The sequence below is a fragment of the Dasypus novemcinctus genome, chromosome 8 (genome assembly GCF_030445035.2).
Source record: "Dasypus novemcinctus isolate mDasNov1 chromosome 8, mDasNov1.1.hap2, whole genome shotgun sequence".
Taxonomy (NCBI): Eukaryota; Metazoa; Chordata; class Mammalia; order Cingulata; family Dasypodidae; genus Dasypus; species Dasypus novemcinctus.
Genome location: NC_080680.1, coordinates 24598782 through 24721173, shown reverse-complemented (window position 1 = coordinate 24721173; position 122392 = coordinate 24598782). Strand labels below are relative to the sequence as shown.

General features: G+C 39.9%; 3 protein-coding genes across 18 annotated transcripts; 1 reads left to right on the top strand and 2 right to left on the bottom strand.

The window, feature by feature from the left end:
- Positions 1-10252: 10252 nt before the first annotated feature.
- On the bottom strand, positions 10253-26345 carry QNG1 (Q-nucleotide N-glycosylase 1). Its single transcript, XM_058301592.1, has 4 exons — positions 25755-26345; positions 24986-25245; positions 20819-21014; positions 10253-12373 (listed from the first exon to the last, which is right to left on the bottom strand). The coding sequence occupies exons 1-4, from the start codon at positions 26089-26091 to the stop codon at positions 12141-12143; spliced, it is 1026 nt and encodes a 341-aa protein (XP_058157575.1). The 5' UTR covers positions 26092-26345; the 3' UTR covers positions 10253-12140.
- Positions 26346-36168: 9823 nt separating this feature from the next.
- Positions 36169-48249, bottom strand: HNRNPK (heterogeneous nuclear ribonucleoprotein K). Of its 16 annotated transcripts, none has more exons than XM_004449454.5 (17): positions 48061-48233; positions 45953-46033; positions 45767-45851; positions 45331-45428; positions 44686-44742; positions 43205-43248; positions 42257-42329; positions 41672-41743; positions 41066-41179; positions 40568-40696; positions 39756-40063; positions 39603-39657; positions 39203-39286; positions 38877-38892; positions 38717-38799; positions 38144-38313; positions 36169-37433 (listed from the first exon to the last, which is right to left on the bottom strand). In XM_004449454.5, exons 3-17 carry the CDS (start codon positions 45822-45824, stop codon positions 37400-37402), a joined length of 1395 nt encoding a protein of 464 aa, XP_004449511.1. In that variant the 5' UTR covers positions 45825-45851; positions 45953-46033; positions 48061-48233; the 3' UTR covers positions 36169-37399. The 16 variants fall into 16 exon arrangements, 8 of the variants coding, with proteins under 8 accessions (XP_004449511.1, XP_071072760.1, XP_004449512.1 ...); XM_071216659.1 differs by having other exon boundaries at positions 36169-37373; XM_004449455.5 differs by lacking the exon at positions 48061-48233 and adding an exon at positions 47715-47820.
- RMI1 (RecQ mediated genome instability 1) lies at positions 48246-79971 on the top strand. The gene is made up of 3 exons (XM_004449453.4): positions 48246-48446; positions 75541-75623; positions 77172-79971. The coding sequence occupies exon 3, from the start codon at positions 77208-77210 to the stop codon at positions 79095-79097; it is 1890 nt and encodes a 629-aa protein (XP_004449510.2). The 5' UTR covers positions 48246-48446; positions 75541-75623; positions 77172-77207; the 3' UTR covers positions 79098-79971.
- The last annotated feature ends 42421 nt before the right edge of the window (positions 79972-122392 follow it).

Sequence of the window (122392 nt, the reverse complement as noted above, 5' to 3'; positions counted from 1 at the left end):
GATAAAATAGGGAAGAGTACCTCTAAGGTAGGTAAACTAGCTATGATTAGGTTCAGCCGTGACTAAGAGAACCCCCTCCCCCAAATAAAAATTATTTAAACCAGATAAATTTCTTCCCCATTATATAAAAAGACAGGGAAAATAGTCCAGAGCTGTATGGTGCTCCATGGTATCAGAGATCCAACATTATTCCTCTCAAGCAACTGAATATGGTCTGGACTCATCCAAGTTGTCTGTGTTGTAATCTAGACAGCAAGTTTGAAGAAACAAAGTTGACAAGTGCAAAGGATTGACAGGAAGACCCCAGCAGCTACCACATTATATTTTTGCTTTCATCTCACTGGCATATGACTTAGTCACATGACCACAACTAACTACCAAAGAGCTGGGAAAGTGGTCTCTATTCTGAGCATCAGGTACTAGCTACACTCTGGACAGTATGGATACATACTGGAAAACAGCAAGAAGTTTTCACCACAATAAGGACATGGATGTCATCGTTTTCATCCCTGATATAACTTGAGAGAATCGAAATCTTGACTTCAAGGGTTAAATTGGAAACAGTGTTATAATGCTGCTACTAGTTACAGAAAAACATTTCAAAATGATAGAAAGTAATTAGCAAATGTGTTTATTATCTCAGGTGGAAAGTACATAGGATGGGCTCAGGCATGGCAGGCACAGCAGGGTTCTGGTTCTGCCAAATGGCTTCTACAGTTTCAGGTTATACATTGCTCAGAGGAAGAAGAGGAACATTCTTCTCCTGTCCCTTTCTTGAAAGTGAAGAAACCTATTTCAGAAGCTTCCCAGCAGACTTCCCCTTTAGTTTCATTGGCCAGAACTAGATTATGTATCCATTACAAGCGCAATCAGAAGCAAGGAGAATAGGATCACCATAAATGGCTTACAAAAACCATTCACACCCAGGTCCTACGGTCATGGCAGATATCTCTGGAGTCTGGTGCCTTGCCAAGGGGCCCTACTTTGGAGTCTGTGCTCCCCAATGTGACAGAGTTAGGCTCAGTTGTGACTTCTCTACACATGCCTCTCTGTCCCTTCTATTTGAACCTATAATTGGTGCTGGAGTTGGTAGGTATATATCCAAGAGACTTGAATATTTGGACTGTCCATGTGCCAGGTGGGCTCTGAGCCTCAGCGGAGTTGCAACACCTACTCTCCAGTTCATTGGACTCACCCAGGACAACTAACAAGGAAGTAAGGATGGACAACGACCATACCAAGGAACTGAGAGAGTCTCTGCAAGCAAGAGAGTCCCATCCGGGAAGCAGACTTGGCCCAGTAGATAGGGCGTTCGCCTACCACATGGGAGGTCCGCGGTTCAAACCCTGGGCCTCCTTGACCCGTGTGGAGCTGGCCCATGCGTAGTGCTGATGCATGCAGAGTGCCCTGCCATGCAGGGGTGTTCCCCGTGTAGGGGAGCCCCATGCGCAAGGAGTGCACCCCATAAGGAGAGCCGCCCAGCGCGAAAGAAAGTGCAGCCTGCCCAAGAATGGCACTGCACAGACAGAGAGCTGAAGCAGCAAGATGAAGCAACTAAAAGATACATAGATTCCCATGCCACTGACAACAACAGAAGTGGACAAAAACAAGAACACACACAGCAAATGGACACAGAGAACAGATAACTGGGGTGGGGGGGAGGGGGGAAAGGGGAGAGAAATTTAAAAAATAATAATAATAAATCTTTAAAAAAAAGAGAGTCCCATCCATCAAAGACCCCTCTCAATTAGAGGTGATTGGGCATCACCATCCCAGAATCCTCAGAGTTGGGGAATAAAGTATGGAATAGAGTGGACTTACTGGTATTCTACTGTAGACTTACTAGGATTCTAGCAATGAAAGAAATTATATCTTTGATGTGGAGACAGTGGCCACTGGAGATGCCAAAGGCAGGGAGAGAGAAAAAAAGGTGTAATATGGGAGCATTTATGGGACTTGGAATTGTACTGAATGTTATTGCAATGACAGACACAGGCCATTATATATTCTGCTTTAACCTACCGAATGGACTGGAAGAGAGTGTAAACTACAATGTAAACTCTAATCCATGCTTAGTGACAATGCTCCAAATATGTTCATCAATTGCAATGCATATACCACAGTAATGAAAGAAGTTCTTAATGTAGGGTTGGGTGGGAGGTGTGGGGAGTGGGGCATATAGGAATCCCTTATATTTTTCCATTTAATATTTTGTGCAGTCTAAGTATCTTTTTTTAAAAACATAGCAAAGTGGATGTGGCTCAAGTGATAGAGCTTCCGCCTACCACATGGGAGGACCTGGGTTTGATCTCTGGGGCCTCCTGGTGAAAAAGAAGAGAAAGCATGCCCATGTGGCAAGCCAGTGCCCCATGCAAGTGAATCACGCATCAAAAGAGAGACAAGGGGAGAGTCAAGGTGCAGCGCAGCAGAAACCAGTAACTGAGGTGGCGTAATTGACAGGAAAACTCTTTCACCATTAGAGGTCTCCAGGATCGAATCCCAGAGAATCCTAGAGGAGAGAAAATGGGAAGACAATACAGACAGCAAAACAAACAAAAAAACCCAGCAGGGCAGGAGGAGGGAAAGGGAGAAAAATAAATAAATCTTTAAAAAAATGAAAAATAAAAAATATATTTAAAAAAACATTCATATCAATCTGGATCTACCTCTATTACTAGAGACGGGATCACCTTTCCCTGAGTCACATAGCTGAGGGATAGAACCACTACTTAATTTACAATTGTGCAAACTGTGCATTGCACAATTCAAGGGGGCCCATCACATTCATAGTAGTGTCAGGTTATTATGACAAACTCCAGCAGATGGCAGTAAAGTGCTTAGAGAAAGGGTGTCTTTTTCTGACAGTCACTGCAAGCAAACAAGGTAGGCAGCTAAAAAAAAAAAGATTCTGATAGAAGATGATGGGTGAAGGTGAGAAAAGGGACTACCTATATAATGAGAGCTATGCTACAGAAAATAAATAATCTGGAGCACAGGTGCAGAATGGTTTTACAAATGAAAGAGCTGGAAAAAGAGACTGGAATTAACTAGGCGGTAACCCTGGAACCAGAATGGACATTTAGAACAACTACAGGAATACCAGAGGAAGTGAGAGTATGCAAGGGAAGTTCAGCTTTTGTAAGTGAAAGTACAAACCAGTGATCAGCTCCCGTATTTCAGCCCCATCTCGGCAGTTGCAGAAATGGCTGTAGCAATGAGGCCTGGATTCCTGGCTGAGGCCATGGCTGGCAGAGGAAACCACCTCCTCTAAAAGTTGGGGTTGAGAGTTAAGTTGGGCCTGGGGGAGCCCTGAGGACCAGAGAAGCTGACCTCAGTTTCAGCCCTCTGGGTAGGACGGCTTTCAGCCCTCCACCAGCACCCACCTGGACCTAACAAGCTAGTGCACCTTCTTTTGCAGTTTTTTGCTTTGTTTTGTTTTGTTTTCCTTCTGTGTGTGAGCCTTTCCTGATCAAGCAGATCCCTGAGGGCACAGCATAAGCCCAAGCTTTGATTTTAGCCCTCAACTCAGCAACTTTGGGCTCATACCAGTATCTACCAAGACTTAAGGACCCAGTGCACTTTTTCATTGGTTGGATTTCCTCTTTATCTTTCTCGTATTGTTTAGTCTGGCAGATCCCTGAGGGCCCAGCGCAGATGTTAGCCTCAGTTTCTTTCAGAAGCAGCATCTTTTGGTCTTACACCAATATCTACAGGGACATAAAGAACGAGTGTGCCTCTTTTTATTTTTGTTTTTTGGTTGGTTGGTTTTTTCCTTTCTCTATTTTAATTTCTGGGTCTGGTGGTTCCCTGAAGGATAAGCAGAGATGCTAGCCTAGGTTTGAGACTTAAAAGCAGCAGCTTCTGCCTTCCCACCAGCTCGTAACAAGGGACTTGGAAAGGCAATGCACTTTTTAATTTTTTCCTTTTTGTTTGTGTGGGTGTTCTGTTTTTTCTTTTTTCCTCTCCTCTCTTTCCTTCATTTCCCCCTTTTCTTTCTTTCTTTTTATGGACTGAAGAGTAGGAGAACTAGATTTCCAAAGTGACCACAACATAAAACTCAGCATGTCCAGTTCACAAAAAAAGTTTAAAAACATGTAAGGGGGAAGTAGATGTGGCTCAACCAGTTGGGCACCTGCCTACCACATAGAAGGTCAGGTTCAGATCCCAGTGCCTCCTAAAGACAAATGAGCAGGTGCTGTCTCCACTGCAATGAGCAGATGCCACAAACCTGCAGGTGCTGCAGCCCACAGTGGATGGGGCTGAGGCCACCGGGCACTCACCTCTCATTTGGGAGGTCCCCAGTTTGGTTCCCGGTGCCTCCTGGAGAAGGCAGGCAAACAATGAACCATCCAGGAAAGAGGGGGATAAATAAAGAAAAATAAATAAATCTTTAGAACAAAAAAACAAAAACCTGTAAGGAGATAAGAATTTAATGGAAAATATTCCAGAGGAAGGCACAGTTTCCGGAATTACTAACCAAAGATCTTAGAACAATTTTCATAAATAGAATCAATGAACTAAAAGAAAATGTGGACAAAGAACTAAAGGAAATCAGGAAACAACATATAAACAAAATAAGAACTTCAATAATGAGACAGAAAGTATAAAGAAGAACCAAACGGAAATTCTGGAACTCACAAGTATATTAATTGAAGTGAAATATTCCATAGAGGGGTTCAAGAGGCTATAGAGGATGCACAAGAAAGGATCAGTGAACTGAAAGACAAAAAACCTGAAAGGTCTAGGTACAGGAGCAGAAATAAAAAAAAGAATATATAATTAAAAAACAACAACACAGAGTCTAAGAAACCAGAAGGACACCATCAAACATGTCAATATACATATCACAGAAGTCCCTGACAGAGAAGAAAGAAGGGGCCATAAAAAAATATGAAGAAATAATGGTCGAAAATTCCCTAAATCTTATGAACAATAAGAATATACAAATCCAAAATACTCAATGAATGCCAAACAGGATGAACCCAAACAAATCTATACTGAGACACATTATGAACAAACTGTCCAATGCCAAGGACAAAGACTGAACCTTAAAAACAGCGAGAGAAGTGACATGTCATAAATAAGGAATACTTAACAAGATTAACAACTGATTTCTAAATAGAAACCATGGAGGTCACAGGCAATGGGAGGACATATTTAAAGTGCTGAAAGAAAACAAACAAAAGAGAACCTGTTACCCAATAATAATAAACCCAGCAAAGCTGTCCTTCAAAAGTGAGAGAGAAATTAATTAATCAATTTCTAGACCAACAAAAACTAAAGTAATTCATTACCACTAGACCTGCCTTACAGGAAGTGCCAAAGGGAGTCAGTCCTCTATGTTGAAATGAGGGATACTACACAGTATCTTAATGCTGGAAAAAATAAAGATCTCCAGTGTAAGTAATAACATGGGTAACTATAAAAAACAGTATTATTTCCTTTTTCATTTGCGATGCTGTTTTTTACTTCTTATAAGGCTTAGAATTCAAACGCAAAAAAAACAAGCATAAATCTTTGTTACTGGGCACATAATGCATAAAGATGTCATTTGTGACAAGAACAATATAAAAGGATAGGATGGAGGGATATAGATATTGTGTATGTGTAGGCTATTGAAGTTGGAATCAACATAAACTAAACTGTAATAGGTTAGTATGCTAAATGTAATTCTCAAGGTAACATTAAAGAAAATACCTAAAAAGTCTACACAAAAGGAAAGGATAAGTGATTCAAAATGCCTCTTTATAAAAGATCATATGAACAAAATGACATTAATGGAGGAGAGACCAAAAAAAGGTATAAGAAGACAACAATTAACAAAATGGCAAGTGTAAATACTGCTTTATCAATAATTGCCTTTAATGTAAATGGATAAAACTCTCCAATCGAAAGGCAGAGAGTGGCAGAATGGATAAAAAAACTTGTCCTAGCTATATGCTGTTTTTAGGAGATTCATCTTATTTATAGATCCACAGATACAAATAGGTTGAAAGTGAAAGGATGGGAAAAAAAATATTTCATGCAAGTAGTAATCCAAAGAGGCTCTCTTTCCCTGTCACCCAAAATGCTGAAAGGAAAGAAAGTCAAGGGGAAAAAAGTTGGCCCCAGCTCTTGCCACAGTGAAAAAGCAGGAGGCCAAGAAGGTGGTAAACGCCCTGTTTGAGAAATGACACAAGAATTCTGGTATCAGACAGAACATCCAACCCCAAAGGAACCTTATCCGCTTTGTCAAATGGCCCTGCTACATCTGGCTGCAGCAGCAAAGGGCCATTCCTACAAGTGGCTGAAAGTGGCCCCACCATCAACCACTTCACCTAGGCCTTGCACTGCCAAACAGCTACTCAGCTGCTTAACCTGTCACACAAGTACAGACCAGAGACAAAGCAAGAGAAGAAGCAGAGGCTGTTGGTTTGGGCCGAGAAAAAAGTTGCCAGTAAAAGGGATATCTCACTAAGAAGCCACCTGTCCAAGCAGGGGTGAACACTGTCACCACCTTGGTGAAAAAGAAGAGGGCTCAATAAGATTGCACAAGAAAAGACAAATTTTCCTTATGATATAGATGTAAAAATCCTTAACAAAATATTAGCAAACTAAATCCAATGGCATATTAAAAGATTATACATTAGGACCAAGTGAGATTTATCCCAGAAATGCAAGAGTGGTTCAACTTATGAAAATCAATGTAATACACTACATAAAAAGAATGAAGGGAAAAAAACCACGATTACCTTGACTGACGCTGAAAAGGCATTCAACAAAATTCAGCACCATTTCTTGACTAAAAAAACACTCAGAAAAGTAGGAATAGAAGGGAACTTTCTCAACATGATAAAAGTCATTTATAAAAACCACACAGCTAACATCATACTCAATGGTGAAAGACTGAACACTTTCCCACTCAGGTCAGGAATATGATAAAAAACGAACACTTTCACCACTGCTCTTCAATATTGTACTAGAAGTTCTTGCCAGAGCAATTAGGCAAGAAAAAGAAAGAAAAGGTATCCAAATTGGAAAAGAAGAAGTAAAATGATCTCATTTGCAGGTGACATGATCTTATATATAGAAAATCCACAAGAATCCACAAGGAACTTATTAGAGCTAATAAATGAATACAATAAAGTTACAGGATATAAGATCAATATGCAAAAAAACAACTGTGTTCCTATACACTAGCCATGAACAATCAAAGAAATTAAAAAGCACCTAAAAGAATAAAACATCTAGGAAAAATAAAACTAAGGATACAAAAGATTTGTTTACTGAAAACTACAAAACACTCCTGAAAGAAATTAAGGAAGACTTAAATAAATGACAAGCCTGCCCATGATCATGGATTGGAAGAATTAACACCATTAATATGTCAATATTATCCAAAGCAACATACAAATCCAATGCAATCTCTATTAAATTCCAGCAGCCTTTTTTGCAGAAATGGAAAAACTGATCCTAAGTTTATATGAAACTGTAAGGGGCCCCCAATAGCCAAAACAATCTTGAAAAAGAATAGCATTAGAGGAGTCACACTTCCCAATTTCAAACTGTATCACAAAACAGTATGGTAATGGCACAAAGACAGACAAATAGATCAGTGAAACAGAACTAAAAGTCCAGAAATAGACTCATACATATATGACCAGTTGATTTTTTTTTTTCAGGAGATACCAGGGATTGAACCCAGGACCTTGTACATGGGAAGAAGATGCCAACCACTTGAGCTACATCCGCTTCCCAATGAGAGATGGTTTTTTTGTTTATTTGTTTCTAGGAAGTACCAGGGATCAAACCTGGGACCTTGTACATGGGAAGCAGGTGCTCAACCACTTGAGCCAAATCTACTCCCTACCAACTAATTTGTGGCCTTGACAAGGGTGCTAAGTACATACAGTGGGGAAGTGTAGTCTCTTCAACAAAAAGTGGAAAACTGTATCTTCACATGCAGAAGAAGGGAGTTTGACCTCTACTTCACACTGTACACAAAAACCAAAAAAACTCAAAATGAATCAAGAACCTAAATACAAGAGCTAAAACTATAAAACTCTTACAACATAGAGGCAAATCTTCATGACCTAGAATTCAGCAATGGGTTCTTAGATATGATATCAAAAGGATGAAACAATAGATAAATCTGATTTCATCAAAATTAAAAACTTGGGAAGCGGACCTGGCCACGCGGTTAGGGCGTCTGTCTACCACGTGGGAGGTCCACAGTTCAAACCCCGGGCCTCCTTGACCCACGTGCAGTTGGCCCATGCGTGGTGCTGATGCACGCAAGGAGTGCTGTGCCACGCAGGAGTGCCCTGCCATGCAGGGGTGCCCCCGGTATAGGGGAACCCCATGCGCAAGGAGTGCACCCCATGAGAGCCACCCAGCACGAAAGAAAGTGCAGCCTGCCCAGAAATGGCGCCGCACACACGGAGAGCTGACACAACAAGATGATGCAACAAGAAGAAACACAGATTCCTGTGCCGCTGACAACAACAGAAGCGGACAAAGAAGAACACGCAGCAGATAGACACAGAGAACAGACAACTGGGGCAGAGGGGGTGGGAGGGGGAAGGGAGGGGAAAAAAAATAAATCTTTTTTAAAAAATTAAAAACTTTTGCACATAGAAGGAAATTATCAAAAAGTAGAAAGACAACTTTCAGAATGGGAGAAAATAGTTTCAAAGCATATACTGAATATGGGTTTAATATCCAGAATATATAAAGAACTCTTACAACTCAACAACAATAAAATAAACAATCCAATTTACAACGAGCAAAGGATTTGAACAGATATTTCTCCAAAGATTTTAAAAATGGCCAAAAAAACCCCCACATGATAATATGCTCAACATCATTAACCATTAGGGAAATGGAAATTAAAACCACAATGAGATACTACTTCACACACATAAGGATGGCTATTATTATAAAAACAAAAAACGTGGTGGAGAGGGTGTGGAGAAGCTGGACCACTAGTGTATTGCTAGTAGGAATGTAAAATGGTGTAGCTATTGTAGAAAGCAAAAGGGCAGTTCCTTTAAAAAGTTAAATATAGAATTACTATATCACCTGGCAATCCCACTTCAAGATATATACCCAAAGAGAGTCAAAACAGGGTTGCAAACAGATACTTGTACAGCAATGTTTATAGCAGCATTATTCACCATAACCCAAAGTTGAAAACCCAAGTGCCCACCAATAAATGAACAAAATGCAGTACATACACACAATGAAATATTAGCCATAAGAAAAATTGAAGTCATGAGAAATGCTGCAACATGGAAGAACCCTGAAAATATTATGCTCAGTGAAATAAGCAAGATGCATAAGGATAAAAATTATATGCTATAAGAGATGGCTAGAAATAGTAAATTTGCAGAGACAGAAAACAGACTAGAGGGTACCCAGGAGGAAGAGATAGGGGGGATGGGGGAAGAGAGGAAGGTAAAGAGGAAGGAGGGAAAAAATAAATTAAGTATCATTTCTGTATTTACTCATGTTAGAATGGCACAGTCACTATGGATGTGACTGCCCTTATTTAGTCACTGAAACAACTCTTTCTTCTCTTTTAAAGAACTGTCTTGTCCTAACATGTATAAGCCAAACATGGTAGCTCCTTATTAAAGCAGGTAAGTCAATACCATATTCATACCCAAACAATATTCGTTAGTGTAGCAGTTTGGTTATGAATTCCGAAAATAGATATTGGATTATGTTTGTAATCTAATCTGTACCTGGGCATGACTGAGTTATGATTAGGGCGTTGAGTCCCACCCACCAAGGGCAGATAAAAGGCATGGCAAAGAAGAGTTGAGGGTTTCTGATGTTGGAGTTTGATGCTGAAGACTTAAACTGGAGCCCCAGGAAGTAAGCTCACAGAGGAAAGAGAAGCCAGTCCCAGGAAGAAAGGAACCTTGAACCCAGAGAAAAGCAAGTCCCAGGAACAAAGGAACCCAGGAAGCCTGAACCATCACAGACATCAGCAGCCATCTTGCTCCAAATAGATTTTGGTGAGGAAAGTAACTTACGCTTTATGGTCTGCTATCTGTAAGCTCCTGCCCCAAATAAATACCCTTTATAAAAACCAACCAATTTCTGGTATTTGCATCAGGACCCCTTTGGCTGACTAATATAATCAGTTTTTCATTATAGAATTGTCATTTATTATAATTTATATAAAAAAGAAAATAATCTAATTTATTGTAAGTCTTTAAAAACTGTATGTGGTGAATTCTATTTTAATGAAATAATCCATTCCAGGTTTAAGAAAAGTTTTTAAAATCTTTATTCAATTCCAATGTAGTTACTCTGAAAAAAAAAAATACTAGGCAAAACAGATATCCTAAATTGAAAATCCTCACATACAAAGCCACTGTTATTACCAAAAAAATAGTTTAAAATACACTGTTAAGATTTTTACAAAAGCAACAGCATTAATACATCAAAACCTCTATCCTCTCTCTTTTATATCAAATGATGAGTGTATGTAGAAAATTACTATAACTTTAAAAAAGGTATAAATGGCTGAAATAGTATCACTGAAGATTGAGCGTATTTTATAAGATTTTTTTTAAAAGATTTATTTACCCACCCCTCCCCCACTGTTTCCACTTGCTGTCTGCTGTGTCTGTTCATTGTGTGCTCTCTGTCTGCTCATCTTGTTTTTTTTAGGAGGCATCAGGACTTCCCATGTGGAAGGGAGGTGCCCAATCGCTTAAGCCACATCAACTCCCTGCTTGTTGTGTCTCTCATTGGGTCTCCCGTTGCATCAGCTCATTGCATCAACTTGCTGTCTTGCTCGTCTTCTTTAGGAGGCACTGGAAACTGAACCCCATACTTCCCATGTGGGAGGTGGGCATCCAACTGCTTGAGCCACATCTGCTCCCCAAGATATGATTAATTTTAAGAAATCCGAGATTTAAAAGGTAAAAGCATTAAAAGTCCTTCACTATTTCTATTAACTATATGTCCACAGAAAGGGTAAATATGTTCAAAAACTAAACAAGCACATGATATGTTAGAAGAAAATTTTTAGCCTGAAACTGGGTAATCAAGTTTTTTGTTCCTGTTACCCATATCACCTTCTCTTAATATGAAAGCAAAACAGTAAGAAATGAAGTCGTGAAGCATATGACAACATGGATGAATGTGGAGGACATTATGTTGAGTGAAGCAAGTCAAGCACAAAAGAACAAATACTGTATGATTGCGCTATTATGAGCTAATTATATTGTGTAAACTCATGGAGTTAATAACTAGAATATAGGCCACCAGAAAATAGAATGAGGTTAGAGAATGGAAAGCTGAGGGTTAACCTGTACAGAATTGGTAAGAAGATTGTTTATCTTTGAAAATTAATTGAAAAAGTGAGCAGCCTGTCCAGGAATGGCGCCGCCCACACTTCGCGTGCCGCTGACAACAGAAGCGGACAAAGAAACAAGAGGCAGCAAATAGACACCAAGAACAGACAACGGGGCGGGGGGGGGGGATTAAATAAATCTTTTAAAAAAAAAAAAGAAAAAGTGAAAGCATAGTTGTAACATAGGGTTTGTATTTAGCAGTGCTATTCTGTGGGTATGACAGTGGTTGAAAGGGAAAGTCTAAGGTCATGTATATTACTAGAAGGAAAGCTAAAAAATGTAGACTGAGTAGCATAGTAAAACCTCATGTGAAATATGAATATGGGTAATATTATATATATAAAACTGTTTTTCTTTGAAACTGAAGAAATGTATGTTAATGTTACAAGATGTTAATATCAGGCACCACAAACAAAAAACCATTATGCTACGTGAAAGAAACCAGACATAGAGTACTATATATTGTATGATTTAATACATAAAATGTAGATATAAATCAATTTATAAAGATGGAATTAGATTAGTTGTTATGCAGGGCTGGGGAAGGATAGAGGGATTGAGAGGTGACTGCTAAGGGTGTGGAGTTTTTCTTTCTGGAATAATAAAATCATTCTAAATTTTTGTGGTAATGAATGCACAATACTGTGATTATAATACTAAAAGTCATTGACTGTACACTGTGGACAGACTGTATGGTACGTGAATGTATCTCAACGAAACTGCACAATACAAATGATTATATAATATAAAAATGCAGGGGGTTTTCTTTGGACCAGTTTACACTTTGTATCAATAATATATGCAACGTGTGCGATGAAATGGAATTCCTTTCATATCTTCCCTGTGATCACGGGCATAGTCCCATAGGTAATAATCCAAAAGAACAGAATTTATTTCACCACTAGTTTTTTCACCCTTTTTCTCAATAAGTTCCAGAAGACAATCCCGGATCAGCTCAACACACCAAAGCGAGCAGCCTCTGATTTCTACCTCTTGTCTATCCCCATATGAAAGCATTTCTCCTGAGAGAGAGAGAAAATCAGAACAAAAAGCATTAATACTCAATGAAATGAAATCTTACCCAAAACATTACTCCAGAACAAAATACATTATTTAAATAGTGCTCATTTTAAAACTGTAAACCTCAGACTTCATTTCATTTTTGGAAATTTAAACAATAAACTCTGGCATTAGTTCAAAGTTACAAGTTAAGTTCCACAAGGAGAGGGATGATGTTTGGTTTGTTTGTCTCAACAGTCCCTGGGTTATAGCAGGATATATAATGTCCAGCGTCTGTCCCTGCAATATCATTTAGGACAACTCCAAGTCCTGAAATCGCCCCTACATATCTCTTCTTCCCCTCCCTGCCCTCAGCAACTCCCATGGCCACTTTCTCCATATCAATGCTACAATTTCTTCCATTACTAGTCACCATAATTCTATAGTAGAATATCAGTAGAGTGTAAACTACAATATAAACTATTATCCACGTGGTGCAATAGTGCTCCAAAATATATTCACCAAATGCAATGAATGTGCCACAATGATGAAAGAGGTTGTTCATGTGGGAGGAGTGGGGTGTGGGGTGGATAGGGAGTATATGGGAACCTCTTATATTTTTTAATGTAACATTTTTTATGATCTATGTATCTTCAAAAAAATACGATTAAAAAAATGATGGGGGAAGGGGGTGGGGAGTGGGATACATAGGAACTTCTTATGTTTTTTAATGTAACATTTTATGTGATCTATTAACTTAAAAAAAAGATAATTCAAAAAATTTAAAAATTTAAAAAAAATTTTTAAAAAGCCCCTGGACCTTACATATACTAGTTTCCAATAAATATGTGTTAAAAGAATATATGGCAACCATAAATTTAATATTATGACAGCAAGATTACTGAATTACTGAAAGGAAGGAGTTTAAAATTGGATTTTATGCGAGGAAAAAAATACAATTGCAAATTTAGGGGGACTTCAAGCAGGCCCAATAAACAGCACCTCCCTTCCTCACTTGTGTAATGAACGCTGTCTTGGGGATGCCTTAGGTGCATGATAGAGAACCTGGGGAAATCAAAATTATTAACTTGAGCAGGAAAACTATGATCATTCTTTGGATTCCAGATCCTTTAGGACAGCTCTGCCTGAATACAGAACTTAGCTCGTACAGGTCTCCCAGTCTATTTAGTATCTATCCCCAGGGTATGAATGAACCTTCACAGTGGGCACTGGATGTGTTCTGCCATGAAGACTAAAGCAGGGCTTATTGACTCAAATGCCTATAAGAATCAGACAGACAGAGTAAATGAATAAAGCAGCCAGATTCAAACTGTGGTGAGCTATAAAGACTGCACTGCCCTGTCTCAGAGTAGACCTAGATGTTTCCATATTTCTCTACTTTTCAAAAGAAGTCAGAAAGTTTTATTATTTTTTTAATATAATTTTCAAGTGTTAGTAACAAATTAAGCATTGCCTAAAATACTGTTCACACCAAGCAAAACACATCTGCAGGCTATATATTGCACACCTGCTCTAGGGCTTCACAGTACTTGAGAGGCTCTGTGATCCACAGAGACATAGAGAAAAAAATGCTTCCAACCCCACCGGGTTCCACTGTCACCTGGGACCTCAAATAGTATTACTTATGCCCCTTTCCCCATTTCTCCCCCGGGTTTAAGCACTGGACAGTGAGGCAGGTGAAAGAACAGACTCTAACTGGTCCCAGATGCCAGCATACAAACCCATCCCATCTTCACTTCATATATGAATCTCAGTGCTCAAAGCTAAACAAGAGGAGGCAACTGTGGTAGACAATGACCACTGCCTCCTGCTCTTCATAATCTTGTGTAATGCTCTGCACTACCCAAGTCACTTGCTTCTAACAAATTGAATATGGCAGAAGGGGAACGTGACTTCCAAGATTAGGTTACAAAAGATTACAGCTTCAGTCTGGAATGTTCTTGCTTTCTTGCTCAATCTTGGATCACTCACCCTGGGAGATGCCAGCTGCCCTCTGGAAAGCCTTATGGGTGAGGGACCAAGGCCTGCTAACAATCCTAGGAAGAGTAAATTTGAAGGAAGATCCCCAAACCCAAGTAGAGCCTTTAGAACTAGAGATGTCAGCCCCAGCAGACAGCTTGACTGCAACCTTGAGACAATGCACCTAGTTAAGCAGCACTTAGATTCCTGATCCTTCAATACTAAGAGATAATAAATGTTTGCTGTTTTATAGGATGCTAAATTTTAGCATAATTTGTTACACAGCAACAGAAAATTAAAGCAGTGATGTATAGTATGGTATGGGGATGTGGACTTTGAAACAGAAAAAGGCCAAAACTATTTGAAAGAACTGGAAAGCATAGATTAGAGTGAAAGATGGTAACATGGTAACCATATTAGGCTTAAAATCCCTAGAATCATAGCAAAGAATCTAAATTTAGCCAAACTGCATTGTCAGTGTTTGTAACTGGCTAAGAAATATGCCGTGGCAAAGAGATGGGTTAGAGAAAAGTGAACAGAAATCTGGAAAGGACTTCCAAGGACTGTCCTGGAGAAATCCAGAAGAGAAATGGAAAGGAATAGAATATAGCACATCCTCGAATTTGGAAGAAGTATCACTGAAGGCCAGTTAAGAAAGATCCTACTTCCCTTAAATGGAATGTAGTCAAGTTAAGGTCTGAAATGTAGTCAAGTTAAGGTGGGACCTTCCATAATTGGAAGGTAGTCCAGCCAACGTGGCTCGACCATAGTGCAGGGCCTGCATATAGTGCAGGGCCTGCAACCACGAGGAAACATTCCTAGGGAAGTGGGGATGTTTGTATCCATGTAAAAGGAATCCCTAGGGGGGAGTGGATGTAGCTCACGTGGCTAAGCAGCTGCTTCACATGTATGAGGTTGCAGGTTTGATTCTTGGTACTTCCTAAAAACAAAACAAACAAAAGAAAAAACCAACTCTCATTGGGGAGAAGTTGTAGTTTAGTGGTTGAGCACCTGTTTCCCATGCACGAGGTCCTGGGCTCAATCCCCAGTACTTCCTAAAAAACAAAAAAAAATAAAACAGAATTCCTAGGGCCACAGGTGCATGCCCAAGAGAAGAGGCATGCTCAGAAAGGATCATGGAGACCCCATGCTTTGGCCTGGAGCTGTTCTCTAAACTCCATCATATGGATAAGCCCTGAAAAAAAGCACTCCCATAGGTCAAACAGCAAAGACTGGGAACGGTGTTTTCTTTTTCACTTTTTTTTTTGGTGTTGTTTTTAGCTCCTGGCATTCCAAGAAAGTTCTATCATAATATTACCTAGATACAACCTTGTGGAACAGATGCCTCAGAGTCTAAATTTCAACAATAACACTTTAAAATATCAAATTTTTCAGGTTTAAACAAAAGGTTAAAAAACATACAAAGAAACAGGAAGTGACAGCCCACGCAAAGGAGAAGGTTAAAACCTTAGAAACCAATGAGAGGAGGATCAGACCCAGGACTTTAAAAGACTTAAAAAAAAAAAAAAGTTCCTAAAATAAGCTCAGATAACTAATGGAAAACATGGACAAAAAACTAAAGGAAATCAGGAAAATTATAGGCGAACAAAAAGAGAATATCAATAGAGACAAATTATGAAAAAGGATCCAAACAGGGCTGAAGACCATAGTAGCAGAAATTTGAAATTCCTGTGACAGTTGGAAGTTCTTTTATGAGTATCAAAAAGAAAAAGATTATGTTTTTGAATTAATCCATTCCTGTGGGTCTGAGACCTTTTTTAACTGGACTATGTCAGTGAGGCATGACTCAAGTTGAGTCTCTGCCTTCTCATTAGAGCTGATATATATGGAGACAGAGAGAGAGACACACACACACACAGGAAAAGGGAGCTATGCCATATTTGATCCTGCCATGTGAGAGAAAGGCTACAGGTTCACTCACAGCTAAGCTCGAGAAGCTAAGCTGCAAGAAGATCAAGGAGTTGAGGCCCAAGGAGTCCTAACTGATTCGCCACAGCTGGGTTCAAGGAGAAAGGAGAGAGAGGCCAGCAGACCTGCCATCTTGCCTGACTGCCATGTGGCAGGACACGAGGATCAATACTAGCTAACTTTGGTGAGAAAACATCTCTGATAGTGCTTTGATTTGGACATTTAGTAGCCTTGGAACTGTAGGTTTTTACCCCTAATAAATTTCCCATTATAAAATCCAACCCATTTCAGTACTCTCCATCAGCAGCCTTGTGGCAAACTTAGACAATTCCCTAGAGACCCAATTAAAAAACATGAAAAAGGCTTGAATAGACATTCTCCAAAGACATACAAATGGCCAGAAAGCAAATAAAAAATGCTCAACATCATTAGCCATCAGGCAAATGTAAATCAAAACCACAATGAGATACCATTTCACATCCATTAGAATGGCTGCTATTAAAAAAAAAAAAAAAAGGAAAATAAGTGTTGGAGAGAAAGTGGAAAAAAATAGGACACTTCTTAATTGCTGGTGGCAATGTAAAATAGCACAGCCACTTTGGAAGACAGTGTAGTGGTTCCTCAGAAAGCTAAGAATAGAACTACCATATGACCCAGCAACCCCATTACTAGGTATATACCCAAAAGAATTAAAAGCAGGGGCTTGAATAGATATCTGCATACTTATGTTCATAGCAGCATTATTCACAATTGTCAAAAGATGGAGGTAACCCAAGGGTCCATCAACTAATGAATGGTTAAGCAAAATGTGGTATATACAGACAATGGAAAATTATTCAGCCATAAGAAGAAATGAAATCCTCATAGAAGCAACAATATGGATGAACCCTGAAGACATCATGTTAAGTGAAATAAGCCAGAAACAAAAGGACAAATGTTGCATGAGCTCACTGATTTGAAACAATTAGAATAAGCAAAGTCATAAAGTCAGAATCTAGGATATAGGTTACCAGGGGACAGGGTGCGGATAGGTAAAGGGAAGTCACGGCTTAAAGTGTACAGGGTTCCTATTTGAAATGATGGAAATGTTTTGGTAATAGATGGCAGTGATGGTAGCACAACATTGTGAATGCAATTAACAGCACTGAAATATATATTTGAATATGACTAAAAGGGGAAATGTTAGATTGTATATATGGTAAAATAAAATTTTTAAAAAAAATATGGAACTATACCACACAAACAATGAACCCTAGGTTAAACCATGGACTTTAATTATTAGCACAATTATAAAAATATACTATCATCAACTGTAACAAATTTTCCACAACGCAAGGTTGTTGTCGGTGGCGTGATATATGGGAATCCTGTATTTTATGCATGATTGTTTTGTAACCCTATGACCTCTCCAATTAAAAAAAAAAAAGTTCCCTAGAGAAGTTTGACAGCAAATTGGAGCCGGCAAAAGAAAGAATCAGTGAACCTAAAGATATGACGAGTGAAACCATCCAGTCTGAGAAGTAGAAGAAGGAATGAAGAAAGGTAAACAGAACTTGAAGAACCATCAAGTGCACCAATATACACATTGTGGACAAGAAGTCAGTGGGAGGACATAATTAAAGTGCTGAAAGCAAACAACTGCCAACCAGGAATTTTGTATCCAGCAAAATTTTATATACTAAAATATACAAAACGGTCTTTAAAAAATGAGGCATGGGAAACGGATGTGGCTCAACTGATAGAGCATTCCACCTACCATATGGAGGGTCCAGGGTTCAAACCCAGGGTCTCCTGGCCCATGTGGTGAGCTGGCCCACATGCAGCAGTGTTGCGTGCAAGGAGTTCCATGCCACACGGGGGTGTCCCCCACACAGGGGAGCCCCATATGCAAGGAGTGCGCCCTGCATTGGGCCGCCTGGTGCAAGAAAAGTGCAGCCCTCACAGGAGTGGTACCGCACACAGAGAGCTAATGCAGCAAGATGACACAACAAAAAGACACAGATTCTCGGTGCTGCTGAGAATACAAGTGGACACAGAAGAACACACAACAATGGGGGGGAAGGGTAGAAAAACAAATAAAATAAATCTTTAAAAAAAAAATGAGGCAGGTGGAAGCGGATGTAGCTCAAGTGATTGAGTGCCTGCTTCCCATGTACAAGATCCCAAGTTCGATTCCCAGGACCTCGTAAAAACAAAACAAACAAACAAACAACTTGGGAGAGTCAGTGAGCTCAGTGGTTGAGTATCACCTTTCCACATATGAGGCCCAGGTTAAATCTAAAAAAAAAAAAAAAAAAAAAAAAAAGAAGTAGGCATTGAGACATTCCTAGATAAATAAAAACCGAGGGACTTCATCACCACTAAACCAGTCCTTCAAGAAATGCAAAAGGGAGTTCAGCAGATTGAAAGGAAAGGCCAGGTACATGGGGACCTCATATTTTTTAAATGTAACATTAAAAAAATAAAGACAAAAAATAAAAAATAATAAAAAATAAACATTAAAAAAAAAAAAAGAAAGTAAGGAAAGGCAAACAGACAAGTGACTGAAGCCACTTGAACAAATAAAGATCTCCCATATATAATGATGTGGGTAAATATAAATATCAGTACTGTTGCATTTTTGTTATTCTACTTTTTACTTCCTTCAAGATCTAAAAGGTGAATGTATAAAATACAATGATAAATCAATGATTTTGGACTTACAATGTATGAATATGTAATTTATGACAAGAACTACAAAGGGGGGGAGGAATAGAGGGGTATAAAAAGTAGTTTGTTTGCTATTAAAATTGTTAAGTTGGTATTAAAGCAAATGAGATTGTTATGGATTTAGGATGTTAAATTTAAGACCCATAGTAACCAAAAAGAAAATACTTGAGAAAATGCAAACTCATAGAGACAGAAAGTAGGGTACAAGTTACCAGGGATGAGTGGCAGGGGCAATGGGAAGTTAATGCAAAATGATTATAGGGTTTCTGTTGGGGATGAAAGGAGAGTTATAGTAATGGATGGTGGTACCGCAACACTGTGACTGTGATTAATCCCACTAAAGGGTATGCTTAGGAGGGGCTGAGATGGGAAGATTTATTTTGTATATATGTTTCCACAACAAAAGGAAGGAAGAGAGGGAGGGAGGGAGGGAAGGAAGAAGGATGGATGAATGGGTGGATGGACCTAGAGATAATGACAATTATATACAATTCATGATCCTGGACAGGATATAAGCTTGGAGGAGAAATGTCTCCAAGGCATTGTTGGGATATAAGAAAAAACTGGAATATAGAATGTAAGCGTGCATCAATGTTAAATTTCTTGAACTCGATGACTGCATTTAACGTGATTACATAAGTTAATATCCTTGTCTGCAGGAAATGTACATGGAAGTATTATGTGTTCAAGAAATATGATGTGTGCTACCTACTTTCCAATGCTCAGAAGAGAAAGAAAGAGAGAGAGAATGATATAAATGTTAATGGCAAATGTGGCAAATTGATAAATTGGTGGACTAGGTATCTGGTGAGAGTAGGGGTATGCTGGAATTCTCTGCATGCTGTTTGCACTGTTTTTGCAACTGTCCTTTAAGTCTAGAAATATTTCAAAATAAAAAGTCTAATGCTTAGAGATAGGAATGAGCAGTGTATACATGATCTGAAAAAAAAGACCAGCTGGATATGGCTATGTAAAACCATAACAGGTAAATGTTGTCCTTTTCAAAGGTATCCAACAATTAATGACCCAGGAAGTGAACATTACCACATAAAATAACATGCTGTTTCTTACATGAGGAAACAGGGACAAACTGAACTGCCTGAGGCAACATAACACCTGGTAGAACCAACCATAGGAATAATGGAACTGTGTTATTTTGATCTTCAGAGATTTATATCTATTTCACAAGAGAAAATAATTCAATCATAAAAGCCACTTTCTTATAAAAAAAAGAAAAAAGTAGCAGAAAATACCACACCGATTTGAAAAGTCACATGTTAGAAAAATGGTACAATTTCTCTAATGTTTAAAAAACAAAAGACTAATTTTCACACAATCTCATCTCAACCCAATTTACCTCTACTCCCATTCTTGAGAACCAATGATCTACTCCAATAATGGTGAATAAATAAATCAGGAGAGTGAGTGACTTGTGCCTGATAAACCAGTGGCAGATTTTGAAGTCTCCTAACTCCAACTCTAGTACATACTACCCATATCTCAGCCCACCCTTTACATCACAATGCGGTGTGCTCTTCAGCTTAGCACTCTTCAAATAAAAACTTTATGAACTGGGATAGTGTTTGTACACCTTCACATAATATAAATTTAGACCTCATTTTATTATTAGGCTCTGGAATTAAACATGTTCAAATAGAACACTTTTCCACATATCCATATTTCACAGTTAAACAACAAAAAAAGCAATTTTCCCATACTTTAATTGCTCTTGCATTTTTCTTTAAATATACTTTCAACAACAAATAGTAAAAGCAATGGAGACTGTTAACAAAACTAAATGGAGATTCAACAGTTCATAGTATAACAAAGAATTAATTAAGGCTACAAACCTTTGAGAAGCTTCTTCAGTAGTTTATCAGAGTATTTCAGAGCCCCAAGATAAGCAAGAACCTGAGGTAATCTATAGTCAGCAAACATGGTGATACTGGAGATGTCCTCAAAGCAGCCATCGCCTTTTCCTTCTAATACACTCCATGTATCTGCCACAAGGATTTGGGCCCGTTTATAAAAAGAAATCCTCTTTCCCTGATAAATGAAGAACATATAAATGCTACCTGGGTATCTGAAAACTTGATGTATGTTATACAAAAAAAAGGCACACAGAGAGGACTTTTTTTTTGAGAGCAGATAATCTTTCTTACTTGGCTGGTAAAAATTTACAGTTTTTTACAGGGGAGGAAAAAAGGTCTAGAAGCATTAAATTATCTATATCACTCCAAACTTCCTATTTTTTCAAGGCACATAAAATATAACTTACGTAATCAGGATACTATTTAGTGTTTCTTTTTCAATGGCATTAGTTCATATACATATTTCTATGCCGCACCATAAGCCAATGGTTTTTTTGTTGTTATTTTTGAGGTCCATGGCTAGGGACTGAAACTGGGACCTCATATGTGGGAAGCTGGTGCTCAACCACTAAGCCACACTGCCTCTGCTGAGCTGGTTTTTTCATTTGTTTGCTTGCTGTTTTTCTGTTTTTAGGAGGCACCAGGGACTGAATCTGGGACCTCCCATGTGGGAAGCAGGCACTCAACCGCTTGAACCATATCCACTCCCCAGATTATTATTAACAGCTAGATCATATTACTTTTGGAAGTTTCTTAAATTATATATCTATTAAGACTTTGATTACGATAGAAAGTCACATTAATTGTATAAAATACAGAAGAGTATAAAGAAGAAAATAATCATCCCTACTCTCATTTCTGAAGGTAATCACGTTAATTTTAACTGTTTCAAATAATAGGATTAAATTAAATTTATGCCAGAGATAAATACATAAATGATAAAGAACCAGAATAAATCAAGTCTACCAGTTTTTAAAATGTCAAAGTTAATATGTAAGTCCATATCCAAGACAAACCAAACAACTACATTTTTACATGAAAGAAACAAATTCAACCAAATGTTGTAAGATGATGGATTATAATTTAACTCAGGAATACTCTGAAAAACTACAAATGAAGATGAGTACAGGCTATGAAAAAAATATGACAGATAAGTACAACCTATTCCTAGTTCAAATACCAATGGTAATTACCTCAAGTCATCTTTGCACAACTGCTTATCTGCTAAACAGAAATAATTGATATTACTGGTTCCCAAAATATACCCTGACCACCTTGAAGAACATTTTAATAAATAACATGAATAACTAAATAAAAAATGAAATTAAATTCCTCAAGCAACATCTAGAATAGGAGTTCTATAAGAAAATAATATAGATTCCTTTATTTACAAAGAAAACATCAATGATATTCTGTCCTAATGAGAAATAATCTAACATTAAGGTATATCTATTGATACAGATTTGGATCTACTTTTACCAAGTAAATTTTCTAAGGCCATTATTAAGAAATTCAGGATCTTGTTTCCCAGCCAAACACACATGCTCATTTTTCAACATGATGTAAAGTCTATAAATTAAAAATAGTGCTGGGGGAACAAATCACCATTGAAAAGCATCCTTACATAATGCCATAAACTTATATCTCAAATCTATCCAAATACAACAACCTGGCAATGATTTCTCTATATAAACTGAACTTCCATATGCTAACCAGGTTTCTAGTTCAAGTCTAGTTAATAAAACAGTAACACATTAAATTTATAAAATCTGAAGTATCAAACACAATTATTATACTATAAAGTTTAATACAACAGATAGAAGTTATATTTGCTATATTTAATAAGATTCATAGAGCAAAATGAAAAACCTAGGGACCAAAGTTATATAACAAAATCAGTGCTTGATCTAAGAAAATTGTAAAGATTAGATCACAGTATAATTTAAAAAGACAAACAGAACAAAAAATACAATTCAAGTGAGGAATCTAAAAATAAATTCAAGTTACCTATAAAATGTTTTCTTAATAAGCTGATTATGGTTTTAATAATCAAATTATGGGTCTCTAAACTATTAGCTGATGTCACTAACCTATTAACTGATATCACTGAAAATACTAGTAAATTCCAAAATAATTATTCTCTATGCATTCTGTAATTTGCTTTGTAAATACATTTTCAAAATTGTACTTTGTAAAAATAATCAGTTAAAAACTCTACAATGATGAATTAACTTTCGTCAACAAATTCTTCAATTTGTTCATATTTAACATGAACAAACAGAAAGTTCAAAGACTACAAATGTTTTAAGAGTGAATAAGGGAAGCGGATGTGGCTCAACTGATAGAGCATCCACCTACCATATGGAAGGCCCAGGGTTTGATCCCCAGGGCCTCCTGACTGGTGTGATAAGCTGGCCCACATGCAGTGCTGCTGTGCACAAGGAGTGCCATGCTACATAGGGGTGCTCCACACACAAGGAGTGTGCCCTGCGTGAAGAAAGCGCAGCCTGCCCAGGAGTGGCGCCGCACACATGAAGAGCTGACTTAGTAAGTGACTCAACAAAAAAGAGACAGTTTCCCAGTGGAGCTGGATAATGCAAGAGAACGCAGAAGACCACACAGTGAAAGGACACAGAGAGCAGACAACGGGGCGGGGGGGGGGGAGGGGACACATAAATAAAATAAATCTTAAAAAAAAAAGTAAATAAAATGTTACCTAATGGAATAACATTAGGTATACATAGATGTTAGAGTAAACATGAATGCCTAAGGAAGCAGATTAGTTAATTAGGACTTTTACTTATTGTATATTCAAAATCAGAGTCACCTAAAAAGCATTAAAAAAATTTTTTTTTTCCCACTTTCTTTTACCTATTGAGTAGAATCTTTGAGTGTGGGGCTTGGAAATACATCTTAATTTTAAGCTTTCTAAATGATTATGGGGCACAGCCAGATTTGGAAACCACTGGTCTAAATCCATAAATTAAAATTTTCTAACTCTATTAATTTGTTCTTATGTCTAAAAATGAATGATAATCTGAGCAAATAAAATATTAAAACAATTATAACTGCCTTTGTACCATGGAAGCAAAGATGAGAAACAGAACCCTGATGGCATTTGAGTCCCTGGTCCTGGAGGTTCTTGAATCAGTTATACCCCTGCCCCCACCACCCATTTAAAAATTTCACTTTCTGCTTAAGCTTTTTTCTAATTGTGTATTGGTCACTTGAAACTAAAAGAATCTTAACTGACATCCATAACTAGGTTTCTCAGTGACAAAGCAGAGAATCGAAAGGCTAGCTATTTGAGTAAATGTCCTTAGTGAAACTATTTGACCTCTTAGACTTTGGTCCTGGTATGCAAAAAAAGAAAACAATGCTGCTAATCCTTAGGTCTCTCAGAGCTGTCCCATGGCTCAAAGGAAAATGTGTAAACACCTTGTAAATCAGAAAGAGTGATGTGAACAATATTACTGGCAATTTTAATTGTCGAATTGTAATTACAGGATAAGTTTTAAATTTTCCAATTTGTTATATGTACTCATTAACTTATTCAGTAGATTTACATTATGTGATTCCTCTGAATTTGCTTTCAATTCTGTGGCAGTTAAAATACACAGTGATAGAAAGAATTTCTAAACGAATTTTACAAAAACCAAATCCAGGTGCACATTGGGAGAATATTATAAAAATGGCTTGTATCATAAAGCAAATATTGTTAAAGTATATTGTGTATGATGAAGAAGACACGTACATTAGAACTTGGTAAAAAAAGACTTTTTACTAGAGACTAGATATTTAGCATATATACTGATTTTCATCTAATGAAGTAAAAATTTTGAAGTACTAAAAGAACCTCATTATTCCCCAGTGACATCATATGGAGGGTCCAGTGTTTTTTAGGTTTGAAACACTTTAAAGTACAAAGGAAAAGGGACAAAAGTCAAGAATAAATGAAATATACCTAATTAGACAAAAGATGTCTTTGAAATACTGTTTAATTTTGTTCTTTTTTGTCCTTTCTTTGTCCACAGGGAACATAATTCAAATTTTAAGTTTTTATTCTCAAAAGTAGTACCGGAAGTAGGAGAGTTAACTCTGAGAGAATAATTAAGAATTCTAAATCCCCAACAGAAGGCAACTCACCTCAAACTGAGTCGCATCTCTGTAAGAAGGAAAGTTTTCAACTATCAGGTGCAGTAATTTCTGTGCGCTTTTTTCACTTTTTCGGACACAATTAAGAAAAGAGCCTTCAAACTTTTCAAGCAGAATTTTCCCGGTTTCATTGAGAATCTTATGCCTCTCTTCTATCAAGGGCATAGGAACTTCTGTGTCAGAACGGAGTACATGCCGAACCTGTTCCAGGGTCATAGTGGCATAATATGAGGCACTAGTTATCGGTATCCCTTCAGGGAGAAAAAAAAAAAAAAATCAGAGGAATAATGTCATACTTTTATCTTCATTAGACCCATGTTTTTACAACGTACAATTAATATGAAACCAAATTATGTTACAGGAATGCACCACATATGAATAATAATAAATCAGAAGCAGAACCTTTATTTTCTATTTCTGTACTTAGTAATCACTTCTAACAAATGCAATATTACATCAGATGCATTTTCACTGCGTAAAATGTTCCCTAATACCTGTTCCTTTGTCCTTGAGGTGTCATCAAAGTGGTATTCTTTAGAAATCTGCCTTTATGCTTATGCTGTAATAATGGCAAACATGAGGATCATTTCCCACTGAATAAGGATTCAACGTCAGCCTCTTCTCATAGAGCGGCAGGCAGTGAAGAATTGCAGGTCCGCCTTATTAAAACATGATTCCATCTCCCAACCCGCTCCTTGGGACCCCGACTAAACTGAAACCTCAAAGGCTGCTGGGTCCGACGGAGAGAAGAGGCACTAACCTTCGTCGAGGGCTCTGTTGATCGCGGCGCACAGGGACCAGTACCCACTATACGTTCTCCCCCTGAACCCCACCAGACACTTGCGCTCGTCGTGCTCCGACCAAAAGGAGAAATTGAGCGTGTCTGCCACGAACACCCAGTTAACCGCGGCCTCGTCGGCCGCTCTGGGATTCAATTCGTGAAGGTCCTTCCACCCCCCTACGAGCAGCTCCGGCCCCGAGGCCTTTGCGAGCAGAAGCTCGGCGACTCTCCGCACGCCTCCGCCGTCGACGACCACATCCCGACTGTTTTCTGCAATGAATTTTGCAGATTCCTTGGGAGTCAGGAGTGCGTACATTCTGTCCTATCCTTTTGGGTTTGAGAAACGACGTTTGCGACCGCTCAGATTCTCTTCCCCCAGTGTGAAGAGTGACACGTCCTTCCAAAGCGGGGCTAAGTCCAAGGTCCCTCTGCGCCTCGCCGTTCCGCATCCACATTCCGCGCTCGGAAGCAGCCACCCGGGGGAGGACAGCGCAGCGGGAACCCCGGGAAGGCGGGCCGCGCGCCAGTACCAGGCCCGGAGGCACTTCCGGGAGAGCAGCCCGCCCACTCTCGTCCCCGCCCGCCTTCCGTTTCCGAGGGCCCCTGCGGGCTTGACCCCCCGCCGCCGCCATTTTGTTTCTGCTCCCACTGCCTCGGTCACACCCCCGGTAGGAGGTAGATGCAAACTGGGGTCCGCTGCCGTGACCCGGCGCTCGACCCCTCCAGCCCGTGCTTCGCTTTGCCTTCATCCAGCTCCTGCGCATTCCTCTCGCCAGAGGGAGAAACGTGGGCGACACGCCCTCCAGCTCCCGAGTCCGCTGTTGGTCTCGGTGCGGGGGGCCAAGCCACCCCCAATCTGCGTGCCGGGATGGCGGTTCCTGGGCAAGGCAAGCGCAAGCCCGCTCTCTGCCTCTGCTCAGTTCCTGGCCCAGTTAGAAACCGGATGAATGTTTAGGTTTAGTTAGGACTTTGGGAGAATTGGATGAGGAAGTGTATTAAACTGTTGAATTAATTTCATGTGCTTGGAATTGTGCTGAAGCACTGAATCTTATTTAGTTAATGATAAAAGTGGCTTTTATGATCCCCGTTTTGTCCCAATTTCGGAAGTGAAGGCTGGTAGTTCAGTGATTAGCCCCAGATCACAGCGAGTGTCTGGGCTGGGACTGGAGCCTGATCATCTACTTCTAAGCCAGGAGCTCTTTCTAGGAGCCCGGCTTACCAATGCTAACTATTCGGTCGTCAAGTAGTGACCCAATAAGAAGAGATTCATAGAGGAAATACTTTTTAATAGGAGGAGTAAATTTAGTGATGATCAGAATTTGGTGGTCAATTTTACTATGAAAGTATTATAATACTTTTATAATACTCAATATAAGAGTATTTTTTTCCTCCATTGGAGAGTAAATCTCCATGGATGACATAAAATACACCTTTGGAATCACGTATTAAAAATAATCATCAGTCAGATCTCGTCATCAGCAGTAAAACATCTACCCAGGGCTTGGAGGATTTGGAACTTTTAAGCTTGATATCTGTGCCCCTAGAGAAGCAGAACATCTTCATCCCTCCAGTTTCTTCATTTAGTAAGAAAAAAGAACCGTAAGGACTATACATTGATTTTTCCAGGAGAGGTCACTAGTACCTTAATATGGTTGTCAAATAAATGTACATCTGTTGGCTAGAGATTTTTCCTTTGAGCCCAGGAGTTGTTAAGTTTGGGGAGTCAAAGAAATTGATGAGCAAAACACAACAACAACACATATCAATCAACGAAAGAATCCTAGATGTTAAGTAATGAGGGCTATTTCATCCTCTTACTGAGACTTTTGACAGAAAAAAAAATCAACCTGAGTTCCTACAATGTTTGGGGTATTGAGTTAGACACTAGGAATTATGTTTTTAAAAGTATAAAACATGCTTTCCTCTCTCAAGGAACTTGTAGTTGAGATGAAGCATAAACTTTTCTTTTAAGTATGTGTACAAGATGCTGGAAATATTAACATATAATGAATTCTCTACATACCCAACATCCATTCCCCTCTTCCTCTTTCCCAACAAAACCCTAATGTTGTGCAGGAATCCGTCTCTTACCCACAGTCTATGTAGTTCAGTAGCTGGTGTTTGGGGGTGGGGGTAGGGGGGGTTTTGGTTTAAGAGTAATATACCCTCTTGCCAGGGACTGCTTTAGAATCATGCATATCCCGCAGAGCTGCTCAAGGGGTTGCAAGAACAGGTTTCCAGGATGCCTTCAGGAAAGTATTTCCTCAATATTCCAGAACTTCCAGAAGTGACTTGTGTGTCTTCTGGACCTGGCTGAACTTGAATGTGAAGGGAAGACTGGAACTGCTGTAGTCATTTTGATGGCAACCTGAGTATAAAGCCAACACATGCAAAAGAATAGCAGAAAAATGGACCTGCAGTAATAGGATTACATCAACACTAACATTAGTCTGCCCTACTTTTAGATTTCTAGTTATGTGAGCTAATAAACTTCCTTACTGTTTAAAGCAGTTTTGATTTGGATTTTCTGTGACTTGCTATGAAAGCTTCCTATCTCCCACAGGGAGCAAATTCAAGCATTGTGTCTGATATCTTGGGTGAGAAGGAGACAATGACACTGTCTTTCAAGCAATGGAAAACCAGACAATCGTGACTCAAACAAAAAGGGGACTGTTTTTCTTATATAGTAAGTCCAAAATTAAGTACTCCAGGGCTAGTTATTTGAGAATGTCAGCAAGGAACTAGACTCCTTGCTTTCTGCCTCACCATCCCTAGCATGTGGCTTTTGTCTTTACAGCTGTGAGATGGCTCCACACCTATAAGCATTGTGTTCACAGAAAGAAGGAAGAATATAAAGAGGGCAAAGGACCAAAGGAACATGCCAGCTGAGTATGTTTCTTTTGAAAACCTTTTCCAGAAACTGTACCCCATAGGTATAGAGATCATATGAGGTCACCCATGATCTTGAAGAGAAGATCATGATTTTGAAGTCATGATGATCTTCAAAAACTCTAAATAGTTCCTAATCTTGCATTTTAAAGGTTGACAAAGGAGGGAGGCATGATCAATGATGTTCTGTCCCTACCACTTTTTCCCCTCCTGAACTGTTTCCAAGTTAGAGTATTTCAGTCATAAAGAGAGCCATCATTTTGAATATCTAAATTAAATAGTCAAGCACTTGGCAACAGTTAATTGCAACATTGGCTAATTTCTGTCATGATAGGATATAGCAGACACTTAAAGAATAGAGGGTTAAGAGGTATTCTTGAGGAGAAAGTTGCAAAAGTTGGCTACAGCCATGGTCAGTCAATAGACATTGTTAAGAGGGAAGCAGTTGTTGCTTAAGCAGTTGGGCACCTGCCTACCACGTGGGAGGTCCTGGGTTTGGTTCCTAGTGCCTCATAAAAAAGCTGAACAAGACAGCAAGCTGATGCACCTGGCTGGCATGGCAAGCCGACACAAAGATGATGCAACAAAGAGACACAATGAGGAAACAATGAGAGACCCAACAAGCAGGAATGGAGATGGCCTAAGCCATTAGGTGCCTCCCTCATGAGGTCCTGGGTTTGGTTCCCAGTGCCTCCAAAAAAAAAAGATGGGCACACAAGAAACAGACAGAGAGAGCAGACAGCAAGCACAATGGGGGGGGGGGGGGAGAGGAGAAATAAATCTTTCAAAAAAAATAGCCATTGTTAGAGAAGAGGCTGGTAGTTTCTCATATCTGCAGAAGTTCAGCAAGGATTTATTTCAAGGAATTTGCTCACATGATTGTAGGGGCTGGCAAGTCTGAAAACGAAAGGACAGACTAGAAATTCTTGAGCAAGAGCTGATGCTGCAGAGACTTGAGGATAAATTTCTTCTTCCTCAGGATAATGTTAATTTTGCTCTTAAGGCCTTCCAACTGGAAAACAGATGTGACTCAAGCGACTGAGCTCCCACCTACCACATGGGAGGTCCCAGCTTCTGTTCCTGGCGCCTCCTAAAGAAGACTAGCAAGACAGTGAGCTGACACAACAAGATAACGCAATGATACAAGAAAAACATGAGAGACACAACAAAGCAGGAGTGGAGGTGGCTCAGGTGATTAGGTGCCTCCCTCCCACATCAGAGGTCCCACGTTTGGTTCCCTGTGCTTCCTGAAAAGACCAGCACACAACAGACAGACACAGCAAATGCAAACGAGGGGGTAAAGAGAAAAAAAAATCTTAAAAAAACAAAACTGTACATTTGAAAAAAAGGCTTCCCAGCTGATTGGATGAGGCCCATCCATGTGATTAAGGGTGATCTCCTTAGCATAAAGTCAACTGATTGACTACAAAATACATTCATAGCAATAACTAGAAAAGTGCTTGATTGAATTGCTGGGTCTTAGTGCCTAGCCAAGGTGACACATAAAACTAACTATCAGAATTATCCAGTCACTTTGGTGACTGGCTGCTCAGGAAGTCAGATCCCTTCATCATGAAGTGTGTGGCACTTTGTTGAGATCTGGAAGTGGAGGGAGGAACCAGAAACTCAAGGCATGTTGCTGATAGGCCTGGATACTCCATGACAGCCTTGAGGTAGGGCCCAGCACTCTAAAAATCACAGGTTAGCCCCAGATGACATAACTATGAAGGCCCAAGTGTCATTGGTTGACAGCAGCAGCAGCACCTTAGCTGGAAAGAGCATCTGTCACCCATACTTGGTTGCTGCCTTCCCTGAAATTAGCAATACTGCTTGTACAACATAAACTTCTTAAAGCAAAAAGAGGTTTATGATAGGTTATGAAAGTGCTTACAGGATGGAAGGGAAAATTGGGGAATCAGATTCATAAAGCACAGAAATCAGGCAGTTCTAGAGAGTACTGAGAATAGAAACTGCATGCAGGTTTCTTCTACAATTGCTGCCGAATAAACTAATCATTATAACTGGCTTGCGTCATTGTGCTCAAGATTCAAATCCCAGGAGCAGGGATTTCTGTCTCATCAAGTCTACATACAATGGGGGAAAAACTCCAAAAGGAAAAGTGGGAAAAGGGGAAACTGATGCTGTGTTGTTAAAAAAAAAAAAAAGCCCATTAAAATTCACCCCTTTGGTTATCAGTGCGCAAACATACTTTTATTCCCATGCATATATTTTGAAAAATACCTCTGCCTAACAATGCAGTTATTCCTCATAAAATAAATTCTCCAGAGGGAAATAACCCTTCTTGGGAGGGAAATAACCCTAAATCTCATTAGTTATTATATCAGAGATCCCTGGATGATGAACATTTCTGCTTTTGCTCCATCTCATCTGTCTTAGATCAAGTCCCTAGATGCATAGCTGAGCCAGGGATTCTTGTTCAAGTAATTCAGTGGAGGAGTGCTCTCAGGTGAAGGAGAGTGAGGGTAAAAGGAGGAGCAAGAGAAAAGTAGTCAAGCCATGATGTGCTCTGAGCTGAAGAACATGTCAGCCTGATTCTACAAAGATTTCTGGAGTCCTGTACACAGAATTTTTGCCACTTTGACACATAGGTATGAAGAAATGATCCAGAAAAAAAGGTTATCTGATCTACCATGTCAAGGAAGGCCCCAACACAAGTGGGATCACCTCCACAAAGAATTTGTGGTTTTATAGCATTAATCTTATCTCCCTTGCTGCTATGGGAATTTTCCAGGGCTCCCCAATTCCCATATACTCTAACTGAGCTCAACTTTCCCATTTCCATTGATGGCAGGAAAATCATGTAAACTTTCCAGGTTAAAGTAAGTTGGTCTTCCACATATTTTTTTTTTTTTTGCAGTTATTTTATAACTTTATTTGATGATCATCTCTTAGTGTTCATCTACATTGAGTACAGGTTTTTCAAAGTGGTGACAGGTACATAGGTGTATTAGTCAGCCAAAGGGCTGCTGATGCAAAATACCAGAAATCAGTTGTTTTTTGTAAAATGGTATATGTTTTTGGGGTAGAACTTACAGTTACCAGGACATAAAGTGAAAATTACTTCCCTCACCAAAGTCTTTTGCCACATGTTGGAGCAAGATAGCTGCCGAAGTCTGCCGGGTTCAGGCTTCCTGGGTTTCTCTCTTCTTAGGGCTTGCTTCTCTCCAGGCTCAGGTTCCTCTCATCCTGGGACTTGCTTCTCTTTCCTCAAAACCAAGCTCCTTTGTATGCTCACTTCCCAGGGCTCCAGGTCAAGACTGCAGCATCAAAATTCCAGCATCAAAGCTCCAGTTCTGCCCTTTGTCATGTCTTTTATCCGAGTCCTTATGGGGACTCAAAACCCTGCTGACATGACCCAATCAAAGCCCTAATCATAATTTAATCATGTCCAGGTACAGACCAGTTTACAAACATAATCCAATATTTCTTTTTGGAATTTATCAATAATATCAAACTGCTATAATAGGTAACCAATGTATAGAACTTGTTTGGTGAATCTTTATCCTTATATGTTTTCTAGACAACCCAACACAGATTCGGTATGGGACATTCCTTATTCCGTTGGCCCAGTCAGCTTTGTTGAGGCTGATGTCAATGTGCACCTCTGGCGTTTCCATCTACTTCATGGCAGATTTCCAGATCTGAGTGCCCGAGGTGCATGCCTCTGGAAGCCCACTCCACGGATGTACTTGTGAATGCTGATGGTTGGTAACCCCTGGTCACCACCTCGATGATGGCAGAATGGCCCTTTTCACCACCCTTATTTGTAGGAACCATTCTATCTGGACCAAGTTGGTAAGGAAAAGAGTGAGAGATTATCTTTTCCATTTTATTTTTTTTTAAAGATTTATTTTTATTTATTTAATTCCCCTCCCCTCCCCCGGTTGTCTGTTTTCTGTGTCTTTTTGCTGCATCTTATTTCTTTGTCCGCTTCTGTTGTCGTCAGTGGCACGGGAAGTGTGGGCGGCGCCATTCCTGGGCAGGCTGCTCCCTCCTTCGTGCTGGGCGGCTCTCCTTATGGGTGCACTCCTTGCGCGTGGGACTCCCCTATGCGGGGGACACCCCTGTGTAGCAGGGCACTCCTTGCGCGCATCAGCACTGCGCATGAGCCAGCTCCACACGGGTCAAGGAGGCCCGGGGCTTGAACCGCGGACCTCCCATGTGGTAGACGGACGCCCTAACCACTGGGCCAAAGTCCGTTTCCCTATCTTTTCCATTTTAAATGGTCTTTAAATAAGGGAATATTCCCTTCATTTAAAGGCCGAACTCCTTATTAGGGATGTTTATTTGAAAGCTTTCTCTTTTACCTCCACCTTTCCAAGATAATCTTTTGGATGCAAAGAAGGCTTAGGTGTTCTCTTGCTTTGGAGGAAACAGCCTTTGGTGACCATGCTGTCTGACCTCTAGCTGAGTATGTAATCTATCTACTTAGTGTCTCAATTTTGACCTCTGCTCTACCCCCCACCCTCATTAGTTATTACTGAATGATCTAAGTTAATATAACTGGTGGTCTTTTCTTTCACACATTTACCCCTTTTATTTTTTTAGCATTTATTTTTTATTGTATATTTTGAAGATACATAGATCACAAAAAAATGTTACATTAAAAAATAGAAGCAGTTCCCACATACCCCACACCCCACCTCCTTCCTCCCACATCAATAACCTCTTTCATCATTGTGGCACATTCATTTGGTGAATACATTTTGGAGCAGTGCTGCACGTCATGGATTGTAGTTTAATTGTAGTTTACACTCTCCCCCAGAACATTCAGTGGGTTATGGCAGGATATATATGGTGGTCTTTCTTGACTCTGACATGTCCTCCATCTGTCCCTGACTATACTACCTTTTAACATTGCAGTATCGATGCCTTTCACCATGGTGACCCCATGGCAAATGCATAGCCCTCAACTAGTGTGAGTCAAAGGAAGTTCTGTGATGTGTTTGTGTGAGGTCTCAGATGCTGTCAAAACCGGCATCTATTTCTCCTGTGCCTGACTACCCCCATGTGGCCACAGGATCACTTTGCAAGATTTTCTCCTAGCGCTCCTAAAAACCTTGGGCCCTTTTCTTTTGCCTTTCTCCTCAACCTAAAAGGGTTCTTGCTCTCTCACTGCTCGTACTTCATTTGCCCTGCCCCAGGTTGAACTCTAGGGAGGTCTCTAAAAGGACCCAGCAGGGCCCTTCTACCCTACTCTAGTTCTCTCCAAATCTATTGGCAGGGCTTTTCCTACCCATTTGATCTGCTAAGAAGATCAATTATATATATGCTTTTTTTTCCCTATTACCCTACAGACCTCTTCGTTCTAGGGCAGCTGGATCTACTCTCCCATGAAGCCTGGATTTAATGGTAGAAAGGATTCAGGGGAAGAAGGCAGTATTTTGTATGAGCAAAAGGAAAAAAAATTTTTTCAGAAAGGATTTTCAAGTGTGATGTTCAGGCTACTGTACTTTCTCTTCTCCCACAACTACAGGTGCAGGGCTTAAGGGATAGAGATGTGTTTCAGTAGAGGTGAAGGCTACTAGGTGAGGACAGGAAATCTTTACCCGTTCTGGACATGAGAGGCTGTTTGAGGTTATGAAATAGCCCACATGCCAGTTTGCAATTCTGTTGCTAGTGCCAGTTACTCAGCAAATAGAAGCTTCCCCCTACTAAACATTTGCAGTTTATATTTTCCAATGTGTATTTGCACATACAACCACCCACCCGGACTCAGATTAGTTCCACACTTTAAACACATAACTGCCCAGAATGCCCCTCCCTCCCCCCTCCCCCGCCCAGTTATTGCATTCACTCCATTTTCTCAGGCCCAATTTCTTCCTAGACTGGGAGGGAGGCCAAGCATGTGTGGATGACATCCATTCATATACATAAGTTCCAACAATGCCTTTTTGTTCCTTCAAAAGCAATTAGAGGACAGTATTTTGAGTCCCAACCACCTGGGTCAAGAAAAGGGGATTTTCCTATTTCACTCTATAAGAAATGTTCCAAACATGTCTGCAAATGTGTGCATACACTTATGTACATGTATACATTTTTTGACTTCTTAAACGTATTTCATATGGCTCCTTTTCACAATAGCTTGACCATTACTTGTTTTCACTCACTCATGACATGCGAAGGGCTGAGCCTGGCATATGTCAGGAACATTTGATGAGTTAATAAAAAGCTATGTAAACATATTTCTGGTTCTTACTACACATTGCTATTAGAATGGCCCTTAATCTGTTACAGTGAGTGGGGGAGAATGATGAACTGGTTAAATAGGCAGACCTCCACCCCCTCCCCTTCATTTAGTAGAGCTGAACTATTCATGGCCCAGGAATGTGCTTTTTAAGCAGGACCCCTGAGTGAATCTAAGCTTCAGATGCTTTCCATGAGCTCAGAGCCACTATCACATATCAAAAAATTTGTTTCACTTCAATCTCACCAGCAATGGGCAAACCTTGTCAAAGAGTCAGCTTTTACTATGTATTCCAATGTGACCAAACACTTAGGAACTATTGGTTTTAATAAATAAAATTCAAAAACTTTATAGTCTCAGTGGAAAAAAGTTAAAGGCAAATCATTAAGCATGAATTAGGGAAGTTTAAAATTTCTCAAAACTGAAAATACCCCCAACATATTTCCAAAACATCTGCCAACACTTATGCAAAACCCAAGGAAATTGCTAGAAACCATTTCTTAAAACTTTGATAAATCAGCAGATTCCAGCTGTTTCTTTCAAAATTGGGTCTTACGAGCTTACAAATGTTGTCCTTGAGAATTTTAAACTTGACCATTCCCAGCCCCTGGTTCACACCATTTGTTAACCATCAGCCAATAGAAGCAATGCAAAAGAAAATCTCTCCTAAAGTTGCTTATCAGTAGGCTCGTTAAGTGCAAGATGTGAATTTTTAAAAGGCAAAAATGAAAACGTTTCTAATTTTACCTAACATATTCATGTATTATTTGAGTGACTGATAAAAAGCTTTGTAAGCAAGCCAGTTTCTTCCCCCTGGGATGCTTTTTTTCAGTTGGAATAACAATTTCACTAAAAGGTCACTATTGGCAATTCTCTAGGGAGGGGCTCATTTGAGCCCAAATAGACCTTGCCACACTAGGCTGCCCCAGTTCACCCATATTTAAAAATACCTGAAGGGGTAGCTAAATAGTACCCACACAGCAGTTCAGCCCAATTCCACCTCTGGGGAAACATCACCACAGGTAATGCTCATTAGTTTTAAATCATATTTTAACACCATTTTTTATTTCACATACTGCAGCAATCAAGTGAACACTGTATTCCCTTTCCCAAAAAGGGAGTCTCACTCCAACTGCCTTGAAAACCTTTAAGAACCCAACTACCAGAATTTCACTTATGAGTCTAAAACACTCCACACACCAATAAATATGTAATTTAAGATTACTCTATTTCCTTACAAGAGGGAACTTTACAGTTGTCAATCAACCCTCATTCAAACTGGGCACACATCAAATCTAGGATCATGGGTGTTTTATTTATTTGGAAGTGAACTTTTAACTATCAATACAAATGTCAAAAAACTACACAAAACATCCACAGGAACTTTTTTTCATCTTTGTTTTCAATTGTTCACAAACATTGCCTACATAATCCAACATACAACAGAGAAAATGGTACATCTTTTTCTTTCATTTGCATACAATGGAAAAACAAGAATATATATATATTTTACAAAGTTTGACTAATAAGACACTAGCAGGTTGACAGCTGAAGTCTAGGTGAGAAATAATCTAAAAATAATCAGAATTTATTCAGTCACTTCCATAACCAAGTATTATTCTGATTGATCAGAGTTGCTGCCCATCAGGCTTCTTGGTATATGCTTATGCCATTACTCAATTTGTAGCACTGTTCCCCACCTTGGTTCTTCACAATAACATAGAAAACTATTGCAAAGTAGGGGGCAACCATTTACAAAAACAAATAAAAACCCCCAAATTATTGTAAGCATGAATATTTATGATGGAATATATCTTCCCAAACAGTGGACATTTGAACCATCAAATCAACAGAACTGAATTTGCCAATATATTTTTTGCCTATGTCCAAGAAGAGATGCACTTATATCCAACAGAGGAGCTGAAAATCAAACTTAGTGTTTAGTTTAGGGGTGGGGTGGAAGAATTTAGCCATTTGAAAAATGACTATTTTAAAAAGAAAAATGACCACCAAAAATAGGTTCACTAAATTTATTTTAAAAATCATAAAACGTTTCTTACAAAAGAGCATTACATTCTGCACACTGCTCTGAATAGATGCCAGGGACATGTGGACTATTTTGTTACTCTTCCTTTCTGTCCCACCCCCCATATAGCCCAAATATTACAGTGACCACAAAGCAAGGTGTTCACAATAATTACATGGGGGGAATTCTTTACCACCAACAATGAACAAAAAATAAAATTCACTCACTCTGCTGCTGTTTCAAAATTTCAATGTTAGTTTTTTGCACACCCTTCCCCACCCCCCACCCTGTTTGAAAGGAACTAAAACATTACATCTGGTGAACAGCAAAGATTTCACTACACCTCAAATGCAGAACACCTATGAAGCAGAGGAATGTTGGCTTTTTAAACAGAAGCAGATAAAAAAAAAAAAGATGCAGGACTCCTTCAGTTCTTCACTAGTCTTAGAAAAACTTTCCAGAATACTGCTTCACACTATAAAAAAGAAAAAATATCTTGCATTAGAATCCTTCAACATCTGCATACTGCTTCACACTATAAAAGAAAAGAAAAAAAAAAGGACGAATTAGAATTTTTGTTCATAACATCTTAATCACATTAAGACAATTTCAATGCCAAATTAAAATGATAAACATGTCCATTAAAAATTTAGAAGAATTAAAACATTAGTAATTACAAATGTTAGATTCAAGAAATGATTAATAGTAAATCAGACATTAGTTGAGCAGAATTAAGAAAACGGAATTGAAAGTTGTTAATATTTGGTAGAAAAGACAAAGAAATGCCAGTAAGGTGTGAAATGCTGCGTTTAACAGCACCAATCATTTGTCCTGTAGAGGCATGGCCTGTGCCATATGGCAGACTGTGATTTGTTGTCAATTTAGTTATCTAAAAACAACAAAATCACTAGTCTTCCACACAGAACTAGACCAACATCCACTGAATCTTCAATATTTTCTACAGGCTCTGTATAATTTTATAACAAGTGATTTTGGCAGCAGTTTTCACCAGAGAAATGAGAAGTTTGCTTGGTTAAGGCTTCTTCCAGCAAGATTAGTATTGAATGTCTTCATTTTTAGTAAGAAAGCAGAAGAAAATTAAGGCAAAGCTATTAGGAAGTTTAGAAGTTAGGTCCCCAAAAGGTTGAGACACCATGGCTTCTAAAAAGAAAAATCATTTGAGAAGAAAAGTTTTTAAAAAGTTTTAGTATGTTTATGGTAACGTAAAGCTCAACTTAAACTGACCTGTTCTGCAGCAAATACTGTGCATTCTGTATCTGGTCCTGTGTTCCTGTAATGGTAATGATCCGATCTTCAGATCCTTCTAAAGGCTCATCAATTTTGATTGAAGCTCCTGACTCATGACGGATTTGTTTAATCCGCTGACCACCTTTCCCAATAATAGATCCAGCCAACTGAAAAGATTTTTAAAAAGTGTTTGACACATAATTTCAAAAAGTCGTATCTGTATTTTCAATGACCACTGGGAATACTAATTTTATTCAGACTTTAATTTATCTAATGTGTATTAGTTAAGTTTTAGGTATTTATACTAGCCACAATTAAAATTTCTGGTTAAAAGTACATTAAGGCATCAAAACACTTTATTGGCTTTTCTTAATAACACTGATAACCACTTTTACTCAAATTGCAGAATGACCTCACTGAAGGCTCTTAAAACAATCTCAATCCTAAAAGGGATTATTTTTGTTCAAACTTATTTAAGATGGTAGGGAACTTAAAAAAAAACTTAACAGAAAAGGAAAACAATCAGAAAAATGATTCATCAGTGTTCCTGGCAATATCAAAGATACTTACATCTTTGGGAATAGTTACTTGTGTAGTAATAATAGGTCCACCAAGATCACCATATGAGCCACGACCCCCTGCATAGGAATAATCTGATTTAAATAATGAGCATTAAGTTCATTTTAGAAATCATGAAATAATATTTGAGTTCACAAAGGAGAAAACTTACCATATCCAGAGCCACCCTAAAATCAGAAAGAAAAAACAAAACAGAACATTACTTTAACCTCAAAATTATCCTACCAAGCAAGCATTTTAACTCACGAAAAACCCTGGTTAGGGAAAACAAAGTTCTCCGAATTCCTCCCAAATTTACAGTAAGCAAACTTCAGAAGACAATCCTCAGGGGAAGAATAAAAGGGATTCAGGTACAGTGCATTCAAAGAAAACAAAATATTACATGGCAGGGAAAGGGAGAGACAAAACTTAATTGATGAACAGGTAAGCATCTTAAAAATTTTACTGATATGCAGGCAAAAACCCATGATACTCAACCTGTGGTTCATAAGCCATCTGCCATTCTGATGGGCTCCATGTGTCTATTGCAGAGTCCCAAGTTTCATCAGCACTGAATCCAACCTGTGTCAGAAACAGAATAATTAACAAACACCTGCATTACATTTCACTGCTGGAACTACCATTTTTATATGCTAAATTTTTCTCTCACCCCACTAAAATGTATATATTGGGCAGCAACCACTTATTTTTGGGGAATAAGGATAGCTCAATAGTCTTAATGTTCAAGAAAAAGCTACAATAAAGAAGTACCTATGGTGCCCTAAAACTCTACTTGTAATAAAAGCTTTTTCATGAACCACAATCAACAAAATTTTAATTGTATAACTGTAAGACCCCTTACAACCCTCACACGTACATTAATAATCAAAGTTCTTACCATGCCATCATAACGGTCTCCAGGTCTACCTCTTCTGTCATAAGCCATTAGATCTCTGCAAGTAAAATATGTTATATTATTACATGTCAGCACTTCAAGTCAGATTAATTCTAAACTTTGCTAATCCTAATGTGCTGATGGAAAAATATTTACCCTCCTCTAGGCGGTGGTGGTGGTGGAAGAGGAAGATTCCGAGCTCTGCTGCCACCCCGGCCACCTCGTCCAGGAGGCGGTGGAGGAGGTCCTCGACGAGGGCTCATATCATCATAGTCTCTTCTAGATGGAGGCATTGGACGCCCACCCCGACCAGGAGGCATTCTGTCAAAACCACCTCTTCCCCGCATGGGAAATCCCACGGGACGTCCACGGCGGTCATCAAACATCATTGTAAAACCACCATAATCATAAGTTTCATCATAAAAATTGGGATCATAAGGCTGTGCACGTCCTTTGATGGGAGACTAAAATAAAGACATAGCAACTTTATAAACTGAAAAAAAGGAACACTGATTCATACCAATCCTTCATTCAGTACAGCATTTTAAACCCTTTATTTTTCCTGGGAGGTATGAAACAGGGACAGGAATATAGGAGAAGATAATAAAAACTAGCTAACAAAGCCTTTATGAACTGACCATCTCAAGGGTCGAGGGGATCAATATCTCGGGTGTGCCAATAACTCATACACACTAAGGAACATCAACGAGAAACTGTGCAATGCAGTTTACTAAGGTGGAGGCTGCACTACAGAGGAACGGACCAATGAAGGTGATATAAATATCACCAATGATCAAATGACCAACCTCCACCCTTTTCATCAAATGCTGGATAAAGCAGGCTACTAGAAAACAGACTTAATTTTTCAAGTAAACTGCTATGAAAAAGCCAACTAATATTTATCTAAACATTCTGAAAATGACAAATTATTTCCATGAAATTAAAATTAAAATGTGTTCTAAAGATACCTCAGATATAAGATCAAGGATGATCTTTATGCACTCTACAACCCTATCAGGTTTTCCTCCAATAAGAACGACTCTGTCGGTGGAATGAGGACAGCATTCCTGGAAAAGCTTGATTGTTGTCTGTGTGTTCTGTAATAAATTCAGGAAAAGAGAAAGATTAGAGAGAATTAGATGCACTAAAAAATGTATTCCCTAGGTTCAGATAAACTACATTAAAAGAGAGAACTTCCCCTCCACCCAAATATAAAAACTGTTAATTCTAGGGACAGAGCCTGGCTCTACAATGGTAAAAAAGTTGAGAAAATAACTCATCTTAGCACTTGCAGGCCTTTTTGTTATTTTAATAGTAATTTAGATGAAGACAAAAGTAATGTGGGAATCTTAAGAAAGGAAAATCAAGTGGAGGGGATGTGTGAGACACCCACTGTCAACTCTATGTAAAAAATTATTTTCCAGTAAGGAATAAGGCAGGAGGAGAAAACAAAAAGGTGCCTTTACCTCTCGAAGTTCTTTGATTTTAGCACCTTTGACCCCAATAATTCCTCCTGCCAGACTCTGATGAATCAACAGTCTCAACTCGCAGTCAAAGTCGCTTCCTTTATAGTGTTGATACTGTGGAGGGATTTATAAAATTTTAGTCCAAACCCAAGAATTTCCCAACATGCACTTATCTGCTATAAGCATAACAATTTACTGTTGCAGTGAGCAACCTGAATTTATATTTCAATAACTTTACCAGTTATGTGCTTATTATCCTCAATAGCCAGGCCCAAAAAGGACATTCTGCACCACCTTAAAAAACTATTTTATTTTCAGGTCCTGCAACACCATACCCACACTGCAGCCATTTAGCATGTCGCTGTTACCACAAAATTATTAACATTCAAATAACACCATAATAAAAATGACTGCAAAGCACTTTGCAAATGTAGTTAATTCCCACTGCAGCATGGAGCAGGGTCAACAGTGAGTTGTAAGACCATTCATTTATCATGTATTTAAGGTTTTTCTATAGAGATGGGAAAGTATACTATGTTAAAAATAAAATTGATCCTATGGGCCAGGCTCCATACTTCAGTGGGGTTCAATGGCACTATGACATACATTTAAGCATTCCACAGCATCAGATTCGAGCGGGAGCTGGCTGGTTGCAGTGGGTGATGGCAACTGCAGGCCCTGAAAGTAGAAAAATAAGAGTAATAGGTTAAGTGTCTAGTGTGATCAGGCTATTGTTGCATATATTGGTAAAGCCACTATAACAAATTTTAAAATCTATATTACAAAAATGAGAAGCTGCTTATCTATCAAGAATCAACATAAAATGAATGCCCTGCTCTATATACCTAGTAAATTACAAAGAATTCTCCAAGTTAAAACAATTCTTTGCAATATATGCCCACAGTTTATTATAATTAAAATATTCTTTCTCTAAAACTAAAACCTATAAAATATATGTGAAACCCATCAAAGTGTATGACCACAGGCAGTTCATTTTTACTCCACGAATGGCCAATCTATATTTTGGAACAAATATGAGTACAGCAACGCTCATACAGTATATTATGTAGCAGGCTGTTAAGATACTGCTATCAACTCTTCCTCCCCCCCCCTTCATAACTCAATAAAACATACTTCAAATATTCCCCCTTACATTGCCAAAAATATAAACAAACAAAAAAATGAGCCTACCTCTTCCAAGGTAGGGATGATTTTCTTCAGAATTTCTCCAATTGTTTCAATATCAGCACTGATACTCAATATGCTGTCAAACACCACAAATACCAGATAGTACAAAAAAGGTGGAAAAGAAAAATGAGTTTTGTGTTTGTCACCAATAGTCACACAAACTTTTACAGAGAAGTAACATACAATTATTTAATAGTCCCCATTTAAAAGTATCCTATTTATAGGTTTTCACATGCATTTTCTTTTATGCCCAATACATACACGATAATATTAGGAGACTTGCAGAGAGACAGAGAATGGGCTTTTGGAAGGGCTCAGATTAAGTGGGCAATAAATTGACCAGAACTGAAGCAGTGTTGAATATTTATGATCCCCGCCACCACTCTGAGTTAATTATGGATACCCTCGCTAGTACATTGGTAAAATGGGCACACCTTCTCTTAGGCAAAGTGGGGGAATATGCAAGTGGTAAACATTGTATCTGAAGTAAAGGTTATGGATACCAGTTAGAAATTAGATCACTAATGGGCTCTGCAAGAAAACAAATACAAATGCAAGACAAAACAAAGACAATACAAATGAGAAGTGAAGGAAAGTGAACCAGAGTTAGCGTTTCATCAGAAAAAATTATGAACAGGCAATGTTGGGAAGCAAGGTGGGCCACAAAGACAGAGCGAGAGACTATTTTGATAACAATTTGATTTACAATGCAGCAAATATGCAACACTTGAAGCTGTGCTCCTTCCATCGAAATAAAATTAGTGGATCGTTTGGGTGGGCAACTCACGGTAAAAGTTCAGTGACAAAAAGACTTAATGGGGAAAATAAGACAGAAACTTGAAAAACAATACACCGTCTAAAGGGGTACTATTTAATTATATAAAAGGCAGGTAATAAAATACATTTCTCTCTTTCTAATCAGGCAGTGAGGCATAAACTGTTGGGACATACCGCTCGGGGCCACTGCTGTCTGGGACTGAAACACTGGCATTGTACTGCATTGGTCATTGGCGTTCGTGGATGTTGGCATTGGGCATGGGCATTCAATCAGAAGTTGTCAAGTATGGTACCCGTTTGGCAACGAGCACATTTTTGGGCATAGCCAACCAGGGTTTTCACATGGGCGTTCAGGGGCGGATGGGCCAACGTCATGGTGGGCAACGCAGGGGTAAGTCGATCCAGTACATGGGCAACGGAGATATATGGCCAAAAAAACAAGGAGAGGGAAAAGGGGGAAAAGCAATAAATTTTAATTTAATACAAACTATACTCATACTCTCAATTAATGAAACAAGCTTAAGTTGTTCTGAAGACTAACACAATAATGGACTTCTCTATATCTGACTGTGGCTTAACATTTAAGGACCTTAAAATGATGGTTCTAGCTTTTTTTTTTTTAAACAAACGATGTTTCAGTAGCAGGCTGGCTCATGAAGGTAGACACAAAACCTGTCATGACTCAAAGTTTACTGAAATTCTTGAGGAAATGGGGAAATAACCCAGATAATTATTCAGAACATCTGGATTAAGAGGAAAGAGGTTTATAAAAGACAAACAAAAATTCCCACACCACCAAATACCCTAACTATTAATAGACTAGTTTGGTTTCATAGAGGTTTAGAAGGCATTCCTAGAGCTAACAAGCAGGTTTGTAAAATTGTAAACAAATTTCGAAGTTTACAGTAATCAAGAGGAACAAACAAAGATCTGCGACCAAGAGAGAAACGAAATACTGTCAAATAAGTAAAATAAGTATTCAACACAAAGTTATTTGCCTCAATCTTAGCAAGGAAAAAAAACCACTAAGAATGTGTACTGAGAATAAATTTAGGAATTTTGTGTAGCCAAGGCCTATAAAATACACTCACTTCTGGCGATGCCATTTTGATGGATGTGTCTAATTACAAGAGTCAACCCACTATAAAATAGGATAACTCTTATTTTCCAATTGTAAGATTAAGTCCCTATACTCTATATATTCTTTATCCATATTTAAATCAAGCAACCTCAAAATTAATTTCTATGTGCTCCATGTGCAAGCTGTTCAAGAACAGATGGACATATTTTTAAAAAGGGAAATAAATTCTGGGTTTAATCAGCCACCTGCAATGGTTTTCAGCAATACTGTTAACTGATTCACACACATGGGAAATGGTGCAATTAAGGGTCTTTACATTTTGTCAATATTTCAAATTAAGATGCTATTTTGCTTGAAGTGAATAATTTGGTGGAAGCCTATCAGAAGTGAAGAGGTTCAATATAAACCTCCCACTTACTCAATCTGAGTTTTGTTAAAACAGCACCAACAAACCATGACATCTCCTATGTAACCAATCTGGCTTTCACCTAGACTATGATTTCAAATCTTTAAACTTCTAAAAGCATGTAAACTGAAGCTGCTTGTATAATAGTTTAAACTCTTTAATACTTACGTCCGTACGGAGAGCCTTAATATTCTTGCCTCCTTTTCCAATCACTGCCCCAGCATTCTGGTGAAGATAAAAGAGACAAGAAAATTATTTTGCCTTCACCTATAACTAACTTTTGTCTCCCTATATTCTCAGCTTTGACCAAAAAGCTCTAAATTCTTTTGTTACAGGGCTAAAAATCTTGGTGTTACAGAGCTTTAAAATATTCAGAACACCAAGAATACATGATATATAAATTAAGCACGAACTAATTTTATACTACTCTTCTGTAAAATAGTTGTAACATCAGTATACACCTTGTACCTCCATACTGTGACACTTGGCTACATTCAAGTCAATGTCAACTATGATTTTTAAAAAACAAATCCACATATAATCAAGACTTAATTCTTGCTTTAATAATTACACACCCAACTTCCCCCTAGTTTCATCTGTAGTGGCTCACTATAGCAACATTTTCATCTTATTGTTAGTGAAATAAAACCACTGGGGCTACAAATTTGCTTAGACAGGACTACACAAAAGTATTTGTTTATATTAAGTCCTCGACCTGTAACGTAAAGCTCTTTCCCAAAGGACCAAATCAGAGCTTGTCCTAATTTCTAAAGAACATGAACCACTTGCAAAATTTTCAATAACAAAACATACCTTGCTCTGAAGCAGAATACGTAGCTCAACCATCTCATCAGTGTTCCTAGATCTTTTAAATGCTTGTTCCTCTTCCATGTCTTCTGCAGGTCGTTTACCTAGAAATTAACAGTTCAGACTTCAAAGAAAGCATCAAGATCTTAAAGCAGTTATTTTCTTACTCTTTTAGTAAGATTTACCAATCCTAAGTTACTGTGACAAAATACTTTAATTCCAAAACGCAGGAAGATTTTTAATATTTTAATTTACAGTTGCCTGTGCAGCCAATTACTTCTAATTCAGAATAAAAGCTAAGATGTCATATCTGGCAGGTATCAAACTATGAAGTTGAATCACATACATAAAGGATACTGATGGCATTTTAATCACAATCACAAGATAAAAATGAAATTGGAATGGAAAACATCAAGTTGTTATAATCAAAATGTGTTCTCACCAAATTCACCATTGGTTTCTGTGTTGGGGAAAGTTTCCTCCGGCTGTTCAGTTTCCATTTTCTTGTATTAAATGGACACACCAATCTGTTAAAAAAAATTTAAAAGTTGGTACCCTTGGCTCATAGAGAAGTAAGCTGTGCATTTTGCTAAACATTAAAAGAAATGACTCTGCTTCTAGAACGTACCAGTTATTATATATCCTTGCAGAGCAGAACTGAAGTGTTCTGGGCGGGACCAACAACTGACACCCTAGTGGCTGCCGTAGCCTATAAAAACCAACATAAATCAGATTTAAAAAAATAAAAACAAACACCCCCCCCCATTTCTTACTGTATATCACTCATTTCTGACCACAGTGAAGACCGAATTGAACTGAACAATTTCTAAAATTTGACTTTTAATGAAAGGTCCACGGCTGACTTCAAAAAAAAAAAAAAGAAAAGAAAAAGAAAAACACTTAAGTTTTAGCCACTGGATTGATTCTGAACAAAGGCAACTGGTTGTTTCCTTAGGATATATGCAGTCAGTTAAGAAAGGCTTAAGCCCGAGTCTCAATTTTAACTTTAAAAGTATAAATGTACCAAAAGACACCACCAATGTACTGTATATTATTCAACGGAGAGATAAAACTAAGTTCAACGTTGGACCTTCTAATTGCTTTTGGGTTTCCTTAAAACTGACTGACTACCTGAAACGCTTTTCTTTGAAATCTTTTTTAAAGTTTATGAATATGACAAAACTCAGAATATACTGGAGAGATAAATCTCAAATTCTGATAGACTGGACGCAAACTGCTAATTTCAGTAGGAAGTCGGCAACACTAATACCTTCACTAACGGAAAATTAGGATAAAATAGGCCTGCCTTAACAGATGATTGCTAACATTAAAAAAAAAAAAAAAAAAAAAGCTGGATTCTACGGTTAGACCGCAGGCAAACGGCCTTTTTTAGACGCCCTCTCCGGATTGGCAGAAAGAGGCGACATGTTGCCCGTTTTAGAAAAAGAGGGGCTAGGCAGACAGCACGGAGTTAAGATCAAGGCAGTTTATGCGCCCCAATCTTCCAAAAAGTTTTAAATCAGTAAATTCACTCTTCTAACGACTAACTGAAACGATAGCCTTCTGACCTAACACTTAACAATGAAAATGTGGTGGAAAGACCGGATTAAGAGGTTTAAAGAAAATAGGATCTACGGGTAAGAAGAACGTTGCCGCGGTTCGTTCTCTTAGTCACCCTCCCTCAGACCCGGAAAATCTAAGTCTGTACTCGCCTAGCGGTGCGCCATCATGCCCTCCCGTACCCATCCCAGAGCCCGGGATCGGAAACCGCACACTACCAGGAGTCAAAAAGGCAAAAGGCGATCTGCAGAAGCGCCGCGCCTCTCCTCACCGGGATCCGACGGGAAATGGCGGCCCGCGTAATGGCGCCTACGTGCTACGAGGCGGAGCCGAGCGCGGCCCCCCTCCCCCCCGCACCACGCGGTCCCGAGATCTCACCCCCCGCACCCCCCTCCTCACCGCGGGTGAGACAAAGCAACGGAGGCAGCCGGGACCAGTCGATCACCCCCGCCCCAGGCCCGGAGGGCCAAAGTGCGGCGGAGCCCACACAAAGAAAGCGGCGTAGGCGCCGCGGCGTGAGGCGTTCTCTGCCACCACCGGGTTCCCGCTCGCCGGCCCTTTTTTCTTCCTACACAAGGTTCCTAGTTCCCAATTCTACACCTCACCCTAAAGGTAGACGCCTCGGACTTCCCCGAAGTCACTAGTACCACTACGCGGACTGCGGACCTACGCTCAGGGAAATGGCGGAGGTGGGGGGAGGGGAAGCTAGGCAACGTTCCCTGAGAAGCCGCCAACTACCAAGCACAGCCCCTACAACGGCCTCCTTCAAGTGGAAAAATTGGTCTCCGATACTCGCCCCCAAGCGCCACCTGCCCAGCCCCGCTCCTCACCGCGCGAGGCCGCCGTCCCTTCGCCGCCGCGCCGCCTCAGCCGGTCAAAGCTAGACAGAGAACCAGCGCAAGCCCCCGTCGCCCTCCCCCGCCTCCTCGCCGCCGCGCCCGATTGGCCGCCCCGGCTGCAGCGGTGGTGCGAGGGCAAAGCGATTGGCCCAAGGACGCGTCAATCAAGGCGCCGGGGAAGGGGACAGCCACGCCTTCCGCCGGCACCTCCCTTTGGACTGTGAGGCCGCCAAGGGCCTGAGAAAAACTGGGCTTGAGAAAAGTCAACGCCAACCTTTCAGGGAGGCCAACCCCCTGCCTGAATCCCTAATATCGAAGCCCCAATAACTCCAATTACCTATAGGCCGCGTACAGCGGAAGGCCGGTAAGACTTCGAAGTCAGTGCGGCAAGAAACAGGATAATGGCGTCCGCAGTACTTTCGCCTGTAGCTCCCTCCTCCTTTCTCCCTCCTCCTTTCTCGTTCGCGCATTTACAAGCTGGGAGGAGGGGGTGTACCTCTCGCGAGAACTAAAGGCTACCTCGTTCACGCGCAGCGGGAGGGGGCGGGGAAGGGGCGTTTTCGAGGGGCGATGGAGTGTTCTAGGGTTGGAGGAGGGGTGTAAGCGCGCGGCAAATTGGGCGGGAAGAGGCAAAAAGGATGAGGGCGTGCTTCTTGGAGGTTCCAGCTTTCACAGTCGCGCGGCCCAGGGACCGCTGTTGCACGAGGGAAGGCAGGACGTCAGGTCGGTGCTAGACCCAGACGAACACCCCGGTCCCCACAGTCCATACTCGCGTCCCCTTCCCGCCACGCTTCCTACTCCGCCCTGGGCAGCCCGCTGCGCGTGGGGAAGTGCCGGCCGCCCGGAGCCGCCCCGAGCCGCCCGCCCTCGCCCTCTGGGCGCGGCCCATGCCTCGGCAGCCGGCTGTTTGTAACCGTCCCGGTGCGGCAGCTGGCGGTTCGTACCCCGTTGGTTCGCGCAGGACCCGGGAAAAGGCGGGCGATCCGCCGGGCCCTTGCGGGCACGCCTCGGAGTCCTGGAGCACTTTGGTTGCGGCCCCGAGCTCCGCAGTCAAAACACTGGGGAGAGTCGTCATTCTGACGCGACCTTTTTGTGGGCTCCGTGATCCCAAATATTTCGTAATGTCGTCGTCACAGTGTATTGCGTGAAGATTTTGAGAAAACGAATATCCCTCAGAGAGGAATGCAAATTGCAAACAAACGTTTTAGACGTCCGCAATCCATTCCATCAACTCTTAAAGCGCCTACTGTGTACCAGGAGATACGGCAGTGATCAAAACAGACATAAACCGCGCCCCCCCGGCCCTCGAAGATCTTATCGTTCTAGGTTGTTCAGTTTATACTCGCTTTGTGTTCGCTTATTTATCTCTAAGGCCCCTGTGCCAAGCTTTGATGATTTCTTTTGTTGAGACACAAAAGGTCACTCTGAATCGGTGACAAACCTGGGAAATTGCCAGCTCTGCTTAAAATACCTTTTCCCACATCCTGACTCTCCAACCTTCCAGCCTCCACCAACAATCCCATACTCAGGTTGGGGCATAAAGAGAATGTCATAATTTAAACGTAAAGTTAAATCCACCAGGAGTAGATTATACTTTTTTTTTAAAAAAAGTAATGATGAGTTTGTGCTGATTCATTCCTGCTGTAACTTGATTTCCCTCTTGTGTAATTTGCAACATACATATAACAACATCCTTTATAATGGCTATGGTTATAACCATCACTTTTTACTTATTTGATTAAGAAAAAAACTCTTGTTAGTAGGAATTGAGGACTTCATGAACTGGAAGATACGTTAATAAATACTGTTAGAGCATAGTGGCTACAGTTTTGGAAGCTGTAAAAGGTAATATTTTTTAATTTTTAAGGGCCTCCACCATGCAGAGTATGTAGTCATTTTTGGAAAGTAGAATAACCCACCTTTTGGTTCTAAGATATAGTTCAGGTTTTTACTAAATATTCAACCAAAAATTTGATGAGTGTATGTAGGGGCTGGCGATACTTGGATTATAGAGATTTAGTCTGCCAGTCAGGACTTGCAACATGTAATTGAATCTGTCATTTAAAACCTAGGACATTTCACTACAAATATGTACAGGTAGGGTTACTGTCATAATATTGCTTTCTTTCTAGTTAGTGTTTCTGTTGCAGCCATCATCTGCCGTTGATAAGCAGTGATGCAGAGTGAGCCGCTCTCCAAAGCAGTTCTATAGTGAGAGAAACCTCTTTTTCCCAGTTTCACTGTCTCCTGACTAACCCTTACTGATGCCATCCTGGTGAAAGCTTTTCACCTCTCAGGTGAATAGGGTGTGTTTTCCCTACTTGTTTTCTTCCTTATCTCTTTTCATTTCTTTTTAGGTTTACTCTACATCATAGGAAAGTCTGTCCTTCCCCATCCTTTCATCTTTTTAAGATTAGAGTATTTAACCAAATAGTATTATACCTCTCCTCATTCGAGAACTTGCGGACTTGACTGATAAATTCAGTAACTCCTGCCTGCTGTAATTAATTGCATGATTCAGTTGGCCTCTCACTGAATTTAGAGCTAGTATTATTTAGCTGTGGAATTTGTTTTAGGTAGACTGATTTGAGATTGTACGCTACCCATCTGGATTATTTAAAATATTACCCAGGCTTATTGTTTACCGAGCTCCCTGCTGTGTGCCAGACGCTATTTATTGCAGTCATGCGATTTAAGTTGTGATTATCTTTTTTTATTGGATGAGGAAATTAAGAGAAGTTAAGGAACATTTCCAAGGTCCCATAACCGAGTTGGGATTTAAACTCCTAAACCTAGGCTTTTCTGTCTTTGCCTTACATTAATTTATGGAGAATCCACAAACAGCTCCACTGACTCCTGCTTTCAATTCAGTCATATATACAATTTCCACCCTAATTTTCTAGGATATTCTTGAAGTCATTCTCAGCAAATTGTAACATAGACTCAGCTTTATTTTTTAGTTGAAGACAGTGGTTATGATTTGTTAGTCCTTTTAAGTCTCAGCTAGAATGCCATATAGAATGTATAAAAGGATGCTACTTCTGTCCTCTTTTCTATTTCAAGAAATTAAAATTGGAATATTTGAGGCTACATGACTAAAAAATAAAAAATCAAGTATTCCTAAACCTCAGTGGTGAATGACAGAATTTTTTCTTCTGCTGCTCAGTTACTGCCGTAAAAATCTAGAGTGTCAGTTAGTATGGACAGACAAGCTTCGAATGCACAAAATGTGGATCAAGTTTTAAAAACCATTTTTCTCCCAATAAAAAATAAATGGATTAAGCTGTGTGTAATTTTATATCTGGCCCTTTCTCTAACAAAATAGGAACATAGTTCCAGGTTATTAAAGAATCCTTTAAAAATATTTCTTTTTAGACTTTATAACCTGACTTTTTTTTTTTATTTTTGTGGTACCAGGTCTGGGGATTGAACCCCAGACCTCGTATGTGGGAAGCTGGCACTCAACCACTGAGCCACACTGGCTCCCCTGAGTTGTTTTTTTTTGTTAGTTTGTTTTGTTCTTAGTAGGCATTGTGCACTCAACTGTTTGAGCCACAGCCACTCCCCAAACAACTTTTTAAAAATTATGTTTTTGAAACAATTAGAAATTTGAGCACTGCCTGGATGTTTGATATTATGAATGTAATACAATATATTTAATTATTTTTCTCTTTTTGAGCATTTAGATTTTGTTTTCTCCCACAATAAGAAAACTGTGATAAATATTCGGCACATAAATCTTTGTCCTCATTTATGATTGTTTTGTTAAGATTAATTCTAGAAGGAAGAAGTGGATCATATGATATAAACATTTCTTAATGTACAATTTAAATACAGTTTCTTCCATATTTATTTCTTTTATCACTTGGACAGTGGAACTCTTGAGGACCAGAGTTGTCCTTGGTATATTAGCAGATGAGAACTCGTGGTGCCCTTGCTTATCTCCCTCTTAGCTGGTTCTTCCTGCAGTGACTATGGTTACCCATAGAAAAGGAAGGTCAGAAATGTTAAGAATTCTCAAAAGGACTAGATGCAGGGCATAAAATTTCCTGAATTATTAAAGGTCTTGACTATTGAAACCCAGTCTAAACATTTATAATATAGATCTCATATGATAATACTTTTTCCATTTAATTAAAACGTTTTATAAATTTTCTAACCTGTAGAGGGATATCCTATTATACACCACGGCATATTTTTATTATAATTATTACAAGACAAAATTATGGGGACTATAGTCATTTTCCAGATCAGTCATACCATCCCTTGACTTTGCTGCTAAATGAAGCATTCTGTGTAACAAGTGTGCTTTTAGTAGTCAGTTTTTCCCCAGTTCTTAACTTTTTGGTAAAATATTTTAGAAGAGCTTTACCGTGTGCACAGTGTTAAATGTTTCTTACCCATTTGCTTTAAAAATGTCTTGATTATATTCTTGGGGTTTAATCATTAGAATTTTTTTCCTCGACTAGTTATAATAACATTACTATAAAATTGTATTATGTCAGCTGTGTAAGTAGAGATTGAGATCCTGGAGGGGAGTACTTGGAGACAATTATTATTTTGAACTGCCACACATTAATGGAGCAATTTAGTTGTGGTTCACAGAGCAGTGTTTTTTATAATTTGTCTAAACTGTAAGCTGAAGGGAGTTTTGTCATTTGCCATGTTCAGAAGCACAAACAAGGAATTCCATGTTTGAAATTAATAATACAAACAAAAAACCCTGAAACCTATGCATTCAATAACATGTCATAATATTTGAACATTTTTTTTTCGTTATTTATTTGGTATTTTAATATAGTGATAGCAAAAGAAAAAGTAGTACTTAACTATGACATTGTTTTGAAACTATCACAAAGATAAAGACAGTAGGTAATTTTTTTTTTTTAGGTAGGTAATGTTTTAAAGTTTTTCTTTCAATTGACTTTGTAAAAGAAATAATTTAGAATGACCATTTATATGTGGATTTTTGTGCAAATGAGAGACTGGATATTCTTTCTCTTTGCACTTGAGCAAACAGGGTATATTAGTCAGCCAAAGGGGTGCTGATGCAAAATACCAGAAATTGGTTAGTTTTTATAAAGGGTATTTATTTGGATAGGAGCTTACAGATACCAGGCCATAAAGCATAGGTTCCTTCCCTCACCAAAGTATTTTCACATGTTGGAGCAAGACAGCTGCCAATGTCTGCAAGGGTTAAGGCTTCTTGGGTTCCTTCCTCAATGGTCGTCTCTCTGGGTTCAGGTTCCTCTCTTCCTGGGGTTCCAGCTTAAGGCTTCAGCATCAAACTCCAACATCAGAACTCCAACATCAAAAACCCTTAACTCTGTCCTTTGCCATGCCTTTTATCTGTGAGTCCCCACCCTTTGGTAACACAAGAGGTTTACATAATTACTTAACCAAGTAAACCTATGAATCCAATGTAATCTAATATACCCAGAGGAAAAGATCAGTGTACACACATAATCCAGTATTTCTTTTTGAAATTCATCAATAATATCAAACTGCTACACAGGGATAGGAAGGAAGATGAGCAGAATTTGCGTTCTAGTTCTGGGTCTGCTATTAGTAAGAAATTTTAGGTGAAAGCTTAATCTTTATGCTTCTATTTCGTCATTTATCAAATAGATGATAATACATACCCTTTATATCACAAAATATTTCAGGATTTGGATAATATTGTACATGTGAAAGTATTTTTGAAAAATGTTAAAATCTTTAGTAAGATTTGAATTTTTATTTTCAGTAATAACCCCTTATTTTCATTTCTCTGTTTATATATCTGTTTCTGCTAGGATATTGAAATAATATTTTAGAAATTCATCCTTATACTCTTCATTGTGAAACTTTGACTTTTTCAATTCGCAACAATCAGTTTTCCTTTCTTACTGGCTCCTTCCTCCATCTAGAAGTTTCAACAGAATTATTTCCTTGTATATAACAGGTTTGAATAGAAAATAGCATTTGTATTACACAGCTGCATGTAATAACTTAGGGGTATACCCAGGGACAAAAAATTCTGCAAGATGTTTAATGATGATGATTGTGCATGTATGTTTGATAACTCACTTGAACAATTTATAACTCTTCTGAAAGTACGCTTTGTTCTGATTCAATTTGCATACCTAATGACTATTATTGCTTTACCATACCACCTTTGCAAATTATACCAGGTCTGATTGCCAGCATTGTCATGTTTAAATTTTAGTGGGAACATAGGTAACTCATTGAATCAGTGCTTTTTTTTTTTTTTTTTTTTTTTTTTTTTTTAAAAAAGATTTATTTATTTCTCTCCCCTTACCGCCTGCCAGTTATCTGCTCTCTGTGTCCATTCGCTGCGTGTTCTTCTGTGACTGCTTCTATCCTTATCAGGGGCACCAGGAATCTGTGTCTCTTTTTGTTGTGTCATCTTGTTGTGTCAGTTCTCCGTGTGTGCAGCGCCATTCTTGGGCAGGCTGCATTTCTTTCATGCTGGGCAGCTCTCCTTACAGGGCATACTCCTTGAGTGTGGGGCTTCCCTACATGGGGGACACCCCTGCATGGCAGGGCATTCCTTGAGCACATCAGCACTGTGCATAGGCCAGCTCCCCATGGGTCAAGGAGGCCCAGGGTTTGAACTGCAGACCTCCCATGTGGTAGGGGGGTGCCCTTTCCATTGGGCCAAGTCCACTTCCATCAAAATATTACTACTAAACAAATTTCTTATCTTACATTTGGTGTGTTTTTCCCCCAACCCACCCTATTATTTTTTAAATATATATTTTTTACAACAGAAGTTGTAAACTTATAAAACAATCATGCACATGTGCAGAATTCCAAAACACTCCTCCATCAGCACAACAAAATGTGGTGTGTCATTTGCTACAGATAAAATAATATCATCTCATTATTGCCGTGTCCATAGAGTACATTTGGCTCACATTTTCCATACTGCCTCACTATCAACAGAGTACATCTTCTGCATAGATGCAAGAATATTATATTATTACTACTAACCACAGTCCATAGGTAATTCCAGCTGTATTTTTCCCATGCTTCTCCACATTCCCAATATCCTGCAGTAGTGATATACACTTGTTCTAGCTAACAAAGGACACTCTTGAATCTGTACCATCAACCACAATTCTCACCCACCCCTTGGTTTACTGTGCTATCCAGTTCCTAGGTTATTTTCAAGCATTCTGTCAATTGGCATTTACATACCTAGATTACCATTTTCAGTCACGTCCCCATTTATAAACTAGCTGTTACTCACTGTGTGTTACCATCCACTCTATACATTTCCACACTTTTACAATAAAGCTAATGAAAACTTCTACATACATTCAACATCAGTTGTCCACTCAGTCCTACTCTATCTCCTTTAAGAATCTACCACCTACCACCAGGTCTTGAAGGTATTTTCCAATAATTTCTCCTAGAAGTTTTATGGTTCTTGCTTTTATTTTTAGTTTTTTCATCCATTTTGAGTTAGTTTTTGGATAAGGTGTGAGATAGGGATACTCTTTCCTTTTTTTAGCTATGGATATCCAATTCTTTCAACACCATTTGTTGAATGGATTGTTCTGCCTGAGCTGTGTGAGTTTGACAGGCTACTTAAAAATCACTTGACCATACCTGTGAAGGTTGAATCAGTGCTTTTAAGAGCTATGGGATTTAGCTTAATTTTTGAGATTAAAAGCAATGACAGGGAAGAGGATGTGGCTCAAGCAATTGAGCTCCTGCCTACCACACAGGAGGTCCTGGGTTTGGTTCCCAGTGTCTCCTGGAGAAGATGAGCAAGGCAAAGAGCTGGTGCAGTGAGCTAATGCAACAAGATGACACAAAGAGGAAACACAATGAGACAAAACAAAGCAGGGAGCAGAGGTGGCTCAAGGGATTGAGTGCCAGTCTCTCACATGGGAGGTCCCAGGTTTGGTTCTTGGTGCCTCCTAAAGAGAAGATGAGCAGACACAGAGAGCAGACACCAAGCGCAAAACAATGAGGGGAAGGGGGAGAAATAAAAATAGATCTTTTAAAAAATGACAAAAAACAAATGCAATAAAATAGTAATATAGGGAAACGGACTTTGGCCCAGTGGTTAGGGCGTCCGTCTACCATATGGGAGGTCCGTGGTTCAAACCCCGGGCCTCCTTGACCCGTGTGGAGCTGGCCATGCGCAGTGCTGGTGCGCGCAAGGAGTGCCGTGCCACGCAAGGGTGTCCCCCGCGTGGGGGAGCCCCACGCGCAAGGAGTGCGCCCGTGAGGAAAAGCCGCCCAGCGTGAAAAAGAAAGAGCAGCCTGCCCAGGAATGGCGCCGCCCACACTTCCCGTGCCGCTGACGACAACAGAAGCGGACAAAGAAACAAGACGCAGCAAATAGACACCAAGAACAGACAACCAGGGGAGGGGGGGAAATTAAATAAATAAATAAATCTTTAAAAAAAAAAAAAATAGTAATATATATAAATACAGATTTCTTGATATTGAGGATAAAATGTCACAGAGCTCTGGCCTCATGGAAATGTGCTTTGAAGTTTTTCTTAAAGTTTCTTTTTATTAGAGCAGTGTGGGTTTACAGAAAAATCATGCAGAAAGTTCGGAGTTCCTATATAACACCCCCCCCCAAAGTTTCCTTGTTATTAACATTTGCATTAGTGTGATACCTTTGTTAGAATTGACAAGACATTGTATTATTAATTATGGACTGTAGTTTTCATTAGCACTCATTCTTTGCATTGTACAGTTCTATTCTGGCAACATATACAACCTAAAATTAATCATTTTATGCTTGGAACTTCTAACAGCTTGATTTTGGTTAATTTCATAATTTGGTGTTATTTTATCGTGGATCTGTCACTTATGAAGTATACAACTGGATTTGGTTTATCCAATTTGAGAGCATCTGTCTTTTAATAGGCGAGTTTACTCTATATTTATTATGATTGCTGACATATTTACACTTATTTCTACCATCTTTATTGTTTCTAATTACAGTGCCCCCTTTTGTGTCTTCTTTTGGATTGTTTTCTTTATTCTTTGTTTTCCTCAACTAGTTTGGAAGTTATTATATTTTCTTTTGGTCTTAATCATATAGTCATGTAACCAACACCACTACAATAAAAATAAAGAAAAGTTTTGTCTCAAGAATTTCCTTGTTCCCCTTGGTAGCCACTCACACTGTATTTCCTCAGCCCTTGGCTACCACCTAACTTTCTTTTCTATAGTGTTGACTTTTCCAGAATGTCATATAAATGGAATTAAATGGTTTTTGTCTGGCTTCTATATAGCATACTGCATTTGACATTCAGCCATGTTATTGGATGTATCAGTAGATTTTTCCTTTTTTTAACAATTCCATTGTATGGATGTACCACAGTTTATTTATTTAGTGGTTGAAGAAATTTGAGTTGCTAAAACTTTTTTTAAGGAGGGTACCAGAAATTGAACCCAGGACCTTATACACGGGAAGCAGGTGCTCAACTACTGAACCTACATCTGCTGCCTATGCTATCACTTTTTGATTTTGATTAAGGCTGCTCAAAACATTTGCATACAGGTTTTTTTAATGAGTTTAAGTTTTCATTTCTTTTGAGTAAATACTTAGCAGTGGGATTGATGGATTGTATGTTAGTGTAGTTGTCCTTTCTAAGAAATTGCTAAACTGTTTTCCAAATGACTATCATTTTGCATTCCCACCAGCAATGTATTTCAGTACTTTGTACTGAAAGTTATTTTTTATTTTAGCTGTTCTAAATGGTGTCTAGTGGTATTTGCCAACCTTGTATTTTCTTTGGTGAAGTGTCTGGAACTTTTACTCATTTTAAAATTGTCTTCTTACTGAATTCTTAGAATTCTTCATGTATTCTGGATACAAGTAATTTATCAGTTAGGTGTTTTTCTTGGTCTGTGGCTTGGTTTTTATTCTCTTCCCAATATCTTCCACATAGAAGTTTAAAATTTTGATCAAGCCCAATTTACCAGTTTATCAATTTCTTTCTTTTATGGATCATGTTTTTGGCATCATAGCTAAGAAAACTTTTAGGAAACTAAGGTCACAAAGATTTTTCTACTCTATTTTCTTGTAATTAATTTTATAGTTTTCATTTTTACATTTTGATCTATTCTAGAGCCTTTTTGCCTTTCTATATGAAGTATGGAACTGCACTGAACTAGATAGAGATCAATTTGGGAAAAAGTGACATCTTAACAAGATAACATCTTCCAATCAGTGAACATAGCATATCTGTTTTGGTTATCTTTGATTTCGTTCATCAGTAATTTGGCAATTTCAGCACATACATCCTGCACATATTCTGTTTATTGGCTTTTTTGGTGTTATTGTAAATTGTATTGTTTATTTCAATTTCTAGTTCACTGTTAGTATATAAAGTGAAAATTAACTTTTGTACTGTATATAGACCATATATCCTGCAGTCTTGCTAACTCATTTATTAGTTCTAGTAGCTTTTTTGTAGATTCTTTGGTATTTTTATTTGGAAATAGGGATGATTTAATTTTTTTTCTTTTTGATTTTAATACCTTTTTTCCTTTCTCTTGCTTTATTGCACTGGTTATATTGAAAAGAAGTGTTGAGAATTGTCATTCTTATCTTACAGAGAAAGTGTTTCTTTCATACCTTTAATATTTAAGTATGCATAACACTTGTACGATTTTGTTCAATGCTAGTAGCAGAAATGAAAAATTAGTAGGACGAATGGAAGATAAATGAATCTTACCCCAAAGTGAAACATCATCAGTACAAGGAAATCAATGAAACATAGGAAAAATAAAATAAAAATTTTAAAAAAGCTCAATAAACATACAAAGGCATAGGGAAAAAAAGAAACATTGGAGAGCAAGGAAAATGAAAGTATTTTTATGTATATCATTAAAAATATGAATTTTGAAGAGTTGTTTTGAAAAAATAACAATCCCTTTTCTGCCTTCTCCTTTGTTCCCCTTCTCCAGAAGTAACCACTTTCAATTTTCTGATTCTTTTTTATATTTATTTTCATAGCTCTGAAAACTATGTAAATATTACTACTTCTTGGTTTTTCAGTTATAGGCATTAATCTATTGACCTTCACTGTGGAGATAAGGACCTGGCCCTCTCTCGACCGACCTTTCTCATCTTTCTTCCATACCCTTCCGTATTCATACTTCACCATTTTGCTATTAATTATCTCCATATAGCAACATTAAAATTTTTGTCAGATTAGTGTTGAATTTACATTATTATGGCTATGTACATGTTATTCATAACCAAGCCAGGTTTTTCTTTTCTGTGTAACTTTTGTTTTTGTTTTCTCTTAATTGTCTTGTGTTCTTTTTTCCCTCTGGTTTTCTGAATATTTATCATTAGTCTAACCCCCAACTCCTCCAGTTATTTAAATTTCCTCTCAGTACATTGAGAAGGTATCAGTTGCTCTAAAAAAATAGAGGCGTAAACCAAGAAAGAAAACATGAGATTGTGGAAATAGTGTTTTTTACACAATATCATCTTAAAAAGCTAAATCTCTCCTGAGGCCTTCTGGACTGTTTCCTTTATATTCTGCAGTTTCTTTTCACTATAGTGTTTGGCTTCTCTTTTGTATACGATCCAAGATATCATGTCTTCCTCTTTCTTAGTTTAGTTTTCTGATATATTAGAACATCTTTCTGTACAAACATTGATTAGACAATGCTTATCTGAAAATCTTTTTATTTCATTGTCACAATTGATTGAGTTTGGGTAGAGAAGTGTAGGTTGTAAATAATTTTCATTCAAAATTTTGAGTGAAATTTTTTTTTTTACTTTCCAGATTCCCTTGAGACTATTGAGAAGTCCAAAACCATTCTCATTCCTGATCTGAATTGCCTATTTTTTCCTCTCACTGAAGTTTGTGGAGTTTTTTGTCCTAGTATTCTAAAATTTTGTAATAGTATGACTTATATGTTTATTTTTACCCATTGTATTGGGCCTTATCCATCTGAAAGCCCTTGTCTTTAAGTTTTGGATATTTTTCTTAATTTATTCCTTTGGTTATTTCCTCTTAGTTTACTTTGTTTTTTCTTTCTGGAAAGCCTTGTGTGTTAGACTTCCTGGATGGGCTTTATTTCTCTTACTTTCCTAATTATATCTTTGTAGAGATGTGTTAATTTTTGTGGAGATTTCCTTCACTTTATCTTCCATTCATTCTATTGAGTTTTTCATTTCTGCTATAATAATTTTAATTTTCATCGGGAAGTGGACTTGGCCCAATGGATAGAGCGTCTGCCTACCACATGGGAGGTCTGCGATTCAAACGCCGGGCCTCCTTGACCCGTGTGGAGCTGGCCCATGGGCAGTGCTGATGCGCGCAAGGAGTGCCCTGCCATGCAGGGGTGCCCCCAGCGTAGGGGAATCCCACACACAAGGAGTGTGCCCTGTAAGGCGAGCCGCCCGGTGCCAAAGAAAGTTCAGCCTGCCCAAGAATGGTGCCACGCCCACAGAGAGCTGACAGAACAAGATGACGCAATAAAAAAAACACAGATTCCTGGTGCTGCTGATAAAGATAGAAGTGGTCACAGAAGAGCACATAGTGAATGTACACAGAGCAGACAAATGGGGAGTGGGGAAGGGAAGAGAAATAAATTAATAAATAAATCTTAAAAAATTTTTTTAAAAAATTTTCATGAGTTTGCTTTTTGTCCTATGAATTTTCTTTCTTATAGCATATTTTAGTTTCCTGGCTGCTAAAATAGGTACCATCCGTACAATGGGTTGGCTTAATTAACAACAGGCATTTATTGGCTCACAGTTCCAGAGTCTAGAAGGCTTGCTTCCTCCCGAGGACAGTATATTCTGGCTCGTAGGCAGTGTTTGGTTTTTCAGTCATATGACAAGGCACATGGCAGCATCTTCTTTCTTCTGGATTCTGTCGCCTTCCATATTCTTGATTCTCCCATGACTTCTCTTTCTATGACCTCCAGAAATAGGATTAAAACCCATCCTGATTCATTTGGGCTATATCTTAACTGAAGTGGCCTAATCAAAAGGTCCTGTTTACAATATGTTTACATCCATAGGACCAGGGGTTTAGGACCTGAGCATGCCTTTTGTGGGGGACATGATTCACACCCCAGCAACATCCTATTCTTATTTCATGAATGTTTTGTCCCTAAGCATAGGAGTAATAGTTTTTTGAAGTTTTCCTCTCCCTTCAGAGTCTTGATTGCATTTTTCTGTTTGTTTTGGTTTCTTGTTAGAGACTTTTCTCAGCTATTTTGTCATGATTAAGTGTGGGGAACTAAAAAGCTGATTGGAACTCTTGAGTTTCAAAACATGCTGTTTAATTGAAGAACCGCTAATGTCAGTATCATTAGGTTGTTGTGTTTTTTTTTCTATTAGGCTGGTAAGTTTGCCCTGAAAAAGGGGTCTCCTTTTTAGAGAGTGTAGGCCTATTTGCCAGTATTTTGGGGAACTTTGTGGAGGAAGAGGGCTTTATGTCTTCATGTGCTCACATGCCCGTGTGCACATGTTCAGCATTTACTGTTTAAGAATTTCATTTGTTCTTTATGTTTTCAGTATGATATCTTTACCTTCAACTGTACTCTGGTTCTGGTGTCCCCCAGTCTAGAGACCCTCTCTTTATCCCTCCCCAGAAGGCAGAACAACAATCTGGTATGTGGGATAGATGAGGCGGAGATCCTGTGTAGCACTCCTAAATGTCTCAAAGAGTCTTTTAATCAATCCTGTTTTTAGAGTCCCTCTTTCTCCCAAACATACCTCATATTGACTTATGAGAGTACTGGCTTTTAAATTAGGTTGTTTCTCATATGCTCTTTTTTTTTGTATCTATTTAATTTATTTATTTCTCCCCATCCCCTTGTTACCTTTCACTTCCTGTGTCTATTTGTCTTCCTTGTTTCTTTAGGAGGCACTGGGAGCCAAACCCCAGGACCTCCACTGTGGAAGGGAGGCGTCCAATAGCTTGAGCCACCTCTGCTCCCGGCTTTGTTGTGTCTCTCACTATGTTTTTTCCTCCCTGCATCTCTTGCTGCATCATCCTGCCGTACCTGCCTGTCACATCAGCCTGTTGTGTCAGCTTGCTGTCTTCCTTAGGAGGCACCAGGAACCTCTGCTCCCTGCTTTTGTTGTGTCTCTCATTATGTTTTTTCTTTTTGTGTATCTTGTTTTGTCAGCTTTCTAAGCCTGCCCATCACACCAGCTCACTGTCTTCTTTTTTTTTTTTTATTTCTCTCCCCTTCCCCGCCTCTCTTCCAGTTGTCTGCTCTCTGTGTCCATTCGCTGTGTGTTCTTCTTTGTCCAGTTGTATTCTTGTCAGCGGCACCGGCAATCTGTGTCTCTTTTTGTTGCGTCATCTTGCTGCATCAGGTCTCTGTGTGCAGTGACACCCTGGGCAGGCTGCACTTCTTTTTGCGCTGGGCAGCTCTCCTTACGGGGCACACTCCTTGCATGTGGGGTTCCCCTATGTGGGGGATACCCCTATGTGGCACTGCACTCCTGGTGCGCATCAGCACCGCGTGTGGGTCAGCTCATCACAGGGGTCAGGAGTCCCTGGGTTTGAACCTTGGGACTCCCATGTGGTAGGCGGACACCCTATCCGTTGGGCCAAATCTGCTTCCCCTCACTGTCTTTTTTAGTAGGCACATGGATCCGAACTAGAGACCTCCCCTGTGTAGGCGGGAGCCCAGTCACCTCAGCCACATCTGCTTTCCTCATATGCTCTTAATATCAGTTTGTAGCTCAAGTTTTTAGTGTCTGCTAAGTCAGTCATGTACTACTTTCTAGCTACCAAAATTTACCAAAATTTACTGTTGTTTCTTCTCGCATTTTATTTGTTCTTAGAGGGTTTTTTTTTTACATTTTAAAAAATCTGCTTTCTGTGCAGTTTCATGAGGCACTCAAAGTGTGTATTTTCTTTTTTTTTAAGATTTATTTTTTTATTTCTCTCCCCTTCCCTGCCCACCCCCTCCCAGTTTCTGCTCTCTGTGTCCATTCACTGTGTGTTCTTCTGTGTCTGCTTGTATTCTTGTCAGCGGCACCAGGAATCTGTGTCTTTTTTTGTTGCATCATCTTGCTACATCAGCTCTCTGTGTGTGCAGTGCCACTCCTGGGCAGGCTGCACATTTTTCTCCCTGGGTGGCTCTCCTTACAGGGCTCACTCCTTGTGTGTGGGGCCCCCCTACTTGGGGACACCCATACATGGCACAGTACTCCTTGTGCACATAAGTACTGTGCGTGGACCAGCTCATCACACAGGTCAGGAGACCCTGGGTTTGAACCCTGGACCTCCCATGTGGTAGGTGTATGCTTTATCTGTTGAACCAAATCTGCTTTCCAAAAGTATGTATTTTCAATTCTCCATCTTTACCCTTAAACATGAAGCTTAATTTTATGATTTTCTGTAAGAGCCTAAACTTAAATTATTAGTATCTCATCCTATTCCTTACAGGAGGAATACCTTAAATTTCCTTTGAGTTCTTTTCCTATTTTCTACATTTTTATCTCAACTTTTAGATCTAGTTTTTTGGTAGCTCTTAAGATTTTTTTTTTTACCTTGTCTTGCAATTTGCTGTACTTTGTGTAGATTTTTTAAAATGCGGTTTAACATTATTGAGTTTTTCTAATCTAGAGAATATTTTCAATTTTAGAAAAGTTTTTTCTGTTACAGTTTTAAAAATATTTACTTTCACTTTTATTTTTTCTTTCTGAAACTGCTATTATTTCAGTGTTGGAGCGTATCCTCCCTACTTCTTACCTTTTTTTTTTTTTCCATTGTTTAATGTTTCATTTCTTAATCTCTCTTTGTACTTTGTTTTGTATATTTTTCTAATGCACAAGTTCTCCTAATTTGTCTTTTTTTTTTTTAACTCATTAACTAAAGGCCGAACATTCAGATTCCTTAGTTTTTAACCTCTGTCTGTTTTGTTTGTTTTTTGTTTTTGTTTACAGCTTTAAATGCTTTTATCAGAAAAAGTGGTTTAAAATCAATAATTTAAGATTTATTAAACCAGTTACAAAAAACACAAATATTGAAAAATGGTAAATTAAAATTAACCAAAAATTTAAACTTTTTGCTTTTCAAAAGAAACTTTTAAGAAAATGAAAATGTATGCCAATGCCACAGTTTGGGAGAAAATATTCATAATATACATATCTGAAAAAGGAATTTAATCCAGAGTATATAAAGAACTCTTACAGTTCAAATATCAGGATGCAAACAATCAATTAATAAGTGGGCAAGTGATGTGGCAACTTCACAAACAAAAAAAGATATGCAAAAGGCCAATATGTGCATCAAATTGTTCAGGGTCATTAATTATGTGGGAAATGGAAATTAGAACCACAGTGAGATACCACTACAGAACAACCAGAAAGGCTGAATTTAAAAAGCCACTTACAAGATGACTCATCAATTCCCCCTCTAAGGTTTTTTCCCCTAAAAGAAATAATTTATACATAATTCCTTTTTCCAGTTTTGTTCATAAAAGTCCACAACATCCACCAATGGACTTAGCAAAATACAAAAAGAATGAACTGCTGATACACCCAACATGGATGAATTTCAAAATCAAGATTCTGAGCAAAAGACACCACACACAAAAGAATACATACTGTTTTTGGTGTGTTTTTTAAAAATATGTGCTGTTAATTCCATTTAAATAAAGCTCTAGGACAAGCCACTCTAATATACAGTGACTAAAAGCAGATCATTGGTTGCCTAAGAATGGGTGTGTGGGGACTTCCTGCAAAGGGTCGTGAAGGAACTTTTCTTTTTGTTTTGTATTTTTATTGTGGTAAAAAGCATGTGACATGAAAGTTACCATTTCAACCATTTTAAAGACAATAATTAGTGTCATTGGGTACATTAACATTGTTGTGCAACCAATATCTCTTGCTAGTTCTAGAACATTTTCTTCACTGCAAAGGAGACCCCATCCCCATTAGCAGCCACTCTTCACTTCTTTCACCCACCTTCCTCCCCTATCCCCTGGCAACCATGAATCTGCTTTTTGAAAATGTCCTTTGAAAAAAAAATTGGACAAGTTGTTGCTTTGCAGAAAAGTCATGCTTATAATACAGGGTTCCCATACCACCCTATTGTTAATACTTTGTATTGGTGTATACATTTGTTACAGTTGGTAAAAGCACATTTTTGTAATTGTACCTTTAACTGTGGTCTATGATTTAACTTAGGGTTCACTATGTTGTGCACTTCCATGGATTTTTTTTTTTTTTTTTTTAGATATAGGGTCTGGGGATTGAACCCCTGGACCTTATATGTGGGATTCTGGTGCCTAACCACCAAGCCACATTGGCTCCCTTGAGTTGGCTTTGTTTGTTTACTAGTTGTTTCTTATTTTGTTTTTAGGAGGTTGCAGGGACCAAACCCAGGACCTCCCAGGTGGGAAACAGTCACTAAACTGCTTGAGCCACATCCACTTCCTTGGATTTTTAAAAAAATATTTATTCTAGTAACATACACCACCTGAAATTTCCCCTTTTAACAACATTCAAATATATAATTCATTGCCTTTCCCTACCCTCCCATTCCCTACCCTCACCTTCATTGTCCTTTGGTAACCTGTATTCTGAATTCTGACTATGAGTTTCCTTATTCTCATCATTTCATATCAGTGAGATTATACAATATTTGTCCTTTTGTATCTGGCTTATTTCACTCAATATGAGGTTTTCAAGGTTTATGGATATTTTCCCTTGTATCAAAACTTCATTTTATGGCTGAATAATATTCCATTGTGTATATTTTATTTATCCATTCATCAGTTGATGGACACTTGGTTTGCTTCCATCTTTTGGCAATTATGAATAATGACACTAAGAACATTGGTCTGCAAACATTGCAAATATTGCTTCAGGTCCTTGCTTTACATTCTTTTGGGTATATATAAATATCTAGAAGTGAGATTGCTGAATCATATGGTAATTCTATATGTAATTTTCTGAGGAACTGCCAAACTGTCTTCTAAGGTGGGTACACCATTTTACATTCCCACCAGGAATGAATGATGTTCCTATTTTTTATTTTTTTAATAATAGTAGTCATTCTCGTAGGTGTGAAATGCTTTCTCTTTGTGGTTTTGATTTGCAGTTCCCTAACGGCTAATGGTGTTGAACATCTTTGCATGTGCATTTTGGCCATTTGTATATCTTCTCTGGATAAATGTCTGTTCAAGCCTTTGCTCTCCCCCCCCCCCCCCCACCCCGCCTGAGGTACTGGGACTGGGGATTGAACCCAGGACCTTGTATGTGGGAAGCCAGTACTCAGCCACTGAGCCACATTTTGCTCATTTTGCTCTTTTTAATTGGGTTGTCTTTTTACTGTTGAGTTGAAGGATTTCTTTATACATCTGTATATAAAATGCTTATCAGATATGGGGTTTCCAAATATTTCCTCCCATTGGTTAAGTTATCTTTTTACTTTCATGTTGAAATACTTTGATGCCCAAAAGTTTTTAGTCCCACTCATCTGTTTTCCTTTTTGTTGCTTGGCTTTGGGTGTAAAGTTTAAGAAACCATTGCCTAACACGAAGTCCTGCAGACACTTCCCTCTTTTTTCTTATAGGAGTTTCATAGTTTTAGTCTTATATATAGGTCTTTGATCCATTTTGTAATTGATTTTTTTCTTAAGATGTGAGGTACAAGTCCACCTTCATTCTTTTGCAAATGGAGATCCTGTTTTCCCAGCCACATTTATTGAAGAGACTATTCTTTCCTAATTAGTAGTCTTTGCCCCCAATTTTATTGGTCTGTATTCCTGTCCTTGTGCCAGTACTATCCTGTTTTTATTATTGTGGCTTTTAACATGGGGAATTTTGAATCCTCAAACTTCTTTCTTTTCTTCAAGATGGCTTTAGCTATTCAAATTCACATATATATGGACTTACCTTTCCATATAAAATTTGTTTTTCTCTCCCCTTCTCCCCCAACCCCCCCCCCCCCCCCGTTGTCTACTCTCTGTGTCTTATTTGCTGTGTGTTTTTCTTTGCTTCTGTTATTGTCAGCGGCATGGGAATCTGTGTTTCCTTTTGTTGTGTCATCTTGTATATCAGCTCTCCGTGTGTGCAGCACCACCATTCCTGGGCAGGCTGAACTTTCTTTTGCACTGGGCGGCTCTCCTTACGGGGTGCACTCCTTGTGCGTGGGGCTCCCCTACACGAGGATGCCCCTGCGTGGCAGGGCACTCCATGTGTGAGTCAGCACTGCGTGTGTGTGGACCAGCTCCACGGGGGTCAAGGAGGCCCGGGGTTTGAACCGCAGACCTCCCATGTGGTAGACAGACGTCCTATCCACTGGGCCAAGTCAGCTTCCCTCCATATAAATTTGATGATTAGCTTTTCCGTTTCTGCAGTGTGTTGGGATTTTGATTGGGATTGCATTGAATTTGTAAATCACTTTTGGGCGGAACTGATATCTTAACAATATTTAGTCTTCCAATCCATGAACATGGAATGCCCTTCCTTTTATTTAGGCCTTTGATTTCTTTTAGCCAATGTTTTGTAGTTTTCTGTGTGCAAGTCCTTTACATCCTTGGTTAGATTTATTCCTAGATATTTAATTGTTTTATTTGGTATTTTAAATGGAATTTTTAAATTTCTTCTTCTGATTGTTTATTACTAATGTATAGAAATAATACTGATTTTTGGGTGATGTTGAATCCCATCATTTTGCTGAATTAATTTATTAGCTCTTGGAGCTTTCTTGTAGAGTTTTTAGGATTTTACATATATATAGGATCATGTCATCTGCAAATAGGGAAAGTTTGGTTTCTACCTTCCAATGTCCAATTTCTTGGCTAATTGCTCTGACTAGAACTTCCAGTATAATGTTGAATAACAGTGGTGACAAATTCTTGTCCTATTCCTGAACTTAGAAGGAAAGCTTTCAGTCTTTCACCGTTAAGTAGGTTAATTTTCATATATGCCCTTTATCATTTGAGATTATTTTTGTGAATCCCAAAAAGAGAAAGATTATGTTGTAAACTCATCTGTCCTCTGGGTGTGATACTGTTTGATTGTATTACATTCAGCGAGGGACCTCTAAGTTTATTGATAAAATCAATTTAGGGCTTCTGATTGGGCTATGTCAGTAAGACGTAACTGAGGTTGAGTCCCTGATCCCTTGGTGGGCTGATATAAACTGACACTCAAGAAGACATGCTAGGGAAGCAGTGTAGCTCAACTGATAGAGTGTCTGCTTATCATATAGGAGGTTCAGGGTTTGATACCGAGGGCCTTCTGGCCCATGTGGTAAGCTGGCCCATGTGCAGTGCTGCCACATGCGAGGAGTGCCGTGCCACACAGGGGTGCCCCCTGTGTAGGGGTGCCCCATGCACAAGGAGTTCGCCTGCAAGGAGAGCCGCTCCATGCAAAAAAAGTGCGGCCCACCCAGGAATGGCACCGCACACGCGGAGAGCTGATGCAGCAAGATGATGCAACAAAAAGAGACACAAATTCCTGGTGTTGCTGACAAGAATGCAGGCGGACACAGAAGAAAACATAGCAAATGGACACAGAGAGCAGACAATGGGGGAGAGATGGGGAGAGAAATAAAATAAATCTTTAAAAAAAAGAGAGAAGACATGCTAGCGGAGAGGGCTTTGTCATTCTGATCCTGCCCTGTGACAGGAGAAGGGTCAAACAGCTAAAGCCCTGGGGAGAGATGAGCCATTTGCCTGATGGCTTATATCTCACCTTGGGAAGAGAGTCAGGCCTGATATAGGAAGTCCTGAGAGACAAGCCCTATGCCAGTCTACAGTTGAGATTGGGAAGAAGCTGGGCCCACAGAGTCTCAAGAGGAAGAGGAAGCCCAGAGGGGGAGGTTGAAACCCAGCAGAGAGAACCCACCGTTTTGCTTCAACATGTGGCAAATGACTTTGGTGAGAAAGCAATTTTGAGGTGGACTCTTCAGGGCCTTGTAACTGTATTTACCCCAAATACCTTTATAAAAGCCAACAGATTCCTAGTACTTTACATCAGTTTCCCTCTTAGTTTTTTAAGAGTTTTTATCAAGAAATCTTGCTGGATTTTGTCAAATGCCTTTTCTGTATCAATTGAGATAATCATGTGGTTTTTTTCCTTCATTCTGTTAATGTTGTATATTACATTAATTTTCTATGCTGACCCACCCTTGTGTATTTGGAATAAATCGCACTTGGTCATGGTTTATAGTTCTTTTAATGTGCTCTTGGATTTAGTTTGCTAGTATTTTGTTGAGGACTTTGGTGTTTTATTCTTAAGAGTTAGTATTCTGTAGTTTTCTTGTGGTATCTTTATCTGGCTTTGGTATGAGGGTAATGTGTTGGGCTTGTAGAATGAATTAAGTGTTCCCTCTTCAATTTTTTTGGAAGAGTTTGAGCAGGATTGGTGTTAACTTTTCTTGGAATATTTGGTAAAATTCACCTGTGAAGCCATGTGCTCCTAGATTTTTCTTTGTTGGGAGATTTTTGATGACTGGATCAAAATCTCTTTACTAATTACTGGTTTGTTAAGAACTTGTAATTCTTGAGTCATTGTGTGTAGTTTGTATGTTTGTAAGAATTTGTCCATTTCAACTAGATTATCTAATTTGTTGGCATATAGTTAGTTGTTCATAGTGTCCTTTTATGGTCCTTTAAAATTTATCCCTATGCTAATTATTATTTCCTTTCTTCTGCTAGCTTTGGGTTTAATTTGCTCTCTTTTTCTAGTTCTTTCAGTTTTGATGTTAGGTCTCCGATTTGAAATCTTTATTCTTTTTTTTTTTGATTAGGTAAGTTGTAGGTTTATAGAAAAATCATGCGTAAAATACAGAGTTCCCATATACCACTCTATTATTAACACATTGCACCTTGCATTAATGTGTTACTTTTGAGTGGGGGATGGGTGCAGTAACTGCTGCATATAGAGCAATTTACTGGTATTTACCGTAATTAGGAGCTTCTTGCTCCTGCTCTTCCTGGATGCTGTACAATGTTCTAGTAGACTCCAGAGTTTTGAAATAGTTGACTGAGATAGTTCTTGCCTGTTTTATAGTTGTTCTAGTGGAGGGACTGATTCCTGGAGCTTCATACTCCACCATCTTTGCACAGTTCCCCCAATGTCCTTTTTTAAAAAGTTTTGGCTTTGAAATGCTATCAAATTTATAGGACTGTTGTAAAAATAATACAAAATACAGAGAGAGAATCCCAACGTACCCTTACCCAAATACCCAGATCCACCTACTTCTAACATTTTTCCACATTTACCATATCATTCTGTCTGTTCATCCATCTTATCTACCTATTTATCTGTTTTCTAAACTTTTGAGTGTAGATTGCATATACATTATGCTTTTTGAATACTTTGTACTTCCACGTACATTTCCTGAGTTTAAGGATATTCATTTATGTAACCATCTTAAGTATATTAAGTTCAAAAATTTAACATTGATATAAAACTTACAGTATGTCTTCCAATTTTAAAAATATGATCCATTAAAGTTCTTTTGGGACCTGTCTCCTTCATTGTTAGGTACAGTCCAGGATCATACATTTAATGGTCAATGTCTCTTTTGTCTCTCTTTTTCTTTTTAAGATTTATTTTTTTTAGTTCTCCCCCAACCCCTGTTCCCCCCATTGTCTGCTCTCCATGTCCTTTTGCTGTGTGTTTTTCTGTGTCTGCTTGTATTCTCATTAGGTACTAGCTCCGGGAACCAACCCTGGGACCTTCCAGAGTGGGAGAGAGGTGATTACTCTCTTGTGCCACCTCAACTCCCTGTTCTGCTGTGTCTTCTTGTTTTCTCTCTTCTGTGTTTCTTGTTGCATCATCTTGCTGCTCCAGCTCTCCACATCGGCTAGCACTTCTACATGGGGCAGCTTTCCTGCGCTGGGTGGCATTCCCATGCAGGGTGGCACTCTGTGTGGGCCAGCTAACCGCGTGGGCCAGCTTGCCCTCATCAGGAGGCCCTAGGCATCAACCCCCGGACCTCCTATAATGACAGACTGGAGCCCAACTGGTTGAGCCACATCCATTTCCCCCTTTTTTTCTTATTGGGGAAGCATATTACAACATGAATTTTCCTATCTCAACCACCCCCAACCATCCATTTCAGGGGAATTAATTACCTTCACAATGTTTTGCTGCCCTTACCAGAACTTTCCCACCTCTCCAAACAGAAACTGTGTATCCATTGTGAATTTTTAAAACATATTTTATTTATTTATTTATTTCTATCCCCCCCCCCCCATTTGTCTACTCTCTGTATCCATTTGCTGTATGTTCTTCTGTGACCGCTTCTATCCTTATCAGCGGCACCAGGAATCTGTGTTTCTTTTTGTTGCATCATCTTGTTGTGTCAACTCTTAGTGTGTGTGGTGCCATTCTTGGGCAGGCTGCACTTGCTTTTGCGCTGGGCGGCTCTCCTTACAGGGCGCACTCCTTGCCTGTGTGGCTCCCCTACGCGGGGGACACCCCTGTGTGGCAGGGCACTCCTTGCGCGCATCAGCACTGCGCAGGGGCCAGCTTCACACGGGTCAAGGAGGCCCGGGGTTTGAACTGCAGACCTCTTATGTGGTAGGCGGATGCCCTATCCATTGGTCTAAGTCCACTTCCCTCCATTATGAATTAACGCCCCTTTCTCCTACCCTGTCTGGTGACCTGTACTCTACTTTCTGTTTCTATGAATTTGCATATTCTAGCTATTTCCTATAAGTGTATCATAAAATATGTTTTATATCAACATGATGTGTTCAGGGTTCATCCACATAGTAGTGTGTATCAAAATTTCATTCATTTTCCAGCTCAAAAATATTCTATTGTATGTAAATACCACATTTTGCTTATCCAGTCATCTACTGATGGATATTTGGTTTGCTTCCACCTTTTGGCTATACTGAATAATGCTGCTATAATCGTTGCTGTGTGCAAGTATCTGCATGAGTTCCTACTTTAAATTCTTTAAAACTGCTGGGTTACATTATATAATTCTGTGGTCAACCTTCTGAGGACCTGCCAAATTGATTTCCACAGTGGCTGCATCATTTTCCAATCCTATCAGCACTGTGCAAGGGTTCTGACTTCCTCACATCATTAGTAACTCTTGTTATTTTCTGTTTTTATATATATATATAAATGTAAAACATATATATATATAAAAAACATAGTGACCATTCTAATGGATATGAAGTAGTATTTTATTGTGATTTGGATTTGCATTCCCTGGTGACCAATGACATTGAACATGTTTTCATGTGCTTATTGACCATTTGTATATCTTCTTTGGAATAATTAAAGTCCCTTGCCCATTTTTTCATTGGGTTGTCTTTTTGCTGTTGCATTTTAGGAGCTCTGTATATTTATATTAAGACTTTATCAGATAGATGCATAGTAATTATTTCCTCCCATTCTTTAGTTAAGTCTTCACTTTCTCGATAATATTCTTTGATGTACAAAAATTTTTAATTTTGATGAAGTCTGTTCCTATCGACCCTTCAGGATTTAGTTTTTCAGGTATGTACAGTTAGGTGTACATACCTTGGTGTAGGTCTCTGTATACTGCATTGGGGACTCCTGGGCATTTTCTTCAGTTTAGAGTAGAATGTGTGGATATGACTCCAGGAAAATGAAGCATTTTCATAAGTGCAAGCAAAAGCACTGTCATTATTTTATATGCACACTTCATATAAAAGGTCAACAAATACTGTTGGTGGTTGTTCACCAAACCTCATTTGGGAATTTGGGCATATTGGAAGTTCTTTTTATCAAGACAGGAAACTTAATTGATTCAGTCTATATTGACTGTGTAAAGCATTTATGCCCAGGAATCTGAGGGTGATTCAGAGATAAATAAGCGTGGCTCCAAGGGATTTATTGATTTAGTGAGGAGTATAGATATGTAACCAATGTAACATTTAACAGGCATGTGCAAATGCTGTAGGAATATAGAAGTAGATGGGAAGTCTCTGCTCAAACTGTATGATTTTAAGCAAGTTGCTTAACTTCTTTTAATCTATTTCTTCATCTATACAATGGGAATAATAATATTATAGTAAATGAAAAAATATGAAGTGTTTAGCACTGTGTGCGTATAATAAACACTAAGTTAATGGTACCATCATCATCATTAATAGGAGATGAAACTGAGTGGTAGAGCATAAAGCTTTTTTACTTATTTATTTATATATATATGTTTTTATTTTTATTGAAGTATATCTTTCATTCACGAACACAAAACAGTAAGTATATAGAGAAAAGATTGTGAACTTGCAAAATAAACGTACATAACTGCGGCGGCTTGCTCGGTCGGTAGAGGTGGGGTCTGGCTGCGGACGAGGGGTCGGTCCCACTTGGGACGAGGGGTCGGTCCGGCAGCAGACGAGGGATCGGTCTCACAAGGGGTTGCGCGGTTTGGCTGACGGGGTCGCCCGGCGAAGCCGGCGACGAAGGGGTTGCCCGGAGAAGCAGGCGACGAACTGGGGACAAGGGAGGCCAGGCCCTTGTCGGGCGCTCTCAGGACTGGAGGGCGCACGGCAGAAGAACTACCGCGGAGACAAGGTAAACGGGCAAGTCCGCTTTATTGAGGGAAAGGCAACAGTTTTATAGGGGCTGGGGAAGGCTGATTGGTCGAAGCCACGCCCTGTTCTGATTGGTTGCCGGCGAAAGGTCAGTGGGCGGTACTGGACGGGGGAGGGGTGGTGGTTAGGGATTGGCTGTCGCTGTTGCTGGGGGAAGGGGCAGGGTTTAGGGATTGGCGGCTGCTGTTGCTGGGGTGGAGGGCAGACTTGAGTTTCCCGCCCACGCCTGGCTGTTGCTGCTGTCGGGGGAGGGAAAAGGGCAGACTGGATTTTTCCGCCCACGCCTGGCTGTTGCTGCTGTCGGGGGAGGGGAAAAGGGCAGACTGGAATTTTCCGCCCTGCGCCTGAGCAGGGAGAAAGAAGAAGAAGGGTGCCGCCCCACAGGCATCGTGTGGCGCCATCTGGGAGGAGGGGCGGCCGCGGAAGCATGGCTGCCGAGAAGGGGAGACCTGAGGGCACTCCGCGCCCATGCCGAGCTCCCTTCAGGGGTGGCGGTGAGTCCGACCAGCCACCCTATTATGGGGGCATCGGAATTAGGCCTACCGCGGCTGCTCCCCCGCCAGGCCAGCAAACCACACTTCAGCCCGAGGGGTGACCGCACATAACATCACACAGGGGTCTCATACATTACCCCTCCACCAACTCTTTGCATTTGGTGTGAAATGTTTGTTGCAAAGTAGAGCATAAAGCATTTTATATGTCATAGTAAGAAATTTTAACTTTGTTTTGTAGGGAGTAGGAAACCTGGCTGGTTTTTAAGCAGGGCAGCAATGTTAATCTAAACTGTGTTTTAGAAAGACAGTTAGTAGTCATGTGACAGTTGGAATGGATTTGAGAGATTAGAAGCTGGGCGACTGAGAGATGTGGGGGGTTGTGCCACTTGGCATTTGGAAATCATTTCAGGTTAGCAAGTAAAAGGGAGAAGATGGGCCCACAGAGAAAAGGTGGCATTGGAGTGGGAAAAGTGGACATGGTGGCTGATGGATATGGGGAGTGGCAGGAAGAGATGAGATGTGGAGGTGACTTTGGGACTTGGAGTTGCCCTGTATGGTGCTTCAGGGGCAATCACCGGACATTGTAAATCCTCCCAGGGCCCACTGGATGGAATGTGGGAGACTATGGGCCATGATGTGGACCATTGACCATGAAGTGCAGAGATGCCCCGAGATGTACTTGCCGGGTGCAATGGATGTGTCATGATGAAGGGAGTGAGTGTTGCTGGGGGGGGAGTGGTGGGGTGGGGGTGTTGGGGCTGAATGGAACCTCATATATATATATATATTTTTTAATGTAACATTTTTACAAAATCAATTAAAATAAATAAATAAATAAACAAATAAATAAATAAATTGGTTTTGGGGGGGGGGGAAGGGAGAAGATGGAGCTCTCTCCAGAGTCTGTAGTCTAGGCTAATGAGAGGACAGAAATATGGAACAAAAGAGTTGAGAGGCAAAGATAAGGGGTCCATGTCACTGAGAAATAGATGAAAAGGTGTTCAGCAGGTAACTATAGGGTCAGTAATAAACTAGGCACATACTGCATTTCCTTCAGCTGATTTTTTTTTTTTGGATATAATGTAAAATAGGTTTTTTTTTTGCTACAGTGGTAGCTTAAGGAGACTCACATTAGTATTGTCTGGGTTCAGCTAGCAAGTAGGTGCTTTATTTTCTTGTTTGAGAACTCACAAAAACCATCAGTTCACTAATTTCATAGCAGTCCAGGACTTTATCCAAAACTGGGACTGATCATTCAGTCTAAAATAACGACAACTACAATCTTTGAGGACTGTTTTTACCAAATACAGTAGTAGACTCTTTAAGAATAGTTTATATTTACTAAGTTCTTACTGTGTGCCAGGTGCTGCTTTATCTCTGTAAATAATTTAATCCTTATAACAAACCTATGAGGGAAATGCTATTATTCTCCTTTTACAGATGAAATAAGTAGCTTACTCTGAAGTTAAATAGCTAGTATCTGGTCACAGAGTTTATAAGTGAAAGATAGTTTGGCAGCAGAGTTGTACTCAGAACTCTGCTACTTTTAATTCTGCCTGTCTTACCTCCTTTAATTTCCACAGTAGGCCTTTAAAGTAAGTATGTAGATAAGGAAATAGGCTTAGAAAGAGTGTGTAACTTTCTCAAGATCACTTGTTTATAATTATCTCACTTCAAACCTCATGTTTTTATTCTATATTGCTTCTACTCTGATCACAAGATCTCCAAGGACCATACTATCAAGCTCTTGTACTCATAAACTGTAAACCAGCTTCTTACAACCCTCACTGCTTCTTGTTTTAGCTCCCAGAGCCATTTCTGAACAGTAGAGGTTACAAGTACTCTACCAAACAGCCCGCTCCAAATCCCGTCTTCAAACCCAAGTGGTAAGTTTTCTTGTGAACATTTAAAATTTTTATAAATTTTAGCTCTTCAACATTTCATCAGTGTAAACACAGAGCTAATTAGTCTTCAGTGTTTTGCTAAGTAAGTGTATTTATCAGGCAGGACTGTTGAAGATATTTAGCCAAACAAATAAAAGGCTTTATATCATCTCAAAGCCTACTGTTATTTGTTACACTTTTATCCTTAGATCATATATTTAAGTGCTAAATGGCCAAACACAGGCAGTAGAAGTTTTAATAGAGAATTAATTGTAGATGTGAAAGGAACCTTAGTGAACATTGCTTCTCAACCAAAATTTTTTTTTTTTTTTAAGATTTATTTTTATTTATTTAATTCCCCTCCCCTCCCCCGGTTGTCTGTTTTCTGTGTCTTTTTGCTGCGTCTTGTTTCTTTGTCCGCTTCTGTTGTCGTCAGCAGCACGGGAAGTGTGGGCGGCGCCATTCCTCAGCAGGCTGCTCCCTCCTTCGCGCTGGGCAGCTCTCCTTACGGGTGCACTCCTTGCGCGTGGGGCTCCCCTACGCGGGGGACACCCCTGCGTGGCACGGCACTCCTTGCGCGCATCAGCACTGCGCATGGGCCAGCTCCACACGGGTCAAGGAGGCCCGGGGCTTGAACCACGGGCCTCCCATGTGGTAGACGGACGCCCTAACCACTGGGCCAAAGTCCGTTTCCCGTCAACCAAAATTTTTTTAAAAAGATTTATTTTCCCCCTTTCCCTTCTCCTGGCCTGCTGTTTTTGCTGTCTGTGTTGTTTTCTATTCTCATTTTTTCTCCTCTAGGATTCACCTGGGTTCAGTCCTGGAGACCCCTGATGTGGAGTGAGGTTCCCTATCAATTGTGCCACCTCAGTTCCTGGTTTCTGCTACACTTTATGTTAGCTCTCCCCTTGTCTCTCTCTTGATGTGTCATCCTCTTGCTGTGTGACTCAATTGTGCTGGCACTGGCTCACCACTTGGGTACCTGTTTGCGTGCGGGCACACTTTCTCTTCTTTCATCTTTTCGTTTTTCACCAGTTGGCCCCAGGGGTCGAACCTGGGTCCTCCCATATGGTATCACTTAGGCCACATCTACTTCCCATCAACCAAATTTTAAAAGATTAGAATTTGATTGTTATATTAATATAGTAAATATTATTTACCCAGTATCTTCCATAGATTTCACATTATGCTTTACAAGTATCATTCATGTAATCTTCACAACCACCCCATAAGATAGGAGATGGTATTAACATTTTACAGATAAGAAAAATGGATTAGAGAAGTAAAGAAATTTATACTCATTTACATAATTTGTAATTTGGCACATCTCCCTTTCCAACCTAGATATATCTGTCTCAAAACCATTTGCTTTTCTCCTTATATAATTATACCATTTGATTAATTGTGGCGTTTGATTCTTGGCCATTTAGAAAGTAAAAAATGTTTAGATGCTAAGGGAAAGTATCTGAATTTTGTAGTTTTGCTTGCTTGTACATTGTAGAGTATTATAGAAACTCTAAATGTACTTAATTATCTTTTTTTTTTTTTCAGATAATCGATGCATAATATTCCTTTTACTTAAAAGAAATGAGTGTAGCTGGTATTGCATTAAGAGCTGAAACCTGGCTTTCAGCTACGTGGCATGTTAAAGTACCTCTAATGTGGCTAGAAGCTTGTATTAACTGGATCCAAGAAGAAAATAATAATGGTAATTTGACTCAGGCACAAATGAATAAACAAGTGTTTGAGCAATGGCTCCTTACTGATCTGAGAGATTTAGAGCATCCTCTATTGCCTGAAGGCATTTTAGAAGTTCCAAAGGGAGAACTGAATGGGTTTTATGCTCTGCAGATTAATTCATTGGTTGATGTAAGTCAACCTGCATATTCCCAGATACAAAAGTTGAGAGGAAAAAATACAACAAATGACCTAGTTACAGCTGAAACACAAGTAACCCAAAAACCTTGGGAAGCAAAGCCTTCAAGAATGTTGATGCTACAGATAACTGATGGGATTGTACAAATGCAGGGAATGGAGTACCACGCCATTCCAGCTCTTCATAGTAACCTTCCTCCAGGTACAAAAATATTGATTTATGGAAACATTTCTTTCCGTCTTGGTGTTCTCTTGTTAAAACCAGAAAATGTGAAGGTGTTAGGAGGTGAAGTAGATGCTCTTTTAGAAGAATATGCCCAAGAAAAAGTACTTGCAAGATTAATTGGGGAACAACCTGATCCTTTAGTTTCAGTCATACCAAATCACTCTAACCAGAGCATCCCCAGAAATACAGATGTTCTAGATTCTGCATTCGGACCTTCTGATGAAGAACTCTTGGCAAGTCTTGATGAAAATGATGAGCTTGCAGCAAGTAATGACACCTCCTTGGAAAGATGTTTCAGCCCAGGAAGCTCCTCAAATAGTATTAGCACAAAACAGTCAAGTTTTGAACCAGGATTTGCTGTTTCTCCAGGACCAAAGGACGGACCACCTTTGGTCTTGGAGACCAAAATGCACCAATCTCTGCATTTCCCTGATGGAGAATTAGATGACATTTCATTGGAGGAGGTCTTGCTTTTAGAAGAAACTGTCCAGAAAGAACAAGCAGAGATTAAAGAATTACAGCTGTTAACTTTGAATAGAAACACAGATGAAAGTATAAAGAAAATTTCACATAAACCTAATACTCTTTCTTTGATTTGCAAAAATGAGAATAATTGGAATGAAAAAAACTTACCCGAACAAATGACTAATGAAGAGAAATCTTTCGGTAGTCCATCTGCTGGAGACCAAAACAGTAGTGCTTTTTCAGGTCATTGTAATGTACCCCTACCCCCTGATTTTACAAGTAGAAATAACTCAAAGATAGATGATAAAGTAAAACAAACTATCAACAGTTCAGATGGACATTCTTTAACTAATAAACTTTTAAATAGAGAACTGGCTAATCATGTTCCAAAGAAGAATTTACAGATTTCTGATGAAAATGAACACCATTTACAGACTAGTTCTTTGAGATCTTCAGAGAATAGCACTAATCTTTCTGTCCCCATGGATGTATATTCTCTACCTTTCATCTATTTGTCTGTTCTAATGGCCAGCAAACCAAAGGAAGTTATAGCAGTGAAAGTTAAAGCATTTATTGTCACCTTAACTGGAAATCTCTCAAGTTCTGGTGGCATTTGGAGTATAACTGCAAAGATTTCCGATGGTACTGCATATCTAGATGTAGACTTTGTAGATGAAATACTTACTAGCCTAATAGGGTTTTCAGTACCAGAAATGAAACAGTTAAAAAAGGATCCTCTTCAGTACCAAAAGTTCTTGCAAGGTTTGGAGAAATGTCAGAGAGATCTAATAGATTTGTGCTGTTTAATGACTATTTCATTTAATCCCTCCTTGTCTAAAGCAGTGGTACTGGCATTACAAGATGTTAATGCAGAGCATCTTGAGAACCTAAAGAAGAGATTAAATAAATAATTTACTAAAGTTATATAAGAGAACAATCCAAAGCAACAAGGAAACATTTAGAATTGAATTTGTCCTTTTATTTTTGAAATTTTCTTTTTGTAGAAAGAATAAAGTTTCGTAACTTAATTCATTTAATTTAAAAATGTTTAATCATTGTGTGTATAGGATTTTAAAAATAAATTATTCTTTAAGATAGTAACTGTTAGATGAAAGAATTGGTGACCTAATATTGTTGAGAAGTTTGTTTTCCATTTGTCATTTCACGTGAGATGATTGCTGAAATGATATATTGGTGTTCACTAATGAATGATAGTGTTGGAAGTTAATAATTATAAATAGGTAGTTTTAAGTCTAATATGTTGAGTACCCCCCCAAAATTTTGTTTATATTTGTTATACTTAGAAAAAAGAAAAAATTAAAAACCCAGTGGATTAGGTACAGATCTGAATGTCAGACTTTCAGATGCAAATTGCTTTACTGTGTTTTTATTTGCTGATTGTAAATGTTTATCTGGTATATTTAAGTCAAGTATTATGTTATCTAGATACTCTTTGAGAGATTATATTGAATGATTAAAAAAACCTTATTTTCAGTGATAGTTCATTTCAAATGACATATTGAAAACTTTGTTAAGATCCAGTGATTAAAATAAGGCATTAATCCATGTCTTTAGTAGTTATCACCTTCCTGAATTATCTCTATATAAGCATTCCTTTAATTTTGTTAGAAGTGCTGAATTTTAAATGGGAGACTACCACTTTTCAACCTTGCTGTTACAAAAATTATACTTGAAAGACAAACATTTCTATTAATCTTTTAAAAAAATTTTAATCAAAGTGCCTTGAATTTTAAAACATTAAACCAATGCTATAATAAAAAGAAATCATTGTGTTTTATTTTAAAGAAAATAATACAATAGAAAAATACCAGGAAGTAAGGTAAATATTTTATTGAGGTTTGAAAAATTTCTGACAACTTCTAACAGCTTCTGGCAGCTCTCTGCAGTAACTCGATTCACCTCTGACTGACTACTTGGCATTAGGGCAGATCCCACAGGTTACTGCAGTCGTTTATAAGATTGTGCTTCACATACCAGTTGCAAGTTCTGGGGCTCAGACTACAATTAGGGGGACTTTCCCACCACTCAGGTTAAATGATTTACTCGGAACCACTTACAGAACTCATTGAAAGCACTATATTTAAGACTCTAGCTTCATCCTAGTAAAAGGTTACAAATAAGCCAAAGAAAAACATAGGGCAAGATATGGGAGGATGTCAAACAGCAAGAATTAGTTTTCTCTCTAAAGTCAGGAGTCACTCTCCCAGTACAGTGATGTCATTGTCTATTTTAGAAGGTCACCAGAGTTTCAAGCGTCCAGAGTTTATATGGGGGCTCGTTATGTAAGCATGATTAGTGGAATCACTGCCCATGTGGTTAAACTCAATCTGCAGGTTCCCCCCAGGTTGAGGTTGGGCTGACCTGATAGCTTAAACCCCAACCCCCTAAGCACCTGGTTGGTCTTCTGGTTTGGCCAGCTCCTACCCTAAGGCTTCAGGTGTGTCTGACCCTATCATTAACATATAAACTATTAGGTGTGGTCCTGGACCTACTATGAATAAGACAAGACACTGTTAACATGAGAAATTACAAAGACAGGGGTTACCTCTTCAAGAACTGGGGACGAAGACCAGCCAAGTTTTTCATTATATTATGTACATACACACATAAAAATGTGATATGAAAGCAGTAGAAAAATATTTTAAACTTTTTTGCCATTGAAGGATCAGAGTTGAAAACACAAGACAGATATTGCTGATAAATAGTAATCTAGACTATATACTTGTATAGCTCTTTTAGTAGAAGAGATCTAAATGACATGGTATTTTCTTTCATTTTTCTAAATCGGGTTTTTGGTTTAAAAAAAAAATTTTTTTTTAATCCCCCCTCCCAAGTTGTCTGCTCTCTGTGTCCATTCACTGTGTGTTCTTCTGTAACTGCTTCTATCCTTAGCAGCAGCACCGGGAATCTGTGTTTCTTTTTGTTGTGTCGTCTTGCTGTGTCAGCTCTCTGTGTGTGCAGCACCATTCCTGGGTAGGCTGTACTTTTTTCATGCGGGGCGGCTCTCCTTACGGGGCGCACTCCTTGCGTGTGTGTGTGGGGGGACACCCCTGTGTGGCAGGGCACTCCTTGCGCGCATCAGCACTGCGCCTGGGCCAGCTCTACACGGGTCAAGGAGGCCTGGGGTTTGAACCGTGGACCTCCTATGTGGTAGGTGGATGCCCTATCCATTGGGCCAAGTCTGCTTTCCTAAATCGGATTCTTAACCTTTTTTGTACCACAGACCCCTTTGCCAGTCAGGTGAAAATCACAGACGCCTTACTAAGTCCACATTGTACTGTGTATTACTTAATAAATATATTACACCTGCACCAACATGTCCCCACAGGAATTTTTTTTTTTTTAATTTAGCTCATGGACCCCTTGTTAAGAACCTCTATATGTTCTTCTGTACTCTGAAAGGTGTTTGAAAGCTGTGATTAGGCCTTAATTCCTTTTCATATTCAATTGCTAAAGGCTGGCCATCACACTTTATCATCTGAATTCATCCTCTGTTGGTTCTCAGTGCTTTGATTATAGCTCTAGTCATATTTGGTCTGGATTATTCCAGAGGTTTCTTGATTGGTCTTTACCTTATTTTCCCCTCAAACCATTCTCTACAATGCTGGCAGAATGGGCATTCTAAAATCTCTTCTGAAACATTTATCATCAATCCCCCCATCCCTACCCCTGATCCCCTTACTTACAGGGTGAAGTCAAAACTTCTCATCTAGTGTGTAAGACCTGTTGTGATCTCCCTGCCTTCCTTTTTAGCCTCATCTTGCCCTATTATTCCATCCCTTCATTTTAGCTCTACCAAAGTATTTGTTGTTCCCTAAACATGGGGAAATGTATCTTGTGCTTTTTTACTCATGCTCATAAATGCACACATTCTAATTCTCCCCTACCTACCAAATTCATTCATGTTTCCAAGCTCAGCTTAATCTTTAGGTGCCTATAGACAGGTTTCATGAATTCCCCTGCACGTTCTACAGTAATGTGTCATGAATGTTTTAGTGTACTATTCGCTTCTCTAACGTTTCCTAAAGAGTTTTTAAAATTATTACACTTATATTTTGGACAAGATGATTCTTTGTCCTGCACAGTGCATTGTAGGCTGCTTAGCAGTATCCCTGGCTTCTACCTTTGCTAGCAAAAGGTTCTGGGTTCTGGGCATCTAGGTTTGTGGCTTATGTCGAATAGAAGAATTTACAGACATGCCATAGGTAAGGGAGTAAAGAGTTTATTAAGAAACAAGAAAAGCGTACACAGTCCTAGACTCAGACTGTGGGCATGCTGCAGTGTGAGTTGCACGTGTGGGGCCCTAGGTCAGTCCTTTTTAAAGCCTTTCCTCCCACTTCATAATGTTGGGGAGGGGCCCCAGCTGTCTGCTGTTCTCATTGGTTGCCCCGCCTGTTGGCTCTCAGGGAGCCAATGGTGAAGCTTTTTGTTTGAAGGTATCCAGGGCTTCCTGTTGACCCTGGAAAGAGTTCCAAATGGGATAGTGTGACCAGCGTCTCATAGGATCTTTTCCCTCCAGGTTTCCCTGTGTGTCTCAAAGTAATGAGGTCTGCTGGCCACAGTTTCTACCAGGTCTTCAGCAGTGACCCAAACCTTCCCTTCCCTTATACTAACCTGCCTCACCTTGTTAATTAAAATAAAAGGGGAAGCAGACTTGGCCCAGTGGTTAGGGCGTCCGTCTACCACATGGGAGGTCTGCGGTTCAAGCCCCAGGCCTCCTTGACCCGTGTGGAGCTGGCCCGTGCGCAGTGCTGATGTGCGCAAGGAGTGCCCTGCCACGCAGGGGTGCCCCTGCATAGGGGAACCCCACGTGCAAGGACTGCACCCCCTAAGGAGAGCCGCCCAGCATGAAAGAAAGTGCAGCCTGCCCAGGAATGGCGCCGCACACATGGAGAGCTGACACAACAAGATGACACAACAAAAAGAAACACAGATTCCCTTGCCGCTCACAACAACAGAAGTGGACAAAGAACATGCAGCAAATGGACACAGAGAACAGACAATTGGGGGGGGAAAAGGAGAGAAATAAATAAAAATAAATCTTTAAAAATAAATAAATAAAAATAAAAGGGCTGCCTGTATTGGGCATTACTATAAGGACTCCTTTCTGAAAAAGTACTTTCCAGAAGACAAAAATCAATTGACCTACGGGGACTTTCTGAGAAACAGCAATGGAGTGCATGCTATAGAACTGCAGATAAGTAACACCTGGTGAAAAACTAATTTAGCTCTTGGAGAGTTTATCAGATTGGACACACTATATTAACCAATGTATATCTGCTCCCTGCTCCGTGAGACCAGTGTGTTAGTCTCCTAGGCTGCCAAAATGCAGTGTACCAATTAATGAGCTGACTTTTGCAATGGGGATTTATAACCTTACAAACGTACAGTTTTGAAACAGAAAAATGTCCAAATCAAGGCATCAGGAATTTTTTTCTCCAAAGACTGTCTGCCAGTGATCCTGCACTCTGTCACATGGCAAGGTACCTGACAGCATCTGCTGGTCTTTTCCTTCTCTTCCAGATTTTGTTGCTTTAGCTTCTGACTTCCATGACTTTCTCAACTTCTGTAGGTTTCTCCCTCCATATTCATCCCATTTATGAAGGATTCCAGTAAGAGGATTAAGATCTGCTTTGTACCATGATTTAATTGAAGTCACCTAATCAAAAGGCCCATAACTGAAGTAACCTAATCAAAAGGTTTCTCACTCATAATAGGTTCACACCCACAGGAAGAGACCAACTTTAAGAACATGTTTTTCTGGGGTACATATAGTCTCAAACTATCACAACCCCCTGTATGAAATGGAAACTTAACAGCTGATCAGAACATTTACTGGCTTTTGTGTTCGCCCTGTATTAGCTTCCTCTTTCCACTCCCTTGGCAGAGCTCTTTTCTACTTTGTGGATGGGATGCTGCCCGATTTCATGAATCATTCAATAAAGGTGTGGAATCCTAACTTGTATTAAATTTTTTTCTTTTAATCACCCATTAGATGCCTGTAGCATTCTCCCAGTTGTGATGCTGAAAATCTATTCCAGTGATTTAATACCAGACGTTGTTTTTTCAGTGCTACTCCCAGAATTTGTCTCTAATAAATTTATTTCTTTCTGTCAACACTGGAATCACTTTAGCCCAGTGCCACCATTATCTCTCTTTTTTAAAGATTTATTTATTTCTCCCTACCCCTTCATTGTTTGCACTCACTGTGTCTTCTGCTTTGTTTCCCTAAGAGGCACTGGGAACCAAATGTGGGATCTCCAATGAAGGAGGGAGGTGCCTAATTGCTTAAGCCTCCTCCGTTCCCTGCTTTGTTGTGTCTTTCATTATGTTTTTCCTCTCGTGTCTCTTGCGGCATCATCTTGTTGCGTCAGCTCGCTTGCCTGCCCGTCATGCCAGCTTGCTGTCCTGCTTGTCCTCTTTTAGGAGGCACTGAGAACCTCTGCTTCCTGCTTTGTTGGTCTCTTTGTTTTTCTTCTTGTGTCTCTTGTTGCGTCGTCTTGTGTCAGTTTGCTGTGCCTGCCCGTCACACCAGCTTGCTGTCTTCTTTAGGAGGCACCAGGAACTGAACCACATACCTCCCATGTGGTAGGCAGAAGCCCAATTGCTTGAGCCACATCCATTTCCCACCACCATTCTTTTTATTTTTTTATTATTTTCCCCCTCCCCACCCACCCCAACCCTGCTGTTTTTGCTGTCTTTGTCCATTTGCTGTGTGATCTGTAGTTCTCTTTTTATCTTTTCATCTTTCTCCTCTAGTATTCAGAAGGATTCGATTCTGGGGACCTCTGATGTGGAGAGAGTTTCCCTGTCAATTGTGCCACCTCAGTTACAGGTCTCTGCTGTGCTTCACTTTGACTCACCCAAAGTGAAGGGTCTCTCTTTTTTTGCATCATCATCTTGCTGCGTGACTCACTTGCGCAGGCACTGGCTCATTGTGCAGGCACTTACATGGGCACTTGGCTCACCATGAGGGCACTCAGCTCATGGTGTGGGCACTCACCGTGCAGGCACGCTTTCTCTTTTTTTCACCAAGAGGTCCCAGGAATCGAATGTGGGTCCTCCCATATGGTAGGCAGAGGCCTTACCACTTGAGCCACATCCGCTTCCCTCACCACCATTATTTCTTGATCAAGGATGCTCAAGTAATGGAGTTCTAATTTTCTATTCTCTTTGTTGCCCCTTGCCCATCTGTTTAGTCTTCATTCAGCCAGAGTGATGGTAACCAAATAACATGGAAGTAGTAGTAGAAGTAGGCATAGTATTTTTAAATATTCTGTGTTGGATATGCTTCATCATGGTCATCATTATTGTTGGTATAGACCTGTTTTTATGTAATAGGTTATAATATTCTTTACCTTTGGTGCTGAGTAGTACATTTCAATTAGCAAGTAAGTATGAACTACAATGTTAATTCATTTTCAAGATTGACTGAAACGAAGAGAAGAAATGGAAGTAGAATACATAACAGAATGAACTGTATCTAAAAGAGATAAAACTAGTCAGGATAACCTGGGATTCTATTTTGCAGTTTTTATTGTTATTTTCAGTTCTTCCTAGGGCTTATTTTATTACATATTTGTTGTAGATTTGAATCTTATTTTACAAACTTAGAGGTACAAGAAATCTTACATTTCTCCATTATTTTCTGTGAAAAGATTTTTTAAAGGGTAAAACCATGACTCTCATACAGACAGGAAATTGAATATGTGCTAAAGATTTTATTTCACTCAGTCACTGAAGCAACCGGGCAGATGTTATAACTGGTTCAAAGCACAAGTTTTATGACATAAAGGAATGTCAAAATTAGTGTACAAATAGAGGCAAAGCTAGTTTTTACACAGGGAAGAAAGCAAATCAATTGAACCTCTAATAGAAAGGACAGAATTTGCATGTCTATAGACGAACTGACAGTTGTAAAAAAAAATAGCTCCCATAGGATCAGAATCAGATAACCAGTAGGAATGTTCTCTAGACAATATGTAGTTTTCTAGTAAAGTACATATTTTTCCCTACATCTTTTATTTGACTTCAATCCTCCATCCTACTAGGCTAATAGGAAACTCAGCTATGGATAATAGTTGGGCTTGCATCCTCAAAATGCTGGTTTCTGGTCCATGTTGTTTACTGCTGATATATTTATGGTACAAATTCGAATGGATTCTTCTGTGCCATGCTGAGCATATCCAAGTTTGCCAAAGATGGAAGCTCCAGCATTGGCCTAGAGTATGTAAATGGTTTGGGAAGATGAGGGACAATGTAATGGTTTTGTGCTCTTGCCAGAATTTGCAAATATTTGCTACTTTTAATTTCTCCGTAGATTGGCTGATAGTGTTATTTTACTCCCTCTACCTTGGTTTCTTTAGGTTTCTGAGCCCCAGTGTTAAGTCCAACTTTGCTAGGTGCACCAAAACAGCCATTTCTTTCTAAGGGCTTGTTGACTACCATAGCATTGGCAGGGAAGGAGATATTAATTAGTCTTGCTAGGGTTCCATACCCCTCCTTCCACTTCCCAGTTTTGCGGATTCCTGTCCCCCCCCCTTTTCAAATTTTTCATTTTTCTCCCCTCTTCACCATCTAGATTAATTTCCTGGATAACTCCAGGTACCCTCTAATAAAAGCTAAGAAGGAAAGCAGAGGTGAAGGAACACAGATTCCTGACTACTTATAGGATTTAGAGAGGAAAAAAATTCAGAGTGTAAAATAAAATGCCTATTTTTGTTGGTTCTTCAACAATAAAAAACAAATTAATAACTCATTAAATTTCCTGCAACTTATTTCTTCACTGATTCACTCACTCAAACGTTTAATATATTTTGAGCCTTTTCTCTGCTAGAAACTAAGATTATAACAACAAATAGTTAAGGACATGACAAAGTTAGTTAAAACCACATGGAAGTACAGAATCTCTGCTCTCTGGGCAGATTGCAGAAAAGAATAGCATTTTCTATCCTTATTTAAGAGCAAATCTAATACCTGAGAACAATTTGTAATTTTAATAGACAACCAAATTCTAGTCTCCCATTAATATGATTTTAGAAAAAACCCACGGCTGTTACAGGTATGAATCTTGCCCCACAAATTTGGATGTATGAGAAATGTACATTTCTGTATTGACATCAAATGAAATTAGACTCTGTCATAAATAAACAGGGATTTAAGACATGTCATTAAAGTTTACTTGGGCAACAAATGATTTGGGCATTGGGCCACTGAGGGAGTAGAAAGGGGAAACAAATATTTAAATCTGCTCAGCTCTCATCTTAGATTTTCTTCCATTCTTCCCCTGTCTTGGATCTATTTGTTCTGGGATCTGATGTTATATGTTTCCATTTTTGTGGGGCACATCCTCACGTAACTTTCTAAAAATAGGGTTTATTTTAGTCTTCCTTGGCTTCTCAAGCAAATACCATGCAATGGGTTGGCTTAGGCAATGAAATTTTATTGGCTCATGGTTTGAGGCTAGGTAAATTCCAAAATTGGGGCATCAATAAAGTGATGCTTTCTTCACAAAGACTGGCCTCCTGGAGCTGGCTGCAGGTGATCCCTAGGTCCAGGACTCCTCTGTCCCATGGCTATGCATATGGTAGCCTCTTGTGGCTTTTTTCTTCTCTTCTGGGTGCTGTTGACTTTCAGCTGTTTGCTTCCTGTAGCTTTCTCTATGTCTGAATTCCATTCTGTTTATAAAGGACTCCATTAACTGGATTAAGACTTATATTAAGAATTGATTGGACTTCTGGGAAGATGGCAGATTAGAGAGATACAGGACTTACTTCTCTCCCAGAAAAAATAGCTACATGACAGGCAGAAGTTTTCTGGAAAATTGTTCTAGGATTTAAGATCCAGGGATGGCTGGAAACTACCCAGAAGAGAGGGACAAAGGAAAAGAATGGCAAAACAGTGAGTTAAAACTGTAGCTGCAGCTGCCAGTGCACATACCCCACCCATGGAGCAGACAACTTTGAATTATCTGGCCTCTGGCTGGTGCCTACAGACAGGGAACTGTACCTCCCCAGGGAAGGGTAGATAGGAACACAGTCTAAGGCTGATTCATCTTGTGGCCAACAAATCTGGTTAGCTGTGTTCCATAAGCCCTTCCAGTCTGCGTGGGGCCACACCATTGTATTCCCTGGAAACTAGCAGGGGACTAAAGAGATCTAACTCTTACATTCTCCCTACTGACCAGGACTGGTTGGTGAAGATGCAGAGGGGAATGGAATTATTTCCTACCCAGGAAAAGGGAGGAGGCTGGCAACAAACATTGCAGAACAGCCTCGGAAACAGTTTGATCTGAGAGGCTAAGAAGAGCCTTGAGGCAGGATCCTCTGGAACATTGTTCCTGTTGGTGTTGCAGAGAACACACTCTGACCAGGGTTTGAACTGAGAGGGCTGCTGAAGAGTGCCATCTGCTGGTGGACCAAGAAGTGCATGTGAGGAAAGTAAAAGTAGATAAATAAGAGAGTTTTTCTGGCCTTTATAGCCTCCCTCCCAAAGGCCTTTGGAAGTGGGTCTGCAACCCATTACTGGGTCCAGGGCCCAGATCTGAGCAACTAAACAGGGACAATCCTAAAGACCTAGAATAGGTTGAACCAAGAATCAAAGTATAACATTAACATGCAGACTCCCACCACTAAATCCCTATGCAAGAGAGAGAAAATTGAGCATCAGAATAAAATCACCATCCTAATCAGATGTCCAGACATCAGCAAAAAAAAAAATTATACAAGCAATACTAAGGAAATGCAAGAAATGGCCCAAGCAAGAAAATATACCAAAGCCCCAGATGAGACACGGGATTTGAGACAACTAGATGAGATTCATTCAAATTTCTAAAATCAAATTAATGAGTTGAAAAACAATATGATTAAAGAGATAAAGGACATCAAGAACACCAAGCAGCACAAGGAAGAATTTGAAAACCTCATTAGAAAAATAACAGAATTAATCAGAATGAAAGACAGGATAGGTGAGATAAAAAAAAACACATTAGAGGTATACAACAACAGATTTGAAATGATAGAAGAAAGAATAAATGATGCAGAAGACAGATTGGCTGAAATAGAAGACCTGTGCAGACTTGGTATAAAGGATGTGTGTTAATCTTTGGAAATGAATAGAAAAGGTGGAAGCCCCACATAATGTTTATAATAGCAATATTATTATGTGCATATGAAAGTGGTTTAAAGGGAAAGTTAAGGTCATGTATATTGCTAGAATGAAAGCTAAAAAATGTAACAGGGACTGTATAGTATAGTGAAACTTCATGTGAAATATGAATATGGGTAATATTGTATATATAAGGCTGTTTTTACAAAACATAAATACAAATAAACTAGAGAGATGGAGACAGAATAGTAGCTATGGACAGTAGTGGAAACATAGAAAGATTGAGAGATGGTGAGTTTTTTGCTCGTTTGTATATTATTGTTATTATTATTGGATAGTGAAAATACTCTAATAATGATTGAATTGATGAATGTACAACTATGTAATTATACCAAATACCATTAATTGTACACTTTGGATGAATTGTATGCTTTATTAATATGTATAAATAAAATTATTTAAAAAGAAAAAATTTATTGATTTGGGCCACACCTTACTTGAAGTAACCTCATCAAAATGTCCTCCTTACAATGGGTTCACATCCAGAGGAATGAACCAAATTTAAGAACATGTTTTTTTCTGGGGTACATAGCTCCAAACTATTACACTTTGCTCTCTGGACCCCCAAAAGACCTGTTCTTTCCACATGTGAAATACATCAATTCCACCACGACATCCTCACAGCCTTAAGCCATTTCAGAAACAATGCTAAGTACAGTCTCATCAAAATCAGTAATGGGTATGGTGTATCTTGGGACATAATTTCCCTCTCTGTGGACCTGTGAAACCTTGAACAAGTTATCTGCTTCCAATAAACAAAGGAAGGACAGGCAAAGGATAGACATTCCCATTCCAACAGGGAGAAATCGGAAGGAAAACAGGGGCCACTACTCCCAAACAATTTAGAAACCTAGTAGGGCAAGCTCCATTAGATATCATGGTCTGAGTCGTGTATGGATCAAAGTTTTGTCCTCTGGGCCTCACTGGGCAGCAGTCCCACCCCTTCCAGGCATTTGTGCAGTGGCCCGGCTTTCTCCATATACAGGGCTGAAGGCTCCATCCATTCTAAGCATCTCCGGATGGGGGCCACCCACTCTGAATATTGGGGTGGCTGCCAGACTTTCTGCAAATGTATGGGCACAGGAGTGGACCAAGTTTAAGGACATGTTTTTCTGTGGTAAACATACCTCCAAACCACCTTATGGTGTTTGAGGTAAAATTTTAAAATCTGGCATATTTGAAAATTTCTTTAGTCTACAGGTGGTTGAAGATTTTGCTGCCTATATCCAACTCAAAGTAATTTTCCCTCAGAACTCTGACTTCTAGCATTTAACGTGATTGATGAGAAACATAATGCCTTGACGAGAAACATAATGCCTTTATGTTTCTCGTTTCTCTATAAATGACCTGCATTTTTCTCTAAAAGGTTTTAAGATTTTATATTTATCTCTAGTTTCCTGATATTTCATAGTGTTGAATCTTGGTGTGGCTATTTCATTCATGAAGCTGGTCTCTTCATTCATTAGTGGTCTTTTTCAATCTGAAGACTCATATCCAATTCTTGGAACTTCTCTGGTACGAATTATTTGAGAATTGTTTTCTTTTCATTTTCTCTTTCTTGAAACATGGCCAGCTGAATATTGGGCCCTTTGATTGGCTTTCATGTCTATTAACTTCCCTCTTAAACTGTCTCTTTTGTCTTTCAGTTTTTCTTTCTGAAAGGTTTTTTTGACCTTACCTTCTAACTTTTTTGTTGTTGGCAGTCAAATTGTTAATCTCCAAAATCTTTCTTCTTATTCAATTGAATTGTTCCTTTCTTTAATGGCAACCTGTTCTTTTTTTAGAAATGTCGTATCTTCTCTATATCACTGAGGATATGTAACAGTCTTTTTCTTAAAGAGTTTTTTTTTTTAAAGATTTATTTATTTATTTAATTCCTCCCCCCCCCCGTTGTCTGTTCTCTGTGTCTATTTGCTGTGTCTTGTTTCTTTGTTTGCTTCTGTTGTCGTCAGCGGCACGGGAAGCGTGTGCGGTGCCATTCCTGGGCAGGCTGCACTTTCGCACTGGGCGGCTCTCCTTATGGGTGCACCACTCCTTGCGCGTGGGGCTCCCCTACGCGGGGGACACCCCTGCGTGGCGTGGCACTCCTTGCGCGCATCAGCACTGCCCATGGGCCAGCTCCACACCGGTCAAGGAGACCCGGGGTTTGAACCGCGGACCTCCCATGTGGTAGACGGACGCCCTAACCACTGGGCCAAGTCCGTTTCCTCTTAAGAGTTTTATGTTTTCTGAATTGTCTTATGGATTTCTGAATTCTGAGACTTTATTTTTCTAATTTCATTTCTCTATTTTTGTATTGCTCATTCACTCTATAGATTTTACTTAAAATCTGGCAATCCTATCAAGTCCTCACTTTTCAGAATGAGACAATAGAAAAACTGACCCACATTGTCACCTCATTTACATAGTGTGTGGGACGGGGCACATTAATAACAACTCTAATCACGGGAAAATTAAAAGATTTAGAGAATGTCTCTCAGGAATTGGTACAAAGACCAGCCAAGTTCTTTATTATACAACAGTCAACTAAGATTTGACAGTAGTAAAGCAGGAAGAATCAAAAGCCATTGCAGTGAAGTGTTGGGAGACAATCTTCTACGGGTCTCTAGCGTTTTCGCATGTCTTATGAGCAAAGGCGCTGGCAGACTTTTGTTCTGGTCTATTTCACGTATTTTTGTATAGCAAACAGCCTTGGAGTATAGAATTAATGTCTTCCTCTGGAGTAGTGTGCAGATTTGTTTGTTGCTCAGTATAATAAAGAAAATGTCTCCCTCTGGGGCCAAAGTTGGACAGTTTCTATAAAGCCCCCTAAAAGTTTGGGGCTACCTAAGCTAGGGGTTTCTTAGCTGTGGCATAAGCCCACTGCAGGTCACCCCATGGGACTTGGGGGGCAAGGGGAACCAACGTGAACCTGAAGTCAGGCGGCTTGCTGTGCCATGAATCAGACAGTCCTGTGTGACCCAGAAGTCTGTGTCTTCTGCCAGCATCCATGAAACGGTAGTGGGTTAATTTCTTAGCCTGCAAATAGGGTAAAATTTTAGCCTCTTCACAGTTCTTGACAAAATGGTATTTAGTAAACATCTATACTTTGTTTATAAAATCTCTTAGCAACCAAGGAATAAAAAGGAATTTCTTTAAGGCAGTGAAAAGAATGTATCAAAGGACCTTTAGCATTATATTTAGTAATAAAACTTGAAAAGCATTCCCCATTATGTCTGAAGAGGCGTTAGTTTGGATTAAATTAAGTGACGTAAGAAACCATGAAACTATACCCAAAATTTCGGTGGCTTAAAACAATAGAAGTATATTTCTCATTTACCTAATGGTGCAATATTGATATTCCTTATCAGCAAGTGGATTTTCTTCCAGGAGTGATTCAGAGACCCATAGCAGGCTTCCATTTTGTGGCTCTCTTATCCTTTAAGAATGTAGAGTTCTCTACCTCTAGCCAGTAGAGTAAGAAAGGGGGTGAAAGCATGCCTGCTTATTATGTGAGTTTACCTAGAAGGGATACCTCATTTCTACTCACAACTGCAAGTATACCCCCTAGACTTTTGAGTTTCAACCATAAACTAAAATCATGAGTATATTTAATTAATACCAGTTCAACCAGTGGCTCCTGTCTGAAGCCATCTTGTAGAATAGAAATCGATTCAAATACAATTTTGCTGCATTTCAGTGAAGACAATAGAATACTTTAGTTCATAGGCTTTTTTTTTTTTGCAACACCAGAGACTCAGCAACACAATCTAATATTATAATGAGAGGATTTCTCGTATTATAGTAGCACTATTAAAACTGTGACTACGGCTTCTAAAAACTTCACAGTTTTTAAACACATCTGACACTTTGAATATAATTTTGCTTGAGTTGCTATATTCAGCCTCATTTTATGTTCCTTCCATTTTCGTAATGATTAACTAGACTCATGGTTCCCAAACTGTTTGCTGAGGTGCCCAGGATTTCAGTGAACTTGCAGGGTCAGGATATTTTTAAATTTCCAGGAAAACATAAAGACATTTGTCAGACACTAGGCAAACTGCTACTATTAAGTTGTTCAAACCTAACTACATTATAAATGGAAGTTAGGTATTTCTTTTAACCTGGGGTGCCATGAAAATGTTACTGACCTACTAAGGGTGCTGTGAAATGAGATACTTTGTAAACCTCTGAACTAGATATAAAAGGCTTAACCACAAAAACCTGCAATGTTTTAAGATACTTCAATAAAAAGTCAGGTAGGCAGAATATAGTATGTTGTTGAGAATTCACATTTTGGTCAGAATGAACCTTGATCCCAGCTGCCATGTACAATCTGTGTGAATTTAGATAAGTTAATATATCCCTTTAAGCCTCAGTTTCCTTGCTTCAAAACTGGGAATAATGGCAATGCCTATTTCTAATGCTAAGTGAAATAATGTGCTTAGCATAGTTCCTGGAATATTAGAAATGGTAGCCACAATTGTTGCTATTACTAGTAGTAGTAGTAGTAGTAGGTTTAGAACCAATTGGCTACATGAAAATCTTGTTTCCAGAGTTTAAGAAAAAACAGTTACTGAAATAAAGACATACACACACATCTGTAACTACATATATTTTAAGAGTTCCTATAAGATTTTTAAAAACTCAACTTTATTAAAGTATAATGTACATATAAGCAGAGTGGATGTAGCTCAGTGGTTGAGCACCTTTGCCTGTATGAGGTCCCGGGTTCAACCCCCAGCACCTCCAAAACAAAACAAAACAAAACAAAACAAAACACTGCATTCAAGGGGTGTAATCTGATGAGTATTGACAGTTATATATACCCGATGGCAGAACCACCACCATAGTCAAAATATAGAACATTTCCACTCCCTTCCCAACCACCCCCACCTCAATTTCCTTGTGCCCTTATGAAGTCTCTTCCTCCCTCTGCTCTTGGCCCCAGCATTTATAGTGCTTTTTGTCATTATAAACTACTTTTCATTTTCTAGAATTTTATGTAAATGACAGCATACAATGTTTACTCTTTTGTGTCTGGCCTCTTTCACTCAACATAATGATTCTCATATTTATCCATGTTGTATATCAGTGTCTCATTCCTTTGTCTTGTTGAGTAGTATTCCATGATATGGATGTACAGTATTTTTTGTTTATTCGTCTGTTGATGGATATTTGAATGAAGTTTTTAGCTATTGTTAATAAAGCTGCTTTGAACATTTGTGCACAAGTCTTTGTATGGACATACAACTTTCCTTTCTCATGGGTATGTGCCTGGGAATGGAATGACTGGAATCATATCACAGATGTGTGCTTAATTTTATAAAAACTCCCAAACAGTTTTCCAAAATGGTAGTATCATTTTACATCCCCACAAGCAGTGTACGACAATTCTCTTATGAGCTTTTTAAAAAATTTTACTTATCCCCCCTTGCGGCTTACTTGTTGTCTGCTCTCTGTCCATTCGCTATGCATTCTTCTGTTTCTGTGTTTATTTTTATTTATTCCCCCCTTGCAGCTTGCTTGTTGTCTGCTCTCTGTGTCCATTTGCTGTGCATTCTTCTGTATGTCTGTATTTATTTTTATTTATTCCCCCCCACACAGCTTGCTTGTTGTCTCCTCTCTGTGACCATTCCCTGCGTACTCTTCTGTGTTTTTACTTGTCTCCCTATTTTTTTGTTGCATTGCCTTGCTGCGTTGGCTGTCCACGGCGCTTGCGGGCTGGGCAGTATTCCGTGGCATGCAGGCGGTCCTGCCTTCACAAGAAGGCCCCAGGATGCGAACCCAGGACCACCCATATGGTAGACAGGAGCCCAACTGATTGAGCCACAGCTGCTTCCCTCTCTTATGAGCTTTTAAAGAAATGTTTACATAGTAATCCATTTTCTCCCCACTCCCTTATTGTTTACATTTGCTGTGTCTGTTCATCTCTGTTTCTTTAGGAGGCACTGGGAACTGAACCCAGGACTTCCGACATGGGAGGGAGGCACCTGATCACTTAAGCCACCTCTGTTCCCTGCATTTGTTTGTCTCTCATTATGTTTTATTTCTTGTGTTTCTTGTTGCATCATCTTGTTGCATCAGCTTGCCATGCCTGCCTGTTGCGTCAGCTTGTTGTCTTGCTCGTCTTCTTCAGGAGGCATGAGAAACCAAACCTGGGACCTCCCATGTGGTAGGCAGGAGCTCAATCACTTGAGCCACATCTGCTTCCCCATAGCAGTCCATTTTATTGTAGAAAAATTAGAAAATATATGTGAGTAAAGAAAATAAATAATCATAATCCGATTACTAGATATGAGTTAGTATTTGATGTATATTCTTTTTGCTTTTTTCTACTTGTATTTATAAGTTGGATTATACTATATACATTGCCCTGTATTTTTATTTTTTCCACTTCACATGGGAATAGCTTTCCATGTCAATATGTATAATGTTACACACCATTTTAAATGGCTTTATAGTATTCCATTGCATCAATACAGAATATATTGAAACTAGCCATTTGGCTGCTGTTGGGCCTCTAGCTTACATCATTTCTCAGTTTTATAAATAATATTACAATGAACATCATTGCACACGTATAATGTTGTTGGATTCTTGACTATGTGACAAAAAATGAATTTTAAGTACAAGCCAGTTCAGTTAGGCCAGTAGTTTATTAAGAAAATGAGAGAAGAGAAATGGGAGAAAATAACAGAAAATGAGAGAAGAGAAGTGGGAGAAAACAACAGATTATGGGTCCCAGGTATGCTTGCATGCTGGTCCAGGCAGTGAGAGAAAGAGCATAATGGGCAAAAAAGGCAAAGAGGGCAAAAAGGGCTGATTTCCATGATTTCCAGATGACTAGTCCCCGGGAGGACTTGCATGTTGGGTGCAGGCAGGGCACGGAAAGGTCAGAAGAGGGCAAGAGCAGGACAAGTACGCTTCCACACTTGCTTTTTTATACTATTAATTATTCTGCCCCTTTGCTAATGATGGGGGAGGAATCCCCTTTGTTGTTTCAATAGGTCACCCCATCTGTCAGTTCCTCTGGGGGGCCCAATGGCTAGGTCCCTTGAGAACATCCAGGGCTTTTCCTTGATTCTAGAGGAAATCCCGTGCTGAATGGGGAATTCTCTCAAGGGTCTTCCAACAGCCATCTTGTAAATTCTTTCCTGCAGGGTTTTTTTTTCCCACAGCCATGTGTTTTCAGGGTCATGATTTTTCTGCCAGGTCACAGATTCATCTCTTTATTCCCTAATCTAGCTTGCCTCCACTCCCTCCTCAGAGAGTTTACACCTTTATTCTTAAAGGGGCGCTGAAGGACGATGGTCATTCTTCTGTAATGTCTTCTGGTTAGGGGCAGTAGGCTTTACTTGACAAGGTGTTTTTTTATTTATTTTATTTCTCGTCCCCCCTTGCGGCTTGCTTGCTGTCTGCTCTCTGTGTCCATTCACTGTGGGCTCTTCTGTGTTCTCACTTGTCTCCCTTCTTTTTGTTGTGTCACCGTGCTGAGTCGGCTCTCTGCAGTGTCTGCAGGCTGGGCAGTGCTCTGCGGCCTCTGCGGGCCAGGTGGTGCTCTGCAGCGTGCGGGCGAGCCTGCCTTCACAAGGAGGCCTGAGGACGCGAACCCAGGGCCTCCCATATGGTAGATGGGAGCACATCTGATTGAGCCACAGCCGCTTCCCAAGGTGTTTTTGTAAAGTGCTATTGCTGTTCTATTGCAGGTGTGGGGAGATTAATCTGGCACCCTGGGGAGGACTGGGTTGAAATGGATGAAATCTCCATTTGGCTAACAAGGCATTGATTTTGGAAGAAATAAACTTAATTAGAATTTTAAGGATATAAAATTTTAAGGATACTGGACCACAAGGGTAGAAAAGGCCAGGTGCCTATAAAGGCTGCATTATCGCAAAGTTGGTGGGCTTTATTTTGCAGGTTTTGAATTCTGTTTAGGACTATTTCAGAGCGAGTTACATAGAGATAGTATTCCTCCTTAAGGAATAGACATGCTTCTCCCTGTGCTGCTGTTAGCATGTCAAGTGCCCTGTGATTTTGCAGCACCAGAGCAGTAAGAAAGTCTCTTTGCCGTCTTAGAGCTTCTAAGGCATGGTTAGTTTCTTCTATGCTGTTAGTTAGCTCTAGGGAGTGATTGTAATAAATAATGGGGCTTGGTATAAATTACCAATCCCAGTTTTCCATGGTGGTGGTTATGTCTAAGAGAGGATGAGAAGAGGCATTGCCCTTTTAGTTAATGATAGGGAGAAACTACAGGAAATGAAAACAGACAAGATTTCTTAAAGGGGTGTTTGGCTTGCCCTCCCCCTAACACTAGGCATTCGGGCTAGAGTTAGAGGGAACAGCTGGCTTTGACACAGACACAACTTAGCTTTGTCTCTTGAAGAGGTATTTCAGGCTGTCCAATGACTGGCACTAGTGCGTCCTGTCAGGTGCTTCTGGTGAGCTGGCACTTCCTTGGACAGCTGGCTTCACTTAAGATAAGTGCACCCAGCTCGGAATTCCTTAACTTTAGTAGCTGTGGGAGTGAATAGAACCACAGAGTAAGGTTCCTTTCATTTTGGCTCTAATTGAGAGTGAGGCTTGTTTTCTTGCCAGGTTTTGATCAGAACCTGTTTCCAGGTCCTGAGCGAGGAAGGTTGTCCGTGAACCATCTCAAAGGGGCTAAGCATAGTGTGGGTACTAGCCACCTCATTTGCTGTTTCCTTCCTGGTGGGAAAATGCTTAGTCCTTAGGCTTAGGCAGGATGGCATGGGGGTCTGCTACTCCTCCTCAGGGTGTGAATGGGACTGGTTCTAGAATAAGGGCTAGGAGGGAGACCTGGATTAAGCACGTTCATTAACTACGTAGAAAACGAAGTTCACCAGGACTTTTAACATGTTCAATATCCCTCTGCATATGATCTAGAATAGAAAAGATATCACCATAATCATCAGGCATATAGGTACAGTACTTAATATTAATCAATACACTGCCCAACACATAAGTTTCTCTTTGAATTGCAATTCATAGATCTCAGTTAAAGGTTTGCAATACCATACATGTTCTCTCTCCATGGGAGCAGGCCATAATGTCAGTTGTGTTTAGGTTCTGCTCACATCAATCATGGCTCCACTTGGTATGTCCTTCACATAGCCACCATGCTGTAGCACCATTGACCCTAGATAGAAGCTAGGAAGATAGGCTCCAGTGTTCCACTGGCCTGGGGCATAGTGATATCCATTGTACATCTGGCCATTTTGAGCCATTGCTGAGTGCTGCAAGAGTTAGAAACTGCAGTGTAGAATCCATCCACTTCAGGAGCACAGCCAGAGAGGTAGTGGATACCTTCATTGTTTTAGGGGTCAGTGACCAGCCTAGCCAATAACTCAAATTGAGAGACAAAATGCAGTGTATTGAAGGCCTGGTTTGAATGTACAAGAGAATTTGACGATACTGAAGTTTATCTCTTTTGATCTTTATATACTGTTTAAACACTTCCAATTCAAAGTATAACATATCAAATGAACTTAATTATTTTAGTACTTTGCTTTTTACTTTTACATCTTTACCACGATGATGGTAATTTACAGGTATTTTACTTCAGCAGTACAGGAAAAACTACTTTTTCCATGTTATGAAAACTGAAGATTCCCAATGGAATCAAGATTATCTTTCCTTACTACCACTTGAATATGCAGACTGAGGTGGCCTCCAACAGGTTTCCCTGCTATGAAGTTACTTTTTGCCATTAATATCAATTTAGGTTTTTAATAAATGGCTTCCTGAAATCAGCCATTTAAATGCTTCAATTTAGAAGATATTTTCACAAACTTTTTATAATTAAGTATAACCACACTGACTGTTAATTTCAACCAATGAAGTTTACTTTATTCATTTAAGAGAGGACAGATAAAGTAATTTGGGTACTTTTATTAACTAAGGCACAAGAATTTTATTAATAATGACTTGGCTAAGTTTTCTGCTTTCCTAGCAGTTGAAACAATTCCACTTGTGATTTATATATTAAGTCCAATCACAAGACATTACTGACATTTAAAGACTCATTTTTAAGTTACCTTCCACCTTTATCCAATTTGGTAACAGGCAAACCCCGAATTTGATTTCCTAGGCACACATGAACTTACAGAGTTAAACATAGATTTAAAAGTTAACCACAAAGTTAAGCACAGATGAAAACAAAAGAATTTTATACCCTTAACGTTTTCTAGGAACTTTTTGATCTTAATTGATGGCATATGAGTTTTCTTATTTTCCTGGAGAAGTTTAGTGGCCAGTCTAGATCTTGATCCCTATTCATTCCTCTTATTAGGCACAACCGAGTTTAAAATTGAGAAGGTGCTTTCTAAAAGGGAGTTAATGGAAGTTTGAGGAGCATTTTCTCATCTCTTTAAGGAGACATGATCACATGGTTTCTGGCCCTCAGATCTGTCTCTCCTTCTCTCTTACACTGATTTAACTGAAATTCAGGGTCCTGTTCAGAGGCTGCTCTCAGCTATACTGTGGCCACATAGAAGGGCAGTGGGCAAGTTTTCCCAATCCCTGAGAAGATACTCCCTTTGGAGAGTCTGCTAAATAAGCTAGAGACCATGCCTGTTATTCTAGGAAGAATGAAGCACTTTCATTAACTAAGCAACCAGAACAATTTTATTCATCAGCTGACCTGCTGTCCCAGGGTCCAAGTTCGACTAAACTTTTTTTTACCCTCCAAACTGAAGCTCCCATCTTGGGGGATGTTTGGCTGCTCTTTGAACTGAAGGGCTCAAGCCACTTACATCTTGGGGGGGACGTTTGGAGTTATTGTTCTGGTTCCCACCATCCTGGCAATTACAGAGCCCTTGCCATCTGGCATTCCTGGGGCGTCCTCGGCTCGGGAGATTGCCTGGAGTAGATTCCAGACCAAAGCAACCAAGTCATGCATTGCTCTGTTCCTGCCATCCCGGGAATCACATAGCCCCTGCCGCCGGGTATTCCTGGGGTGTCCTGGACTCCAGAGACGCTCGGAGCAGATTCTGGATCTACCAAGCCCCCTGTGTGATTCTTCTTGGAAAAGGACCAAAAAACCCCTCCTCTTCTTCCACCTATTCTTACAAAGATCTTAAAAAGCAGTCTCATTTTATAGCCCTTTTGCCTGGGAGTTTCCCAGTTAAACCAGCCATCAAAGGCCATTAAGAGAGTAGAGATCAATTGTTCCAGCTAACAGGCTGTGGAGTCCTGAAGCACCCTGAGCATACAAGCAAAACTTCCCTAGCAAATGCATTTTCAGTTTTTAGGACATTCCAAAGCATTTTACAAACGCAGAATGAGAAATTCAGTATAGCAAGTGGAGAGATGAAAAGTGGAGTTGAGGTCAGTTATGAACACAGCCGCTGGCCCGTGACCCCCTGCGAAAGGGAACGCAGGCTCCTCCACGACACCCACCTCGTCCCTGCCCACCACTGCCTTCCCACCCCGTCCCAAACCAGGGAGCCTGGTGTGGTCAGCTGGTAGGCTCAGACGTGTGGGGAGACACAAGCTCCTGGCTCTCTGACATGGCCGCTGCGGAGGGGAGTGCGGGAGAAGGCAGTGGCAGCCAGGCCCGGGAGCAAGGCCTGTAGCTGCTCACAAGGCTAAGGCTTTAGCATGGAGATGCCCCATCCCGGCCGGAAAAGGCAACTCCACTGCGCCCCGAGCTCAGCCCCGGAACCCCTGTCCAGGCAGGGTCCTGGTTTAAGCCCCTGCCCTGCTCCCCCACCCTCCCAGGGTTTCAGATCTAACAAGGCCGGGTGCCTGGTGGGGATGCAGAGAGGTCCTGCATCCCGGGCCACTCCCTCCCAGGATCATGTCCTGTGGGGGCCCCTTAAAATGAATAACCGTATGAGGGCATTACACAGGCTGTTCGTAGTTTAGACTCACCAATATTTCTTTCTCTCTCCTGGCTGGCATTTGCAAATTTTCTTAATAAACTCCTGCCCTGAAAAACTAGCTTGTACTTGAAATTCATTTTTTGTTGCATAGCCAAGGACCTAGAGGAAATCTGACAATGTAAATGTATGCTTATCTAATTATTTCTTTAGGATAAATTGCAACAATGGCACTAAATATGTACAAATTTTATAGGTTTTTGGTACTTGTTGCCAAATTGCCTTCTGGCTCTGTTTTTCCCTCTTTGTGATTTTTTTTTTTTAAAGATTTATTTATTTATTTAATCCCCCGCCCCGTTGTCTGTTCTCTGTGTCTATTTGCTGCGTTTTGTTTCTTTGTCTGCTTCTGTTGTTGTCAGCGGCAGAGGAAGTGAGGGCGGCACCATTCCTGGGCAGGCTGCACCTTCTTTCGCGCTGGGCGGCTCTCCTTATGGGGCGCAGTCCTTGCGCTACGCGTGAGGCACCCCTGCGTGGCACGGAACTCCTTGCGCGCATCAGCACTGCGCATGGCCAGCTCCACACGGGTCAAGGAGGCCCGGGGTTTGAACCGCGCACCTCCCAAGTGGTAGACGGACGCCCTAACCACTGGGCCAAGTCCGTTTCCCTACTCTTTGTGATCTTGAACAGGTTACTTTTGAGCAGTTTCCTCATCTATAAAATAGAGATAATGTGAAGACATATTGTTTTAAAATAGTTAAAATAGAGTCTTGTATGTGGTAAGTACCTGGTGATAGTTATTCTTCTTCTTATTTTTAATTCCCCCCCTTGTGGCTTTTTGCGTCCTGTCTGCTCTCTGTATCCATTCGCTGTGTGTTCTTCTGTGTCTGTATTTATTTTTATTTATTCCTCCCCCCAACCCTTGAGGCTTGTTTTGCTCTCTGCTCTCTGTGTCTGTTCACTGTGCGCTCTTCTGTGTTTTTGCTTGTCTCCCTTTTTGTTGGGTCACCTTGTTCAGTCGGTGTTCCGTGGCGTGCGGGCGAGTCTGCCTTCACAAGGAGGCCCCGGGACGCGAACCCAGGGCCCCCCACATGATAGACGGGAGCCCAACTGATTGAGCCACAGCCACTTCCCAGCTATTATTACTTTTATTTAAAAGGTTCTTTTACTTAATTCTCCTACTTGGCGTGTATGAGAGTTGGTGGTTTCTCAACCTTTCAAATAGTTATACAAGGTAATATCATTTAAAAAAATATTTGCTAATCTGACCATTTGTATTTCTTCTTTTGTGGATTGTCTATTACTATACCTTGTTAATGATCCTAAATATTTCTCAAACATTGGGATAAACAATAGGACAACTAGTTGTTAGAACTGTCTCTAGCAATTAAAAGTGAAAGACAGGTGATTAGCCCATAAATAAATTCAATAAATTTGATACTTCCCTTATTTGTGAACCCATGCTTTAAGATTCAGGACAGCAGACCCACAATGCATTTAGAGGATTCAATATAAATAAACTTTAAATATGTATTTGTCATTATTTTTACATTTCCATGATGACCTGCCTCATTCATTATGTCAATTTAATGGTATTCCCCTGCTAATGAAATGAAGCAGAGCTGCATAATAAGCCCAAATTTATTTAGTGTGTTTTTTTTGTTTGTTTGTTTTTGTTTTTGTTTGTTTGTTAGGAAAAGAACCAGTAGGCTAAGATGTTTTCACTAGGTTACATTTCCAGGGAATACAGATCAATAGTTTGTCCCTGGGCACTTTACTTTATAAACATCACCTAATGTTATTAAGCCATTTACTCAAGAGCTTTAAAATATTTTAACATTTAACTCAAAGTGGAGGTGGGGGACGTAGGAGTAGGAGGTAGAAGGGGAATGTAAAATAAGTGTATTGAGTATTTCTGTCTTGGCTTTAACCTTGAAGTTTCCAGGCTTTCAAAAGGGGGAACAAATTTCCGACTCCTGTTTTTCTGTGATGGGGTGCAAAAGTAGCTAAGGGGCACCAAGAAGTTACTTCTTGGCCAGTTCCTCCCAAACCATAATGAATATGCTAACAAAAAAACAAACCAAACAATCCTTTCCTCCCTTCCACCATTTCAGAGATTTAAGAAATTAATCTATTAAAATGCCTTTATACCTTAATGTGAATTACAATTATCAGGCAACCAGTTTTCCACTCCTTAATGGGATGGTTCACTGATTGGTGACCCAGTGCTAATAATAGCGCAGACTGTCACTGGAACGTGGGCAAGTCTGATCCAGCCTCAGAGGGAGAAACCTCTGGTTTGTTACCTCATGGTACTGTGTCATGTATTCTCTGTAATTTGCCTATTTTCTTCAAGCCTCGATTGGTATCATACAGATAAATTGGTAGAGTGGTAATGATGATTTATAGCCTACAGTCTAATGAGGCTCAAGTGGTATATAGTATGCCAATATCTTGCACAGTTAATAATCACTATCTAATAATCACAGTTTAATATTTAGATATTAATATTATATTCATTAAATATCACTGTTTAATAATCACTATACCATTTTGGAGCCAGATTTTTGTGTTCTTCCACAGAAGTATTAACTCTAAGTTAGTATTGCAGGCTGGTTGCATACATCTTACAGTTTTGCAGTATGTGCTTGATTAGCTTATCTTCTCAGTGGTTAGAAGACGAATTTTTAAAAAAGATTTGTTTATTTATTTGTCCTCCCCCCCATTGTTGGCTTTCTATCCATTCATTATTCTTCTTCTGTGTCTGCTTGTCTTCTCTTTAGGTGGCACTGGGAACCAATCCTGGGACCTTCCGGAGTGGGAGAGAGGTGCTCAATCTCTTGTGCCACCTCAGCTCCCTGGTCTGCTGTGTCTCTTGTTGTCTCTCCACTGTGTCTCTTTTTGTTGTGTCATCATGCTGCACCAGCTCTCCATTCTGGCCAGACTGCTGCGTGGGCTAGCACTCTTGTGCGGGCCAGCCCTCTGCATGGGCCAGCTCTGTTCTTGGGCCAGCTCGCTGAGTGGGCCAACTTGCCTTCACCAGGAGGCCCCAGGAGTCAAACCCTGGACCTCCCATATGGTAGACAGGAGCCCAATTGCTTGAGCCACATCTGCTTCCCCCAAGATGAATTTTAACAGTTTGAAGCTAAACAGATGACATTTATAAAAGCATGTAGCACACATGCAAAAGTCAAGTAGTGTGCTAGATTATATTTCCTGCTCTTTGATCTCCATATCCCAATACTTGAACAACTTAAAAGAGAATGTTTCTGGAGACAGGTTCAAATGGAGTCTCTAATTGCCTTTATGAAAGTCTCAAACTTTGTCACTAGCCTCAAGCGATGTGCTGGTAAATGTTTAACAAGTTTCTCTCTCTCTGTCTCTCTATTTCTATCTATATATACATATAGTATACTTATAAATCATACTGATGATAATAAAATGTAAAAATTCTTTATTGTTAATTCCATATAGCAAATCATTTCTCATGGAATGCTGATTTTTGCATAACTCTTGTATGTGTAGCCAACCTATGGTGGCAACTCAACCATAATTTGACAATTTTTGTGCTATTTACAATGTAGTTGCTACAGATATGAAACATTTTAAGCTTAATCTACATAATTAGCTTTTTATCTATCACTTCCTAAAATCTTAGGTAGATAAATCAAGAAATCAAGTCCTGATTTGTAATATTTGCTGGTTTACATTTGTAAATATTCCCACCATGGCCAATTTCAAGCTATCAACACGATGTCCCTAAACAGCAGCTGGAAAGAGATGTGTGGTAGCCCATCATCATAAATTTTTTCTATCATACAGATAAAATATATGTAAATAACTTCAAAGACATAGATGATAGTAAAATAATTTATTTATTTATTAAAAGATTTATTTATTTATTTCTCTTCCCTTTCCCTCCCCACCCTGGTTGTCTGTTCTCTGTGTCAATTTGCTGCTTCTTCTTTGTCCGCTTCTGTTGTTCTCAGCGGCATGGGAATCTGTTTCTTTTTGTTGCATCATCTTCTTGTGTCACTTCTCCGTGTGTGCGGCACCATTCCTGGGCAGGCTGCACTTTCTTTTGCGCTGGGCGGCTCTCCTTACAGGGTGCATTCCTTGTGCGTGGGGCTCCCCTATGTGGGGGACACCCCTGCATGGCAGGGCACTCCTTGTGCACATCAGCAATACACGTGGGCCAGCTCCACACGGGTCAAGGAGGCCCGGGGTTTGAACTGCGGACCTCCCATGTGGTAGACGGACGCCCTAACCACGGGGCCAAGTCTGCTTCCCGTAAAATAATTTAGAAGTGAAGAGTTGTACATTTTTGTTACATTTGTTTTTAATATAATTTACCTAATTATAAATCTATATAAATTAATTTTAAACGATGGTCATATTAAACTACTGACTTGCAGAATTCCTGAAAATTAGCATTTGACTCTCATGAGCTTGTAGGAGCCAGCTCCAGCTTCCTAGCTCCCTCTCAGAGACCTCCATACTCTTTCTCCTACCTGGATTGGTTTCTAGGCTTGCTGCAGGGTTATTATCTTAAGATTCCCCTTTTAATAGTCCTCTTTTATTCTTTGCTTCTTACTCCCTCATCCTGCTGGAATACATCCTCAGGTAACTTCTAAAGAAAGGCTGTGGAGTAAGTAAATTTTCTGAGTTCTTGCATATTTGACTATGTTCTTATTCTTTCCTCATACTCTATTGAAAATTTGGGTATAGAATTTTAAGTTGAAAATAATTTTCTTTCAGAATTTTGAAGGGTCTACTCCATTGATTTCTAGTGCCTTGGACTGCTGATAAGCAGATTGGTGCATACTTTTGCCGCTCTGGAAAATTTTAGAATCTTTTCTTCATCTTAGGATTCTGAAATTTTATGGAAATTTGTCTAGGTCTATGTCTCTTTTATTCATTCTGTGGGACACTTGATGGACTTTTCAAAGTGAAGACCCATGTCCTTCTTTTTTTTTTTTTTTTTTTTAAGATTTATTTTTATTTATTTAATTCTCCTCCCCTCTCCTGGTTGTCTGTTTTCTGTGTCTTTTTGCTGCGTCTTGTTTCTTTGTCCGCTTCTGTTGTCGTCAGCGGCACGGGAAGTGTGGGTGGCGCCATTCCTCGGCAGGCTGCTCCCTCCTTCGCGCTGGGCGGCTCTCCTTATGGGTGCACTCCTTGCGCGTGGGGCTCCCCTACGCGGGGGACACCCCTGTGTAGCACGGCACTCCTTGCGCGCATCAGCACTGCGCTTGGGCCAGCTCCACACGGGTCAAGGAGGCCCGGGGCTTGAACCGCGGACCTCCCATGTGGTAGACGGACGCCCTAACCACTGGGCCAAAGTCCGTTTCCCCCATGTCCTTCTTTAACTCTGGGATAACTTCTTGTATAATGTCTTTCATAATTCATTTTTTTTTTTCTGTTCTCTTTTTCTGGAACCTTATCAAACACGAGACTTCTCAGAATGATTCTCTCTTACCTATCCCTCATTTTCTGTATATTATCTTTTGTTTTCAGGAGATTTCCTCAACTTTATCTTCCAATTATGTACTAAATTTTAGTTTGGGCAATAATATTTTTAATTTCTTATTTTCTGAATGTTCTCTTTGCGCAACGACCTTTCTTATTTTATGGACCTAATATTTTCTTAAATCTCTCTGGTAATAAGATTATACATTTTAAAAGTTATTTTCTCCTTCCTTGATTGTTTCTTCCAGGGCCATTTTTCTCTTTGTTTATTTTGATTTTTCCAATGTGTTTCCAGACTTACCAGTGTTCAGTATTATGTCTATTTTCAGCAATAGAAAACTTTTCAGGCAACCTTGAAATAATATTTTTTCTCCGTTTCATGTGCAATTCTACCTTGTAGCATTAGTCCCAGAGAAATAATTTGGCCTATCTTTTTTTTTTTTTTTTTTGAGTTACAGGGGATTGAACCCATGACCTCTTATGTGGGAAGCCGGTGTTCAACCACTGATCCCCATCAGCTCCCTTAAGTTGGGTCTCATTGGTTTTGCTTGTTGTTTATTTGTTTGTTTGTTTTCTTAGGAGGCACCGAAACAGAACCTGGGAGCTCCCATGTGGGAAGCAGATGCTCAACTGCTTGAGCCACATCCACTCCCTGGCCTACATTTTTTAACTCATTTAATTCTCACAAAACCCATTTGGGTTAGGTAATGCTATTATCCCTATTTAATAGATGAGGAAACAGGCTCAGAGAGGGTAAGCAGCTTGTCCATGACTGCACAGTTCCTAAGTGGCAGAATTCTGCCTCAGGCTTGCAGGCTCCAGAGTGTGTGCTCACACGCAATAAGTACTATCAGTGAAAAAGAAGAAAAGACTAAAATATTAATGTGGTTGTTTTTGAGTTGTGCAAGTATGATGATGCTGCTGACTGGTGAATTTCCTTTGATTTAACTTTTAAAAATTGGTATTGTGTGCATCCGTACTTTTTATTTTTATATATTTATTTATTTAGACTTATTTTATTTATTTCTCTCCCCTTCCCCCCCGTTGTCTGCTCTCTGGGGCCATTTGCTATGTGTTCTTCTGTGTGCTCTTGCATTCTTGTCATGTGGCACTGGGAAACTGTGTCGCTTTTAAAATTTTTGTGTCATCTTGCCACGTCAGCTCTCCGTGTGTGTGGCACCACTCTTGGCTGGCTGCACTTTTTTCATGCAGGGTGGCTTTCCTTGTGGGGTGCACCCCTTGTGCGTGGGATGCCCCTATGCGGGGGACACCCATGTGTGGCACGGCACTCCTTGCGCGCAGCAGCTCTGCTCATGGGCCAGCTCCACACGGGTCAGAAGGCCCTGGGTATCTAACCCTGGACCTACCATGTGATAGGCAGATGCTCTATCAGTTGAGCCACAACCACTTCCCCATAAGTACTTTTAAAAATTGCTATTTTTCATTGAGATGTAATTCACATACCATAAAATCTACTTTTTTTTTTTTCTTTTATAAAGATCATTTATTTGGGCTAAAAGCTTACAGTTACAAGGCCCTAAAGAGTCCAACTCAAGGAAGCATAAGAGGTACTTCCTCACCAAATGTCTGGTGCCACATGTTGAAGCAACATGGTGGGCAATGTCTGCGAGGGTTCAGCCTTCCTCTTCCTCTTAAGGCTCCGTGGGTCCAGCCTCTTCCCATCTCAGCTGTAGGCTGGAGGGCTTTTTCTGTCCGGGCTCAGCTGCTCTATTCTCTTCATAAGGCCAGCTGTCATCAGACTACCAGGAGTATGGCTCATCTCTCCTCCTGGGGCCCCTGCTGTGTCTGTGGCGCTCTCTCGTCCTCTGAAAAATCCACCCTTTAAAATGTAAAATACAGTGTTCTCTTTTTTAAGGCTTTATTTATTCCCCACTCCCACCCCCATTGTTTGCTCTCTGTGTCCATTCACTGTGCAGTTTTCTGTGTCTGCTTGTCTTCTCTTCAGGTGGCTCTGGGAACCGACCCTGGGACCTTCCAGAGTGGGAGAGAGGATCAATCTCTTGAGCCACCTCGGCTCCCTGATCTGCTGCATCTCCTGTTGTCTCTCCTCTGTGTCTCTTTCTGTTGTGTTATCTTGCCATGCCAGCTCTCCTCTCGGGCCAGCTTCCTGGGCAGGCCAGCTCGCGTTCACTAGGAGGCCCTGGGAATTGAACCCTGGACCTTTCATATGGTAGACTGGAGCCCAATCGCCTGAGCCACATTTGTTTCCCCAGTGGTTTTTACATATTCACAGAGTTGTGTGAGCATCTCCACTGTCTAACATTTTCATCACCTTCAACTGAATGAGGAATCACTCCCCGTTCCCTTCTCCATTCAGCCTCTGGCACCACTAATCTGCTTTCTGTCTCTATGGATTCACCTGTTCATACGGGGCAAGCTCTGAATCAGGTCAAACAGGGACAATGTTGTGAGTGGGGTGTTCCACAAAATCACCGAACAAATCAATATAATGGCAATTCTTTGAGCATGGGGCTTTGAAGGAGCTCCAAACCCATTCTGCTCCCTCCAGTGTCTGGCAGGCTGCTGGTTTTCACCATAATTTGGGGATGTTGGTTTTTGAGTTTACTACAGAGTTAGGAAGGGGTTGTCTAATTTTTCTGCATTGTGCTAGTATTGTTTAGTATTAACCAAGACAATTTTTTTGTTGTTGTTGTTAGTTTGTTTGCTTATTTTTAGGAGGTACCGGGGAATGAACCTGGAACCTCATTAGTAGGAGGCAGGTGCTCAATCACTGAGCTACATCTGCTCCCCAAGACATTGTTTTTAATTCAGATAAACTACTGAATAAATGATTCATGGCTCTGGATTTTGCTTTTGTTATATTTTATTTTTTATTATGACATGTAAACAATTAAGACAGAAATAGGAATGCTTTAGAAAGAGCAAAGGAACAGTACTATCAGAATCAGAATCTCAGGTCAGAATCACTGATTTTTAGTTTTGTGTACTAACAAATTTTTGCCATATATTTTTTTTAATTAGAGAATTCAGAAAATTTAAGGAAAATGAATTAAAATCATTTTTATGGAATAAATACCTAATATAAAAAAATGTGACTTACAACAATTAAAGGAAGAGTTTCTCTTGTGAATTTTGAGTGATAATGATTAAATCATTCTAAATGTCATTCACTAAAGTAACTCCATTGTATTTCAGATGGTTTCATCTATTATGTAACATACTATCAACATGTACCAAATCTTATAGCGTTAAGTTCATAATAAATTCTTAGTTTGATTTTAGCCAATTCATCTTCTAGATTATTCATTTTCTCTTTTAAAAATTAAGCCTTTTGAAAGTCCATGTGGATTCAGCAGTGGTTTTGGAATGGTTTCCAGCAATAGTTCCTACCCTTGGCATGGGTTTATAGAAATATTCCCTATTAATACATACTAGGAGAAAATTGAGCTGACCCAAGTTCCAATCTCAATATATCTAAATTACACATTAATCCCACATTCTCATCCTCAGTCCTCAAATCATATTACATACACAAAGATCTTTCAAAACTCAATATTAAGAAAACCAACCCAATAAAAGAACAGACACTTCACCGTACATTTCTTGGAGTAATGTAAAATGGCACAACTGCTTTGAAAACAGTATGGGGGAAGTGGATTTGGCCCAATGGATAGGGTGTCTGCTTACCACGTGGGAGGTCCAAGGTTCAAACCCCGGGCCACCTGACCCCTGCGATGAGCTGGCCCACGTGCAGTACTGATGCGTGCAAGGAGTGCCGTGCCACATTGGGGTGTCCCCCATGTAGGGGAGCCCCACGTGCAAGGAGTGTGTCCCGTAAGGAGAGCCACCCAGCGCAAACAAAAGTACAGCCTGCCCAGGGTGTCACTGCACACACGGAGAGCTGACGTAGCAAGATGACGCAACAAAAAGAGACACAGATTCCCGGTGCTGCTGACAAGAATACAAGCAGACACAGGAGAACACACAGTGAGTGGACACACAGAACGGATAACTTGGGAGGGGGGGCGTGGTCGGGGAAGGGGAGAGAAAAAATATCTTAAAAAACAAAACAAAACAAAACAGTATGGCAGTTTCAAAAAGAGTTAAACATATATCTACCGTATGATCCTCCCATTCCACTCCTTGGTATTTATCTGAGAGAAATGAAAGCGTATGTCAATATAAAGAGTTGTACATGAATGTTCACAGCAGCTTTATTTGTGATAGGCAAAAATTGTATACAACTCAAATGATGAAACCTGGTAAAATCATCTATGTCTGAGGTTTACAAAAAGGGTAACCCTTAGATTACCTGTTCAGTTTCTCAAAGGTTTGGTTTATTTAAGCTTTCAACCTTTTTTTAAATTAATTTAATAATTTATATTTTCCCTGAAAAATTATCAACCCGCCTCCTTCTATTGTTTTTTCTCAAGTTATTTATTTGTGTTTTCTCCTTTTTTTCTTGCTCAAACCTTGATAAAGATGTCTAATTATTCTTCTTTGAAAGACAAACTTTTGCTTTTATTTTATTGATCATCTTACAATATTTTTTTGTTTTCTGTTTTCTTAAGTTCTGTCTATGTTTATTTCGTTCTTTATCTTTTATACTTTAGATTCATTTTATTACTTTTTCTAACTTTGAGTACTATTTTCGTTATAGCGCACATGAAATGTAGTGTTCTATCTAGTTTCCTCATTGTTGTTCATTTCAAAATATTTTTAAAAATTTCCTGTTTGATTTCTCAATGGTTAATTTAGAAGGCTTTAAAAATTTCCAGGCTGGTGATTTTCCTTGTTCTCTACACTTTTGTTATTAATTTCAAATATTATTACACTAGGTTAGGGAAGGTACCCTGTGGCCTGAAGGAGGGAAAATTTTTGTGAATGAATACTAAAGATCTGTTGGTGATAAATTCTATATATAGCTACAGGATTAATCTTGTTGACTGTGTTATTAAAAAGCTGCATATTTTATTGGTGTGTTTTATCTGTTAATTTAAAAGTCTTTACCTCTTATTGGGTTTTTCTAATTTCCATCATATTTTACTTCACATATTTTGTAGTTGTGGCATTTATGGCATTTTTACTTGTTAGATCGTATTTTAAAATTTTTATGCAACACCCTTTTTGTTATGCTGAATGTCTTTTCTTTGTGTTATATTTTGTTACACATTAATATTTCTATACCTTTTTTTTATTTTTTTATTTTTTTTTATTGACTTTGTAATAATATTACATTAAAAATATATATGTGAGGTCCCATTCAACCCCACCCCCCCCACCCCCCTCTCCCCCCCCAACAACACTCGTTCCCATCGTCATGACATATCCATCGGATTTGGTAAGTACATCTTTGGGCACCTCTGCACCTCATAGACAATGGTCCACATCATGGTCCATACTCGCCTCCATTCCATCCAGTGGGCCCTGTGAGGATTTACAATGTCCGGTGATTACCTCTGAGGCACCATCCAGGGCAGCTCCATGACCCAAAGACGCCTCCACCTCTCATCTCTTCCTGCCTTTCCCCACACCCATCGTCCACCATGTCCACTTTTCCCAATCCAATGCCACCTCTTCTTTGTGGACATTGGATTGGTAGTGTCCATTGCACCTCTATGTCAAGAGGAGGCTCAGATTCCACATGGATGCTGGATGCAATCCTCCCATTTTCGGTTGTAATCACTCTAGGCTCCATGGTGTGGTGATTGTCCTTCTTCAACTCCATCTTAGCTGAGTGTGGTAAGTCCAATAAATCAGATTGTAGGTGCTGGAGTCTGTTGAGGCTCAGGACCTGGTTATCACATTGTCGGTCCAGAGATTCAAATCCCCTAAATCTATCTTAAACCCTAACGTTAACTGCACCTCTAGCACATTAGCATGAAAGTCTTATGAAGGGAGATCCCATCTGAGTCCAGATTCCTCACACATAAACACCATTTCCAAAGAGGGGCCATCTGCCCTGGTAGTCAACCCCATCGGCCATGACCATAACTCTCATGGGTCTCTTTAGCCTTCATAGGAACCAATATCTGGGGGTTGTATCTGCTTTATCTGTCTCTCTGACTCTGCTCAGTTGTGCATGAGGGCAATCCTTCTGCCAGCCTCCAGACTCTTTTTTAGAAACTCGTAGCCATATAAACTCATTTCTCCTTTCCATTTCCCCCTTACTTTAGGTCAAACAGCATTTTAAAGTCATGTTATTTTATGTAGACATGGATATTCTGCTGATCCGCATTGAATCTTCCATACCTTTTTGATACGATTTTACTTTTTTTTTTTTTTGACGTTCTGGTGGCAGGGGATTGAATCAGGGACCTCCTATGTGGGAAGCTAGCGCTAAACCACTGAGCCACATCGGCTCCCCTGAGTTGGTTTTTTCGTTTTTTTGTTTTTGTTTTTGTTTTTTTTTAAAGAGGCACTGGGAATCAAACCCAGGATCTCCCATGTGGCAAGCAGGTGCTCAATTGCTTGAGTTACATTCCCTCCCTCTATTTTACTTTTTAAATCCCTTTTAAAATATTCTATTTAACAGTAAATTCAGATTTACAGAAAAGTTGTAAAAAGAGTATAAAGAACTCCCATATACCTTTTACCCAGACTCCTCAAATGTTAGCATTTTCCATGATTTATCATTTCTTTCTTTCTTCACATATTTTCACTGAAACATTTAAGATTAAGTTGCAGATATGGTGCCCCTTTATCTCTAAATAAGTCATTGTGTATTTCCTAAAAACAAGGACAAAAACAGTACAATTTTCACAAAAAAGGAAACTTTTATACAAAGCTATTATCTAATCTCCAGATTTTATTTAATTTTCACTGACATCTCCACTAATGTCTTTTAGTAAAAGAGATTTTTTTTCTGATGAAGGATCTAGTCCAAGGTCACATGTTACATTTAGTTATCATGTCCATTATGTTTATTTATATTTAAAAATTTTATTTTTAATTATTTCTCTTCCCCTTCCCCACCTCTCTGTGTGTTCTTCTGTGTCTGCTTGCATTCTCAGCAGTACTGGGAATCTGTGTCTCTAGTGCTACTCCTGGGCAGGCTGCGCTTTTTTCATGTAGGGTGGCTTTCCTTGCAGGGTGCACTCCTTGCATGTGGGGCTTCCCTATGAGGGGACACCCCTGCATGGCACAACACTCCTTGTGCATGGCAGCACCATGCATGGGCCACCTCACCCCATGGGCAAGGAGGCCCTGGGTTGGAACCCTGGACCTCCTATATGGTAGGCGGATGCTCTGTCAGTTGAGCCACATCCGCTTCCCCATGTCCATTACTTTTGTCACACTTTTTTGTGTGATTTTGTTTCAGGTGGGTCTCCTACATATAGAATATAGCTGGATTAAAATTTTAAAAACTCACTATAAGATTATTCACTTTTAATAAGAGATTTTAGCCATCCAAATTACTGACAGTACATATGCTCTTGAACTTTCCTCTGCCATACATTTATGTTCTCCATTTATTTAGTGCTATCTTACTGTTTGTCTCTTTTATCCCTTTCCTGTCTTTTAATGGGCTAATATGTTTTCTTTGGCTTGAAAATTGAGCATTCTGTTTTTATTTATTTTTTCAAAATTTTTAAAAAAAGATTTATTTATTTCTCTCTCCTTCCCCTCCCCCGCCCCCAGTTGTCTGTTCTCTGTGTCTATTTGCTGCATCTTCTTTGTCCGCTTCTGTTTTTTGTTGCGTCATCTTGTGTTAGCTCTCCGTGTATGTGGCACCATTCCTGCGCAGGCTGCACTTTCTTTCACGCTGGACAGCTCCCCTTACAGGGCGCACTCCTTGTGCGTGGGGCTCCCCTACGTGGGGGACACCCCTGCATGGCAGGGCACTCCTTGTGCGCATCAGCACTGTGCATGGGCCAGCTCCACACAGGTCAAAGAGGCCCCGGGTTTGAACCGTGGACCTCCCATGTGGTAGACGGATGCCCTGACCACTGGCCAAGTCCGCCACCATGTTTTCATTCTTACATCTTTAACAATATACTTAAATTTTAATTTTTCTTTCGAAGTCCTGGGTTGATCATTATCTATATTTTCCCCTTAGGAAGGGTTATCTTGTTCTTCCCATCTTTCTTGCTATCTCTGCTATTCAATTTGCCTGTGATTTTTAGTCCCAGATTGTAATTTAAAAGACAATTAACAGTATAAGTTAACAATTTTATACTTTTTATTACTTTACTGGAGTTTTGCTCACCATTGTTTTGTATATCCATGCTTAATTAACTTTCTAAGTTCTTGAATGCCAATTTTGTTGGATGTGTAATTCTAGATTTAAAATATTCCCTGAGATGGGAGCGGATGTGGCTCAAGCAGTTGGGTATCCGCTTCCCACGTAGGAGGCCCTGGGTTTGTTTCCTGGTGCCTCCTAAAGAAGACGATCAGACACAGCGAGCAGACAGATGAGGCAGGCAGCTCGGGGCGGGAGATAACTAAAATATTCCCTGAGAATTTTATCATCTGCTAGCATCCAGAATGCTAATGAGAAGTGTGACTTCCATCTTATTCTTGCTACTTTGTAGGTAAAAAATGTTTTATCTCTTGAAGCTTTTAGCATTTTTCCTCTGCCTCACTGTTATAAAATTTCCCCATGATGTGTCTAGGTATGGTCTTTTAAAAATCATCCTGTGTGGTACTTGGCACTTTCAATTTGAAGGACTCGTGTCTTTCTTCAGCTCTAGGGAAAAATCCAAACCACCCTCAACTTTCTCTTATCTAGAATATCATAATAGTTGTCTAACAAGTCTCTCCCAATCTCTCTCTCTTTTTTTTTTACACTTTAAAGTTAATAGATCACAAAGAACGTTATGGACATGGTGGGACTGTAACAAAGCGTAAGGTTCTCATTTGAGGGTATATACTTCAAAATCGCCTGTAAAAAACTATAGATACCCTGGTCCCCCCAACTTCCTTCCCTCAGAGATTCTGACACACCAGGTCCCTGGAATGGAGCTTGGCATCTATGTGTTGAGCAAGCCCTGAGGGGGATTTGGAACTTTCTTGAAACCACTGCCACAGGGATTATAATTATGTCTACACAATACCTAAGTCACTGGTTTCTTCATTCATTTAGTAGGCACTTGGTGTGTCTGTGTGGAGAACCCTAAACAAAGTGAAAAAAATTGCCCTAAAGCAAGATAACATCTTGGCTCTTGGGAACCTATGGTCTCAATAGTAAAACAGCTGGAGGACAAAAAGGATGCTGAGAAAGTAAGACCGCTCTGGGGCTAGGTTGGTCCAAGAAGGCTTCAGAAGTACAGCAGTCCCAAGTTGAAGCTGGAACAAAGTGGAGGATTTGAGTGAGTGGAGAAAAGGAGAGGACACTTGCAGCAAGGGCATAATGTAAGGAAAGGCATAGACAATAACTGAACCTAACTTATTAAGGAGACTTGTCAAAATGGAGGGGAGAGTTCATTAGGAAACCTTTTGGGCAAGTGAAGCCAAGTGATGAAGGTTTTTGGGTACCAGGTGAGACGTTTACCCCTGGAATCAGAAAGACCTGGGCTTGAATCCTGCCCCCACCACTTGCTACTAACTGTGATTTTTATTTTATTCTATTTTATTTATTTCTCTCCCCCTCCCCCCGTAGTCTGCTCTCTGTGTCTGCTCGCTGTGTGTTCTTCTGCGTCCACTTGCATTATCCAGCGGCACCGGAAAACTGTCTCTTTTTTGTTGTGTCATCTTTCTGTGTCAGCTCTACAGGGTGGGCTGTGCTTTTTTCCCACTGGGCGGCTCTCGTTATGGGGTGCACTCCTTGCATGTGGGGCACCCCTACCCAGGGGCGCCCCTTCGTGGCACGGCACTCCTTGCACGTGGCAGCACTGCGTGTGGGCCAGCTTACCACATGAGTCAGGGGGCCCTGGGGATCAAACCTGGGACCCTCCATATGGTAGATGGACACTCCATCAGTTGGGCCACGTCTGCTTCCCAACTGCGATTTTTAGAAAAGGTTGTTTATCTTCCCTGAGACTGTTTTCTTCTGTCCCTGAGATGTTGGAGGATCAGACAAAATAGCAGTGCCTGGCAAAAGTTGGTAATCAGTAAGTGGCAGTTATGGCTATCATTGATCCAGTAAGCTTCAGGTGAATGTGGAGCGTTCTGGAGCAGGGCTTGCAGGTGGGTGGTGATACTTGGTGAACACAGATGTAGCTGGAAGGGCGGGCTTATTCATCCGGGTGAGAAGATCATTTAAAATGGATTTTAGGCATTGTAAAAGAAGTGTGACAATCCTACTTCCACTGGATATTGGTCTGACACAGATTGTGCCACCGAAAGCTGCTTGATACCACCCTTGCTCGGCAAATGAGTGCTCGTCCTCCTCACCCCAGCCCAAGGACTCCAGGTTCTTCTCTTTCTCTCTCTCTCTCTTAACTTTTACTGCAGTAAGAAGAAAATAAATGCTCTTGTGCCTCTTTGATCAGTTGTTTAAAATCCCCGAAGGACAAGCAAGCGATAACGAGTTGGAGGCACATAAAAGCAGATCCCATTTGCTGAGCACTGGGCTAAGTGCTTCATGTGCATTACCCACGTTTGTGACACTGAGGGAAAACAAAAAGAAAATTAAAGATCCTTCAGTATAATCGAAATATCTATTGTTACACTTTCTTTGGTAAGACTAGCTTTTATTAACTATTGAACAGACTACAAGTATTTATAATATACATGTAAGGTTTGAAGACTAGTGGTACAACATTCCTGGTACATTAGAATCCCCAGCATGCCCCTTCCCAATTTCACTTTCCTCTTTCAGGAGGAACCATTATCCTGAATTTGTTGTTTATCATTTTCTCGGTTTTCTCTTTAACTTTATCCTTAAGTTATATATTCTTTAGTTTTGCATGTTTTTGGCCTTTTATAAATAGAATCATAAATACTTACGTTTTGGTTTCTTACTTTTCCACCCTCAATATTATATTCCTGAGATTCATCCATGTTGATGCATTCAGCTATTGTTTATTTGTTTTGCTTCTTAGTATTCATTGTGAGAAAAGCTCACATTGTATGTATCCATGGTCTAGTTTATGGACTCTTCTCATCTGCTGGGCTGTGGAAGCCAGTGTAACAGAAATGGGCTGGTGTTTACAATGGGGATAAGAGCTTACAAGCTTACACTTCTGAGGCTGTGAAAATATCCAAATCAAGGCACCATCAAGATGATAACCTCTTCTTTTTTTTTTAAAGATTTATTTATTTATTTCTCTCCCCTTCCCCCCTGTCCCAGTTGTCTGCTCTTTGGGTCTATTTGCTGAATGTTCTTTCTTTGTCCTCTTCTGCTGTTGTCAGCGGCATGGGAATCTGTATTTCTTTTTGTTGCATCATCTTGCTGTGTCAGCTCTCCGTGTATGCAGCGCCATTCCTGGGCAGGCTGCACTTTCTTTCACGCTGGGTGGCTCTCCTTACGGGTGCACTCCTTGCACGAGGGGCTACTACGTGGGGGACACCCCTGCGTGGCAGGGCACTCCTTGCGTGCATCAGCACTGCGCATGGGCCAGCTCCACACGGGTCAAGGAGGCCCGGGGTTTGAACCGCGGACCTCGCATGTGGTAGACGGGGGCCCTAACCACTGGGCCAAGTCCGTTTCCGATAACCTCTTCTTGAAGACCAGCTACCGGTGATCCTGGACTCGTCTATCACATGGCAAGGCACATAGCAGGATCTGCTGGTCTCTCCTCTTCCAGGTTTTGTTGCTTCCAGCTTCTTGCTTCCATGGCTTTTTCTCTCTGTATTCATCGCATTTATAAAGGACTCTAGTAAGAAGATTAAGACCGACCCTGAGTCTTACTGAAGGAAACTAATCAAAAGGCCCTACCTATAATAGAGTTACACCCACAGGAATGGATTTGCTTTAAGAACATACTTTTCTAGGGTTCATACAGATTTAAACCACCACTTTTAAGCTATTTCTAGTATTTTGCTTTTACAAATGTTGCTATGAGTACACGTCCATGTCTTGGTAACTGTGACAGTTTGAAGCTTTTTGTGGATCCCAGAAAAGATCATGTCCTTGGAGCTAACTCACTTCTGTGGCTGTGGGACCACTGGATTGGGTTGGATTCAGTTGGGGATCTCTGATTGTATTGTTTCAGTGAGGCATGACCATGGTGGGTCTTGATCCTCTTGCTGGAGTCCTTTACAGATGGAGGACTTAAAACAAACAGAGAAACAGGTACAGAGATGGAGAGAAGGAAGCCAGGGGCTCATAAAGGAATCTGTGAGAAAGGAAGCCACAGGCAGAGCAGGAGAAGCTGAAGAAATGAGACCCAGAAGAGAAGCAGATGCTTCCATGTGCTTTGCCATCTTAGAGGACCACCAGCTACCATCTTTCCGTGAAGCAGCCTCTCTAATGATGCCTTGATTTGGACATTTTCACAGCCTCAGAACTGTAAGCTTTTAACCTAGTAATTCCCATTATAAAAAGTCAACCCATTTCCGATGCATTGTTCCCAGCAGCCCTTAGCAAACCAAAACAGTGCCCATGTGCAATGATTTTTTGAGAGTGCATGCTTATGTATCAGATAAGATTATTTTGGGGGAAGCAGATGTGACTGAAGTGATTGAGCTCCTGCCTACTACATGGGAGGTCCTGGGTTCAGTTCCTAGGGCCTCCTAGAGAAGACGAGCAAGAGAGTGAACTGGTACAATGAGCAGGTGTGGCAAGCTGACCCAACAAAGAGACACAAAGGGGAAAGACAACGAGAGACACAACAAAGCAGGGAGCTGAGGTGGCTCAAGCAATTAAGCACATCTCTCCCACATGGGAGGTCCCAGGTTCGGTTCCTGGTACCTCCTAAAGAGAAGACGAGCAGACACAAGAGAGCACACAGTGAATGGACACACAGAGCAGACAGTGAGTGCAAACAAAGCGGGGTAGGGGAAGGAATAAATAAAAGAAATCTTAAAAAAAAAAGATTATATTGGGCTGTATATCACCTCTCACTCCAGGGTCAAAAAAATAGGTGTAGAAAAGGTCTTAACGTACTGGTGTTCCCTGGGCTTTGAAATTGTTTAAGGTTAATTCTGTCTGAACTTAGTAAGTGATCAGACTTTCTTGGGGCACATTAGTGGTTTCTGCAGAGACCCTCTCCTGTACTGCTGGGGATCTCCACTTGCAGATGCCTTGACCGGGTGGCACACACCTCTGCCTGCTTAATAAGTCCTGGGCATCTACTGGGCATCTTTTGCTGAGGTCTTCATACTTTCAGGAGGCCTCATTAGTGGGATGCAAGACTTCCCACCCCTGCTTGTCCTCCCACTACATTTCCCCTGCCTCTCCTTACCCCATATAATGAGAAAATGTCAGATGCTTGACAGAAAATGGAAGATGAAGCGTTTTCAAATGTTTCAGGGTCATTTGGACTCACTCCAGTCATTATTATTTTAAATGATTTCACACATTGCTGTTGGGGGTGTAAAGAGGTACAACCTCTCCGAAAGGCCTTTAGGCAATACCTATTGAAAATGAAAATGCACATACCCTTTGACCAAACAATTTCACTTGCAGTACTTTGTCCTACAGATATACCCACACGCACTTGCAAAGACAGGTATGTTAAGACTAGTCATTGAGGCATTGCTAATAAAGCAAAAATTGGAAAAAGACATAAATATCTATCAAAGGGGATGTATCCATGCACGGTCATTAAAAAAGGAATGGGGGGGAGCGGATGGAGCTCAAGTGGTTGAGCTCCTGCCTCCCAGGTAGGAAGGCCTGGGTTCAATCCTGTTATCTCCTAAAACAAAACAAAACAAAAACGAGTGGGGAACAACTACCTCCCAGCCCGCGCGTGAACTGCGCGGTCGCCCCCGCGGCGCTGTCGCGCTGTCCCCTGTCCCCGCCCGCGGAGGGCGGCGGGCAGCGCGCCCCTGCCGGCTCCGGGCGCCTCCCTCCGCGGCGACCAGGTGGAGCGGGACGGCCCTCGGAGAAGGGCCAGAGCTCGGGCTCCAGGGCCCGGAGGGCAAGGGGCGAAGGGAAAGAGGCAGCAGCGGGAGCAGCGGCGCGCGCCGGCGGGCTCCACGTGTCCGCGGCGCAGTGCTTAGGTGAAAAAGACGAGGCGGGCCGAGAAGGGAGGGCGGGACGCGGTTGCTCAGCAGAGCACCGGGCGGGAGGCCGCGAGGGCGCCCAGAACAGCCTCGGGCAGGCACAAAAGCACAGCCACTGCCTCTAGATCTCCCCGAACAGATAGGCGAGGGTTCAGCAGGTATTACAGGACTGCAAAACCTCCAGGTATCTGCGGAAAGGAAAATTGAAGCTCTTCAAAATGTTTCATTTAAGATGAAAATGAACAGCTAAAGCAGGAAAATAAAACTCTTTTGAAAGTTGTTGGGCAGCTGACAAGGTAGAAGATTCAAGGCTCGATATTTGGAAATTAGGAAAAAATATTTTAAAACTACTGATTGAATGTTGTGTTTATTGCTAGGACACTATTCCTATGCTGCAATACTTTGAAATAACTATGTGTATTTATTTCTATAAAACTGATGGATGTGTATTTTCAGAATATTTCTTTCTCATTGTTAGTATTAAAAAAAGTCTCCATCTTTTATTTCACGAATTAGTAACATCTTCCAGTTATTGGTAGGTTTTGCCCCTTTTTTTTAAGCTTTGTGTGGTAGTCGAATAATTTATGGTTTAAAGTCACAACCATCTTTCATCTACAATAGTGAATTTTCTCCCTAAAGGCATATAGTCTTTGTTTAAAGAATCCAGATACTTTTGAAGACTTACCTGCAAATGCCTTAGTACTGACATATGCAGCCTTTTATGTGTTGATGACTTATTTTCCAAAAGTCTTTGTCTACTCTCATTTGCACTTTCAACTTAGTCTAAGTGATTTAGAGTAATAAAGTAGGACTTAGTTTGAAAAAACAACAAAAACAACAAAATGAATGTCATGTGTTTCATAAAGAATAGACTCCAAAGTATATTAAGCAGAAAAAAGTAATTTAGAGAATAATGTGTCTAGTATGCTACCATTTATGTGTGCTGGTGTTTTTAAGGGACATCTATACATTTATACTTGCAGATACGTAGAATATCTCTGGGTGGATATATAGCAAGCCTGTGCCGATGGTTGCTTCTGAGGAGGGGAATTGGAGTATTTGTGGACAGGAAGGACCACTTACCTTTACTGTATTCAAGGAACTATTTTATATTTTTGCATTATTCTTTTCACTATGTGCAGTACTTTTAAAAAGCCATTTTAAAAATTTACATTTTAAAATTTGAATGTTAGGCTATTTGAATATTGGGCTTCCTATGATTAATATTTTGCTTCTGTAGCCTTGAACATCTGCAACCTTAACCTGTTCATATATATATATATATATATTTTTTTTTGGGAGAATAGTGTTTATGATGCAGATGTAAATATGGACAAAAAAGAAAGATAATTATATTTTCAGCATAGTGAATTTGGGATGCCAGTAGAACTGCACATTAGTTTCCTAGGGCCATGATAACAAATCACCACAACTGTGGGGCTTAAGACAACAGAAATATATTTTCCATGGTTCTGAAGGTTACAAGTCTGAAATCAAGGTCCCAGAAGGGCTTTCCTCTGCTGGAAGTCTCTGGGGAAGAATCCTTCCTTGCCCTTCCCAGCTTCTGGTGACCCCAGATGTCCCTTGGTTTATGGCAGCGTAACTCCAATCTTCGTCTCCATCTTCACGTGGTCTCTGTGTGTATCTGAGTCTAAATCATCTCCTTTTTCTTATAAGGACACAAGTCATTGGATTTAGGG

Coding starts and splice junctions, on each gene's coding strand:
- QNG1 (XM_058301592.1), bottom strand. CDS start 26,091: ATGTACGCACTCCTGACTCCCAAGGAATCTGCAAAATTCATTGCAGAA. Junction 25,246..25,754: donor CAACAGAGCCCTCGACGAAG/GTTAGTGCCTCT, acceptor TTCTCCCTGAAG/GGATACCGATAACTAGTGCC. Junction 21,015..24,985: donor GAGATGCGACTCAGTTTGAG/GTGAGTTGCCTT, acceptor TTCATTTATCAG/GGAAAGAGGATTTCTTTTTA.
- HNRNPK (XM_004449454.5), bottom strand. CDS start 45,824: ATGGAAACTGAACAGCCGGAGGAAACTTTCCCCAACACAGAAACCAAT. Junction 40,697..41,065: donor AAATCAAAGAACTTCGAGAG/GTAAAGGCACCT, acceptor AATTTATTACAG/AACACACAGACAACAATCAA. Junction 37,434..38,143: donor CAGTATTTGCTGCAGAACAG/GTCAGTTTAAGT, acceptor TTTCTTTTATAG/TGTGAAGCAGTATGCAGATG.
- RMI1 (XM_004449453.4), top strand. CDS start 77,208: ATGAGTGTAGCTGGTATTGCATTAAGAGCTGAAACCTGGCTTTCAGCT.